The sequence below is a fragment of the Tinamus guttatus genome, unplaced genomic scaffold (genome assembly GCF_059628265.1).
Source record: "Tinamus guttatus ecotype Peru unplaced genomic scaffold, ASM5962826v1 Tinamus_guttatus_pri_ptg000434l, whole genome shotgun sequence".
In the NCBI taxonomy this organism is placed as follows: domain Eukaryota; kingdom Metazoa; phylum Chordata; class Aves; order Tinamiformes; family Tinamidae; genus Tinamus; species Tinamus guttatus.
In genome coordinates, this window is record NW_028288968.1 from 2,206,558 (window position 1) to 2,323,028 (window position 116,471).

General features: G+C 54.7%; 6 protein-coding genes across 6 annotated transcripts; 3 read left to right on the forward strand and 3 right to left on the reverse strand.

Annotated features, from left to right (window-relative positions):
* Positions 1-5,853: 5,853 nt before the first annotated feature.
* NET1 (neuroepithelial cell transforming 1) lies at positions 5,854-14,479 on the forward strand. Its single transcript, XM_088531813.1, has 10 exons — positions 5,854-5,985; positions 8,611-8,718; positions 9,475-9,642; positions 10,371-10,433; positions 10,886-10,982; positions 11,163-11,239; positions 11,727-11,984; positions 12,198-12,368; positions 13,296-13,482; positions 14,038-14,479. The coding sequence occupies exons 1-10, from the start codon at positions 5,893-5,895 to the stop codon at positions 14,409-14,411; spliced, it is 1,596 nt and encodes a 531-aa protein (XP_088387939.1). The 5' UTR covers positions 5,854-5,892; the 3' UTR covers positions 14,412-14,479.
* A 9,716-nt stretch (positions 14,480-24,195) lies between these two features.
* On the reverse strand, positions 24,196-30,514 carry ASB13 (ankyrin repeat and SOCS box containing 13). The gene is made up of 6 exons (XM_088531785.1): positions 30,458-30,514; positions 28,372-28,559; positions 27,612-27,762; positions 26,402-26,536; positions 25,127-25,318; positions 24,196-24,344 (listed from the first exon to the last, which is right to left on the reverse strand). The coding sequence occupies exons 1-6, from the start codon at positions 30,498-30,500 to the stop codon at positions 24,217-24,219; spliced, it is 837 nt and encodes a 278-aa protein (XP_088387911.1). The 5' UTR covers positions 30,501-30,514; the 3' UTR covers positions 24,196-24,216.
* A 6,917-nt stretch (positions 30,515-37,431) lies between these two features.
* TASOR2 (transcription activation suppressor family member 2) lies at positions 37,432-64,432 on the forward strand. The gene is made up of 23 exons (XM_088531837.1): positions 37,432-37,477; positions 42,540-42,685; positions 43,486-43,581; positions 45,128-45,200; positions 46,113-46,204; positions 46,435-46,572; positions 46,860-46,984; positions 47,085-47,104; positions 47,210-47,309; positions 47,969-48,069; positions 49,117-49,220; positions 51,399-51,471; positions 51,577-51,651; positions 54,669-55,460; positions 55,838-56,053; positions 57,287-58,082; positions 58,583-59,048; positions 60,125-62,476; positions 62,563-62,688; positions 62,783-62,936; positions 63,541-63,646; positions 63,791-63,972; positions 64,214-64,432. Exons 1-23 carry the CDS (start codon positions 37,432-37,434, stop codon positions 64,330-64,332), a joined length of 6,498 nt encoding a protein of 2,165 aa, XP_088387963.1. The 3' UTR covers positions 64,333-64,432.
* Positions 64,433-65,731: 1,299 nt separating this feature from the next.
* GDI2 (GDP dissociation inhibitor 2) lies at positions 65,732-78,890 on the reverse strand. The gene is made up of 11 exons (XM_088531814.1): positions 78,716-78,890; positions 72,308-72,415; positions 71,898-71,997; positions 70,363-70,497; positions 69,331-69,529; positions 68,918-69,049; positions 68,450-68,549; positions 67,760-67,931; positions 67,084-67,228; positions 66,798-66,852; positions 65,732-66,720 (listed from the first exon to the last, which is right to left on the reverse strand). Exons 1-11 carry the CDS (start codon positions 78,758-78,760, stop codon positions 66,565-66,567), a joined length of 1,347 nt encoding a protein of 448 aa, XP_088387940.1. The 5' UTR covers positions 78,761-78,890; the 3' UTR covers positions 65,732-66,564.
* A 2,243-nt stretch (positions 78,891-81,133) lies between these two features.
* ANKRD16 (ankyrin repeat domain 16) lies at positions 81,134-89,255 on the reverse strand. Its single transcript, XM_088531838.1, has 7 exons — positions 88,945-89,255; positions 87,842-88,062; positions 86,048-86,090; positions 85,193-85,301; positions 84,454-84,615; positions 82,327-82,405; positions 81,134-81,591 (listed from the first exon to the last, which is right to left on the reverse strand). Exons 1-7 carry the CDS (start codon positions 89,253-89,255, stop codon positions 81,437-81,439), a joined length of 1,080 nt encoding a protein of 359 aa, XP_088387964.1. The 3' UTR covers positions 81,134-81,436.
* Positions 89,256-91,040: 1,785 nt separating this feature from the next.
* Positions 91,041-110,140, forward strand: FBH1 (F-box DNA helicase 1). The gene is made up of 22 exons (XM_088531830.1): positions 91,041-91,152; positions 92,084-92,097; positions 92,662-93,279; positions 93,823-93,953; positions 94,917-95,052; positions 95,133-95,323; positions 96,979-97,089; positions 98,612-98,706; positions 99,988-100,156; positions 100,600-100,828; positions 101,804-101,891; positions 102,221-102,307; positions 103,909-104,045; positions 105,173-105,272; positions 105,447-105,568; positions 106,621-106,696; positions 107,410-107,607; positions 108,243-108,368; positions 108,540-108,666; positions 108,775-108,838; positions 109,691-109,825; positions 110,021-110,140. The coding sequence occupies exons 1-22, from the start codon at positions 91,041-91,043 to the stop codon at positions 110,138-110,140; spliced, it is 3,186 nt and encodes a 1,061-aa protein (XP_088387956.1).
* Positions 110,141-116,471: the final 6,331 nt, after the last annotated feature.

Genomic DNA, 116,471 nt, shown 5'->3' on the forward strand with positions numbered 1-116,471 from the left:
AGGAAGGACTAGGAGGAAAATATGTGGATCTCTGACTTCACAATCCCTTTCCAAGCTCAGCCGCTTCCATGAGCAGATACAGCAGGAATTGCATCCCTTAGAGACCTCAAAATCCCGCTGATCACCAGCTCTGAGCCCCTTGGTACCTAACTCTGGGAAAAAAGCCCGACTTTATGGCTCAGAAAGCCTTCAAAAGAGAAGTTTCATTTAACTAAACAATTCTTAAATCATTTCACAGCGGTACCTGCTGCTCTCTACCCCGTTGCTAAGATTTCCCACTTTATTCTTCACTCATAACCGTAATTATGGGAGCACAGAAAAACAAATATAATCATATGATTTGTAGGTACGATCAGGTGATGGGATGATGAAACAGCATAAAAATGCTTTCCTTTTCAGCCTAGGTTTTTGGAGCTATTGCACTTACTTGAGGACATAAAGAAAGGAAATGTTTCTAGACTGGCTTAAAAAGAATGACCTTTATTATCACCTCTGCCTGGGGAAGCAGCCTCTTTTAACCCAGCTCAAGCTCACGGCTATAACTTGGTTTCATCTCTTACAGAAGAGGAAGCGCCGAGAGAAGGACGATGATGTAGTCAGTCTTTGCAGCCTTGACTTTAAGGTAATCGAAGCGCGTTGCTCCTCAAAACGGCGTTCCCGTCGGCCATGCACAGGGGTTTCTAGCAGGGCTGATGCCACGTGGAAGCAAAAAAAAGCTCCCTTGGCTCCAGCCAGAGCACTTCACTGTATTGCAAACAAGCTGGGCTGGGGGTATCAGTTGCTCTTCAAGGTTTGGCTAATAATGACTTTAAAAGATCGGGGCTGGGAGGCTGCAGGGCTGTATCTTTTCCCAAGGACTGCCCGAGGTTGCTTTCCCGAATGGAAACGGCTCCTTGCTCTCCATCAGCCTCAAAGATCTCACTGTCAGGCAATTCCCTGATGAGGGGAAGTGAGAGAAACAGAGCTGTTGTTTCCTGGCAGCTCTTGGGTTGAGTTAGCTAAGCGAGTGTTATGGTTTAATCGACTGGGCTTAAAAGTCATTTGTTGGTGGGGAATTTCCCGCTTGACCTAATGACCATCAGGGACATCCTCTGCTGATGTCACTGCCTCTGCATCTCTGTGTTATTGATGAAGTTTGCTTAATCTGGCTTGCCATGGCCCATCCTGCTGTCCAGCAGCCTAACGCTGGGCTTCGACCTTCCTAAACCAGATCCACTCTTCCAGATAGGCCTGTTCCTGTAAATCCCTAAGGGCTGGGCAAAAATCCCACGAATTAGGGGGTGGCCTGCAAGAGGAATCACTTTAAAACGAAACAAAGACATCGCCAGTAACTCACATATCCATATTTCAGCTGTTTTAACTGCAGCCTTCCCAGGAAAAAAGGGAAAGCCATAGGCTAATGCAGTCAGGCTGACTCTTTACCTTGTTCTTGTGAAAGGCTCGAGCTCTCCAGGATATTCTTATTTGAGAGTGTGAGGCACACCCACCAAGTACATTCCAGCATCCTTGTTAAAATGCATTAACAGCACTGATTGCACTGTAATTTGCAGGCTTCTTAATAGCAACCGTCAAGGTTATTAGACGTTTCAAAAGCACCATGGTCAACTATTTATAGCCAGATTTTCAAAGCACTCGCAGTACTTGGGCTTTTGAGTCTCATCATGCACTTAAACTGCAGCCCGGACTATATGCCACTCTATCTTGGTTTTCTGAGGGTGAATCGATAAAATCTGGCCCCCTAAAACACAGCTGCATCAACTGAATTAAAACAAAGTTGTGGGAGAGGATGAAGACCATTTAAGATCATTCCACGCAGGTTAAACCACACCATTATTTATCCCCACTTTTAAAATATAGCGAGGGAAGGGATCATTTAACCTGCGTGCCTACCTGTCCTTCTGAAAAGGCTGAGCAGTCCCTTAATGACATTTAATGATATCCAGGTCATTGCTCTGCATACCGGGAAGACACTACGTAAAATTGTAGGGCCGGTCACGTCAGCCCTGAGAGGGCCGTGCTGCTCAGGGCTGTTTTTATTTGTTAACCTCCTCTTTGCCCCCAGAGTCTTCCTCAAAATCAAGCCAAGCCTATTAGGTCTGTTGAGCTTTTAGCATTTGACACACAGCCTAAAACCCTCGGGGACCTCCGACGTTACCTAAACGTGAGTGGGAAGCTAGAACCTGGGACCCAATGTACAGTATCCGCTTCCTTCAGCACTGAGCCACCCCTTTCCTTGTGCCAAAACGCTCCTTTTTGAGGGGGAAGGAGGCATTTTCTTCCCGGATCACTTCTGGGGCTTTTAATTGCCCGGGCAAGCCAGAAAACAAAGCAAAGTGTGGAACAGATGCAAGAAAGTGAGGACAGGAACTTGCCGAGCAGATCTTCACGCTCCTGCACGGAGCCTTGCCCTGGATTTAAGCTCCATTTACAACCAACCTGGAGCTGAGCGAGCACATATGGAAGCGCTGCACGTTACCCCAGAGTTATGTAAGGCGCTGAGTGATTCATGGGAGGAAACCGGAGAGTGTTTTTTGAAGGTGTGTATATCTTGATGTTTGTTAGCAACTCGGTCCCTTCCAGTAGATGATAGGGAATACACAGATGTGATAGCGTATTTTGCCGGAGGCCAAATGAAGCCGGGCTGAGTAATGCTCAAGAATCACGTCTCGTCTGGACTGTGTTTTCTGGGATGTCCTTGTAGGGCTCTAGGAAGAGGAATTGCGCAGAGGAAGCGGAGTCTTAGCCAGGACCCTTCTCTTTGACCCTTTTCAAGCAAGCCCTCTCCAAACCTTCCTCTCCGTCCTGGGACCCGCTCCGTGAATGTTCCTCAGGCTGGAGAGAAGAGCCCAGGCCACAACAGGCCTCGGATCTGCGCCAGCCCCGGCGGCGGAGGGAGATCACACCTCCAAAGCTGACACGACACGCTCCAAATAAGCCCTGAGCTCCCAGTGTAGAAAAGGACACGAAAAACACGAGCGGGGAGGGAGCATCCTTGGGGATCTGCATTTTTGCTGGTCCAAGTCATCTGAAGCCACCAATGAGTGTCTTTCCACGGTCAAAGCTCCCGCAAGCAGCTTGGCTCGAGGGACAGAGCAGCAAACGTCACTGAGCCAGGCAAGAAATTGCCACAGTGCCTTCTTCTTTGGAATATAAAACCCTAAACTTTCAAGCAGCAGCGAAAACAGCCCTTCCCTCCACCCTTCCCCCCCTCCCAAAGACACAACGGCTCCGGAGGACTTTTATGGGAATTTTATTGGCGTGTCTGATTCATGCAAGAACGTGCCCATGCATAAGTTACAAATTTGTATTTGAAAACAGGCTTTGATCAAAAGGAGCATCTCCAGGATTGGCTGCAGCACCCAACTCCGAAAAACAACTTTTGGCCCGTGAGCAGGTCTGGGTTTAAGTCATTTGCAGTTTTCCTGCCCTATCGCTTTGTTGTTAGGGCAGACGTTGCGGTTAATAACATCACAAGATTAGACAGCCCGTGTTTGCTGGCGTTGCATCCATATTCATAAGATGGAAATCGCTCTCCTGGCCTGAGTACACAAACATTCAGCTCATGGATGGCTGAGGGAACTTGTTTCCTGCAGAGGTCTGCATTTCGGTAAAAATATATCCGTGTATTGCAGGGTTTGGCTTTTTTGCACTTGTAACTTTATAATGGAGTTGAACGACAGCTAATTATAGTGACCTCCCACCAGCCAAAATAAATGCTGGATTCCAGACCGGCTCATAAACTTTGCAGATGACCCAGCAGTCTTTTGATGGGTCATATCCTACTTTTGCTCATTTTCCAGCATACGGCTCTGAATTTGGCTTGGAATATAAATATCCAGGGGTGGAATGTTAAACACAGCTCATGGGCGGTAAACAACGGCGTGGAGAGCCGAGGAGGTCGGGCTGCCTGGGGCGCGGGAGAAGACGAGGAAAAGCAGGAGCGTCCCTGGAGCTCTTATTTTTCCAGTCCTCGAGTGCTCTGCACGTGACGCTATATGTAGTATATTAAGAATTCCTATAAAGTTAGCTCCGAGTTGGATTTCGGTCCCTTGTAAACAAAGTTTCTAAACGGGCCGTGCACATCAAGGAAAACGAATATGCTGGGAACGTTACGGATGCTTTCGCTTGCCCCGAGACTTCGAGCCGCCAAAGGGATTAAAACGTCGCAGGTTCTTTCTTTGAAGAAATTGAATCCAGATGTCAGTCACATTTAGAGGCATCCAGGACCTACGAAAACTGGGAAAACTGCCCGCCATGGGATACCCTCTCCTCCCGCTCCGCACCAATTCAAGCCTTCTTCCATGGACGATGGCAGAGCCGAGATCTTCCCGGCTTTGGCTCTCTTCTGTAGCAACCACCATCCTTCTCACAGGCTTAGGTGTCAAGTAGAACAACCCTTAAGCATAGGGGTGGCCACAGCTGGATTTTGGGGAGCTCGAGGGCGCTGTAATGCCCTTTCCACTGACCCTAGCTAGGCTGAAATCCCACCCCGGATTTGTTGGGGTTTCATGGTGACTTTCCGCCCACTCCGGCCATTCCAACATGGCCAAGGGAAGCTCCCAGAGCAGGTCCTGAGCACCAGATGCACCTGTTGGATTTTCGGGATGACACGTTCACGTTTCGGGCAGTGTCCCACACAGCAACCCCTGGCACTGGCCAGATGCCAATTGACCCTCCAGCCCCTTGAGTATTTTTAGCTGCAAAAACAGCATCAGCCTGGACCTACCCCTGGAAATTCTGATGCGTGTTTTGGTAGGAATTCATCTTTCGTTAGCCTAAAATTTATTGGATGACACCTTGGGGTCAAAATAACAACAGGGCACGTCAATAACACGGCAAGCAGCTTATTTAGTAGCAGCTTTATCCAGAATAATCGTCAGGAGAAAAGAAGGTCCCAGGTACGAAGTCGGCCCAGACTTCAGGCAAGCTCCACACAACAGCAGCCCTCCATTGGAGTGAAAACGTGAAAACACACGCCAAAAACAACAGGAAAACGAAAACCCGCACCAAAAAACATCGTAGAATGAAAACCCACACCAAAAAACAGCGTAAAATGAAAACCCACACCAAAAAACAGCGTAAAATGAAAACCCACACCAAAAACCAGAGTAAAACGAGGCCTGGGTCCCTCGAACGCTTCCCAGTTGCCTAATTCAAGGGTAGGAGAGAAGCCACTGAGATCCTTCACACCTAGAAGTGAAACCCAAGGGCTGCGCAGAGGGGAGGACGATCCCGCCGGCAGGGAAGCAGGAAGAGCGGGTCTGTTATCGGGACCGGCCTGGCTGCATTCCCGAGGCTCCGGAGGCGATCCTGGCCGAGGCCGGAGAGGGAGCGCGCAGGGAGGCTGGAGGCAGCGCCTGGAGACACGGGGCGACCCGTTCTGCGCCCAGCGAGGCCCCTTTAACCACCGCGACTGCACTCCCGCCTCCCCTCTGCTCCCTGTGCTATTCCGAGCAGCCTCCACACGCTTTATCCCGATCCCGCTCCAAAGACGGCGCGGGATGTATCCCCCCTCCCAAACCCCTCCATCTTTTGACCGAGTCCAACCGACCGAGGCCGCCGCCACCATGTTAGAGAGCAGAGCGGGAGCCTGAGGCAGGGCGGGGAGCCCGGCGCTGCCCAAATCCTGCCACGTCCCTTTTTTTAGGAGCTAAAAAAAAGTTGGGAAAAGGAGGGGGCTGGGCTCCCTCCCCCACGCGTTGGGGGGGGGGGGGTGCACGGGGAGGGGGCGTGGCGATCCGGGGGAGGCGTGGTTATCCCGGGGGGCGTGGCTTCGCGCGAGGCCCCGCCCCCGGCGGTGGGGTGGGCGCGCGGCGCGGCGGCGGGCGCAGAGCGGCCATGAGCGCGGGCTGAGGCGGGCGGGGAGCGGGGACACGGGGACGCCGAGCGGCCATGGTGGCTCACGACGAGCTCGGCGGGCTGCTGCCCATCAAAAGGACTATCCGGGTCATCGACGCGCAGAACCAGTCCTTCAGGGAGCAGGAGGTGAGCAGCCGCCGCAAAAAAAAAAAAAAAAAGAAAAAAAGGGGGGTTTGGGGAGGATTTCTGAGGTAAAAAAGCTGCAAAAGTGAGAAAAACTGGGGGATAAAAGTCCCCAGAGCTGTGTCGCCCAGGCTTGGTCGCTGTGTGCCGCAGAGGGGACACCCACAGAGCATATACACACATACACATATATTTACATACATATGTATATGTGTGTGTGTGTGTATATATATATGTGCATATATATATACACACATATGTGTTTGTGTGTGTGTGCCGCTTCCATCTGTGGCACCGAGGCGAGCCCTCAGCTCCAGCCTGGGGGTTTATATGTGTTTTATTTGCTTTTCTTCAAGGGGCGCTTGCTGGTTCTGCCTCTCTGAGTAATGGGGTTGTTTGCAAATACGGAGCTTAGGGAAAAAAATGCGAAATTCCAGAGCCAAAATTATCCGCAGCAGGGGCTGCGCCGCAGCTCAGCTTACAGCAGGCTCCGTTTTGGCTATAAATGGAGTGTGTGACCCCAAAGCCGAGCTGTGCGGCTCCGGGAAGGTGAGGATTTTAGAGAGAAGGATACGGATGGTTTTTCCTGAGCTGGATCCAACAGCACGGTTGGGAAGAGGAGGGGAGGCGTCCTCAATCCAGGGCCGTTGGGGGATCCCTTCCCCATAGGGCAAGGGAGACCTCGCCGGGAGCTGCGATCCCCATCCCCGATCCCCACGGAACAGGGAGCCCCTTTGTACGGTCCCATCCCAGACGGCAAGGAATTCCTCCTGCCGGACCCGGCATTCCCACGCGTCCGTCGGCGCTGGCAGCGCGTCCCCACGGCCGCAGCTCCGGCCCCCTAACAGCGAGCTGAGAAATTCCATGCAAACGCCCCGTGTGTCCGCGGTGCGGAACGCCCAGCGCTCCGTTCCCGGTGCCGCATTCTCCTTTCTGTTCGCATCGCCGGCCCCGTCCGCGCCGCGTGGGGCTCCTGTGCGTTTTCTGCCTGCGTTCCTGCGCTTTCTTAAGCCTTTCTTGGCTCGTGCCCCAGAAGGTTGATGCGCAGTTTTATACGTCTGAGCTGCCTTTCCATTCAGAAATGCCCCTAATTAATTTAATTTTAGTCTTCCAGCGAGTCCAACCTGACTTTCCAGCTTTTTGGCTAATCCTTTTCCCAAGGGGTTCTGCTCCGAGCGCAGAGCTCCGAGGAAGGAGCAAGATTTTCTCCATATTTGCAGCCCAGAGATTACCCCGGTGTTTTCAGGTGTTTTTCGAGTGTTTTCAGCTCTGCCTCAATCAGAGAATTGTTTTTCTTGTTCTTTTTTCCCTCCCGCCTCCAACTTGGAAGTTTGTTAATTCGAAGTATGAGGTAATATCTCTTGCTTCATGCTCCATGTAGGGAGCTTTTACACTTCCTAAATCCCAGGACTAGGATCCCTGGCCGTCCCTGTTCCTCTTTTCTGCTTTCAGCATTTGTCACTTCTCTTGCAGTGACGGATTCGTAGGGTTGGGGCCCTTTATCTTGCAATCTCCGACGGGAAGCCAAGACAGTCGAGGGCTGTTTTCTCTTGGGCAATCTTCTGTCTCCCTTCTGCTTTAATCTTTTGATATGGAAGAGAAGCAAATCGACTGTAATTAACCCAAAATGTCTCATAAAACCTTGGTAAAATATCTGCTGAGGGTGACTCAAAGAGGCTTCCATTAAATTCAACTTCACGCTCAGAAACTTCCTTATGATGAGTCACATCCAGCCGTGCCAGATGTTTAGGAGCGCCAGGGCACTCCGGCCCTTCCAGCCCTGGTTTCGAGTCCATCCCTTCTGACCTCCCCTCGTGCCCAGCATTTCTGACACAAAGTCCATAGCGTTGCTGGTTTAATGTAAAACCCGATCCGAGCTCAAGGACAAACAAGTTTCGAGGAGACGGTTCCTCTTTCTTGGCAGCGTTTCAGTCGGAAGGGAGGTGACAACCTCTGGGCTCCCAGCACCTCGTAGCAGCATCAAAAAACAACAGTTCTGTCCTTAAATCTAAACAACACGGAAGAAAAACAAGGGTCTCTTTGAGGGGTGAGAGGAGATGCGTCGTAGGACGGGAGATTTTGGCCATAATCTGCCCCGTGCGCGCGCATTCCCCACAGGAATGATCAGCATGTGGTCCCTTGCCATTTGTCAGCATCGCTGCTGCGGCTGCCCTGGCCTCCGACCGCCACTTCTGTCTCCAAAACAAAATTAAAATGAAGAAAAAAAAAATTGTCTCATGGCGTTTTCCTTTTTTAGAAACAGAGAAACAAATCACAGCTCCATCTAAAGGTGGCAATAGCTCACCCTGTAGAGGCTACTTCCCTCTATTTCTCTTCAAATCGCAGCAGTAGCTGTTCAAACCCTGCTTTGAAACCCAGCTGGCACGCACGTTATCTGGCCTTTTTTGCACTGGCTGAGGCCTTTGCAGCTTAATTGTAGCCTTAAAGTTCAGACAAATATTTACAGGCACTGCTTTTCCCTTTAAGATGAATGGCTGCTTCAAAACACTTTCTCTGTGGTTTTTCCCACTTCTTAAGTGGGTTCTTTGCTTTTTAAGCTTGCCCGGACAGCTGAGAAATGAAGCGGCAGTCGCAGCCAGTACAACTTGTTCTCTGCTTTATTTACAGGAGCCAAGCAATAAACGGGTCCGGCCCTTAGCACGGGTCACGTCCTTGGCAAACTTGATCTCTCCTGTAAGAAATGGTGCAGTTCGGCGCTTTGGACAGACCATACAGGTAAATGGGGGAGATACTGGCTGTCTGTGCAAAAAGCCACCAGGATTTCAAGGGCACCTTTGGAAAATCTGCTCTATGATTCATTTTGGGGGCAAGCCTTGTACAGAAAGTTTCACTGCTTGTGATTTAGGGAGCAGAGATGGCTTGTTGACTAACCAGATAGTATGAGACTTAAGCAAATAAAAAAAATCCAGATAAGGAGAATCAGTTGATAAAGAAGGAGCTTAAGAGATATGTGTATTGCAGCGTGTGCTTAAATGTGAACTGACCCTGCTGTTCAGAGCTCTCTAAGCAAGGTTAGAAAAACGTTGTCTGAAGAACATAACAGCCCGTACGTGCAGATTAGATCGCTTCGAGCCTGGGTTGCAATAACATTGCAAGCCATGAAAGCAAAGTTCAAGTGGCTCGTAATCAGCCCCATTATAGGTAGAATTATGATCCTAATTTATGTGCTTCCTTGTGCCTTGGAGCTGGGATCAGACTTCACTTGCCCTTCTTCCTCCCACGTGCTGGTTTTGGATCCGAGCCGGGAGAGGAACATGGAAAAGACTGTCCATGTCCAGTCTCCAGGGGCTTCCTTGCCAGCTTGATTAAAGTGTCCCTTTATCAGAGGAAAAGTGTCTGGGTGTGTTTTCCTGCCCTGCACAGCAGAGGAGGATGAAGGATTGGGAGGGGTGTGGATAACACTTCTGCCTTTATTAAAAGTTGGCTCTAAATTGCATTTTTTTTTCTCTCTCTCTCTTTTAATCCCCACAGTCATTTACCCTTCGCGGTGACAGCAAATCTCCTAGCTGTGCCCAGAAGGCGTGTAGCAGATCTGCTGCTCCCACCCCTCCGAAAAGAAGGAACAGTGTCCTTTGGTCCGAGATGTTAGACGTCAACATGAAGGAGTCCCTGAGCACCAAAGAGATTAAGCGCCAGGAGGTGGGTTGTCAAGTTAAACAGCAGGAAAGGGACGGCTGGGGCCTTTGCTCAGCCTGTTTCCATGGTGGGAGAAAGGAGAAAAGGGCATTTGTGGGCACGACTGCACACCTTTATTTCTAGAAAACTCAATTCCTTTCTTGGAGGCTTCTCCCTGACGTCACGGGGCAGTTTTGTCCCCACGGTTTGACCCTTTAGAGCTGCCAGCCCCCTCCGTGGTGGCTCTCGGCGCTCCTGAAGCTCGAGACTCACCCACGCTGGTTGCTCTGCAGCGACCCAAAGTCGGGTTTCCTCCAAAAGCAGCTGTCTTTCTCTTCAGGCCCCTGATTATTGGTCGAAAGCCAAATACCAAGGCCTCAGCTTGCCTTTTTCCTGTAGTTCTTAGACAAATCTTCTAATGACAACACAGAAGCTGACTAAAGACACTTGGGATTTGACCTCTGTGGCTTTTCTGGGCTTTGTTGTTGGGGTTTTTCTGTTTGTTTGTTTTCAAACTCGCCCATATAAAAGCAGTGATTTAAAAGTTGCTAATATTTAATTTGGCCAGTGTCTGAGCTTCAGAGCTTTTGCACAACTAATGTAATGTAGCTTTTTGTCAGAGCTGCCCAGGTTCAGAGAGCAAACCCTCCTACTCGAGCTGCAGAGACGGGGTGTGCTTTATATGAACTGAAAGACTCAGAGGATCTCTGGGATTAGAAATGACTCTTCACATTTCACCCTCCTATTCACAGGCAATATACGAAATGTCCAGAGGAGAGCAGGATCTAATAGAAGATCTGAAGCTTGCCAGAAAGGTGAGAGTCTTTTTTCTTAGAGTCAGTCATCAAACTTCAGATAAAGCTACATGTGATAGTCCTCATATAAAGAAATCTTATTATATCAGGCCCAGCATCCACTGGCAAGCTGCTGTGAGCAGTTCCTCAGAACCTGTTGGGCAGTTTCTCTCCCAGATGAGATCAGTTTAGACAGGAAAGTCCTTTATTTATTTGTAATCCCTACTTATTTGTAAACCTTGTCTACAAATAGGGAGAAGTAGGGACTATTTGCAGTCCCTACTTAATTGTAGACCTTGATAACTTTGTGTAGGGATAAATCTTGTAGAGATTAAAGTTTATGTTACTTTTTCTGTTAGCTTTACGTAAGACCTTTCTTGCTTTTGATACGTCCTCTAATAAATGTCTTCATCTGGCATTTCATTTGGGTTTGGGAGATCCGAATATGACTGAGAACCGATGTTCTTTCACAGGCCTATCATGATCCCATGCTGAAACTCTCCATCATGTCCGAGGAGGAGCTCACCCACATATTTGGGGACTTGGATTCTTATATTCCTCTGCACGAAGGTAAGAGCAACTGGTTGATTTTTACATAATATGCTGAGTAGGAGATACATTCTAATGTATCTCACATTTCTCACATTAGAAAATTTCTAATTTCTCACGTTAGAAAACACATTAAAAAAGTCTCACGTTAGAAAAGTTTACTGAGGCATTGTGGCAATTCTGTTCTTGTTTCAATTCCAGATTTGTTGGCAAGTTTAGGGGAAGCAACGAAACCTGACGGAACAGTGGAGCAGATTGGGCCAATTCTTGTGAAATGGGTGAGTACGAGGCTGCGAGACGCCAGGCAGAAAGCAGTTGTGAGCTTGAAGAGCCCCGAGCTAGAAGCTGAAACACTGGGGGCTTTTGTGGCCTCCAGTGAAGGATGTAGACGGAAATCCTGGCTACACTGAGAACAATGGGAGTCTGTCAAGTGTAATGGGCCAGGATTTCACACTGGAGACTTAATGCCAGTGCGTCTGCCAACGCTCACTGATTTATGTTTGAAACATCTGCATCTTCAGGGCTGTTTGGAGCTGTTGTGGCTTCAATAGGGTTATCACTGTTAATGTCAAACATCTCCACTTGAAAGCACTGTGTGGAGGGTGCCCTTTTTCTCCTCGCTACACGTCCAAGATAAACTGTTGGGTTTTTAATGGGGCAAGGAATTGCAGTGAGGGCAACAGAACCCCCCTCGAGTTTGACATGTTGATGAGATCTGTGTTTCTTTTGTGGGATTTGGCTCCTAAATGTTCCGTTCTCCTGCAGTTGCCACGACTTCATGCCTACAAAGGTTACTGCAGCAATCAGCTGGCAGCCAAGGCACTTCTGGATCAGAAGAAGCAGGACAGGAGGGTGCAGGACTTCCTCCAGCGCTGCCTGGAGTCTCCTTTCAGCCGAAAGTTAGACCTCTGGAGCTTCCTGGACATTCCTAGGAGTCGCCTGGTCAAATACCCACTGCTCCTGAAAGAAATTCTGAGACACACTCCCAAAGACCATCCTGACATCCAGATTCTAGAAGAAGCAGTAAGTAACAGTGATTTTCATGATGATTGTTCGGATATAAGTGTGTAATTCTGGAGCTTCAGAAAGTTCCTCGGCAACCTGTGGGAGGTGAAAGCAAATGAGAGCTTAATCGACGTGAACTCCATCATCTGGAGTTTTGAATAACACTTAAAAGTAAACATATGCAAAGCACAGGTTCCAATTTAATCTTTTTTTTTATGTTTTGCCCTATAGATCACTATAATCCAAGGAGTCCTCTCCGACATCAACTTGAAGAAGGGGGAGTCGGAGTGCCAGTATTACATCGACAAGCTGGAGTACCTGGATGAGAAGCAGAAGGACCCAAGGATCGAGGGCAGCAAAGCTTTACTGTGCCACGGGGAGCTGAAGAACAAAAACGGACATGTAAGTTCCTTGGGCTCTCAGTAATTAACACTAAACTCTGAAAACCTTTCACTGGAGGCAGTTGGTATCACTTGGGTGTCACAGCAGGAGCCTCTGTCAAGTTTAGGTGGTTGATTAAATTAAAAAAGCAGGAGTTGGGAACACCTCATGGCAGGCCGTATTTTGGGGTGTGAGGAAAAGCGTCCCGCTGACAACTTTCCAAGCAGCCCTCAGAACCTGGAAAACAATCCCAAAATCACATAGAAAGTGTGGGCCGTGCCCCAGCACCCTGTCGGGAGGGATTTCCTGCCTGCTCTTTGCTTCCAGGTGCTCGAATGTTCCCCATTTAAAAAAGCTGGCTCACAGCTCTTCCAAACAAACTGTTCCTGCAACAGATGAACTGCCAAAAGTTTCTCCCTTGCCCCTGCAGCAGCACTGAAAAGTCCTGTCAGAGTCAAGAGCTTTGTCCTTGCTTACAGGGGGCATAAACTCATATTACACTTTTTTTTTCATTCTTTTTAATTCAGCTCTTACCTTTTTATACTCACAAAACACGTATTTTCAAAAAAAGCTGTTGCTTCTAAGCGTCCTCTTCTTGCCATGTGTAGAAACAGTAGTGACTAGCAAACGTGTGGTCTTAAGGCAGTGGTTAAATTTAAAATGTGAGATCCTAAGTGATAGTTTAAAGCCCTCCAGAAGGCTGTGCCTGTCTCTGGCTGCCTCTTATAGACAGGGGCAAATTAGAAATAACTTTTGAGGGGTCCTGAGGTGTTTAAACCTCTTTGTGCAAGTCCTGTATGCGCCACTGCGGTCGGATCCCTCCATGTCAGGAAACCATCAGCAGGTTGACATAGGGGGGACCTGGATAATGTGGCCTTGGAGCCAGGACCTGCTCCGTAGCCGCTCTGGATCCGCTTGGCTCATGTTCGGACGTATCTTCCCTTTCAGAAGCTCTACGTGTTCCTCTTCCAAGACATCCTGGTCCTGACGCGGCCGGTCACTCGGAACGAGCGTCAGTCCTACCAGGTGTACAGGCAGCCCATCCCCGTGCAGGAGCTGCTCCTCGAGGACCTGCAGGATGGCGACGTGAAGATGGGAGGATCCTTCCGAGGAGCTTTCGGCAACTCGGATAAAGGTAGAGACCCAACCAGTTATTCCCGGGGAATCAATCCGCGGGAATTGCCTGGGTGAGGGAATTCCCTATAAATTGTGGTTCTTTTAGGATAGCAGCCGGGTGACACTTGGGAACTTCTACCTTTAGTCTTTGGCTTTGTGATCTTATATCTGGTGTGTCTCCGATCCCCATTTATCCCCATAAATTGGGATTTACAACCGGCACTTTGCAGTCAGTGCTTGGAAGTCGCAGAATCCCAGAATGGTTGAGGTTGGAAGGGACCTCTGGGGATCACCCAGTGCAGCCCCTGCTCCAGCAGGGACACCCAGAGCACGGGGCACAGGGTGGCATCCAGGCAGCTTGGAGATCTCCAGAGAAGGAGCCTCCACAGCCTCTCTGGGCAGCCTGTGCCAGGGCTCTGGCACCCTCACAGGAAAGTCCATGTTTTCCATTTGCTTTGTGGGACTTGGAATGTTTTTCCCAAACCGGCAGGATGCTCCAAGCCGCTTGTCTTGCAGCAGAATCCCCAAACCCTGGCCTTGGATCTGATCTGCTTTTCCCTGTGCTTATCCTCAGCTAAAAACATCTTCAGGGTCCGTTTCCAAGATCCCTGCCCGGGCCAGTCCCACACGCTGCAGGCCAACGACATCTTCCACAAGCAGCAGTGGGTGAACTGCATCCGCACGGCCATCGCGCCCTTCCAGCGCAGCGCGGCCGCCGCCGAGCTCCAGGAGCTCCCGGAGCTCAGCGAGGAGGCGGAGGAGAACAGCCCTCCCGCCGGGAGCCGCCCGGGAATAACCGACATGGAGCTGGACGAAAACACCCCCGAGGGCGGCTCCGTCCTGGACTCGGAGGAAGCCAAGGGCTGCAAAACGCACCGAACGCTGCCCGGGCACAGGAAAACCAGGGAGAAGCAGCTCAGCAGCAAGCGGAAAGAAACGCTGGTGTGAAGAGGAGCCCGGGCACGGCCTCGTGGAAGACTGTTTATTTATAAATACCGTGTACATTTTTCTCCTAATGTGAGCATGATGGGATTTACTCTATTGAACAGAAATGTCTTTTTTTCCTCTTTTTTTCTTTTTTTTTTTGTGTTATAATGGCAGCTACTGGTATGCAGGTAACACTGTTGAGCTGGAGTCTGTTTTTTTGCAAATACGGCCACCTCGGACCTGCTCTGTGCCTCCGAGGCCCTCGTGCTGTGGGTTCTTGTCACAGACCGGAGGCGGCCGCGTGGCTTTTTCCAAAGCTCCCGTCTGAGGCCGCAAATGGGAAGCCCAAAGCGGGGCCGGTGCCTTGGGATCGACGCCGTTGATCCCATTGGAAGCGGCGCCGATACCCGACCGCACGTTGTCCCTTTGGCGATGCAGTGCATGGCTCACAGTACCCAAACACTGCAGAACGTGTCACTTGTAGTCACTTTTGGTTTGGTTTGTTTTTTATTAAGAAAAGGGTCCCCTAAAAAAACACACACACAGAAAAACAGACCCCAGGTCAATAGCGTTTCAATTTACCTACTGGAATATTTCGTTCTAGTTTTTTCCATTGTACATTCCTCATTTTCCACTCACGTAACCTGCCAGCTATTTAAATTTTTTTTTCATGTATATATATCAGTTTTTATTTCAGGTTTTTTGGGGGTTTTGTTTTTCCATTTTTTTCCCCATTTTTTCCATTTTCTCTGGGTTTTGTTCTTTGTTTTGTTTTTGTTTTTTGTTTTTATATATATATATATCAGTTTTTATTTCAGTTTTTTGGGAGGTTTTGTTTTTCCTTTTTTTTCCCCATTTTTTTCCATTTTCTCTGGGTTTTGTTCCTTGTTTTTGTTTGTTTGTTTGTTTGTTTTTGGGTTTTTTGTTCATTCTTTGTTTTTTACTTTTGTATTTTGGTCGTCTTCAGAGCCTTTCCCCCTTGGCATTCCCTTTGCCAGTACTTGATCCTTGCTCTGAGCTGGGCCTGTACAGACTTTCTTTCTTTCTTCCCACGCTCGGCAAAACGAAGCCATAACGTGGTGGGCTGGGAGCAGAGGCTTAGGAAGGTTATTAGAAACGTCACGAGGGGTTTTGGGGAGGGAAGAGGATTATCGGTTAGCGACAGTAGCGGGGCACAAGGTAGTTTTTGTTGTTGTTGCTTTGGAAAGGAAGCGCCTTCCGCGGAAGGCCGCACTGGAGGCAACCAAGGGTCTGTTGTACGTGGTAGAAAGGTAGAGAAGAGAAAGGGGAGGAAGTAGAAAGAGGAGAGTTAGTGTCTGTAAATACGTGTAACGGCAGCGCTGCCGGGGTCTAGTTGGCCAAAGATTAATGGGAGGAAGCGTCAGCCTGGGGCCTCCTGCTGCAAAAAGGTGCAAGAAACGGCCCGGGAGCGGCGACGAGAGCGGTGACGGGAGGGCGATGCCGGCGCTGCCCCGTCCCGACCCTCGAGCATCGCCCGTCGCCGCCCGCAAAGCGCTCGGGCGAAGGGGGCGCGTGGAGGCGGCGGGACGCGGCTTCTCTGTAAATGGATTGTACAGCTCGAGTGCCAAGTCCCATTAAATCCCTGAGAGCACCTCGCTCGGCTCGTGTCTGCTGTTGGCGCGGGGAGGGAGGGACGGGAGCTCCGGGATCGCGCGCGGGCATGGAGCGCGGGATGGATAAAGGCCTGGGGGTGTCCCAGGAGCAGATGGGCTCCCGCCCCTGCGCCCCGGGGCAGCAGGAGCCTCCGCTCTTCCCTATCCAGCCGTAGGGAGGAGGCGGGAAGCGCTCCGGGACTGGGGGAGGAGGGAGCCCTGGCGCGCGGCCGAGGCTCCGGTCCGTCTGCAGGCGCCGGGATGCTCCTTCCCGCCGCTGGCTCCCGGCCCGGCTCTCCCGCCCTGCGGCCCGGCTGCACTAGACTAAACACGGCGGCAGCTCCCGGTTTCCTCTCCTTCCCCCTCTCGGCACCTTCTCCAGCCTCCATCCGGCCCCACCACGCAGCTCCCGGGACTTGGAAGCAACGGGACGGCTCCGAGGTGGAGCGCGGGGCGGGTGCGGAGCTGGCACTTAGTGCCACTGTCACCCTCGGCGTGCAGAGATCCCTAGGGCTGCTCTGTCTACCTGGATTTTTCCGGCTCGTCCCTATCCCACAGTCTCGGGAATGGGAATATTCATGCTTGAACACTGGCCACTCGTGTCCATGGCCAGCGCAGGGGAACAGGTCCTGGCGCGGGGAGGCAGCTGGACGTCCCGCCGGCGGAGCCGCCTCTCCCTGGCCTCGCGTGTGGAGGCTACTCTGCTAAGTGTGTGTTGGGAAGAGGGATGGATGGAGGGTTGGATGGGTCGATACATGGACGGGGGTTCCGGTAGATGAGTGTAAAAGTGGGTGAGTGGATGGACGGATGGATGGACGGAAAGGGACTTCATCCTCACGTGCCGCGGAGCCCTGGACACGGTACCTTGACTCACCTTCACCAACCCGTGGAGCTGGACACGTCATCAACCCAACAGGTCTCACACCACTGCCGGCCCCGTGTGTGGCCACGTCAGCCGCCGGCGGTGCCAGGGCCGCGTCACCCCGGATCCGCTCGGAGCAGGATGAGGAATGACCCCGGGGGCCGGGCCCTGCGGGCCCTCGAGCTCCCCCAACCCACCCTGCATCGACCACGTGCTCGGCTGGGCCCTGCGCCCTCACCCGGGCCGGGGCTCCGGGGCCGCCCCGCACCAAGCGCCGAGGCGGCCGCCAAACCTGTTCTGCGAAAGCAGCTGAAACCCCAGGGAGTTTCGGTGCTTCATGGCCCGGCCCCATCTCGCGGCCTCCTCCGCAGCTCCCGCTCCACTGCTGCCACCTTCTCCTCTTCCCGTGAGACCGAGGGAAAGAGGGAGACGAAAGGAGGGACAGGGGGAGATGGAAGGAGGCTCCTATGGGTCTGCAGCCACCAGCCTGGGGCCTTTCCTGCTTCACCATGCACTGCCCTCTTGCTCGCACATGGGTCCCGCCTGCAGCTCTGCCATCAACCCGGCTACCAGGATTGACTGGATGGGCCCAGCCTGGGGAATTGCAATGGGCAGGATGTGAGGGATCCCCCGGGATGTGAGCTGAAGATCTCGGATCAAAAGATCTGGGAGCTTTTTGGAGCCGGGGCGCCAACCTACAGCGCGAGTCACGAGTTCAGCTCGGACTCAGCCCCGGCGACCCGGCAGCGCCGGCCGTAAATAGCTTTTACCTCCTCATGCAGACAGCAGAATCCGGCCCCATCGCCATTTCTCCCGCTGGCAGCTCTGCCTTTCGGCTCCGGGGATTAAAGCGGCTGAGCCCTTTGGAAGCACCAGGACGGGAGGGTTTTCCAGCCCTCCGGGCCTGGTGGCAGCTCGGATGCCAACCTGGCTCCGGCAGGAGCAACTTGGCACCCTGGGGACCTTCCGGCACCCGGATGCCGCTTGCCCGACCTTGGCGCTGCCTGGGGACACGGCTCCGATTTGCACTGTGGGAAAACGCCAGGATTGGGCTCGGGCGGCCCCACGGTCGCCCTCATCCCCGCAGGGGTTAACGGCAGCTCCCGCCGCAATCGGAGCCGGCTCCTTCCCTTCCCCTCGCGCCGCCGCCGGGGCCCCTTTTTAGGGGGCTGGAATTAACAGCGCCATGAGCTCAGCCCGCGTCAGCGCAGCCGCTCGGTGGCTTCTCCCTCCGCGCCGAGGCGCTGCGCGGGGTAGGACGGCCCCACGCGTCACCGCAGGGCCCCCAGCGTCAGGACACCCAGCAGGAAAATCCAACCCCGGAATAGAAAGGAGGACGGAGGGGGGTATTTTTAACCCCGGGAAAGGAGCCCGGCGCTGGGGGGGCTTTTGCTGCCGCCCGACTCGGCTCCGGGCAGCTCAGACGCTGCCACAGCTGCCCCAGGCCCTGGCGCCCGCGGCCCGGGTCCAGACCGACCTTGTAGCCGTCGCTGCAGGTGCAACGTGGACGTGTCCGTGTGTCCCATCCGGGGTGTATTTGCGGGGGGGACACACGATGATGAGAACGAGCCCCAGAGCTGAGGGGCCCATGGGCTTTTCCTGCCTTGGAAGCGGCCTCAGAGCCACCTTATCCCTTAACACGAATCTTGAGTGAGTGCAGAGATAGCCCTTATCTTACATAAAACACGGGATTAAGAGCGCTGGAAAGATCCCTCTTTGTCCATACGTTTCTAGGTAGCTCTAGGAACCTCCCCAGAGGTGTCTAGAGATTTGGTTTGTGAGGGTGGGTTTGTACCAATCCCCGGGATGTGACTTGGCTTTCGGAAGCAGGGAAGGTCCATCCGGGCCAACGTTGGCCACCGGCACTGGAGCTGCTGTCCCGACCAAGCGTCTCCCTGTTCCCTTGGAGGGCCAGGAAGCGAAAGGGCACTTTGGGGCCTGCTTCACCCACAGCAGGTTCCAGGCTGCCCTAAGGAGGTGTTTGGGGCGAGAAGACCCTGTTATAGAAATGGCTCCTCCTCGCGCGCAGCTGGGAAAGGAGGCCCAAGGTCCAAGGGAGACGACGGCAGCAGCTGGTGAATCCACGGCCACGTGGAGAAGCTCCAGGCACTTCCTGAGGGCAGCTGTGAGGAGCAGAGCCAACAAGAGCCCAATCTGGAACGATCCCATCCCTCGACACCATGTCCCCATCGAGGGCACCTCTTCTCACCTAGTAGCGATTCGTAGCCTCAAGGTCCTTCCGGCCTCCTCCCAGCTAGGACAATGTGCAGACGTTGAGGGGAACCATAAAAAACTGCCCTTTTCTCCCTCTTGATTAGTCCAGCTTTAGACTGGGGCCAAACCGAGACAACCTGGAAACACCCACGGGCGCCCCCAGCTGGCCCATATCCCATCCCGAGGCGGCGTCTGGGTTCGTGTGGCTTTCGCTCCATCCCACTTTTCCCTCCTCCACGGCCCACGCGGAGACCAGAGGCAGCTCCATGACCGCCAGGGCCGGGGGCTCGGAGAGCTCTTGGCAGCCCCTTCGAGTCTGGAAAGAGCCGCGTTTCCAAGCCGATTTATTGCTGCTGCTCTTTATTTTTTACCCAGGATGAGAATAAAACGCATCCAAGAAGGGGTTTCTAGGCTTGAAAACCCCCCGGGGCTCCGTCTGCCCCGTCAGCCGCTGGCCGGGCGCCACCGCTCCTAAGACGGGCCATAAAACCGGGGGCTTTCGCGGCGTTTTCCGAGGCGAGATCCCCGGCGCTCACCCCCTTCCAGACAGGGAAGGCGAGACGGAGCGGGGAGCTTGGCAGGAAGACCGGAGACTTCCCGGCAAAGGGCTGGGAGGGAACGACGGTGCCGCAGGCTGGAAAGATCCGCTCGGATCCATCCCCACAGGAGAGGCCTCTGCAGGGAGCAACTCGCTGGCCCCAGGTTCTCCCCATTGAAGGATCTCACTCGTTTCGGTCCGAGGCAGCATCTTCTATGTCTCACACTGGAGCTTCCCCCCTGCTTCAGCCTCTCGCCCCTTGCCCAGGAGGCCTCGGCCTCGCGCGTCCTTGCCCAAGGCGCGTGGTGGTCTCCACATGCAACGTCCCTGCCAGCCCGTGAGCTCCGGGAGCTGCTTCTGCCCACACGTGGGTTGTTCTCCCTCAGGATAACGTCCAAATCCTTCCAGGAGCTCGGTCACACGGTGCCCCTTCGCAGGCCTGGTTTGGTTGGGGCAGAGCTCAGGAGGCCAAGGGGACCCATCCCAGAATCCCAGAGTGGGTGAGGGTGGAAGGGACCTCCAGGGATCACCCAGTGCAGCCCCTGCTCCAGCAGGGACACCCAGAGCACGGGGCACAGGGTGGCATCCAGGCGGGTTGGACATCTCCAGAGAAGGAGCCTCCACAGCCTCTCTGGGCAGCCTGTGCCAGGGCTCTGGCACCCTCACACCAAGGAAGTTCTTCCTCACATGGACATGGAGCTGCCTGGGGTTCAACTTGCACCCATGAGCCCTTGTCCTGTCCCTGGCCACCACCCACAAGAGTTTGGCCCCATCAGGCCTCCCACGCACCAAACCCCATCGTGAGGCAGCTGAGGACGACACAGAGGTGAGAAATCGCAGAGGGAGGTTTAGTCACGGATAACGCTCCGGGCTCTCATCCCACAGGGCTGCATCCGTGGCCACCCACCCTCCAAACCGTCCCCTTACGACACGCTAGAAACGGGTAGAAAAAAGTAAACATCGGGCAAACGGGTCTAAACACAAAGGCCTTTGGCCTCGGGTCGGGCTCCGGCGCCACCTCCTTGCGAGCGCCGGCATCCTCAGCCCTGGCCTCCAAAAACCAGGAGCGAGGAAGAGGGCGGGATGAAGCTCGGGAAGCGCCGGAGGCCCCCGGGGCCTTTTCTGCCCCGTCATGGGAGGTGGAACGGCGACTTCGTGCTCACGCTTGCCCTACGGGTGATGCAACCACTCCCTGAGTCACCCGCTGTCACTTCCTGGGGACACCGAGGCCTTTGTTTGCCACCCGGGTGCTGATATCCCCCGCGGGGACGTTTCCAGGTGAAGCCTAAAGAAAAACCCCCCGTTAGGTTCAAGGTCTTCCCTTCTCCCGCAAGCCAAGAGCTGCTCCGTGTAAGAGGAGACGGGGTGGCCGCCCGTCACCTCACGCGGGCCAAGGAGCCGTCGCTCACTTGTGTAATGGGGGTTGATTCTCCAGCCTCGCAAGGCCCCTTTTCTCCTTTCCCCCCGGGGTATCGGCTTTAGCTGCTCCATGTTTTTCCTGGATAATTTCACATAGAAACGCGGCCGCGATGGAGTAGCCTCCTGGAGAGCCAAAGCCAACGGGCAGCACCCGGAGCAACGCGAAGGAACAGCAGGGCGCGAGGCCAAGGGGGTGTCCGGGTGGGAATGGGGGGATTCCGACCTCCCCGTGTCCGACGGGTCTCCAAAGGGAAGGAGAAATCCGCAGGAGGAGGCCCCGGGCACGGGCTGGCAGGTTGGGAATGGCTCTTTTCCTTGGAGCCCAGCGAGGACGTGGGTGACAGCAGGACCAGCCCAGCGGGTTGGGATGGATCCATCCGCTGGATCCGAGCCTGGATTTGCCATTCGAACGAAGGGCTGAAGGGAGCCAAACAACAGCGCGACCTGAAAACCCAGGGAAGGGAGTAACCCAAGCAGAGCCGAGGGGGGTTTGCACAACTCCGAGCCCTGTTTAGACAGTCTCCTTCCCTACCCACAAACACAAAACTCGGCAGGAGTCCAAGGGCACTTCAGCTGCCACTAAAAAAGCAATTTCTACAAACCAGGTGTGAACAACGGTTGTGTTTTGCGGGATCTTCCATTATTTTACCCCATACCTAGGAGAAACTGGCCCATGGTGGTTTTCCAAGGGCTGGAGAGACGCCAAGACCTGCAAGTGAGAGGCATGAAACCTCTTGCAGGAGGTAGAGTTGTCTTGGACCCTTCCTTTTGGGTGGGTAAGGGAGGCAAAACGCCATCAGAGCAACAGTAACCAGTGAAGGCAGCTCTGGAGAAGGAACCTGGATGGTTGAGGGTCAAAACTACCTTCCCAACCAACGTTCCCGAAGGGACATCTTGAAATGGGGGTGCCCAAAAGCCTTGGAACAGGAGGGCCGGGATGTGACCTGGGTCTGAGCGGGGGGACAAGCTCATGTCAGAGACACAACCCAGCGAGTGCAAGGACCAACACCTGGACCACGGCCAATCCAGGAGATCCGTGTCCACCGCGGCTTCCTTCGCATGGGCAGCTCCAGAGAGGGTAATTCCTCAATACGGGAGAAATTTATCCCACTTGTAAAGTGAAAACCAACCTGCTCCTTCCCCGGGTCTTGCAGGCTACCCCGGGCCTTCGTTCCCACCCCCAGGCCAGCTAATTCGGGATGTATTTGTGATACCCACGGCCCTGCAGACCATACCTGCTGCAGAGATGACTCAGCCACTGCTGCTCCAGCTGCAAATTGCCACACAAATTGCACTCTGAGGAACCCCAAACTTGCTACTGATTTATCTCATCATCCCCTTCCCTTTCTCCCGAGCTGTAAAACGCCCAGAAGATGCTTCACAACCAGCTGGGGAGCCCCAACAGGATGAAAAGAACTGAGGAGTAGATGGGTTGAGAAGACGAGAGACATTCTGAGACTCTCAGTGGGAGTTACTTCCACTTGCAATTTAGAAATCCAGGAATATACAAGTAAATACCCAGAGGATAAACAACCACCACCTGCCTCTGTGCCCAGCACACAGGAGGATGATTTGGGTGTTTTTTCCTGCTTACTGAGTCTCAAAGCACTTTGTGGAACACTTTTCCACCCAGACACAGCAGCAGCAAGCAAAGCTCTTGCTTTCCAAGAAAACAACCACGTGTGTAGTTATTCCTGCCAAAGCAGAGCTGCTTGGACCTTCCAGAAAATCCTTAATGAAAGCGAAATCCATCGGCAGGGCCACTTAAAACAGGAAGGGGAAAATAAACAAATAAATAAATCTTAGGACTTACCGTACAGGTGATTTACAAGAGAGGAAAAAAGAAAGATGCCACCAAAAGGAATTGGTCTCTTTATTCCCGGTTGTTCAAGGATTTTTGTTTGGTTGATTTGCTTTTACATTAGAACCTTGGCTGCTGCCTAAGATGGTGCAACAGTGAAACGGCAGATTTTAAAAAAGCAAATTATCAAGAGATTTGGATTTTCAACTCAGGTTACTGAGCCATGTGCATTTTCCTAATATTTACTTAACCTTATGAATGGACACGTTGGACAGAGGAAGCTTTTCTTGAAAGATTCAAATCAAAATCTTTATGCTACCATTCACAGGGCTGAATCCCACCACAGACATCCCTAGGGCTTCCCTGAGCTTCTTCGCAATTCCACATTTCCGCTATTTTAAATACAAAATTCCGGGTGGAATTATAAACAGACAACCCCTCCTTCCTCCACGGTCTTAGGAACTGGATCAGACACCTCAGAGGATTCCAGGTCATGGTTCAAATCACAGTGCTCAGACTCACCGTCCCTTTAACACCCAGCTCCTTGGAGGTTGCTGTTTTGGGGTAAAACGCAACATCTTCCATGCAAGGAAGACTGGAATTTTTAGCTCTGATGATATTAATGTCACCACCAACATTCAAACCACCAAAGCACAAAACTGCGAGAGATTCTGGGAGGATCCCAGGGGGAGAAATCTCAAAATCCAAAGCACAACCCAGCGCTTACCTTTCATGTGGGGGCAAATCCCAAAGGGATCTGCTGCGTTTCTACACAAGGGACAGGACTTTGTCCCAGCGATGTGGCTTCACAGACGGGCTGCTGCAGGACAGCAATCCTGCCACTTATTGCACATAAAACCAAGTGCTCACCACAGCGGTGGCTCTCAACAAGTGCAGAAACCTGCTCTGAACGTTTCCCAGACGTCACCATCTGAGGACACCGTCTCTAAATCCCTTTGCAGGCAGGGGAGAGGCAGAGGGGAGCTCCCAGGACACATCCTAACACTGACATCTAAACCAGGATGGAGAAATCACGCTCCAGGAGTATGTATTTCCCTCCAGTGACTGCAAAGGGAGATGTCTTTAGCCAGAGACATCTAAAATTCGGGAAAATTAACCCAAAGAGTGAGCCTCTAAGGGGATGACACCCCAGCAGGGACTTAACTCCAAGCCAGGGCTACAACTTGCCCAAGTCTCTCGTTGCTAAAGCAATCGCCGATGGAGAAGGGGTGCCAAGTGCTGTCACACGAATGCTATTTACACAGCTTGCTTAAATTAAGGGTGGTTTCTTGTGGGGAGGTAGACGAGAAAGAGACAGAGGCTTCGTAGCGTGGGACCTGCAGGTCCCCCCGGGCCCTCCGTGGTCACCTGGGGCCCCGTCAGTTGTAGGACAGGTACTGGATGAGCCGCTGGGGGATGTTGAGCTGCGCGATCTTCTCGAGCGCGCGCCGCCCGGCCGCCTTCCGCACCGTCACCCTGCAGAGCTGCGACAAACTCAGCGGCGTCTCTGGAGCGAGAGGGGACCCGGAGGGGACCCGGAGTCACCGCCGGAGCCCGGCGGTTCCGTAGGGCCCTCCCGAGAGGCGTCTGCTGCTCCTGGATCCCTCCCTCCTTCCTCCACAGGGATCCGGCCACGGGGGCTCGGGAGCTCATGGGCACCCCCGGGGCTTTGCTGGGGCTGCGCGGAGTCTCCGCAAAGCCAAATAAAGGAATAAAACCTCCTTCTCCTCTGCTGCCCTGGTTTTTCAGCTGAGGATTGCATGAATCCTTGTCACTGAGGGCTCCCTGCGCCTCTCTAAGGCCTTTCCTGACAGCCCCCAGCCTCTATCCCAGATGCTGGCACATGTGAGCACGGAGTGACCAGGAGCCAAGTTGCTCTGGAAGCCACCAAGGCTAAAAAGCTACTGCCTCCATCCCCACCACGATCTGCTCCCAGCCTGAATCTAGCCCTGGATCGAACGATGCAAGTTCAAAACAAACTAAAGAGCTAGTATTAAAAGTTAGCCCAGTTCCCTTGGAACAGCCTGTGTTGAAAAGCAACTGGGCAGGCATTTCTGATAGCAGAGGGGGCAGCAAACTCTGGCAAGATGCAGTAATATTTATGGGCATGGGGGATGCAATCCCTTAACCCAGCCCAGATGCAGCCAGCACGGCTCAACTTCTCTGAGAAAAGAGAAATAGTTGAGAGAAGAGGCTGCTACACAGAGAGCAGCAGCCAGAGAAGGGCTGTAGGGACTTGCCACACAAATGGAGCTGGATTCCTGGCGCAGGGGGTCGTATCTCACTCACTCTCATAGTACTCAAAGCACTTGGCTGTGGGGCTGCTGCTCCAGGTGTAGTCGGACGGTTTCTTCCCGCGGTTGTCCCTGGCGTAAATGTTTCCTCCGAATTCGATCAGCATCTCCACGAGGTCGACGTTCTTCACCTTCGCCGCGTGGTGCAGGGCCGTCTCGTGGAGTTTAGCAGCGTTCACGTTCGCCCCTGGAAACGGACAGAAAAGGAAATCTGCTCCTGAAAGGCCTCGCTTGACCCAACCAGGAGGGACGAGTTGGCTGGAGAATAAAAGGGCTGTTAAAACAGCTACAAGGGCCTAAAATGATCCAAACAGGAAACCAAACCCCTGAGCAAGCTCTCTGTGCTGGCAGCGCGTGCGTTTTCTTCCCTGGCTTTCTGTTTTCCTTGCACAGAAAGGACTTTAATCCACGCTACAAGGTGAATAAGCAGCTGTGTGCTTCCCGAATCCGTGCGCTTTCCGAAGTCGGCAGAGATTCCCAGTCATCCCGACCATCTGAGATCAAGTCTTAGCCACAGATATTTTGGCTAAGGATAATAATTGCCTCTGTAAGCTGATAGCAGAGGCCCCTGCTAATACCCCACAACTGTTTGTGTTCCTCCTCTCAAGCTGATTTTCCAGGTGAGGAAAACCCCACAGAATTCACACAATTGACTTTAAATACGTCCATCTGCACAGGTCACACTGGATTCTTCTCATAATTAACAAAAAGAAATGGGTGATCAATTAATCTCAGGTGAGGTGCCTGGTACAGGCAACTGGAGGGAGGAGGCAGGGAACCAACGAGCTGAGCTGGGTGATTTTAGATATTTAACGTTCAACATGACAAATGCCACCCTAGGCAAGACCATTTCCTGCTAAGGAGAGGCAAAAACAAGAAGCCCAATTCCAGATTCCTCCAACACAAGCAGCAGTGAAACCTGAAGCAGAAAATAGCTGAACTCCCACCAAATCCTCCTTGGCAAAGCACTAGCCAGGCCTCCCAGGGGCATCATCTGAAGCCACCTCTTGTTTTCTGTACAACATCAAACCCTGACATCTCTCTGCTGTCCAAAACCACACGACTACGCGGCCGATACCGAACCTACACACATCAGTTGATAGTAATTCCAGGAGGAAGTTGAAGCACTGCTCCCAAGGGCTGAAAAACTCTGGTTTTCTATTAAAATAAGGGAAGGAGATATTGCTGGGGGCGTCATACACTGGCTATCGACCTGCATGTGCTGAGAAGGGCCCGTGTGTTTGCTGGGGTGACACTGTGGCTGCCCTACCTGCCTTGAGCAGCACCTTGACGCAGTCCAGGTGCTCCCGGGCGCAGGCCACGTGCAGGGGCGTCCCGAAGTGGCAGTCGTGGGCCTCCAGGTTGGCTCCGACGTCGATGAGGAGCTGCACGCACTCTGGGCTGCCTTTGGGAAGGGAAAACGGGCATCAGAAGGAGCCGGAGCCCCTCACGTGCTGGCATCAGCCCGAGGAGCTCCTCAATACTTGGGTGATGGCTGCAAAGATATAAATGCTGAATATGAATATGTTTCATTTCCCTGCAACCTCTGAAGAAAGCACGGGATGCCTCATTGCTTAAGTCTGCCAATAAGCCACGGGGCGAACGGGGGACTACGACAACAGTGCCCCTCTTTATAGGGGAAGGGACCTCACGGAGAATAAAAATATTCCAGCGACTCCAGGCATCAGCAGACATGGATGGATGCAGGATACACATGGTCCGAGCCCAGCAATGAGTGCAACTCGTCTCACCTCGGATGAGGAGGAACAACAGGGATGATGAAGGGCCTGGAACATCTGCCCTATGAGGAGAGGCTGAGGGAGCTGGGCCTGTTCAGCTGGAGAAGAGAAGGCTGAGAGGGGACCTGAGCAGTGTCTAGAAGTACCTCAAGGGAGGCCGTGAGGAGGATGGGGCGGCCTCTTTTCACTGGTGGCCACCGACACAACTAGAGGAAATGGCCACAAACTGAAACACCAAAAGTTCCGCAGGAACTTAAGGAAAAAATTCTTGCCAGTGAGGGTGCCAGAGCACTGGAACAGGCTGCCCAGAGAGGTTGTGGAGTCTCCTTCTCTGGAGATCTTCAAACCCGCTTGGACGCAGTCCTGTGCCACGTGCTCTAGGTGACCCTGCGTGTGCAGAGGGGTTGGACTGGGTGATCCCTAGAGGTCCCTTCCAACCTTCAGCATTCTGTGATTCTATCAAAGGCTGCAAAGCTACTGGTTTGCCTCCAGGTTTTCTAACAGTGCTGAGGAGCTGACGTTTATCTGCCCACGATCACATCCCGTGCCTGTCATGTGGGATAAAAGCACCCAGATCCCTTTGAACTCGCCGTGGCACCCAGCAAATAAAGCAGCACCCTGTGCCGGGCGCTTTTATCCCATCGGCAGAGACAGGCCGACGGCTCCCGAGCAGCGAGACCCACGGTTGCTTTCAGATCCTTGGGAATCGCTGGGAATTCCGGGGAGCGCGGGCGGGCTCACCGTTCATGCAGGCCTCGTGCAGCGGCGACGCGGTGAAGAGCGGCGGGTTCACCTTGGCGCCGTGGGACAGCAGCACCTTCACGCACTCGATGCTCCCCGAGGCGCAGGCGTCGCACAGCGGGGTGCTCCCGTCGATATTCCTGGCATCCACCTGCAACGGACGGAGGCGCTCATGGAACACGGCCGCTCCGGCTTCCTTGAGCTCCCGGTTTTCCCAGGAATCCGCCTTGCAGCGCTCCCAGGCAGGGATGCACGGGAATTTTGCAAGTAGCCGTTACGGTTTGGGATGTTATTCCCTTCCCAGGATTTTCCTACTGGCAAGCTCAGCGCTGCAGCCAGAGCGGCACGACTGCTCCTTTGCATTCTGCCACAGGAGCACATTCAACCAAACTGGCTCATTTTGCACCAAAAAGGTGCCCAGATTTACTCTGGGCTCAGTTGCCTTTAGCACGTGAGAAGATTTTTTCTTTCTCCACAGTAAAATTAATAAAAGTAAAGCAAGAATAAATAGAAAGCCCCATAGGAACCCAGTGTGTCCCCTGCTCCTCTCCCAGCCACCCTGGCCTTGGTGAAGAGTGCCCAAGGTGACCAGGCCTCCCTCCCAAAGGCAGCGTGAAGAAGCCAAGCGCTCCAGGGAGGGAATCCTTGGAATAACGCGGGAATCCGCCTCCTTGGAATAAGGTGGGGATCCGCCTCCTCGGAATAACGTGGGGATCCGCCTCCTTGGAATAACACGGGACGCGAGGAGCCGGGCACGGACCTGGGCGCCCGCGGCCAGCAGCAGCTGGACGCAGCGCGTCTGCCCGCGCAGACTGGCCTCGTGCAGCGGCGTGATGGAGTCGTAGGTGACGGCGTTGACGCAGGCGCCGCTCTCGATGAGCTGCTGCAGCTGCAGGGCCTCCCCGCGCCGCGCGGCCTCGTGCACCGGCGTCCGGTCAGCCCAGAAACCTGCAGGGAGGAGGAGGAGAGGCAGGAGATTAATGAAAAAGGGGAAAAATCAGGATGGATGAGCTGTTGAGATGGAGGAAGGGCAGCTCGGCCAGGAGGGGAGCTGCAGCTTGGAGGATGGAGCGAGCGATGGTGAATTAACCAGTTCAGTTTTCTGGTTCCGACCGCGTTCAGGACATGGACGTCTCTCGGGATCTGTGCCACACTTTGCAGTCCTTGCTTAACCCTTTATCCAAGCAGAAACCAGCACTAGCACTCGGATAGTCAGGTCCAGACTCATCCTACCAGGCTCTCAGCTATTTAGAGGCACCGTCCCTCCTGGCTCCATCTACAGTCCCTGGGAATGGAAACCCGCAGAGGAAACTTCATCTAAAAACTCTCCCCCGGTTCCTCTCAAAGTCCAGAAGGTTCCTGGAGAGCATCCGGGCCGGTTTCTTGATGTGGATGATCACGGAGCCGCCAAGGAGAGGCTCTGCCGGGCTGCCCACGCAGCAGCAAGGAAGGACAGGTCGGAGACGGGAGCGTCGAGGGCTGCGCCGGGGACCGGGGACGGAGCAGGGCAGGGAACGGGGCGGACGTCACCCGGCCTGGAAGGGGGTCCAGCGGGAAGGTCTTGGGATCCGCAGGCTGCGGAGCGGCGACGAGACGGAGCAGCTTGGGCGGCGTTTAACGGGGACGCGAGGCCGAAAGCAAACGGGGGAGCTGCAGGGGGGCCCTCGCTGCCCTCCTGACCGGTAGGGTCGGTCACCGCGGACCCCGCGCGGCCTCCGAGGTCCCTTCCGAGGGCGCAGGGAAGCGGCTCCTTGCGCTGCCCCATCCCGGGCTCACAGGGAACAGGAGCCGCCGGCGCCGAAACCCACAGTTGGGCCCAGGGCCGCGGAGCCGCCACGGGGACGCTCCGGAGCGGAGCCTCCTGCTCCCCGGGACCCTCTGTCCCCCCGTCACGTCCCCTCCTCAGACCCACAGGCGGCCCCATAGCCCCCTTACACCTCCGCATCTCCCCACAGGTCCAACCCAGCCCCACATCTCCCCACAGCCCCCTCCTCAGACCCCCACATCTCCCAACCTGCCCCACATGTCCCCACATAGTCCCAAACCTGCCCCACATCTCCTCATAGCCCCCACATCTCCCCACAGCCCCCTCCTCAGACCCCTGACTCTCCCCACAGCCCCCTCATGGCCCCACAGCCCCCAACCTGCCCCACATCTCCCCATAGCCCCCTCCTCAGACCCCCAACCCGCCCCATATCTCCCCACAGCCCCCTCTTCACCTCAACCCTCCCCACAGCCCCCTCCTCAGACCCCCACATCTCCCAACCTGCCCCACATCTCCCCACATAGCCCCAAACCTGCCCCACATCTCCCCACATAGCCCCAAACCTGCCCCACATCTCCTCACAGTCCCCTCATGGCCCCACAGCCCCCAACCTGCCCCACATCTCCCCAGAGCCCCCTCCTCAGACCCCCAACCCACCCCATATCTCCCGACAGCCCCCTCTTCACCTCAACCCTCCCCACAGCCCCCTCCTCAGACCCCCACATCTCCCAACCTGCCCCACATCTCCCCACATAGCCCCAAACCTGCCCCACATCTCCCCAGAGCCCCCTCATGGCCCCACAGCCCCCAACCTGCCCCATATCTCCCCACAGCCCCCTCTTCACCTCAACCCTCCCCACAGCCCCCTCCTCAGACCCTCACATCTCCCAACCTGCCCCACATCTCCCCACATAGCCCCAGACCTGCCCCACATCTCCCCACAGCCCCCTCATGGCCCCACAGCCCCCAACCTGCCCCACACCTCCCCACAGCCCCCTCCTCCGCTCAGCCCTCCCCGCTGCCGCCTCGCGCCCCCCACATCTCCCCACATCTCCCCACATCTCCCCCCGTCCCCACGCACCGATGTCGCCCCGCGCGACGCCGCTGCCCCCCGGCGCCGCCATGGCCGGGGCGGCCCCGCCGCCCTGCTGCGGCCTCGGGCCTGTCCGCACCGCCCGGCCCGGCCCGGCCGCGCTGCCCGCCGGGACTTGTAGTGCGGATGGGGGGGCACGGGCGGCAACGGGGACACTGCGGGGGGGGACCGCTGTGGGGCAATGGGGGCACCAGTGTGGGGACAGTGTGGGGAGGGCACCGCTGTGGGGCACTGCTGTGGGGACTGGGGATACCGCTGTGAGGCAATGGGGACACCACTGTGGGGCACTGGGGACACTGCTGCAGGGACTGGGGACACCAGTGTGGGGCACTGGAGACACCAGTTTGGGGCAATGGGGACACCGCTGTGGGGCACTGGGGACACCAGAGTGGGGCACTGGGGACACCGGTGTGGGGCAGTGGGGACACTCTGGGGGGGCACTGCTGTGGGGCACTGGGGACACTGCTGTGGGGCACTGGGGACACTGCGGGGGCACCGCTGTGGGGCACTGGGGACACTGGTGTGGGGCAACGGGGACACTGAGGTGGGGGGGCACCGCTGTGGGGCACTGCTGTGGGGACTGGGGATACCGCTGTGAGGCAATGGGGACACCACTGTGGGGCACTGGGGACACTGCTGCAGGGACTGGGGACACCAGTGTGGGGCACTGGAGACACCAGTTTGGGGCAATGGGGACACCGCTGTGGGGCACTGGGGACACCAGAGTGGGGCACTGGGGACACCAGAGTGGGGCACTGGGGAAACCGGTGTGAGGCAGTGGGGACACTGTGGGGGGTCACTGCTGTGGGGCACTGGGGACACTGGTGTGGGGCAACGGGGACACTGAGGTGGGGGGGCACCGCTGTGGGGCACTGCTGTGGGGACTGGGGATACCGCTGTGGGGCACTGGGGACACTGGGGGGGCACCGCTGTGGGGCACTGGGGACACCAGAGTGGGGCACCGGGGACACCAGTGTGGGGCAGTGGGGACACTGTGGGGGGGCACTGGTGTGGGGCACTGGGGACACTGCTGTGGGGCACTGGGGACAATGGCAGGGGGGGGACCGGTGTGGGGCACTGGGGACACTGAGGTGGGGGGGCACCGCTGTGGGGCACTGCTGTGGGGACTGGGGATACCGCTGTGGGGTAATGGGGACACTGGGGGGGCACCGCTGTGGGGCACTGGGGACACCAGTGTGGGGCACTGGGGACACTGCTGTGGGGCAATGGGGACACTGGGGGGGCACTGCTGTGGGGCACTGGGGACAATGGTGTGGGGCAATGGGGACACTGAGGTGGGGGGCCACTGCTGGGGCCACTGCTGTGGGGACTGGGGACACCGCTGTGGGGACTGGGGACATCAGTGTGGGGCAATGGGGACACTCGTGGGGTCATGGAAGGGGCTGGAATTGGGGGCACTGCTGTGGGGCACTGGGGCCACTGCTGTGAATGGGCTGGCGTGTGGGGCTGGCACTGGGGACACCGGTGGGGACACTGGGGGCTGCGTGGAGAGGGATACGGAGGTGGCGAGCGGGGACCCCGGGGGCACCAGCCTGTGTGGGGCAGGGACAGGGCACTGATATGTGGGGCAGGTGCCAGGGACAGGGCACTAATAAGTGGGGCAGGGACAGGGCACTAATGTGTGGGGCAGGGGGTTCTGGCATGTAAAAATGTGCTGGATGGGGGGACATCCCTGTCCCCCTCAGCGCCAGGGAGCGAGAGGCTCCTATGGAGCCACCGGGAACGGAGCAAGTTCCTTGGGAATGATGTCAGTGTGTGTATATATAAATATATAAATATAAATATATATATATATATATCTTACTCGCAAGGAAGGGCGCAGGCGCCGAGCAGGGAGTCGCTTCTTCCCTTCTAATAACTTTGCTGCTCCGCAGGATTTGCGGAAAAACGGACGGGAAAAAAGGCAGCTCAGTGGGAGAATGTGGGATTCTGGGGAAAACAAGGAAAGGAGAGGTTGGAAACGGGGCAAAAGTGGGAAAAAAAAAACGGGAAAGGGCCTCTCTGCTGCAGCCTCGTGCCTGGGAAGGAGCAATAAGTGGTTGGGAAGTGCTGTCTGCTGAGAATCTCCATTTTTGGGGATATTTAGGTTTAAATTGGAAATGGTGGTGAGAACCTATTGCAGCAGCAGTCGAAAATGTTGAATAGAAAAAAAAATGGGAAAATTTGGGGAAAAAAAAAAGATTTAAAAATATTAAAGAAAAGACCTTGATCGCTATTGAAAACGGCAATCTGCACTGGGCGCATTCTTGGGTTTTTTGACTCATTTGTGTGTTTTGGGGTCGGAGATGAATATTGCACCGATTCGCTATTGAGGGCAGTGAAAATGCAGGAAAAATTCCAACGGGGGCAAAAGGGATCGGGTCACCCATAGGAATGCCATGGAGCGGAGAGTTATCCGGGATTCCCTCAGGGAAAGATCAGGGAGGGATCTGAATCCTTGGGAAATGTGCTGACTTACGTGGATTTGTATCCAAGAGAAGGTTTTGAGGGAGAAGATTCCAGCAGCTCTTCCGCAAGGAGGGATAATGTCCATCTGCGACCTGGAAAACCATGGGATAAACCTCACGCTCCTTCTCCGGGTCCTGAAGGATTCCTGCATCCGTAGGGAGCACGAGGTGCCCTGAGGCCTTCATGGAAACTTCTGGGCTTCTCCGAACGTGGCACCTTTAAAAAAGAGATCCATGTTTTTGCTGGGAATATGGGAAAGGCCAATGGGAATGACCAACATAGAGACCACAAGTTCTCTTTGCTTTAGTGACAGCTACGGCCCCAAAACTTGGCGTTTTACCATGGTTTGTCCCCAAACGAGGGACGTTGTGGCCTCTCTGAGCCTCCGGACTGGGGTTTTCAGCTCCTTCTCCAAAGGTATCCGTGTTTTTTCCATGTGCACTTCCACGCGTTTGCGTTTTCCCAAGGCCTTCATCCGTCTCCAACGAAAAACAGCCAACTCAAAGCCAACGAGTTTGGGTTTAAAACGGGCAAAAGAGCGACTCGGAATCAAGCCCGATTTTGGTAGGAAACCAAGCAAAAACCAAGCCAATCCTGCCCAAAACGTGTTAAAATAGAACGGCAGGAAAGCAGAGGGAAAAACCCCGTTTCCACGTGTTTCCGTGTCATCCCAGGAGGAAGGGACGGGGCCCTTGGGCCATTCCCGTTGCCTTTGGGCACCTCCCGGAGCATCCCAACGCTCCCCTTTCTGGAAAAATAAGGTCAATAATCACCTCAAGTGAATTATTTGCTTTATTTCCACTGTTTTCGAGCCTGGTTACTCTGTTGCCTTCAAGAACTACAGCTTCCCCTTCCCTATTTACTCATTTTGTGGCCAGTTTCGCGGAATGGCTGACAGCATCTCCATATATATATATTTTTTCCCCGAATAAAAGAGGAAATGGGTCTTCAGATGATTCTTTGTTGTAGCCTCGTCGCTAGGCCACAGCTTCATGAGTCATTCCTTCAAAAAAACAAGATACGGATCTGCTGGGAACTAGGCCCCTACCAAAGGAAGGCCATGGGTTGTCCTCTTCTGTGGGCTGCACGTGTCTATCCACATGAAGAACCAAGGAGCAATATGGAAAATCCAGGCAGAATCCATGCCCGACCTCCGGAAACCTCCAGAAAGTTGTGGCTCTCTTCCTCTCCCATTCACCTCCAAAATAGTCAATGAAATTCCCTTAAATATGTTATGATTTGTAATAGTTGAATATAGGAACAAAACCCTGAGGAAGAATCTGACACCAGAAACAGTAACTTTCCTTCTCAAGAGTAATTCTTTATGGTAAAATATTCGTGTTTCACTGCTGAGAACGGTGCACGTTCCCTGCCCACACAACTACAACTGCAGCAGGTTCGGAGCCTTCCTTGAGCCTTCCAGAATGAAGTGACCTTGGGAAGATATTTCACTGAATCCCGGAATGGTTGAGGTTGGCAGGGACCTCTAGGGATCACCCAGTGCAGCCCCTGCCCCAGCAGGGACACCCAGAGCACGGGGCACAGGGTGGCATCCAGGCGGGTTGGACATCTCCAGAGAAGGAGCCTCCACAGCCTCTCTGGGCAGCCTGTGCCAGGGCTCTGGCACCCTCACACCAAGGAAGTTCTTCCTCACATGGACATGGAGCTGCCTGGGCTTCAACTTGCACCCATGAGCCCTTGTCCTGTCCCTGGCCACCACCCACAAGAGTTTGGCCCCATCCTCCCTACGCTCTCCCCTCAGCTATTTGTCCATGTTGCTCAGATCCCTCTCAGCCTTCTCCTCTCCAGGCCGGACAGGCCCCGCTCGCTCGCTCTTTCCTCATAAACCAAGAGTCTCTCCTTGTTGCTGTTGACAGGAGACCACCTGAGCAAGAAGGGCAATGGAAGGGCAAAAGGAGAGGAAAAAATGTGACGCGACAGCTCACTGATAAGTCACTTATTACTCAAGGCAGTGCTGTGGGTCAGTAACGCACCACTCATGATCCTTTCACTTGGGAGCTCCTCACCTCTTGCTGTAACTAAACACCACAGCAGCAGAAGGAAAAGCAATATTCCCCCAGGGAAAAAGTCAGGACATGGGCAGGAATAAGTGGTTTGGAGCCAGGCAGTGCCTGGGCTCTTCCCATGTTTTTCCTAGATGCTGCTGATGCACCAGAGGCTGGAGCTCTTGTTGGTGGTCTTAGTATTAAATATAAACTCCTCCTGCCCAGGAAGTGAGGAAGAAAAAGGTTCTCCATGTTCCACTGCTTTCATCTTTGGAAGCGAGGTGGAAATGGAGGAAAGACTAAAACTAATGAGGAAAGAGCGAGCGAGCGGGGCCTGTCCGGCCTGGAGAGGAGAAGGCTGAGAGGGATCTGAGCAACATGGACAAACACCTGAGGGGAGAGTGTAGGGAGGATGGGGCCAAACTCTTGTGGGTGGTGGCCAGGGACAGGACAAGGGCTCATGGGTGCAAGTTGAAGCCCAGGCAGCTCCATGTCCATGTGAGGAAGAACTTCCTTGGTGTGAGGGTGCCAGAGCCCTGGCACAGGCTGCCCAGAGAGGCTGTGGAGGCTCCTTCTCTGGAGATGTCCAACCCGCCTGGATGCCACCCTGTGCCCCGTGCTCTGGGTGTCCCTGCTGGAGCAGGGGCTGCACTGGGTGATCCCTGGAGGTCTCTGCCACCCTCAGCCGTTCTGGGATTCTGTGTGAAAAGCCAAGTCTTTTCAATCTTTTCAACACATCCAGCTCCTACACTTGGAGACCGGCCAAAGGAGCGGCCACGGCTTGTTGCTTCACGCCCGCGGTACCGGAACCTCCGGCGGTCTCCAGCTCGAGCGCCCGGCGTGGCCGTTGGCCACGTTCCTGCAACGCAAACATTAAAGCACTGGTAGGAACACGGCGTCCGCACGATGCCTTGCGTAACCCGCGCTGCCCCGTGCCACGTCCCTATTGCAACACGGGCCAGTGCCCATGCAGGGCCACCTCCCTCCCTGCAGAGAAAGAGCAGCAAAAATCATCAGGAAATTAATTACTGCAAGGGGGAATTCGCTCCCTGCAAACGGGGGAGCAAGAAGAACGCCCCTCAGTTTATATGATGGTAAAGAGGGATGGCGGTGGAGGGATTTATCTCCTTTTTCTGCTTAAACGCTCACTTGTTCCTCATCTTGTTCTTGTAGCAAATTGACCTCTAGGCCATGTATTTTCCACGTGTCCCCCCAGGAAAGGTGGGTATTTGGAGGGAGACCCTTTACGCCCATGAGCATGTCCTCACCAGAGGGGTGATGGAGCTGCCTCCTGTCATGGAAGTGCCCCATAGCCCCAAGGCCACCACGGAGGAGGTCCAGGAGCCACCATGTGAGAGGCAGTGGGACAAGCGGGTGGTGGGGATCCTCCCCAAGGCTTTGGAGAAGGGGGATGAGGGGAGAGGATGAGGGAAAACCCCAGGGAATGGGTAGAAGGGCTGAGGGAAGGGGTGAAGAAAGAGCCTAAGCGGGTGAGGGAGGAGGCCAAAGGAAGGGTTCAACGGGATGAAGGATGGTGCTGAGGGAAGGAGCTGAGGAGATGGAGGAAAGGGTGGAAGGGACGAAACGGAGGAAAGGGAGGAAGGGATGCAATGGAGGAAAGGGCAGAAGGGATGAAGGAAAGGGTAGAAGGGATGAAGGATGTGCTCAGGGAAGGGGCTGAGGGGTGAAGGAAGGAAGGATGGTGCTGAGGAGCTGAAGGACGGTGCTCTGGGAAGAGGCTGATGGATGATGGATGATGCAGAGAGAAAGGGCCGAGGGGATGATGGAAGGAGCCAAGGAGCTGAAGGATGGTGCTCAGAGAAGGGCCTGAGGGAAAAGGCTGAGGACAGGAGGGAAGGAGCCAACAGAAGGGGCCAAGGGGACCCAAGATGGTGCTGAGGGGACCAAGGTCAGCGCTGAGGGCACGGACAGAACAAAAAAAGGAGCTGAGGGTTTGAAGGCAGCTCAAAGATGTGCTGAGGGGACGAAGGAAGGAGCCAACGGCTCAGGATGGCGCCCAGGGGAAAAAGGCAGGAGCCGGGCACGAAGGACGGCGCTGAGGGAAGGAAAGAGCCGAGGGGACAACGAAAGGAGCCGAGGGGCTGAAGAGGGGACAAGGACGCGGGCCACAGGCCGCACCGCGGGGACAAGAAATGGCGGCCGCGCGGGAAGGGGCTGCGGCGGGCGCCATGCCGGCCGCGACCTTGGGGAAGAGGAAAGCGGCGGCGCTCTCTTTCCGGTTCAGTTTTCACTTTCTGTTTTTTTTTTTTTTTTTCTTTTTTTTTTTTCTTTCCACGCCGCCTCCCTCCCTCCCTCCTTCCTCCCTCCCTCCTCCTCCTCCGAAGCTCCGCGCCTCCATTTCACTTCCTGCGGCCGGCGGATGGCGGCGGCCCCGCGTGCCGCCCGCTGCCGCCGCCGCCTCGGCGCCGCCGCCAGCCCGGCCCGGTAGCGGCGGCCGCCGCCGTCCCGCGGAGCCGGAGCCGAGACATGGGCGAGCGGCGGGACGGGGCGGCCGCCGCCGCCGCCGGGACGGGTGAGCGCGGGGAGACGGCGGCCTTGGTGTGTGTGTGGGGGGGGGGGGGCAGAAACAGCGCGAAAAACGCCGGGTTTTCCCCCATTTTCGCCCCCGGAAAGCGCACGGAGGGATCCGCACTAAGCAAAAGCCCTCGGGGAAGGGGGAATTGGGACGGAGCGGCCGGGATCCTGCAAGCGGGAGCCACCGCAGCGCGGGTGACCGCTACCGTCCGCTTCTGCCTGGATTCGGGGCTAAATCCACGGGTTTTTGCTTTTGGATTTGGCCGCACGGCACCGTTGCTTCTGCCTGGATTCGGGGCTAAATCCGTGGGTTTTTGCTTTTGGATTTGGCCGCACGGCACCGTTGCTTCTGCCTGGATTCGGGGCTAAATCCATGGGTTTTCGCTTTTGGATTTGGCCGCACGGCACCATTGCGCACCGTCCGCCGGCTCAACGGCGGAGATCTGCATCCGAGAGCTTTTCTGGGAAAAAAAAATAGGAATTTTGCTTTCAATATGGCATGTTTGCCTCACAGAAATCATGGTTTTCCAACTGGAAAATGAGCTCGCCCAAGAAGCCTTATAAGCAGAGGTGAAAGGCGTTCTCCAGGGCTGGAGATGGTCACCCCGGCCCTGCTGCTGGTCTTACACCCAATTTGGCCAGTTCAGGTTGTTAAACTTGACCCAAAATCGGTGTTTTTGCTCCTCAGTGTTTCCCTCGCTGCCCACCTCAGTGTCCTGCCGGGTTCGGGACGGCCACGTCGCAGCTCTTTGCATCCCACCAGCTCGCTAAGCCTCCTTGGATTGAAAATAACCTCTTTTATCTCATTTTCCCCCCCTTCTTTTCCCTGCTGTGGTTTTGGCGATTTGGTCCATATTTCCCCCTTTTTTTTCCCTGTGGTTTTGGCGGTTTGGTCCATCGCGGCCTCAGCGGCACCGCAGCAGGAGGGAATCAGCATCGGGGATATCGGAGAAACCCCGATGGGACACGAAGCTTTGATGAAACCGCCCCGCTAAATCATTGCACAAAACACCCGTGTCGGTGCTTCCCGAAATCGCTGGCACCGATTTGAGAGACGAAAGTGAAACATTTACGTGGTTGCTTTTTTTGGCAAACGCTGGTTTGGTTCTCGTGTTGAGGGTCCAATGGTTGCCCTCTGGTTTTGGTAGGGTGCTTAGCTTCGCTCATGCACTCGCAGGGGGAATTGGGGTATTTTGGGGCTTCGGTTCCGTTTTTGCTTAATCCTGTAAGCGCGTTTGGGGGAATTGGGGTATTTTTGGGCTTCGGTTCAGTTTTTCTTAATCCTATAAGCGTGTTTGGGTGCCGTGGGTAGTTTCTGTAGCCGAAGGGCCTGTGCGCTGTGGCATCAAGCAGAACAAGAAACCGGGGGAGTCGGAGCCAACACCAAAACGAGAACAGCTGTAATGAGAGCAGAATTAATGAATGTCACGGAATGAATCCAGGGGAACATGGGTGAGATTTTCGCTTTGCTCAGGAGCCAAAAGAGTGGGCACCTGGGGATCGGGATGAGCACGGCTGCTGTTTTTGAGCTCTCTGCAGGTCGGGAAAGCGTCCGCCCAATTTCTCCAGCCACGGCCAATTTTTTTCTCTTCCCCAAATGGAAAATCCGTGGGAGGGCTCTGCGTCGAGAAGGTTGTTTTTGACTGGTGAAATGTTGCTGTTTCTCTGGCAAAGCTGCTCGTGTGCTAGGAAGTCTTTGGGCGTTGCAGTAGGTCAGTTTTGGACGTGTCGGATCCAGGGCGTTCCCAGCATGGATTTGCGGGTTCGGCACAGCACCGTGGGGCTGGAACCCTGCGGAACAGCAGGTAAACTCCAATTCACGTGGCAGATTTTCTCTTTAGGTGGTTTGTCCCTGTTTGTGGGTTTCAACATAGAGTCTATGGGCTGCATTTAAGGCAACCGTGAAACGTAAGTTAAGAAGGACAAACTTGTCGGTGCTGTGTTTTTAGCTTTCCCCCATCTTTCCCCCTATGTTGGGTTCGAGAACTTTGAAGAGCATCTGCAGAGATAAAAGGCAGCGGTGACTTCTTGTGCAATGAATTAGGAAACCAGAACCTGCAAAGATTTGTGGAGCTGAAGGTAACAGAAGAGGTGATAAAACCGGAGATGTTGGCTGGAAGGGTCAACGAGGGGCTGGAAGGATGAGCTGAAGGTCCTGGGTTGGCTTGGGAAGTCCCTGTGTGGTGGCACAACCCAGAGGTCTTGAAAGCTGGATGAGCCGATGGTCCTGGGTTAGCTTGGGAAGTCCCTATGTGGTGGCACAACCCAGGGGTCATGGAAGATGGATGAGCCAAAGGCCCTGGGTTGGCTTGGGACAACACAGAGATCATGGAAGCTGGATGAGCCAAAGGCCCTGGGTTGGCTTGGGAAGTCCCTGTGTGGTGGCACAACTCAGAGGTCGTGGAAGATGGATGAGCCAAAGGCCCTGGGTTGGCTTGGGACAACGCAGAGGTCATGGAAGATGGATGAGCCAAAGGCCCTGGGTTGGCTTGGGAGGTCCCTGTGTGGTGGCACAAGGCGGAGGTCATGGAAGATGGATAAGCCAAAGGTCCTGGGTTGGCCTGGGACAACGCAGAGGTCATGGAAGATGGATGAGCCAAAGGCCCTGGGTTGGCTTGGAAGTCCCTGTGTGGTGGCACAACCCAGAGGTCATGGAAGCTGGATGAGCTGAAGGTCCTGGGTTGGCTTGGGAAGTCCCTATGTGGTGGCACAACCCAGAGGTCATGGAAGCTGGATGAGCCAAAGGTCCCAGGTTGGCTTGGGAAGTCCCTACGTGGTGGCACAACCCAGAGGTCATGGGAGCTGGATGAGCCAAAGGTCCTGGGTTGGCTTGGGAAGTCCCTGTGTGGTGGCACAACCCAGAGGTCATGGAAGCTGGATGAGCCAAAGGTCCTGGGTTGGCTTGGGAAGTCCCTGTGTGGTGGCACAACCCAGGGGTCATGGAAGATGGATGAGCCAAAGGTCCTGGGTTGGCTTGGGAAGGCCCTATGTGGTGGCACAACCCAGAGGTCGTGGAAGATGGATGAGCCAAAGGCCCTGGGTTGGCTTGGGACAACGCAGAGGTCATGGAAGATGGATGAGCCAAAGGTCCTGGGTTGGCTTGGGAAGTCCCTGTGTGGTGGCACAACCCAGGGGTCATGGAAGCTGGATGAGCCAAAGGTCCTGGGTTGGCTTGGGAAGTCCCTGTGTGGTGGCACAACCCAGAGGTCATGGAAGCTGGATGAGCCAAGGAGAAAGGTTGAAGGAATTGGCTTTGCGTCATCCAGAAGAGCCCCAGAGGAGGAAGGAGGGTAAGAGCAGCCATCCAAGAACCTCCCTGCGCAGAGGTCGACCTTGCAGATCCGCGGCTACGAGGATGCCAGGATCTCTCCTTTGCTGGGAGAGCAGGAAGTCGCCTGGCTGTTCATCCCATCCCGGAGGACTTTGGAGCACAGATAACACGGGATGCTTCCTCGAGGTCTGCTCCAGCGCTCGGCTGGGATTCCCAGGCTGCGCGCGGGGAAAACGGCCACTTTCACTTCTGCTTCCACACGAGGCACTTTCACTTTTGCCTTTCCGGAGCCTCCAGCGGCCCCGGGAACACCCAAGGCACCGGCGTGTTCCCGCGATCCCCGTGTTCCCGGGAATGCCGACCCTTCCCTGAGGTGCAGACAGGATGGGAGGCCTCTGAAAAGGGAGCCGAGGGTCGCATCGAACTGCAGGACTTGGTGGCAACGCTCTCCGATTGTTTCATTTCATCTATTTACATATTACTATGGAAACTTATCTTTTTCGCCCTGCTTTTAGGCTTTCCATCATTTTCACACTGCAGCGGGGCATTTAGGGAGCAACACAAGGAGCAAATATTTGAGATATCATCTGCAAAACTGCGGTTACAATGCATCCCCAAAAGCATCCCGAACTTTTAAGCCCTTTGCTTTTTAACCCCCCAAAATATCGACCATCTGATGATTTTGCTGGCTTTAGCACACCCATAGTATGTTTTATTCCCTTTGGAACTTTTAACCCTATAATCTTTTAAGCTTGCTTTTAAACTCTGCTATTTTGCCTTGTCCAGATTTGTCCTTTGCTCGACACAAAACAGACACCATCTCCCTTCTTCCCGATAAATCCAGTCGTTCGGATTCGCTGCATTGGGTTTTAGTGCTGTGGCTAAATGCATTAAATGCATTCTCAATTCAAGCTGCTTTCCCCTTTGTTTTTGCATGAGATCCTTTCTTGAAGTCGAGTAATTTGAGAGGAATAACAAGATTTGTGGCATGAGGAATTTTTCTGTTTTTTTTTTCAATTGAGGAGAAAAATACAGATAAAAACTTAAAAATATGAGTCAAAACCCCAGAGAATTCGGAATCTGCTGCTGCTTTGCTCCTTGCCAAAGGAAGGTGGGCCTTTTTGCATAGGAGGTAATCGTGAGAATTTAGCTATTTGTCTGCAAAATCTCTGCAAGTTTTCCCTTGGAGAGCTCAAAACCTGTTCTTCAGGTGGGATTTCACAGTCCTTTCCTTGTGGATTGTGTCCTTGTGTCCTCGTTTTAGGTTCGCAAGGTCATAAAAGTCGCCCTTTTACGCGTGTCTATGCTGCAAACCCTGCGTGAGGTATGAAAGCTCGTGAGTCATCACTGGTAATAAAGGTTTTAAAACCTGCAAGAAAGACCAACCCCAGCATTTCCTGCGTCTCAAAGCAGCTGCTTTTTAAAATACTTGGATTTCCGCGTCTGTAAAACCGCAGATAATGCAGAGGTTTCTTTGGTTTCTGGTCCCGTTTGTAGTTTGTAAAGAGCTTGGGCATTTCCCCTTGTCGGGGAGCATCTCGTGGGGAAGGAGGGAGAGCTCTGGCCTGCTGAATTTTGCTTTTACTGAGTGTTACGAGTTCCCTTTTCTCCTTCTGCACAGGAAGAGCTCCAAAGCTGTCCGAAGGAGGTGGAAAACGCCAGCCAGGAGGCACATAGAGCTTTTTGGTCTTGTTAGAAAGGCTGGAAAAGGCTCCTAAAGCTTCCCGAGCGCAGCGTGGGGATGCCCAGAGTTAACATTTGCTCCTGCCCGTTGCTCTCCTTCCTCCAGGTTTGCAGCCGGAGTCGGAAGAGTCGAGTTCCCTTTTGCGGACGGCGGTCGCGGTGCTGCAGAGCTCCTACTTGGACCGTACGTCGCGGGACGGTTTCCAGTACAGCCAAGCAATCCTGGTGGAAAACGACGTTTTTCTAAACGAGGTGAGACCCGTGGGAAATGGGGGCTTTGCTGGACACTCAGGAGAGGTGCTGGGTCCCCGTGTGGGGCTGTTGGACTCTCTCAATGTTGGTTTGTTGGCAGATCTTTGTGTCTTTCCCTTGCCTGATCTGCCTCCTCTCTGTGTTTCCTGAATGGGGAGAACCTTTCCTTTGCCTTCCTGCTTTTCTTCCTTCCTGATCCAATGAGGAACAAACGTTTATGCAGCCAAGATTGCCAAAATGCAGCGGCATTTACTGCTGGGGTGGAGCAGGTTGAAATGCTGCTTTGATGTCTATCAGGGGAGCTTTAATGGCATTTTATGTCAAGCCTGAGCTCCCCTGATTTGCAGCAAGGCAGGTTCCTGCAAGGTGTTTCTCTGCCTCCCCTCACCCTGTGCAGGTACCAGTTTTGACCCCAAATTTCCCTTTGGACAGGGTATTATGGAGCCACTTCTAAAACTCCTCCTCACCTGCAGCCCTGTTGTCTTTGCTGTAGAAGACAGGCTGTCTCCACTAAGAGCCAAAGGCCTCTCAACAACTCTGCTTGTTGTCCTGAATCAAGCAGAGTTTAGAAATCTTGGCTGCTTAAATCTGGGATAGTCCCTGCAGAGCTGGATAAAAAACTGCCTTTTTTTGTGTTTTGATATGTTAAATACCCATACAGCTAAGTGTAAGACACCCCAAGTATTTAATTACTTCTGGGTGCTGCTTGCAGCACACTTGCCATGTGCACCCCATATCCCCAAAGTCACTTGGCTCTGGTTTGGTCAGACTAGGACAAAGTGTCCTTGTGTCTCCTGCAGCTCAGAGCTTTTGCCCAGGCCAAGGAAGCCGCCGGCTACAGCCAGGAGGAGCTGGAGGAAACCTTTGCATTTCTGCTGTTTGACAACGAAGACGAGGTAACGTGAGGTGTTTTTTCAGCTCAACAAGATTGATTCCAAGTGCACATGCGCTCCTTCCCACCGGAGCCCAGCAGTTCTGTTGGTAGAAGTGCCCTGAGTCTTTCTCAGTGCAGTTACTACTGCATAAATAGTCCAGAGCAAGCGGAGAAAGTGACTCCTGTGAGGTTGCAATGATCTTACTTTGGACCTCTCCAATCAATCACCATGATTTGAGGTCTGTCTATCTCCTTTGCCCTCTCCAAGGAGATAAAATGATCTTTCCTTTATTTCCCCACTGTGTTTGCAGGCAAGTACAAGCAGATGAAGCCTTTCAGGAATACTTTGAAGGGGAAAAAGCCTTTGAGAACAGAAAGCAGGAGTTTTTCGGGTGGTTTTAGCCAAGGTCCCTTGGATTTGCTATTTACATGGAGACAGAACGTGGCACAGCTATGGAGAAATAGCTACTCCTGCCCATTTTTCCATGAAGCTGCCTTTGATTTTGTGGGAAGAGTTGGTCTGCTCGGAGACAATCAGAGAATCACGGAGACCAAAGGGAATCCACTTTTAACATGAATTAATGATACAGTGTTAAATCACAGTGGGGCTGGTTTTGTTTGGGGTGAGAGTGGCCTGAATGCAGTTTTAGTTCTGCTCGTTTTGAATCGGCTACGCCAAGGTGAACCGCATTCAGTGTCCTTTTGGGAGTGGGAATCATCCACTTCATTTTAGTTATTGGAAAATGACCACCCTCTGCCAGTTGGCTCAGCTCCATGTGCAGTCCTAGCAAAAAAGAAGGGCAGTTTGGCCAAGTATAACAAGAAACATGCAAAATTTGTGGGCTAAAACCCTCTGCGGAGGTGCCTCTCTTCCTCTGCTATTCAGAAGAGAAGCCTTGTGGGCTAATCTAGACTTGACACATTAAAGTGTCAAAAAATTAGGTGAGGTGAACGCCCCGTGCTGTTTATAAAAGGCCTGAGTGCAGTTTGGCTGGCTCAGGTTTATTTCTTTCTCACAATAAATTCATTTAACTTCTCCCGTTGTCCCTCTTTGGCCAATATCCTGAAGGTCTTTGCATGCCTGGATTAATCCACTTTGGAAGTGGATTAAATCAAACCCGGTGGGACACTGTCAAGGCAGAGTCCTTATGTCCATGCAGGGGGGAGTGTGGAGTAGAAAGGGCCAGGCCCTTTGCATTTATTTTTCCATAAATTCCCCACGCAGATAAAGAAAGTGCAAAGTCCAGCCTTGCCCTTGCATCGGTCTCTGGAGATGCAGAAATTTTTCTCCTTGTCCCACAAATGTAGAAAATGCTTCTGTTTCCGTGGAGGTTGTTGTAGTAACACTTGATAAGTAAATCTCAGTATTTAGTGCGTGAAACCACAAGTTTCCCCTTGGTTGGCTTTAGAGGGCATTGAATTCAGTTGTGTTTGTAGTACGGGATTGACTTGCACCACTTAAACGTTTCCTTGCTGAAAGGATTTTGCCAGTTGTGCTTCAGATTTCAGCAACTGTGTTCGTTTTACTTAAAAATAGATGGTAAAAGAGTCTGTCTCTTGTTTTGAAGGCAAAAGAGGTGTGTCAGACAGGCCTGCGCATAAACACCAGTCCCATCTCCACGCTCGGGGATCCAGCAAAAGGTAAAATCACCATTCACGGAACCAAGAGGCCTCTTTACTGCTGCTTTCAACAACAACCAAAGTCCAGACACATTCCTGGTACTGCAAAACACAAAGATACTCCTGTATTCCTCATGTTTGAAGCTGTGTTTGTTTGAATCGAGCAGCAGTGTTTTCCTCCTGCCTGCTCCTTCAGAGCTAGGTGGCCTCCCAAGGGAAAGTGTCACCTCTTCTCTCCATTGCAGCTTTTTCTCCCTTGTTAATAACAAGTCATTATTAACCTTGCTAATAACATGTTCATAATGACATGACCCTGTGCAACGTGCTCTAGGTGACCCTGCTTGTGCAGGACAGTTGGACTAGATGATGTCCAGAGGTCCCTTCCAGCCTCAGCCACTCCGTGGTTCCGCTCACCTTTGTCATCAAGGCGGCTTTTTGGCACTTCTTCCCCCCAGCTTGCTCCTCGGAGAGCCTTTGCTGAACTTTTGCCAGCAGCCCTGTCACCTGGCCTGTCACCAGAGCAGATCGTGACGTGCCAAAGCCCTTTACGCTCCCCGCTTGCTCCTTGTCCCTTGCCCCAAGAGCTGAGGCCACAAACACACAGCGCAGGACACACTACTCAAAGAAACCCTTTTCCAGGAGCAAGAATGCAGTTACTTATTTATCTTAGTCTGTATTGCAATCCCACTAGGCTGAGAGGAATATTATGGCCTGCCTAATCAGCTGGCTCTTTTCCAAAGCCTTCCCCCTGCCTAGTCCCTGTTTACTCCCTCCTTGGAGCACTTCTCTACCTAAATGATCACCATGAGACAAAGCAAAGGACCTGCTCCGCTTCCAGGCAGACCCAGAAGTTAGGAATTTCCTCACTACAGGCTTGTGATCAGCCCTGCTAGACAGACGTTCATGTGCTTTTGCATTGCTTGGTTTTCACAGGCGTTTACATTTCCAAGTACGCAGACTGCCTTCGTCCGAGACCCTGGCATCACGGAAAATCAGGCTACATTGTCATTTTTAAGCTAATTAAGGTAAAATACAAGTCTTTGTTTTTGCGGGGAATGGTTTGTATGCAGGCAGTTTGTAAGGATAACTGATAAACAGAAATGTGATGGGGCAGGGTGTAAAATCAGCTCAGCTGAGAGCTTGTCTTTGGGGGAGAAGGAGCATCCAGGGATCTTTTAAAATACACTCTGCCAACAGTTTGGTGTGTGAGTTTGTGGTTTTTTGATTCCGTTTTTTTGTGGACGTGCCGGCACAGGGCAAGGTGAAGGCAGTGTGTGAGAATCACACCAGCAGCTACACCTGCCCCTCTCCAGGCTACGACTGCCACATCGCCGTGAGCAGAAACACCGTCACCTCGAGGACCAGCCCCTTCCAGGCCTTCGAGCGGAGCCAGGTAGGAGCTTTCGCGGCGCTCGCGGAGCTGCCTCCGTCCCTCCTCGCTGCTTTCCCAGCCGTGTTGCCCTTCTTTCCCTTCGTGTTTCCCTTAGCACTGGAACAGGCTGCCCAGAGAGGTTGTGGAGTCTCCTTCTCTGGAGATCTTCCAAACCCGCTTGGATGCAGTCCTGTGCCACGTGCTTTAGGTGACCCTGCGTGTGCAGGGGGTTGGACTAGATGATCTCTAGAGGTCCCTTTCAACCCTAAGCATTCTATGATTCTATGATTCTATGATTCTCTCCCCAGTATTATGTGTACGAAGTGTCCGGGGGCAGCGTGGCCGAGCGCCCCAGGCAGATCTGCCCCTACATGGTCATCGCCTGCCAGTACAAGGAGCCCGAGGGGATGCCCCTCTTAGCCAGAGAGCACCTGTAAGTAATTTGGCTGTTGTTCTGAAATCCCCAGCCGCTCCTGTGGGCTGGTTTCCCTTTCCCACTGCTAAATATCCCTCTTTTTCTCCCTTTTCTTTAGACCTGACCTTAACCACAAAGGTAAGAGCACCCGGTGGTTGGTGTTGCTTTACAAATGTGCCTTTCTCTGTTTGCCTTCCCCTTCTCTCCCATTTCCCTGAGCTTTCTGTTTCCTTTTGCCCGTAGCATCTTACTGCCCGTGGCGGGGGCAGCTCTCCATCCGAGGCCAGCCCTTGTGCAGCATCGCCCTGCGGACCCCGCTCAGCTCCCCGATTCCAGCCCAGCTGTACGTAGCCCCTTTCTCTCCTTTCTGTGCCCTTGTGGGGGAATGAAGCATTACAGCTGCTTTCGGTGAGCATTTTGGGGTCACCTTTGCACCTCTAGCAGGTAGGTCTGCTGCCAAGATCTGGATTTCTTCCTACCAGCTTTCTCTCCTGCCCCATCCTTTCCTTGTAATTTTACCAGGTCAGGCCCTGAGCTGCAGCAGCAAACAGGTGTATTTTGCCATCACTTTGCTGTATTATTTGGGGATATTTATTCCAAATCAATTATTCCTGCTTGGGCTTTTCTTCCTTGCAAGCACTGCTCCTTTTGAGCAGTGATGGTGCAGTCAACTGGTTGTGTTTTGCAGCCTGGCACAACAGCAAATAAAGTATTGAAGTAACTATCCAAAAAAAAAAAAAAAAGATTTTAAATCCTCAGTAGTCAGAAACCAACCAGCAAAGGCAGTTTGAGACAGCCAGTGGCAGCCAGTAACATAGATGCCAATACCAGGATTTGGAGTGTTTCCAAATAGGATCCGCAATTGGCAACGTGTTAAGAACTTCCCTGGCCTTCTCCAGAGCTGCAGTCTCTGGTTTCACAGTGTTAGAGTAGCCTCTGCTACCCTGTAACCTAAGAGCCTCTTATACTTCCATCTCATCCTCTAATGCCCTCTCCCCACAGACCCCCCAACCTGGACATGACCCATGTCATGGGTTTATCCGACTTGAAGAAAAAGCTCCCAGAAGCTGCCTTTGGGAAAAGCAACTACGTGGGGAATGAAGGTGAGGATAAAATCCCCCACTGTGGTGAGTAACAGCTGCCTGGGCTTGCACCAGGGACCAGTAGCCCGGGTAGCCCCAGCTCCTGGCTTGGATAGTAGCAGATATCCAAGGTAGGAAGGAGCTCGGAGCAGGATTGGGATGTTCTCTGGTCCACGGTCAAATCCCCTGGTGTGGCACCATCTCAGGATGTCCCTTTGGCTGTCCTGGTGTTCCTACAATGGGGTGGGTGGGAGATGCTGCAGGAGGAGACCTCAGGGTGCCAAGTGTGTTTAAGCTGTGCAGGGAGGTGGGTTTCCCCGAGGCTCCTGCTGCCGGGAAAGGGGATGTTCCATCTCTTGGGATCAGACCTGGTGTCTCCTGGCTCTGCACTGAGGGGTGGTAGCCCCAGTGACGGAGGGAGAGGAGCAGGGAGAGCTTGGGGAGAGGCAGGGATTTTGCACTCCGAAAAAATGAAATCACGGAATCCCAGAACGGCTGAGGGTGGCAGGGACCTCTAGGGATCACCCAGTCCAAGCCCTGCTCCAGCAGGGACACCCAGAGCACAGGGTGGCATCCAGGTGGGTTGGAAGATCTCCAGAGGAAATTTCTCTCCAGAGAAATCACTGATGTGGGGAAGTTTCATGGTTGGCTGATGAGAGAGGAAACCCCTGAACAGAGGGATTTTGCTGTGGGGCACTGGAGGGGGGTGAGTCCAAGCTCTGCGTTCACTAAACCTCCTTGGGGATCAGCGTGAGGAATAGGGATACTCCATAGCAGGGGATTGCCTGGAGTGTGAGGATGAGTTCCATCTGGAAAGCTCCTGGTCTCTGCTGAAGCACAGCATCAGTTAAATTGCTTTTGCAAGCACTCACGAGATAGGAAACATTTCCTGTGATATGAACTCATGTACCAGCTTGGGAGATTTTGATAACAATTCTTGGAAAAAAAACCCCACATTTTCTCCACCCTTTGCACTCTCATCTCCCTTTTACGAGAGCTCTTGTTCATTCAGGGTTTGTCTAAGACTTGCTCTTTTTTACCATCAGATTCTCTCTGTTTTGCCTGCAGTGTGTTTTCAAGGCATTTACTTCAGTCTGTATGAAGTGGAAATATCAAATAAGGAGCAACATAAAATGGATGAATTATTACAAAACCTAAAGGAGAAGGACTTGGTAAGAGCTGTAAATTCTTGATTTGTCGTAGGAGGAAAGTTGTTTTTTAAAAGATATTTAAAAAACCTGTTGAACTTTTGGGAATGTTATTCACAGATTTTGAACATTAAGTGGCACAAGTTTCCCCGCTTTAAGTATTATTTTTATGCTTTGTTATTCATAGGCATAGTTTAATTTTTCTGTATGTAAACTGTTAGCTGAGGGTCACCCACTGTGAGCTGAGAACTGATCTAAGGTGAGAAAAACGGTGCCCTGAGCTTTACACCAAGCAAACCTCTTTGGTGCCTCTGTTTAGGCCAGAGGAGATTTTTTATATTGAATTGTCATTATTGGTGACATTTGCATTGCAAACAGCACAGTTTGCAAGGGCTGCGAGGGATTTTATTTACCAAGAAAGCAGAGGCCGAGCCCCACAATTATTTAGCACAATGCTAAATAATTTCTGAACAAGAGGGACAAGCTGTCACTTGGGTGCTGAAAAATAGCACCCACTCAGCTAGATGCTCCCAGCTGAAAGCTCTAGTGCTTTTTGGGATCTGAGACACTGGGATTTATCCTGGCTCAGGAGGGGCATTTCCCCCCTCATCCCAAGGACTGCCTCCGTTATCCGAGGAGGTTTTTTCCAGCACCCCGGGGTCTTTCTGCTCCCTGCTGGTGGTCTCGGCTCCTGATGATCCGCGGGATGAACTGGCTGCGATCCCGCCTGGAAGCGGCGGCGCTGGGCAGCCCCCCGGGATGCAGCTCCTCCTCGGAGTCTGCGGAGGCTCCGATCCTGCATCCCACCAAGCCAGAATCCCTGGAAGATGAGAGGGTCGAGTCATGGCCACGAGCAGTTTGGCTGTGGAAGCCGGTGGGTGCCTCATTTCCCTGAGTTTTCCCAACCCTCCTACACACGTGGAGCTGCATGAAAACCTCTCCCGTGTTTCAGCGAGGAAGCAGCGCGATTCCTCCCACTCTGTGACACCCCAGTACCCGGTGGGTGAATGTGCTTCCATGGAAGCCCCAGAAGTGCCTGGAAGGGGAATATCCTTTCACTTCCAGGGATGCCTGGGCGGGACACCACAGACTGAAAGTGAAAGGAAACCTGGGAAGTGCCGGAGCTGCCGGAATCCAGCGGCACCCTGGGCGCGAGGTGACTTCCCTCCGCTCTCCGTTTGATTTTCCTGCTGACATTCCTGAAGGTTGATCCGCTGCTGAGAAACCACAGCTATTTCACTGGGCTGCATTTCCACAGCGGAGGGTTTGGCTTTTATCTCTTCTACTGTGCTGGCTTGAGACAACTGAGCCGGGGAGCTGCTGTCCTGAAGGATGAACGTTGCACTCGAGTTGTTCCGGATTTACGGAGTTGTTTGGCTGTCACCGGAGGAGGAGACTGGCTCCATTCCTGGCTGTGGGGGTCGGTCGTGTCCGAATGTGTCAGGTGGGATCAGCCAAGTTTCACGGAGCATTAGAAGCCCTAAACTTATTCCATTGCTGCAAGTCTCCTGGAAAGAGGCATCTGCATGGAGGAGGGAGCCCCAAATGAGGAAAGACACCCTGGCCCACACCAAGGTCTGGGATGAGGCATCAGAAAACAGCCAAACACAGGAAAAGCCCTGAAAAATATGCGTGTCCTTTTAGCTTTCAGCTTTGAGATGGAGCCACGGGACCTTCGTAGACTCAGCAAATGTTTTTTTTCCACATATTTGTTGATATTGCTGCTGTTATAAAGAAGCTGCATGGGCTAAACTTCAGCCAGGCTCGTGGCTGGCACCACTGGTTGTGTTTTCTCAGAGGCTGGTGTCCAGCTTTGCTTTTCCTGCTGGAAAAACCTTCCCCTTGCAGGGATGAGCTGTATTCCTGGCCGAAATGCCTGGGAGCTTCTGAACAGAAGGGACTAAAATTATTATCCTCGTTCATGAACTGCAACCGGTTTGGCAAAATATTTTCCAGAAACAAGTGAGAGGAATTTGGGAGCTGAATAACAGCATAAATGGACAATCCCATCTCTGGGTTACTGGTCCCAGTTGATCCAACTGGCGTAGATTGGAGTCCAGTCCAGATTGGCCTCCTCAGCAGGGCACGAGCTGGTGCTGTCCGGGCATATCTGGCATCAATCAGTGCCCGTTGTCAGCCCTGCTGAGTTTGCCTGGGGCCGGAAGGGAGAAGTTGTTCTAACTCTGCACGTGTTTGCTCTAGGCGATCGTCAAATATTTACAAGATCGAGGAGTCCTTATCCTGCTCCCGTCCGCTGCCTTGACGCGAGAGGACGGTAAGACGCGGCCACGTGGAAACCAGTACGTGGGACGACACCTCCTGTCCGCGGTGGAAACGGCGCCGGAGGTTCCACCTCAGCGAAACCTTTTTATTTCCACAGCCCTCGAGCCCGAGGAGCCCGTCGGCCTCCTGGCCTTGTTCCTGTTCGCCTCGTCGCGGACGCTGTGCCCAACAGGTAGGGCCGGTCGCCGCTGTGCTGGCTTCAGGCGCTGGATTTCGGGTGCAGAATCCTCCTCTTTGGTCTCAAGAGCCAAATTCTCCGCTCAGCCCCCCGTAGCTTTCATGCAAAGGGAGCTCAAGGAGGCCCTGAGGGGAGATTGGTGCCAGCTCTCTGGCTACGCTGCTCTAAACCCAGATCCTCACGTCTCAGCCCTTCACCTCAGGCCTTTGCCCCTGCACTGGAAGCTGGTGCGGGTGCAAAACAAGCCCCTTTCCCCCCTCAGCTGCTTTTGGCCTCCTTGAGCCAAGTCCCATGTGCGAGGGGCGAGACGACACCGTGCGCTCGCTGCGCCCAGCGCCGATGCCGTGGCCTAACCCAACAGCAGAGCCTGCCCTAAAAAACAAGTGAAGGATAATGAGGGAAACAGGAAAGGTCCCTGTCGGCATGGGCAGGAGGAAGGACGGGATCTTGCCCCTCTGCTCAGCCCTGGGGAGGCACCTGGAGCATCGGGGGCAGCTCTAGGCTCCCCAGGACCAGAGGGACGTGGAGCTGCCAGAGAGGGGCCAGCGCAGAGCCACCAAGATGCTGAAGGGCCTGGAGCATCTGTGGTGTGAGGAAAGAGTGAGCGAGCGGGGCCTGTCCAGCCTGGAGAGGAGAAGGCTGAGAGGGATCTGAGCAACATGGACAAACACCTGAGGGGAGAGTGTAGGGAGGATGGGGCCAAACTCTTGTGGGTGGTGGCCAGGGACAGGACAAGGGCTCATGGGTGCAAGTTGAAGCCCAGGCAGCTCCATGTCCACGTGAGGAAGAACTTCCTTGGTGTGAGGGTGCCAGAGCCCTGGCACAGGCTGCCCAGAGAGGCTGTGGAGGCTCCTTCTCTGGAGATGTCCAACCCGCCTGGATGCCACCCTGTGCCCCGTGCTCTGGGTGTCCCTGCTGGAGCAGGGGCTGCACTGGGTGATCCCTAGAGGCCCCTTCCACCCTCAGCCATTCCGGGATTCAGTGAAACGTTGCCCACGTGGAAATGCTCATGCTACAGCTTCCCCCTGTGCACAGCAAGCAGGCGGTCGCCCCGTCCACCTCTCCCGCAGGAATTCCCGGATCCTCGCCAATCCCCAGCATGAGCAGGGCCCTTGTGCTCCACGGAACTCCTGGCTCGCTTCCCGCTGAGTCATTTACCCCATCGAGGCTATTTATGCCAACGCAGTTTGGTATTTTAGTCCGCCTGGGTGTGCGTGAGCGCGACGGCCGGCGCTGCCCATGCGGCCCCACGGGACGTTCGCGTCCTCCCTGGAAGAGAAAATCCCGGGAGAGCAGAGAGGACCGTCCAGAACATCTGGATCACTTTGGCCTTTGCCGTTGTTTGACCTGCAGCTGCAAACTCTGTTTTCCACCAGGAACCTGCACAAGCAGCGGGCTAGTAAATCGGGACAAGATGTCGCTAAGCAGCAGGGGCAGCTCTTTGAGGCCTGAATTCAGGCCAGACTTTAAGAACTTTTAAGAACCTTGTGTTGTCTGGCAACTTCCTGAGCTGCTTCTCCAGGTGTAGGAGAGCAACAAGCACCTCTGGACGGTGTATGCAGGGCCCTGGCTTTCTGCACTGAGTGTAGCAGTTAGTAAATCTTTGCTCTGAGGTCTGAATTAAGCCCCTGAATTTGGGTGAGGAAGGGGGGGACACGTGTCTGGAGGAAGGATCCGGCCACTGAGATGTTGAGAGCTCAGGAATTCAAGCACAGAGGCTGAGAGGCTGAATGTGAGTGTGAGCACCGGGGCAGAGGGGAGCAGGGAAGGAGCACGGGGGAGACCAGTGAGAGCATCGGCCGCGAGCGCCGTCCCGGAGCGAGGACGGAGCCGGCAGGAAGCTCCAGGGACGCAGCTGGGCTTGAGGTTGAAGAGGAGGCGAATTCCAGGAGACTGGAAAACAGCTGGGAAGAGGCAGGGATGGAGGGAGCCAGCGCCCCGCGCCGGGATGTGCCGCGAGCCAGAGCGTTAACAGCTTCCAGATGCTCCCCGGGAGCAGGACGCCTGCCGGCCCCGCATCCCAGAGCTCTTCCCGCTGGGATTGGGAACGCCGCGTGCGTGAGGGCTTCTCCTGCAGCCCAAGCAGAGCCGTGCAGGAGCCAGCGGGTGGAAAAGGCTGCCCGGGAAGCCGGTGAGGGCACCACGACGGAGCAGAAAGGGCTCATGGACGGACGCAAAGTCGCTCGGCGCGGATCCGGATCAGGGATAACGTTTCAGCCCTCAAAACCAGCGGCTTCGGAAGCTGCTCCCTCCCTGGGCAGCAATGTAGGGCGAGCACAGGAAACCCTCCAGCAGCCAAAAAACATCCACGTCGGAGCGTAACACATGGATGGGCCGGGTCCAAAACGTTCCAAGTCCTGCATGCTGGAGGCAGGTTGATCCTGCTGAAATCAACAGTGAAGCCCGGCTGCTTCCAGCAGGATCATCCAGGGGCTGCTCCTCCTAATCCGTGATAGCCCAACTCTGCTGCTCGGCCTTGCTTGATCCTGGATCCTGGAGCTGCTCCCGCTTGTCCTTGCGGAAGGTGGAGACAGAGCCGCTGGAAGCGGCATCTGCGGAGGAACAGGGAAAGCGCAAGAGATCTGAACACGCTGATGGTCCAAACGCCCTCCCTGGGCAGCCCTGAATTTGGACAAGTCAAAAACACATATATTTTTTCAGAATTTTGCCTGTCATAACATTGGGCTTCTCCAGAAATGTCAGCGTGAGGGGACATTTAAAAAATCCTTTAATTTCTTGGAGAAAGGGGCTGGCCAGTACAACAGCAGGCGCCTGTCTTGGTTTAATCCACTTCAATGGATGTAAATGGATGTAATTGCTCCATTGATCCTGGAGCAATTCCAAACATCCAGCAAATGAGGACACTGCCCCTGGGGGCTGCCTTTTTGGAGGTGCCTTGTTGGGCTTTTTCCTACCTTTTAGTGTTCTGTTAGTGTGCGCTGGCGAGGCGGTTTGAGGAATCGAATCCCTTTTCTAACGCGACTAAAACCCTTTTTCTTTTCCTTTCTCAGTCGACAGGCAAGATCCGAAAGCTGAAAGGGAGGACGGTGACATCTCTTTGAAAATAGCCTCGGTTTTGCCCGGCCTTCAGTACGCCGTGCGGAAAGCCACCAGGTCCTCCCACGGGGACACCGGCAGCACCGGCCTACAAATAAAACGGCACTTCCAGGAATTTGCCAAACTTGAGCAAAACGCACAGCCTACCTCTGGCCAAAACAGCCCAGTTCCCCTTTCTTCTCTCCTGTCACCAGCCGAGGACGAAGGTACTAATCCCCTTACAAAATGCTCCGAGCAGTCCTTTTCCCAGCTGCAGCGTTACCTCTCCGATCCCGGCAGCTATTCCCTGGAAATTTCGGCTGCTTTAGGCTGCTTGGCCGGTGCCGCTCAGTCCCTTTGCTGCAGCTCGGAGGCTGTTTGTAACGTGGGCTTCTCTCTAGCGGTGCCGCCGGATCCTGTTCCTCCCGGCGCAGCAGCACCGAAGGAGAAGAGTGAAACCCCCAAAGCTGCCGTGGGGCTGCCCCAGGGTGGCAAAGGAACCTCAGGAGATGCCAGCTCAACCAACAAGCTCCGGGCGCAGCAGAGCAGGAGGAAATCCAGCCGAGCCATCGTGAGCAGCAGCAGGAAGAAATGGTCCCCCCTCAAGATGCAAATTCATCCCGCGGGGGACGGTGGCAGAAGCAGGAGAGCGGCCAAGAAGAAAAAACTCAACTTCGCTTTTCCGAAGAAGCCGGGACTTGCGGCCGGTCCCGGCGAGCCCATGCTCAAACTGGCCAATTTGCAGTTTCCGCACAGAAGGAAAAGAGGTGAGTGCTGCAAAACTGGGGAGAAACTCGGTGCAATCGGCAGCTCTGCCAGGTTGGTTGTCGCATCCCTTCTCCGAGGGCTGTCAGCGTCTCGGGCACGGAGTAGGTGATGATCCCTGGTTGTTCCGGGTTGTCTGGATGACCAGACACCCCCTGTGAGCACAAACCTACTCCCGAGCCCTTCCCTTGGAGGGCACAAGGGTGCCAGGAGGGAACTGCATCCCTGGAGATCACATCTTTTAGATCAGCAGAGCAGGGTCTTGATGAGCTGTTTAATTTTTAATAAGCGCTTGCTGATCTCCCATCCTGTGAGCCTCGCTTTCAAATTTAAATAACGTCTCAAAACAAAAGCCTCCCCTTGCCTTTCCCATGCCCAGGTGCAGAGGTCCTGTCTGCAGAATTTGTGCACAAAACGCAGGCTGAGTCGGTGCAGGAGGCAGCCAGCAGCCCTATCCTGGAGGCAAAGAGAGCCAAGACGCTGCAGAATCCCGATGGGAAGAAGGTTCCCAGCGCCCAGGCAGCCCCAGAGCCCCTGAAGAGGAAGGTGATAAAAAGCTCCTCGAAGCCTCAAGCCAAAAAGCCAGCAGAAAACGGTAAGAACAGGGTTTTCCACGGAGATCTCCATGGCCGTGACCAGGAATGTCCCCAGTGGGACAAACCCCACGGGTCTTTTCCCGCTGTTTCCCATCCCCTGTGTTTGCATCCTTGGCAAACCGCTGGGATAGCCGAAACCGCTCGATTTGAGCGGCTGCGCTCGGAAACAGGCGGCTCCCGGCCGACGTGCTCCAGCCTCGCAGCCAGGATCCGCCTGGATTTGTAGCCCGGGACGTTATAAATCCGGTGGTTTTTAAAAACGGTGTCACACCCTTCGCAGACAGACTGGAAAAGCCCCGAGCGCAGCGTCTGCGCCGACACTGAGAGCCACTATCACAGTGCCAAGCTAAACACTGGAAAGGGAGAGTCATTTTGGGGATAATTTGCCCTGTTTTCTCACCCACGGGCTTTGATGTCCTCTTCCAGAGCCCTCTCCAGTCTTTCTCCCTCCCCTTCCCGGCGGAGGAAGAGGAGCCTTTGAAGGCTGAGTTTGTCCCCTTGGCTCAGTTTGCTCCTTCCTTCACAACTTCATATTTATTTTATGAGTAGCATAACAAGATGCTTAACAGTCAAATAACAATATTTTATCAAAGGGGAGTTTTTAACACCAAAATCTCAGTGTAGATTTGTTCTCTCTCCTCTGTCTGCCTTTGAGAGAGCCCGGGTTTTTGCACTCACCCTGTGGTCCTGCTCAGGGGCAGGTTATGCTCTTAGGAAGATGTGCAGAAGGAGATGCAAGAGCAGATTGGCTTTTCTCTGTGTTTTAGAGCGTTTTCTTTTTGTAACTGTGTGGATCACCCAAAGCACAACACAGGGTTTTTCTGTGTGTGCAAATATTCAGATAAAAAGAAAGCAGAAAGCGAAGAAAAAGACTTAGGGAAACACTTAGAAATACCTCCCATTGCCCTGGCATTTTCCCTTCCTGGCCAAGTCACCCTGTGTGTGGAGGTCGGGGGAATTTTGCTCACTCCATTTCATTTCTGACGATTTATTTCTGAGGATAGCAGCCGTGGCCCACGCGGCCATGGAGTTCTCTCCTTAAATACACCAAATTCCTGTTGGAGAATCCCCTTTTTCCTGCCAAACTGAGCCCGTTGGATACAGAGGAGGTTGTGGGTGCCACAGGGCCCGTCCTAAAGTCATTTGTTCGTTAGCCGCTAACGATGGCCTTCGTTTGGGGTTGTTTCTCCAACGTTTGGGGTTGTTCCTCCAACGTTACGTCTCTCCCGCAGAGCCCACGGAGCCGCTCTCCGTCCTGCCGAGCGAAACCCTCTGCGGAAACCGGGAGAGCGGGATCTACCCGGCCGAGGCCGCGGCCCTGCGAGGGGACAGCTACGAGCCGCACGCGCTGAACCTGCTGGCCGACCTGGCGCTGGGGTCCTGCGTCCCCGCGCTCGTCCCCGCCGCCGCTGCCGAGCCGCGCGGCCAGCGCAGGCCCAGGGCGCCGCGCTCCGCTTGCGACCACGAGTACCACCGCGTGGACAGGCTGCCCAAGGGGGGCTCCTCTCCCAGCAAAGCGGAAAAACCGGCGGGAAGGACGGATTCCAAAAAGGACTCGGCTCCCGCTCCCAGGGAGAAAAGCCCGGGTGTTGCCGGCAAGAAAAGCAGCCCGAGCCCCAGCTCTGCAAAACCCAGAGAGGCTCAGGAGGCCGTCGAGGGGACCAAGGCCTCCTTCATCTCCTCCGAGCACTCGTACGCCTCGCAGCTGCCCGAGCACGCGAGGAAACCCCCGTATCCCAGAGGAATGCCGCATCCCACGGCCCCGGCCGCCCGCAACGGGGCCAGGAGCGCCCGCCCGGGGCCGCCGGTGGGGACCGTCCTGCCCTTTCCGCGCGGTGGCAGCGGCCCCGGCGCGCGGCGGCCCGCGGCGGCCCGTGCCCGGGAGGAGTTCGCCAGGACGCACACGGTGAGGCGCTGCGGCGGCTCCGTCACCGTGACGTGCCGCTGTGACACCGAGTACCTCTTCAGCCTGGACAGCAGGTACACCCGGGACGCGCTGGAGAAGAGCGTCATCCGCGCCCTGCACGGGTGAGTCCGCGGCGCCGGGGCCGCTTCTGCTCCTGCCCTGCTCCTTCTGCCCAGAGAGGCTGTGGAGGCTCCTTCTCTGGAGATCTCCAACCCGCCTGGATGCCACCCTGTGCCCCGTGCTCTGGGTGTCCCTGCTGGAGCAGGGGCTGCACTGGGTGATCCCTAAATCTCTTCCAACCTCAGCCGTTCTGGGATTCTGGGGTTCTTTTGGCTCTGCTTTGCTTGGTAATTCCTTTTTTCCCCCCTCCAGCTCTGTTACGTTGAAACTCTGGTGCCTTCCTGTGGCAGGGAGCCAAATGCTCATTTGTGGTCACAAGTTTCTGCCTTTTTTTTCTTTCTTTTTCTCCTAACATGTCAGAAATCACAAGTGATCTGTGAACGCAGCGGAGCGTTTCCAGCCCCGCTCAGCGCTGCGGGGAGCCAGGGGACGAGTCAGCTCGTGCAGGGGGAGCTGGAAGGAGGACGAGGACGTTTCAGGCTCTCTCTGCTTTCCCTTCCAGGCCCTGGGACCCCGACCTGCCCGACGACGTGGAGGAGACCAAGCTGATCCTTCACATGTGGGTGGCTCTTTTCTACAGCAAACCCAGCAAGCTCCTGAGCAGCACCAGGAAGGTGGTGGAGCACAGCAACCCCAAGAAGTTCGTCTCCATAAACAGCACGGGCGACTTTTTGGAGTTGAGCGACGACGGCGAGGACTGTTTTGGCTTGGAGACATGTCCTGCCGACTCCCAGTCAGACCCCGAGCGCGTCCCCGAGCCCAGCGCGCGATCCCGGGGACCTTTCTGCGCGGAGCGGAGCCCTGCGGACTCGCAGACGGACGCGGACGGCGCTCGGGGCGTTGTGGACAGCACGGTGTCGTCTTCCGTAGAGGAGCTGCCCTGCGCGGAGGAGCCATCGTCCACCAGCTGTCCCGAAATTCCTTCCCTCTCCGCGCGTGCCGATGGGAGCAGCCCGGAGGCCGCTCCGGTAAGAGCTTGGCGTAGCATTGCAAGCAGGGCCAGGGAGGGATCCTGCCCCTCTGCTCAGCCCTGGGGAGGCACCTGGAGCATCGGGGGCAGCTCTGGGCTCCCCAGGACCAGAGGGACGTGGAGCTGCCAGAGAGGGGCCAGCGCAGAGCCACCAAGATGCTGAAGGGACTGGAGCATCTGTGGTGTGAGGAAAGAGTGAGCGAGCGGGGCCTGTCCAGCCTGGAGAGGAGAAGGCTGAGAGGGATCTGAGCAACATGGACAAACACCTGAGGGGAGAGTGTAGGGAGGATGGGGCCAAACTCTTGTGGGTGGTGGCCAGGGACAGGACAAGGGCTCATGGGTGCAAGTTGAAGCCCAGGCAGCTCCATGTCCACGTGAGGAAGAACTTCCTTGGTGTGAGGGTGCCAGAGCCCTGGCACAGGCTGCCCAGAGAGGCTGTGGAGGCTCCTTCTCTGGAGATGTCCAACCCGCCTGGATGCCACCCTGTGCCCCGTGCTCTGGGTGTCCCTGCTGGAGCAGGGGCTGCACTGGGTGATCCCTAGAGGTCCCTGCCACCCTCAGCCATTCTGGGATTTGCTGGATGCGGGGCTGGAGCTCCGGGAAAAGCTACATCCAAGGGAGCAGAGTCTCCACGCGGATGCCTTACCCTGGATGAAGAGCGACCTCAAACACTCCAGGGCTGGGACTTGAGAGGCTCCCTGTGCCCTGGGCTGCAGGTTCCCCTGCAGCTGAGGTTCCCCGGCTTGCAGGGGTCTCCCCCGTGCATTTCGCAGTCACTGCTTGGTGATTTTCCCCCCTCTCCTCCAGTGAGATTAACCAGGATCCTCTCTAGTTATTTGTTAATGAATTTCTGCAGTTTCTGCACTCTACAAATGGTCAGGATCCGGGTAAAATTCCAAGGGGGGTCTCTGCAGAACTATTTCCAGCCTGAATTTCGAGGCTAATCGAAACAAATCTCAGGGGTTAGTGCTCACAAAAACTGAATAGTCCAAATTCCTGGGATCTCCCGCAGGTGCAGTTTGATTCCCGCACAGGTCTCCTGTGAAATGTAACCTCCAAACTGTGTCGTTTCAGGAGGAGCCGCCCGGGGAGGGACCGCTGGACACCACGGTCACCCCCGGCCCTTCGGAGGAGCTCGGTGACACCGGCAGGTCCCCGTCTGCGCCGGTCAGGGAAAAGCCACGTGGGGAATCCCTTAATTCCAGCGGAGATGCCCGGAGCGGCCAGCATGGCCATGGGGAACCCCTGGAGAGCGGCTGTCCCGGTCCCCCCACAGGAGGAGCCGGGCAGGGAGGCTGCAATTCCAGGCCTTTGGAATCAGGTGCCGGCAGCGCGAAGCCTGAGCAACGTGGAGGAGAAGGGAGGAAATCCCAAGATTCCTCAGGACAGCAGGAAAGACAGGAGGAAGAGGTGGAGGAGGAGAAGAAAGAGGAGGAAGACTCCGAATATGAACGTGCGCTCCCGGGGCCTGGGGATTTAGCGTGCTGGGAAGGCAGCCGCATGGACACGGAGCGGGAAGACAGGGAGATGATGCCAGCGAACGCAGCCCATCCGGAGGATCCCGCTGCTCCCGGAGACCCCGCTGCGTTAGCGGGATCAACGCCAGAGCCATTGGCTGCACCCGGGCCTGGCGAAAGAGCCGCGATGCCGCACGCCCTGCAGGAGCCCCAGGAGCCTCGGGACACATCGGGAACGGACTCGGAGCCGTCCCACGGGCTCGGGCTGCCGCTGGGAATAGCGCCCGGCGCACGGGTGATCCGTGGAGCCGAGGCCAGCGCCGAGGATGGGGCGCCCTCTGCAGAAGGGCGGGCGCCTGCGGAGCCGGGAACGGAGGCACCGGCGCTGCCGTCGGCTCCCGGCTCCAGCGCCGGCCACGTCGCTCCTCTGGACGGAGCAGCGGACGCGGAGGCTCCTCCGGAGACGTGGGCGGCCGCTGCGGCCACCCCACCTCTGCCACCAAGTGTCCCCAGAGGGGAGAGCTGCCTTGCCCCGCCGTGCGGAGGGGACTCGGGTGCTGATGTCACCGAGGGATCGAAGCAGGAAGGGGACGAGTTGCCCGGGATCGGACGCCCCAGCGCGCCGCGAGGAGCGGGGACATCCCGGCGCGACCCTCCGGAACCGCCTGGCACCTCGTGGGCGGGAGGGACAGCGGGAGAGCCCCGGGATGGCGACCCGCGCGCGGCACCTCCGGCTCCAACTTGGCACGGACACGGACACGGGGCAGATCCGCGCGGCTCCGAGCCGCTCCCGGAGCCCGGAGAGGGGACAGAGCCTGAGGGACGATGCCCGAGCACTTGCGACACGTCCCAGGAGCAGCTGAGCCCCCAGGCCGGGCGGCAGCGCTGCGGGATCCACGGAGAGGGAGGAACTCCCCTTCCCGACCCTCCGGCGGCGCCTCTCCATGCCCACCGGGAGACCTCGCAGAGGCCGGAGGATGTTCCGGACGCGCTGCCGGGGACACAGCGGTTCCCTGACAGAGAAGGACACGCGGCCTCGAGCGGCGCGGATCCGGCACACGGCTCCTCCTGCAGCGACTCGGACTGGGAGGCCTTCGGAGGGACCGTCCGCCCGCTCCGGCCATCCCGGGCTTCCCCCGGCACGAAATCCTCGGATGGCGCGGACGCCGGGAGCAGCTGGGACGCCTCGTCGGTGAGCTCGGAGCCGACCGACGGGCGCAGCGAGGGCTGGAGCTCGCCGGGAGCCCACGGGGGCTGGTGGCAGCCGGAGCCGCCCTACGTCAGCATCGCGGACGACCGAGGGGTCTCCAGGGACTACGTGAACTTCACGGTCACCACGAGGCACCGGGACGCGGTGGGACCTTGGCGGCCGGAGCGGTGCGGCCGGCACGGGGGGCACTCGCATCTGCTGGGGACGAGAAGGACTTCCAAGGGGGTCACCCAGGACACGCTGGACCTGGAGTGCCTCCGCTTCCATTATAAGCTAAACCAGATCCTGAGGAGCAGGAAACCGCCCTCTTCTACCTCCGAGAGCATCTTCCCAAAAGACTCTCCTGGCCCCGTGTCCCCTGATATGTGTCCCACCCCGCGCAGCCGGAGCCCCTTGCAGGTGACACTGCTGCCCTCAGCCACCAGGCTGGACGGCGTCGCGCGGCGCCGCGCGGCGCCCGGCCACCTCTGCAAGCTGAGCTACGACGGGGAGCCGCAGGCCGCGCGGGGGGACATCGCCCTCATCCTCGACGAGTTCGCCGAGTTCGGCAGGGTGATGCGGGGCCGCCTGGGCGCGGGGCAGCGTCCCCGCGCGCCGCCGGGCGCCCCGCGGCGTCCCCCGGCCTTCGAGGACATGATCGCCGCGCTGTGCAGGAGCCTGCGCGGCCGCCTGCGCCGTGTGGCCCGCGACGCCGGCGCCCGCGCCGGCCTCTTCTACCTGGTGGAGACGGGCGACGACGGCTTCTTCGCCAGGGCCAAGGTGACGGGGGCGCGTGGCACGTTCGGCTCGGGGCGGCGCGAGCGGCCGCGCTGTTCTTGATGCCCCCTTGGTGCGCTCTGTTTCAGACCCTGCTCAAGAAGGACGGCCACAGGGAGACCGAGCCCTTGAGCTTCTGCAAGGCCGAGCGCCTCGAGGCCGAGCGGCTGCTGGTGGTCATCAGGAACGAGGACATCTCGTCGCACATCCACAAGGTGAGGGCCGAGGCCGTTCCTGCCGCCCGCCCGAGCTCGCACGGGCACGAGCGGGGCTGGCGGAAGGCGAGCGCAGCCCCTCTGCCCCGCGCAGGTGCCCTGTTTGCTGCGGCTCAAGCGCTGCCCCAACGTGGTGTTCGCCGGGGTGGACCGGCCCGAAGACCTGCCGGGCCGCACGTACCAGGAGCTCTTTCACGCGGGCGGCTTTGTGGTCTCGGACAACGACGTGCTGGAAACGGTGACGCCGGGTGAGCGGCGCCGCGGGCACCGTCGGCTGCCGGGGGAGATTCCCAGCGGGAAGTTCATGGGGAAAGTCGCCTTTCTGGCCTCCATATCCCCTCTGAAAGGGCGTTGTAGGGAGCCCGCAGTGTTCGGAGCAGAGAGGGGAGAGTCCTCCTGCTTTCCTGGGGATCCTCCTGTTGCTTCTGCGTGGCGTTTGAGAGGTGGGTGGCAGGTTAATGCAGACGGTGACAGGCCGGGGCAAGTGCCACAGAGGCCACCAAGGTGGCTGAGCAGCACAGGGTGCGTGAGGATGGTCACCTTGGAGAGGAGAAGCCAAAGCAGGAGGGGAAACGGAGCCAGGCTCTTCCCGGAGATGCAGTGATGGGATGAGAGACAACGGGGACAGGTTGCACTGAGAGACATTCCTCATAAGGGCAAAAATTCACAGCAAGGGTGTTTGGACACGGTGGCCTGGAGCAATTGTGGCTCTCCATCCTTGGAGATGCTCAAACCTCCCCTAGATAAGGCTCTGAGGGACCAAAGCTGGCCCCTTTGAGCAGCTTGAGGACCAGAGAGCTCCAGGTGCCCCTTCCACCCTCGGTCACCCTCCATCTCCTGCTGCTTCCCCAGGGCAACTGAAGGAGGTGGTGAAGGTGCTGGAGAAGCTCAACGGCAGCAGCAGGTGGAAGTGGCTCCTTCACTACAAGGAGAGCAAAAAGCTCCGAGAAGACCTCAGGTAACAGCACACGCGGTCCCTGCTCGTCCCCGCGGCGAGGACGGCGCCGCCGCGCGCAGGGGTGTCCCCGCGCGGGGACACGGGGCGGGCGAGGTGTCACCGAAGCGCTTGGGAGGCTCTTTGAGCTCGTGCCGCTCCCGGCAGGGTGGACCCCAACGCCCACAAGAAGAACCTGATCCTCAAGTCGTGCCAAGGCGCCGACCTCATCGAGGTGCTGCACTACCACGCGTGCGACTCCGGGGCCTCCCCCAGATCCGAGTACCTCAAGTGCTTGCTCAACCTGCAGGTGCAGCACATCCGCGCCAGGTTCGCCGTGTATCTCACGGGTAAGGACGGGCGCCGGGCGCTGGAAATCGCGGCCGGAAAACGGGCCTGGGGTTGCGCGGCGGGACGGACGGCGCAGGGGAAGGGCGATGCGGCCACCCGGCGCCGCCAGGAGGAGGAGGCAGCGGCAGCGTTGGTGGCAGGTGACGCTGCCACGCGACACGGGGGGACGGGACATCGGGATGGGCTCGGCGGGCTCGGATGCGCCCGCGTGTCCCGGTAACGCCCCTCGTTCCGTTGCAGAAAAACCCGGGCTCAGCAAGGAGGCCTTTGAGAGCCAGGGCATCCTGGTGGCCGACGTCAACACCTTCCTCGGCACCGTGCAGCAAGTGGCCGCCCCGTTCCAAAGAAGCTCCTGGTAAGGGGGGAGCTGGGGATCGACCCCCTCCTCATCGCCAGGGAGCCAAGAGCAGCTGGGCCGCGGATTCCCGAGGTCCGGAATGAGAGCGGAAGGAGGCTGCGATCCGGGGCAGAGGGCAGGAGCTGCTCCCGCTTGCAGCGCCGGTGCCAGCTCCGGGGGCCACCTTTGCCCAGGGGAGCAAGGAAGGAGCCGCTCACGTCCAAGCCGGCAGGTCACGGCGCTGCCGGAGCCCCACACAGACAACCGGGGTGGGAGGGGAAAAGATTCCGTAGGGAGAAGTTATTTAAAGACGGCAAAGGCGAATCCCGCCCGGTCGCGCGTAGGACAGGTGAGCTTAACACTACACGGTTTTAAATTATTTGAGCAGTTTTTAGCTTCAGTTCTCCAGCGGAGAAGGGGAGGAGGAAAACGGGAATGCCCCCAAACCGCCTACTTGAACGTCAGGAGCGCCGCTCGGCCGCTGCGTTTCCTGGTGCACGGCCCTCGGGCCCCAGCACGGTAGCGATTTTTGATGCTTTTTCAAGGAAAAATGGTAGGGCCTCAGGGCCTCCTCTCTACACACAAGTCTGTAAATAGGCCGGCCACCCTCCTCCTCCTCTTCCTCCTCCCAGAGCACCCGCTTTTATTTATGGTCTCCTCCCCCACGCACGGCCCGAGAGGAGAGTTCGGCGCTAAGGAACCCCAAGAAGCCCTCGGCAGCTACTTGTGGGACACGTTTTTGTAATTATTGTTATTATTTTTTAAATAAAATGATATAAGGAGGGCTGTACAGGCTGACTTTGTGAAGAGGTTGACTACTGAAAGCAGCAGAGGAAGCTTCATGCGCTCCTGCTCCATCCATGGGAGGTTCCTGCTTGGCCTCCAGGAGGGAAACGACGATAATTTTCCCTTTTAATGTATAAATCAGAAATTTATACGTGTGTATTTTAAAAGAGCAGCAAAGGCAGCACTTGTGGAAGTGGCGTGAACCAACCCAAGGGGAGGCAGCCGGGGGCGCCGGGCAAGAGGAAGCCCTGAAAGCCCCTAAGGGCAGCAGGGAGGAAGGGAAGAAACCCCCAGGGCCGAGGTTGGGCCGACCACGAGCCCACGAGCGGGATGTGACCCGAAAGTGAAGTTCCCTCTTGAGCAGCAGCAGCCTGGGAAGAGGAAAGATGAACAGCAGCAACCGGAGCGGCCGGCACAGCAGCCTCCAGGCGCTTGGAGCGAGAGAAACTCAACCCCAACTGCTCCCTCATCCTCCCCTGCAGGGAGGAAGGGCAGCCCAAGGCATCGTCCCGGCCAGAGGAGGAAGCCAGAGCCTGTGTTTCCCAGCGGGAGCCGCTCCGAGGGCCGCCCTGGCAGGCGGAGGCTCCGGAGATGCTGCTTGCAGCGCCCGAGTGAATCAGACCAGAGCCCGGGACTGGTTTCCAGAATTTGGCTTTACTTCGCAGTACAGAAATCATTTGGAGCCTTCAGGAGACACAAGAAGCACAGGCTCTGTCATACCGATACCGCAGCGCAGTTTGGTCCGTCCGAGAAGCCACTAGGGTACAGAAAATACTTTCACATCTTGCCTGCTCTGTAATTTGTTCTCTCAATTTTATTAGATTAAAACACAAAGGAGCCTTAGGCACAGCTGTGTCCCAACCGATGTAAACAAGTTTGAGAAGCTGAAAGTGGAGGTTAAGTCCTGTGCCCAGAACTATGCCAACAGTTGCTGCTACAATAGATGTGGGCTTTGTCCATAATACAACTTGCCACAGAGTTAGATTGATGGGAGAGACTCTAGGGATGCTGTCCACAATAATGGAGTGCTCAGTTTCTATTTTCCTTGATAACAGGTTCGAGTGACAACCGTCACGGTTACTAGCTCACCAGAAGCACATAATTGTGAAGTATGTTTACAAATGATTAAAAATACAAGGTAAGACACAGCTGTCAATGAGTTATTCCAATCTGCACCAATGTCTAAGTCCGCAAAAGAAGTCCAGTCGGCTCTTTTTTCCCCCCCACTTAACAAGGTTAGTCATTAAATCAGTCAGTAATTTGCCAGATTCTGGACAGCAGCCCTACTAGAATGAAATAATTAACACATGATATCCAAAAGGGGAACATTACCAGTGCAGTACTCTTCAATCTCTCAGAGATGGGATTACAAAAGCAGGCCTTACAATATTGAATTTCATACAGTGTTCATTAAGTTCCTTATATATTCATATTAGCCGATTTAATTTCTCCTAATTAGAGATTCTCATTACTGCTGCTCCTCCTCCCCGTAGATATCGTTCTTCTTGCGCTTCATCTCCTCAAAGTCAAACTCTGATCCCATCATCCTCTTATAAATATCCTTGATGTCATCGCACGTCGTCTCGAAGTGAGTGGTGGCGTCGTAGGTGCGAGAGATGAAGATCTGCAAAGGGAAGGGGCCGGTGAGCGGCGGGACGCACTCCCTCCGCGCGCCGCGCCGCGCGCTCCGCGCTTACAAACCTGGCTCTCCGTTCCCAAATCGGTCGGCGCAAACAGGTCGCTGATGCTGACGAACCTGGAAGGAAAACGAGCAGCCTCAGAGGGGTTTAAAGCCTTCCCGAGCAGCAGCATCGATGTAAAAATGAGGGAGAACAAGGGAAAAGCTCTGCCCAATGCTGGCACACCAGGCAAGCAGATTGGGGTGGAAAACACCAGCCTAAATCCAGAGGGATTTTGTCTTTCCAGCACCCCTCGGGGCATATTCCCCGAGCTCGGCGTTGCCCGCAGCGGGAAGGGCAGCACTTACTTCTGCTCGATGGGCTCCAGGAGGTCCAGGGCGGGCTTGATCTCCTTCTCGGGGTCCGCGGTCTCCACGGTGGTGCTGGCGATGGCGATGTACTTGCCCTGCGCCGCCACGTTGTGCGCCGAGGAGATCATGCACACGTAGATGTCTGCGGGGGCAAAGGGCGGGTGAGCGCGCGCCCCGCGACGACCGCCGCTTCCAATCCAGCCCCTCCTCGGATCCGTAGCTCCGAGGGCTCCTGAGAGCCAGCAGGGATCCCTGGAAAGCTCGCCTTGGTCTGGGACAAGGGTTCTGCAGGGCTACATCCACGCAGCTACCTGCGCCAGGAGGCAATTCCCCCGCGCAGCCAGTTTGGGGCTGCTTCCTCGGGAAGGTTGCAGCACCCAAGGGTGCCAGGAGCTGCGTCAAGCAGCAGCGACGCTGAGCTCAAGGCCGGGAGACAGGAGCGCTCGGAAAGGGATGAGCAAAGGCACTGGGGGTCAAAAAGCTTCATTCCACCGTCACGGGCCCCAGAGGGGCTTCACTGACCAGGAGGAGGGCTAAAAAAGCACTTTCCTCTTCGACACTCGTTTCACTGCACCCTTAAAGCACACACAGAACCAGGCCGTGCAGCACGCGCTGCCTTAATCCGAGTGCCAAGAGATCCGCGCGCACCCGGCGGCCGCTGCTCCTCACGCACCCGATTTCCGGTTGACCTGATTCTGTGGAATGATGATCTGGCACGAGTTGGCATCGTTCGTGTTCTTGATGGGGTGGCTTAGGATACAGATGACCCGGATCACTTGGCCGACCTTGGTGACGCGGTCCGAGACGTAGCTGGGGTCGCAGATGAGCTGTTTGCAGCGAGCCACCTGCCAAGAGAGACGAGCACGAGAATTCATCTGGGGAGAGCTCAACCCAGCAGAACCCTGGGGACCTCAGGGGAAAGTCCACAAGATCCAAGGACCCCGGTGGCATCAGGGTTTTATTTCACTGGACAAGCCAAGGCGCAGCGCATCGCTCTTACCAAGCAGCTTAGAGCTGCTTGATGGATCCCATCCTCACTTGCTTCCATTACTGGGTTCATAATTAAGCTTTAACCACCCCAGTGCCCACCCCTTTCAGCCTAGGACCGTAATTTGCTGCAGTCAAGATTGAACCAAATGGTTAAAAACCGAGTTTGCCAGCAGAATGTGTTTAACAGTGAGAGGTTAAATTGGACCCATCCGAAGGCTCTGGATGCCTCGCACTTGGGCACATCACTCCAGGGCACAGATTGTCACCTCTCTGCTGCCACCCAGAAGGGACAACAGTTGAGAACTTAGTTTGGAGAGACACGATGGGCAATTATTGAGCACGGAGTATGCGAAAGAACCCCAAGGCACCGTACCTCTCCTTCGGATTTCACGCCCACCACTTTGCCATTCTCTATGACGATCTCCTCGATGGGCTTGTTCAGCATGTAGGTGCCTCCATAGATGGCACTTAGCCTGCAAGGGTAGCCCCGCGTTAGCCTCAGGCCCTGCGGATGCTCCTACCGCCGCGTCGCGCCGCAGACGCCCGTCCGTGACTCCGACACCTGCCCCTCCACCCAGTGCCAAACAGGCTCCTCGAGCACTCAGGTCTAAGCTCTGGTAATAAACGGGCTCCAGGACAAGACACCGATGGCTTCGTTTCAGCTTGAAACATCAGAATTTGCCTGTAGCACTTAATGGAGTTAGAGCAGATGGCACCGGGTCCAAGGACACGACCATGGCCAAGCTTCTCCTTCCACAAACAGGCAACCCCTACAGCTCCCGTAAGGGAGGGGACCTGCAGCCCCCACGTAATCCTGGACACGGGGAAATGAAGTTCTCACCTTGCAAATCCCTGGGGCAGCTCTCCGAGGCCGTAGAGTGGATACAGGTAAGGGCTCTTGCCGTACCTAGCCAGGGACTCGCTGTAGAGCTTGATCCTGTTGATCGTTTCCTGGCACGGCTGGTCTAGGTAGCTGGAGGGGAGTTACAAAACGTGCAACGTGTCAGAGTCTTACAGCAGAACACGTGTAGAGAAGCAAAAACATCTACTTCCCACCTTCCAGCTGCACCTTGCGAGCTTTTCCCTGGAAAACCTCCTTCGGAAATACTCCAAGTAGGTAATTTGTTAACCCCAGCAGCCCACATAGCAGAGGATGCTATTTTAAGAGCTCCATTCCAGAACTCGGCGCCGACTGACAGCCGCCCGCCGCGAGCGCCTGACGCTGCCCTCACAACCGCCCGCGCGGGGACTCACTCGTCGGTCCTGTAGAGCGCCAGCGCGTGGCCCGTGAAGTCAATGACGTCCTGGCCCAAATCAAACTTCTTGTACACGTCCCTCATGGTGGTCTTTTTGGGATCAACGCCTTCAAAAGTTCGGGGGTCGTTCTCATCAAAGTTGGCAACGTACACTAGGAATTTCCGGAACCGACGTTTCTCGAACAAGCCCATTAAGCCTAAAAAAACCCAGGTTATTGTGTCAGAACTCGCACAGGACCCAGAAGCAGCTCCATCCATTTCCACAGAGTATGAAAAGAGGCGCAGAAATCGTTCCTACCCTATTTCCAGTTGCTGGATGTGTGAAAGCTTAGGGAAAAACTTCTGCTGGGCTCAGTGCAAGGTAAACCCCGGGCTGGGGCAGGTAGAGCCTGCACCTACACCCTGCCACCCACCACCCTTAATGTTAGAGCAGGGGGCCTTGGACACCCCCCATGCTCTTATGAATGATCAGAACTCTTATGAATGATCAGAACTCTTATGAATGATCAGAACTATCTCAAAACTGAAATATAAGTAGACTGCAGCAATTAAGACTGTGCGAGACACGGTATTGAGTTAGTCCTTGCAATTCACCTCCTGACAACTGCTACGTTTTTCACATATAATTCTGTCAGACAAGGGCCGTGCATTAAATATTTATGGCAAATCTAGAAGCATAATCCCCGAGCACAACCCTTCAGGGAAGCAAAACCCTGCCCATTTCTCAGCAGATGATCAGGCAGCTTCATTAGGTCCATTTTTAAGTTACCAGAAAACCCAAATCCCAGGTTTGGGGAGCCCAAGGCTCGCGCTGCAAAGTGGTATTTGAAGGCAGATGAGAGGCAGAGGAATCCAAGGCTGTGCACAGCTCGTTACAGAAATGGAGTCCGCACAGACAGCACCACACGAGCACAGTTAAGAGTTCCTTCCTACACAAGTGCAGACTGAAAATCCTGACACTGGGGTGCTGGAGACCTGTCTTGCCTTTGTTTGGGGATGGAAGGAAACAGAGGTGGGTCAAACTACTCACTGGATGCCAAGGCCTCTGCCTCAGTGGAAGGAACTTTGTAGATCTTCCCTCCCTTGTAGACAAAGCTTCCTTCGATCACCTTGAAGTCCAAGTAGCGAGTGACTTCTGTGTAGAGCAGCATCTTTACCAACTGACCTGTAAGGGGGGGTTGGCACAAGTCAAACAGCTGCTCCGGGGCCACGAGTCACAGAATCCCAGAATGGTGAAGGTTGGAAGGGACCTCTAGAGATCATCTAGTCCAACCCCTGCACACGCAGGGTCACCTAGAGCACGTGGCACAGGACTGCGTCCAAGCGGGTTTGAAGATCTCCAGAGAAGGAGACTCCACAACCTCTCTGGGCAGCCTGTTCCAGTGCTCTGGCACCCTCACTGGGAAGAAATTTTTCCTTGAGTTCCTGTGGAACTTTTGGTGTTTCAGTTTGTGGCCATTTCCTCTAGTTGTGTCAGTGGCCACCAGTGAAAAGAGGCCGCCCCATCCTCCTCACTGCCTCCCTTGAGGTACTTCTAGACACTGCTCAGGTTCCCTCTCAGCCTTCTCTTCTCCAGCTGAACAGGCCCAGCCCCCTCAGCCTCTCCTCATAGGGCAGATGTTCCAGGCCCCTGATCATCCTCGTAGCCCTGCGCTGGCCTCTCTCCAGCAGCTCCACATCCCTCTTGTCCTGTGGAGCCCAGAACTGGACACAATCCTGCAGATGTGGCCTCACCAAGGCTGAAAGTCAAGACGAGTTGGTTCTGCCAAGCCTCCAAAAGCAGCATCACGACCAACTCCCACCATTCCTACACCGTAAGGAGCAGCTGGGATGCGTTTGGGGCAGTTTTAAGGCTTGCTGACAGGCAGGTGACAGCTTCCTCATCTCTACTCCCCTTTCCAGGAAAGCCTGGAGGAAAAACAACCTTGCAGGATGTCAACCCACTGCAGGAGGCTGCTGCTTGTCACTCTGTGCGGATTCAACATGACAAACGAGGTCACGTCTATGGAGCAGAACAGGTCCCTATGCTCGTTACTCCCACGTAGCACAATCTGCATACTACTTGTCCAGCCACTTCACCACCAATTAGTCGCTGGCTGGCAAGCAGCTGGAGTCAATATTTGCCCTCCTACCTGTCCCCACCCAGGGTTACACACCCAGAGGGATGCTGTCCCCACAAGCGTTTCCTCCCAGGCCATGGAAGAAGCAAACAGGTTCACAGCATCAGCTCCAGCCAAGAAATCGAGCGCTTCCTCTAAAACACCACGTTGAAAAACAGCTGTTTGTGCCTTCAAACACTGCTGCACATGTCAAGCTGCGACCGAGTCCCAGGTTTGGGAGATTCGCAGCCAAAACAACCCTCGGGAGGAGAGTGCGGTTCTTTTGGCACAGGCACCTGCCCTGCATGCAGATCATCTCAAATGAGCTTTCAGCAGCTCTTTAATTAGTGCCTCGACAAGAGATAGCTGAAGGGCTGTTTATTTGATTACAGCACTGAACGTTAACCCAGGCTGAAGGTCCTAGGCTAAGTTTACAGGGCAGGTTTGGAGGTTCGGTGTTGCTTACCATTAGCCATAAGGAATTTTGGGATTAGGTCCACGTTCCAGTCTCTTCCCCGTCCCATGGATTCCGGTGGAGTTCCTGGTAGATTAAACCTTTTGTAGAGCTTTGGAGAGAATGAGACTAATTGTAGCAGAGGAAATGGCTGCGGGTATCATTTCTCAGCCTGCTAAATCCCTAGCTGGTCATAAGCCCTTTGCATCAAGCTTCCTGTCAACCTTTTAACTTAAATTTGACTTCTGATGAGATGCACAGAGCACATCCTTACAGTAAGGGTCAAGCAGCATTATTTTGTTTATCCAATCTTTTAGTAAAAGAAAAAACCCTTAAAATAATTACTGTGAATCCAGCAAGAAGTCCAGGCCCCTTATCCCCCCGAGAGGAAGAGGACAAGCAGGTGTCACCCCAGTACTTACATCCTCCAGGGGGGTGATGGACGCGCTCTCCCCTCCGTAGTAAGAGTTACGGTCCATGTGAAGGACTTTCTTTCCATTCACTGACATGATACCCGAGAGGATGCATTCCTAGGGAGAGAGGAGAAAATCAGAAGATGCAAAGGAGAAGTTACCTGCATCCGGGTCTCCATTCCAGCAGGAATCCCACACTAAGAGGCTGACATAATCCTGGAGGAGCCCAAGTTCTCAGAGCCAATGTGGGATTCACATGGCTAAATTCCCATTAAAACACGACTTTCCAACTAAGCCAGACACCAGCTCTGGCATTTTTGAACCAAACAGCCTAGCAAAAGCTTGGAAACTTGCCCGCTCAGAACTGCTTGATCACAGGAGTACATGAATGACTGTTCTTACGTGCTCTGCTCTTTCCAGCGAGATCACACCTAAGAGTTGGCTCTCACTCAGCGTCAACCTCTGCACACATTTATCTAATTCACAGGTCTCTACCACATCTCGCATTTTCTGTCTGTTAACACCCAGCACCTCAAGCCGTTCGGCCACCAGGAGATGCCACGGGGGAAACATCAGCACGTTCAGGAGCTGCTCATTCGGGGAAAGCAGAGCTTGGCCTCCCTGCGAGGGCTCCATCTCCTCGGGACCCGCTCAGGTCCACTCTGCATCCATCTCCTCCCTCGTGTCACTTCCCACGGCGGTGCAGAGCGGCCTTGCTTCAAACAACATTATGGAAACATTAGCCAATTTGGGTAACACTTAGTGCGCGCAGCCAAGCCACAACTAGAAAGTGAAAAGCCTCCCCTGATATTTTGTGTAAACAACTTGTGCATCCTACTCCAGAAACAGCTCTCGGCATCAAGGAAAGTCAGAAGCTCCACAGTCATCTTCAATTCCCCTGCCTGAGAGCAACCCATCGTGTAGCAGCTCTCAGAGAGGTGGTTCTGAAGTGTCACAGCATCTGCAGCACTGTGGATGATGCCTGGTTTTATAAAATAGTTGCCATTTCCACGTGTGCTCGCACAGGAGGGCACCGAGGACTTGCTGTTCTTGCAGGCTGCAATGGACAAGTCTTCCCTGAAGTCATTGTGGAAGAGGAACGTGCTCCTAGAAAATGTTAATGTCTTTCTGGTAAATGTCTCCCTTTGTCATTGGCATCCGCTGCAGCCCTTGATGTAAAACCCCTCCACGATGCATCAGCTGCTCCTTCCAAATCCACATGATCCTCCAAATCCCTCCTTGAGGCTCTTCCGCTTTCTCCCGGCGGGAAGCAAACAGGGACCATCACAGCAAACCCTGGACGAGGGGGCTACTGAATCAGAAAGCACCCAAGTGTCTGCAGCACCAACGGCTTTTACGACACCCATGAGAAACGTTAATGATTTACTTGGGGAATTAACGTATCAGCACTAGCCAGAACAACCTAAGTTAAACCAAGTTCACCAGGCTCTGGTTTGCCTGGTTGTCTTCACCGTGGCCTTGTTTTTCCACCCGGAACATCCTCCAAAACGCTGCCAGATGGTGGTCGGGAACTGCCAGCTTCCACGTTGGAGTAGAGCCCTGAGGAAGCTGACCAGCATTTCCAAACAAAAGAAGTTATCAGCCAGAAACCCGGAGCTGCCGTAAAAGCTTCACGAGCTGCATCATCCCACCAGCTGTCGGCTGATTTCCTTCCTCCATTTAAGGAAGCTTCAAGGCATTTCTTGCCCCATCTTCTCCAAATAGTTCGCTCGCCACTTGATGCATTTCCCACCTGCCCAGACTGCAGTTGGGTGAATTTGGGTACCAACAGAAGCCCTAAGAGCCCCCAGGGGCCTTTTCAATCTCATTTCATACCCGTTAGGGCTGATAGAAGCACCCAGCTGGAGTTATTACAATGCTACTTTATCCAGGGCCCATTTAACAGGGTAGTTACATCACCCAGGTTCCCGCATCCAGCAGAAATCCCACGTGGGCCTCTCAGAGTTGCTTCCCTTTGCAGCTCAGTGTAGCTGTAAAACATGGGACACATCTTCCCAGGGAGGAAATCCCTCCTAGGGCTCTGCTGGCAACTGCTGGGACACGGCGCCACATCCAAGAACTGCCCCAAAAGCCATCATGTCACTTAGGCTGTTCATTTTCCAGGCTCCATGACCCAAGAGATAAGGCTGGAGGCGATTTCAGCTGCAGGAACACAGAAGCTTCAGAGCTCAAACCTGATTTTTCCGACTATTCTATGTTATAAATCCCACAAAAGCTGGTGAAACTCTGCTCCTGTTGGCCACAAAATAGCAAAGAACGTGCACCAAGAGAAAGCTCTGGGGATACAGGCTGGTTTCAACATAACCTGGATGTAAATGCCAGCGAGCGTAGAACAATGTGCATCAGAAACTTAGAGCCATCAAATTCACTAAAAATCCATTAAAAAGGCAATATTTATATATAATTATATATATGAGAAAGGCATAAGTGAGAGGTACTGGTGTTTGAACTTCCATGCTTGCTTAAGACCAGCGGCGCTTCCCCTGCATGCGCCAATGGACCAGGAATAGACCTTTGGATCACCAAAGGTCTCAGGAACTGAGGCAAGAAGGAAGCTTGGATGGATTTTCTCCAAGCGAAGCAGCAGTTTGAGGAGTCTCGAACAGAAACTTGGGGCAGCATCATTACATCTAACAGCTCGGGAGGAGAGAACTCCGTATGAAGCGTTTAGCAAGAAAATCACCATCTTCAGAGCAGGCTTTGGCACATCAAGCTCTTCTGCAGAGCGACGAGGACGAGCAGCACGGACAGCAGCTGATCAGTGTCTTCCCGGTCCTCCTGCCACGGGAACGCGGCATCCGCTTCGGAGCGCAGCAAGCAGGGCCCTGCGGTTACTCACGGCGCTTGGGCAATCCCCGAGCGCTGGAGGATGATGCAAGGGGCAGATTTGCCCCCTTGGTAGTCCTGGAGGATGATGCAAGGGGCAAATTTGCCCCTTGGTAGTCGCTGTCGTGTTGACAGTCTTTATTTAGGCTCCTTAAGCAGCAGGGCCTGTGCAGTTGGATGCATTTTGAACCGAAGGGCTTCCCTAGGGAAGGAGGATCGCACCAAGCGACGGATTCGCACGACTCCAGCGTGTTGAGGCAAGCAAGAAGTCCTGCTCGGTGAAATAGCGCCTGCAAAGAGCGAAAGCCCAACAGGAACACGGCGTTCACGTACCCTGGTGAACAAGGACCCTTGAATCACCCTAAATGTCCATGTCAAATGGCCCGAGCTGCTCAGGGCTCAAGCAAGGGGCAGACAGGGCCCTCCTGCTCGCGGCAGTGAGAAGCTCCGGGGCGTCTGCGCCCACAGAGGTGTAAATGAAGGTGAAAAGGAGAGACAAGTCTGCAAATAAAAAATATGGATGCTCCCAGTGTGTCACTCAACACGCTGGATTAAAAACAAGTCTGTGCAGTAGGGCAGGAGGAAGAGGCTGGCTAATCTACAATGCAAGGAGCACGCAGCGAGCGCAAGCCAAGGATTTTACAGCTACGGAGGCTTGAGCAATGTGGGAGAGCCGTTCCCACCACCATCTCCTGCTGCAGGACTCGTGGTTCGGCAGCCCGGCTCGCTGCTCCGAAATTCCCAAGGTCGTTATCAGCAGTAATTCAGGATTAAGGATGTGCCGGGATTTTCTTTCCCCTCGTCCTAAGATACATCCTTACAAGCTCAGCACTGCAACTGGGTCTCATATTAGCACACAGAAGGGAAAATATTTTCAGAGATTAAGTCCAGTCCAAAGACTCTGTTGACTCTTCTTTAGCGCTTGGAGGACACTTGAAATATTCCTTATTATATCTCCAGGTGGATCAAAAATGGTAAATTGATGCAGATGGGGATACCAAGCTTGTTGTGACAACTTGAACGAAATGTCAAATCGATAATTTTAGTCCAGGACAACATCAAGAGAGGCTTTTGAGGAGCAAACTGGGCAACTATCTCTGGGCTTTCTTAGTCAAGACGACAAAACTCATTTGATTACAAGTTACTGGACGGGACGCCTACACTAAAGCTTCTTTGTGCCTTTTTGCTATAAGGAAAAAGGTTTCTGTTACCGACTCTAAGGGTGGTAGAGAACATCATTGGGTGCTTCAAGAAGGTTTGAGGCTCTCTGGAAGGGGACAGCAGCTACTGGGCACATTTACCCAGCGCTTCACAGCTCCTTTCCTCAGGAAATTTGATTCCGCAGGTAACGGTACCAGAGTCAAATCACAGCAGCACAGGCCAAGATTCCAAGTCCCTCTGCTCCCAGGTTCCTCAGATGACAAAAGCCACCCTGTAACCATGTTCAAGCCTATCCTGGGTTCAGCTTTGACATATCAGCCAAAACGCTCGGGCATTGGGCACTTCCCAACGTGTCACCTGGACCAGGAGCGCTTTGGGTGCTCCTGCACTTCTCAATCTCCAGAGCTTGGTCAGAACACCCAAAATACGGCCAAAACGTCCCTTTCAGCTCGAATGTCCATCATTAGCATCGGTTTGCCTTAAAAGCGGTTTCAGTAGAGACCTTTTGTCAAATTTACACTGTCAGTTTGAGACAAGCAAGGCGCTTACCCAGGCATAAATTAACATTTCAATGCGGCTCTCATCTAGCAAAGTCGTTACGTGGAAGCTCATTATATTTAATCTCCCGAAAAGTCTCGTTTCCCCGCTTTGTTAAGCCAGATACAGGTTTTAAGACGGGCCACAGCCTCCCCTATCAAAGGGGAGAGATGCTTTGGTGCTGGAAGGAGCAGCCTTGAGCGAAAGGAATGAGAACGACCAGGAAAGTTGGGTTTTTCCCCCCAGCAGCAGCCGTGCCGACACTCCCAGAGCCGACACGTTTTATTCCGCACCCCATCCTGTTTTTTCCGCCATCACGGAGAAGAAGGGAAACAGCAGGAGGGAGAAAATAAGCGCTCCTTGCCAGCCCCGGAGGTATCTCTTTGTGCAGCCACCTGCCCCCATTGCCACGGGGAAGGAGCAGCAGGAAAGGCCGGAATACGGGAACCGTTTCCCCCCCAGCCTGCGGACAAAGCGTCTCCACGCGTTTCCAGCCCCGTGGTGCCGCGTTAGGGCTGCGAGCGGCCGCCGCTGATGCCTCGGGCGCCGCTGCCATTTTCCCTCGGCGCGGGCTGCATCCTGCGCGAGAGGACAAAGCGCCGGCGCCGCCGCGCGTGTCCCCGTCCCCCCTCCAAATCCTCCTTCCCCGGAGCCCCCGGGTTGCTGCCAGTTGCCCTCGGGGAGGCGACGGAGGTTTTGGGGAGGGTTGCGGGGGGATCGGGCAAATGTGACAGGCAGCGCTCGCCTCCCATCCCCCTCCTGCTGCAGTCAGGGCTGGCCAGGAGGCTGCAAAGGAAGGAGGGGGGAACGGGGGGCTGCCCCCTATGCTGGAAAATCCATGGGGCACAACGGGAGGGACCGCTCGGATTTGGGGAGAAGCAGGGAAAGAGGAGAAGGTCGAGGCTGCAAATCCCCATTGGAGCTTTATTGTCCTCCCCCACCACCATCAGCAAAACACCGCATTTCCTGGGAGCCGCAATGGGAGGGGGCCCAGGAGTCCGGGGAAAGCAGGGGGGGCACCCCAATATATCCCATTCATCCGAGCCCGGGGCTTGGAAGATGACAAAACCCGAACCGGGAAGAGGGCGGGGGGAAAATGCTACAATAAGGGGAGGGATGGAGGAAAGGACCCAGGTGTCCGAGGCGGGAGGTGGCCAAGCTCAGGTGTCCCAAGGGTCAATGACATTTTTTTTTTTTTCCGGGGATGGGGGAGGGGGTGATGATCAGGTGATGAATGGGAAAAAGGACCCAGGCGTCCGAGGCTGCTGTCAGGGGGGGTGTGCTGCGATAATTAAGCGATGGATGAGAAAAAGGATGCAGGAGTCTGAGCCTGGGGTGGGGAGTAAATGAGCGGGGGGGGGGGGGGTGTCAATATGGCAAGGGGGGGAGCGCTACGCTGATAATTCAACGATAAATGGGGAAAAGAACCCAGGCGCCCAAGCCCAGAGGTCAGTGATGGGGAGAGGGGGCAACAATAATAAGGTGATGGATTGACGGTGGGGGGGGGGGGCGGGGGAAAAGAAGAAAAAAAAAAAAAAAAAAAAGGACACGGTCCTAGCAAAAATGGGGCAGGGTGGAGGGCCCAGGCGTCCGGGCATCAATGATGGGGGGGAGGGGGTGTCCGTCAGTCACAGATTGAGCCCAGGCGTCCCGAGGGGGGGGGGGGGGGAGGGCAAGAGGGGGGGCCTCCATCAGGTGCGAGGAAAAGACCCAGAGGGAGGGATGAGGATAAAGGTGAAGGGAAAGGAAGGAGAAAGGGCCCAGGCGTCCGAGCGCCGGGAGGGGGAGGGGGGCGGCGGGGTCCGTCAGGGCGGCGGCCGCTGCCGCAGCAGCGCCAGGCCCGAGGCCCGGGCGGCGGCGGCGGCTCCTCACCGTGAGGCCGGTGCCCAGCACGATCACGTCGTACTCCTCGTTCATGGCGGCGGGGCCCGGGGACGGGGTCTCTGGGGGTGTCTCCGGCGGCCGGGGCCGAGGAGGAGCCGGGGCGCTGCGGGGCCGCGGGAGCGCGAGAAAATGGAGCCGCCGCCGCCGCCGTGAGGAGAGCGCGCCGGGGGGGGGGGAGCGGGGCGGGGCCACGCCTGCCCATCACGGCGCCGCGCCGCTCCTCATTGGCCGCCGCCGCGCCGTCGCTAGGGGGCGGGCGCTGCGCGCTTGGCGACGGCGGTGCCACCGTGGTGGAGGGGCGCGGTGCGCATGCGCGCAGCCCGCCCGCGGCCCCGGCGCTGCCCGTCCCCGCGCCCGCCCCGCGGCGCCGGCTCTGCCCGGTCGCCCCTTCTCCTCCCTCCCTCCCATTCCCCCATCCCTCCCTCATCTGCAGTATTTCCAGTGCCCTTCTGCCCATCCCTCCATTCTATCCCTCCTCACAGCCTCCTCCATCCTTCTCCCATCCCTATCCCTCCAACCCTCTGTCCTTCCACCCAATCCTGGCATCCTTATCTTCTCATCCCTCCACCCTTTTCTCCTTCCAGCCCTCCATCCTTCCGATCTTCCCATCCCTCCATCCTTCCACCTTCAATCCTCCTCCCCTCTCTCCTTCTATTTTCTCATCCCTCCATCCTTCCACCTTCAATCCTCCTCCCCTCTCTATCTTCTCATCCCTCCATCCTTCCACTCATCCGTCCTCCCCTTCCTCCATCCTTCCATCCCTCCATCCCCTCAGGCTTCCATCTCACATCTTTCCCTCCTCCCAGCCCTCCATTCTTCCATCTCTGCTATTTACATCCTCACATCCTTCCATCCCTTCCTTCCAGCTCTGCTATTTCCAGCCCATCCTTCTGCTCCTCCATCCCCTGGGTCGGAGCAGAACCTCCACTGCCACCATCATCCCCAAAAAACAGCTCCCAGCAGGGCAGCCTCCATTCTGCTTCCCCTTTCAAGGCCCCTTTCACTTCTCCCTCCCACCACCTCTTTTTTACCCCAAAACGCAGCACCACATCAGTGCGGAGGTGGTTTTGAGAAAGTTTTGTCTTTTGTAGGTTTTTTTTTTTTGGCATTTCCCAGCTTTGTTTCCTTAGAGGCTGGAGTTCCCCAGCCCTGGGGAACCCTCCTGCACCTCCCTTTGCCGACAGTTAATTCAATCCCAAACGCAGGGGGGAAAAAAACAGGGATCAGAGAGCAGAACCAGCACCGGGCTGGATGCTGGGAAGCAGAGAATTCCCTCTGCTGCTGCCACTCGTGCGCTGAGTTTAGCCGTGCTCAGCTGTGCTGTTTGTGCCAGGTCTGACCCCCGGGATGGGCCCGTCCTCAGGCCCTGGTCGGGATTAGACACCCAAGCTGGGATTAAACACCCGGAGCTGCCCTGCGCTGTCAGCGCTTACGGCCTCTTAACTCCATGGTAGGGCGGCGGGGACGGAGCTGCAGCCCCGAGCCGACCGCGACGGCCCGTGCACCGATTTTCTTCCAAAATACCCCAAAACAGCAGCCCTCGGAGAAGGCTGCCCTGAAAACCCGCGTCTCCCCCAGGTAAGAGGAAAGGCTGATCCCGAGATCCTTGGCTACTCGTTCCTTGTGCCGTGCATGATGGCAGCAGCCAGTTCAGTCCTAAGTGTCTCTTTTTATTGCCTCGGGCCTGGATTTAGGAGAAGGGTGAATAACGAGCAGGGCTGAGGACGTGTCTTTGAGGAGAGCTCCCTATCCCAGGCGCTTCCCGGCCCTCTGGCTGGAAGCCTTTGGAAATCATCAAACATCATCCAAATAACACAAATGTCTTTTTTTTTTTTCTGAGGTGTTTACTATGGCCAGGAAAGCTAGGAACAAACCCAGGAAAATTCTCCTTTGCTTCCTCATGAAAGTTCTGACTTGCAACCAATCTGTCTCTATCAACAGGGTCCGAGGGGAAAACACAGTCCTGCAAAATGCCCTGGTGCTCTGGTTTTCAAGGATCTGGAGGAAACTCTGCTGTCCCTCTGGCTCCGGATCCCTGTGGGGCGAATCGTGCTCCATGGAAGCGTCACGCTTACCCAGAGGCAGCTGGAGCAACTCGAAGCTTTCCTGCCTGCTGGTGGAATCACCGAGAGCTCATGGATGCTGCTTGGCTTCCTCCAGGATGCTGCTGGAAGAGGAGGTCACTTAGAGCAACTTAGCAGTTTTGTGGCTCCAGAGAAAGCTTAAGAAATCGGTGCTCCGGGTTTATCTTTTCCTTCAGGATGTACCAAAACATCCTGAGACAGATTCCAATGGCTCCAAGCCACACAGGTCCGCATGGGTCATCAAACTGGGGCATCCGGAGCACGTTCCTTGAGGGGTTTTACATGGAGAGCTGCGGATTCAGACATTGGGATGCGCTGGCACAAGCAGAGCCGAGGAGCCATAGATCAGCCCTGAGATGACATGAAGGAAGAGCACCCATGAATTTGCAAGGACAGGGTCGTGCAGGAGAGCCAAAGCCAGGGGCATTACGCCCGTTATCTCATCTGGATAATCCTATTTAAAGTGGCGCTTTCTCCTAAACGCACTTCCCACGTGGCAAGCCTGAGCTCCGCGCTCAATCCTTGGGTAAAAATCCCACCATCTCAAGCAGGTGCTTGCCTAAATCCGGAGAGCCGCGAGGGACGGCCAACGCGCCGCGCTCCAGGCGTTCTTCTCGGGTTGGTTTCAGGCACTGGCGTCTTGGAAAAGCTGGAGCACGTCGGGCTTCCTGGCGAGGTGCCGCGCGAGGGTGCCCGCGGCGTCCGGCGCGTCCCGGAGGCCGGCGCGGAGCAGGACCCGCACGCAGGCCGCGTGCTGCCCAGCGCAGGCCATGTGCAGGCCTGGGGGAGGACAGCAACAGGATGTCAAGGAAGGAACTGAGATTCTCCGGCGGCTTCGGCCTCCCTCTGCTTCAGCTGCAACCGCCGGGAGGGAAATCGAAGCCGCAGAGGAAACGCGGCGAGGGCGAAAAAGGACTTTTTTGGTCCAATTGCGCTACCCGTGTGATGTCAGAACGGGGCTCAGCTGCCCCACTGCAGCAGGGGCAGGATGACTAAACCTGCTCAGGCAGGGTAGGGGACACATCCTCTTCCTCGCCCAGCTGTGCTGGTGGAGGAGCTACGGGCCCTCCTCACCCCCAGTCTCCTCCTCACCAGCTCTCTCGGAAGCGGCACCCGGGGGACACGGACACGTTGACACTAACACAGCAAAGGAGACGGCAGGAAACCACGACCAACCTCCTGGGGTTGGATGAGCAGAGCAGAGCTCGAGCAGAGCTCGAACTCACTCACCAAGGGCTTGGAGGGAGAGTGTGAGTGGCACCAGGCCGCTCACCGCCGAAGCGGGTTATCGAGCAAAACCTGAGCGCAGGGGAAGTTGCCAATTTTGGCAACATTAAAGCCATTTTTATATAAATATATGTGTGCGTTGAGCCTGCACAGTCATCACGTGTGTCTGGCCGCCCTCGGAGTTTTGCAGCTGCGTTTTGGGGAGAAGCAGGGGAAGCAGAGAGAGACGTTGAGCTCCCGCCAGCCTCATGCAAAGCAGGCAGAGAGAAGGGGCAGCTCCGGCCTTACCCGAGCGGCCCTTCCCGTCCGTGGCGTGGACGTCGGCGCCGAGGGACAGCAGCGTCTCCACGGTGCGAGCGTGTCCTTCCTGCAGGGGCGAGCACAGGCACGTGAACCGCGAGCAGGACCGGGCTTGCAAAGTGCCGAGAGAGAGGCAGAACAGGGAGCAAACCAGGGGCCTAATTCCCTCCGCCGACAATTAACGTGATGTTTAAAATTGAAGGGATTCAGCTCGGACCAGAAGCACTTAAAATCATCAAAGAGCCCTCTCTGTTGAGCTTGGCAGGACAGATGTGAGTCAACCACGTCCAGATGCAGGTCCTAGCGTAGGTGACGATCCTGTAGGATCCTCCTGGTTGTGGCTCGGCAGCCTCCTTGGCCACCTTGCACAACCAGATGGATTCATGGATTTTTATACACATTTTTATACACATTTTTATATACATTTTAATATACATATATATGGGCTCCCACCACAGCTTGCTGAGCATTTACTGCACAAGACAGGGGTGGCAAAGCCTCAGGATGCTTCTTAATAGCAAATTAAGTGCCCTGAAACTGTCAGCTGAGCTCACCTTCTCCTCCACGACCCTCATCTCCAGTCAAACAACTCAATTAAATTGCTTTTAACTGCAGCTGGCCATAGACCCGCAGGATCTCGGACTTACCTTTAACAGTTCTCAGCAGGGTCTTTGGTGAGAGGCCTAAAAATGAGCAGGAAGCCACGTGCAACCCTCACACCGTAGCACGAGTTCACCTCAAATCTAGAGCTGCAGATTCCCTCTCCCTAAAGGGAGGCCTGATTTTGTGATTCCTCCTTTGCTGCCGTGAAGGAGCCTCTGTCACAGGGCAGGAGAGCCTTATTTTTAGCCCCTCTTTCCCCTGTTATTGTATGACTTGGTTGCATCCTATTCCTCCCCGCACACCCTCGCTGTGCGGCAAAAACATCAAGCCAGGAGCCACTTCGGCTGCCAGGGCCTTGGCAGCAAATTGAGTTGAAAGCATAATTTGATTTTCATGTATTTATAAATGCAAAGTAATAAGAATTAAGGGGGCGAAGAAAAAATACCACCAGGCAAACAAATGACGCTGTAAATACGAAGTGACACTGAGCCTCGGGAAGGAAGAGGAACCTATCGGATCGCTCCCTGACCAGCCGCTCGCCAGGACAGAGCTGGGATCTTCTCCAAGGCACATTGTGCTCCCCAATAGCCGTGCTGTTAAACGCACCCTTGGCAACGAAAAGGGCTTTCAATGTGGTTTCATGGAGCATGAGGAAGGGAGGCTGGAGAAAGGCCTCCTTTGTGGGAGCCGGCAAACGCCCCGGCTGGGTCCCGCCGGAGGGGAACGCGGCTGCCAGCGCTCAGCAAGTGCCAGCCAGGCTCTGGGGGACGGGATCCAGGAGGGATCCGGGTGGCTGCGGAGGGGTTGGGGACCTTCTCTGCATGCCCAGGGTGCAGAGGTGCTCACTGAGCACCACAAACCTCATGGGTGCAGGGTGGGAGGAGGAGGGCGCTCAAGCTGCCCTCACTGATGGAATTCAAAGTTGGATTCATCCCCATCTCCTGTGCCAGGAGGAAGTGTCACTTCTCCACAAGGATGATCAGGGGCCTGGAACATCTGCCCTACGATGAGAGGCTGAGGGAGCTGGGCCTGTTCAGCTGGAGAAGAGAAGGCTGAGAGGGGACCTGAGCAGTGTCTAGAAGTACCTCAAGGGAGGGAGTCAAGATGGTGCTGGTCTCTTTTCAGTGGTGGCCACTGACAGAACTAGTGGTAATGGCCACAAACTGAAGCACCAAAAGTTCCACAGGAACTTAAGGAAAATTTTTTTAACAGTGAGGGTGCCAGAGCACTGGAACAGGCTGCCCAGAGAGGTTGTGGAGTCTCCTTCTCTGGAGATCTTCAAAACCCACTTGGATGTAGTCCTGTGCCACGTGCTCTAGGTGACCCTGCGTGTGCAGGGGTTGGACTGGATGATCTCTAGAGGTCCCTTCCAACCTTAAGCATTCTGTGATTCTATGATTCTCGGGAGCTGCCAGGCACCTACAGCTCCCTATAGTGTAAATCCAACAGCCACAGGGAGGGCAAAGCGACCGGCAGAGACTTTGCAAGGGAAGCTCGGGGACAGGGACCAACCTTGGCCGCGTAGTGCAGCGCCGTGAGCCGCTGGGACGTCGCTCTGCCGTCCACGTCGGCGCCCAGCTCGGACACGAGGAAGCGGATGGCCCCGTCCTGCGCCGTGACGGCCGCGAGGTGCAGGGACCGAGCGCCCAGCGCGTCCGCGGCTGAAGGACAGGCCTGGAAGGGCAGGACAAACAGCCATGGGCACAAACGGAACCTTCAAGGACAAGCAGCAGCCCACGCACGGAGTCGAGCGGGATGATCCCACGGGAGCTCTGCAGGTCCCTGAATTTGAACTGCCAGGATGCAGCAGCAAGAAGGCAAAGGGGGGAAACGCAGAGCGCACTAGTGGCAGGGGATCTAATCTCACCTCTTGCTGCCTCGTGGCCTGACTCACAGTTTTACAAAACCTAGAAGGTAGCGACACGGCCACAAGCGTCTGCAGTGGCAGCCTCGTGGCAGTCAGCCAGGCATCAGAACGGGGAAATTAAATCAGCTCTGCTGTCTCCACTGTTCAAAAACGCCAGCAAACTTTGCAAACGTTTTGTACCGTCACATACAAGCAGAGACAAGACCATGGGCCTGGTCCTGAGGTTCTTGCTCAATCCTCACGCTGCCCAAGCTTGCTTAATTCCCAGGGGAATTTGCCCGAATCGATTTTTCACAATTTGGTTACGATGAGCACAGTGGTTAGTGCCTTTTGTGGCGATTCCAGGACAGCTCTGGGAAGAGGGAAGAGGTTTCAGGCACCTACCTGGTGCTTTTCCAGGAGCAGCCGGGCAATGTCCACGTGCCCGTTCTGGATTGCATCCATAAAGGGAGTGACTCCGCAGTTGTCCCTGCTGTCAGGTTTGTAGTGGCACCTGGCAGAGGGGATAAAAGCCACCCCTGAGCACAGAGCTGCTGGCCTCTCCACCACCCTCACAGCACCGTCGCTTTGCGTTGGCGGCACAGGAAAATAGCATTAAATTTCATCAGAAAACACACACAAAGCCCGTCCTGAGCCCATGTTAAACCTTCTCGTGGGCTTTACCGCGCCACGAACAACACGAGAGCTCGCAGCCCTCTGGTTAAAGCTCTGTTGAGGGGAGAAAAGACCAAATCACAACCGAAAGCCTGGCCTGAGGCACAGCACAAATGGCTACGGTCACCCCGGACCAAACACCAACAGCGGTCGGCGAGGCTGGAACGGGCTGGTTAAAGGGAACTGCTGGTGGCTCTGGCTTCCCCTCTGCTGCTGGCCCCGGCAGCAGGAGCTGCTGCTGCTCAGGAAGGCAACGGGACAAGGACAGTTGGTTTAAAGCCACTACACTGCAGTCAGGAGCAGCCTAAAAATAAAGCCCGGAGCTTCGGTCCAGCCTGGAGCAGCTGCACAAAAGCGTTTCCTCGTTATCGCGCGGCCACCGACACGTCGCAGGCGACTGGGATGAATCAGCAGAGAGGCAGAGCCGAGTTATGTAACGGGGGCTCGTGTCACAGCAAAGCCAGCGCCTGTCGGCCGAGCGTTTGTCCGCAAGGCCCCAAACGGGCTGGGAAAAGCCGGGAAAACCGGACACTGTGTGGGGACAGCAAGCGGGACAGAGGGACCTTGTGTGCCAGGCCAGCTTACCGCGCCAGGAGCAGCTCCACCACGTCGAGGCGGCCGTGCATCGCTGCAAGAGGGAGCAAGCAGAGGGTTAATTTATGTTTTCGTGCCACCTTCTGCCTCTGGCGGAACATAACTGGGTTTCTGGTGCGGAAGGAGCTGCAAGAGGGTTTCAGTTCAAAGCTTCTGATTTTCCCTTTTTTGTCTGCAGATCTCAAGCCTTCTCTTCACCAAATCCTATAGGGAAAATACGGGATAAAACGGAGGAAAGGCATGGCACACAGGCACCATTTGCTTGCAGAGTGCATGTGTGAGAGGCTACATTCTGCAATTAGGCTGACACAAAGATCTTTTCTTGCTGGAATTTGTTAATCCCCTAAGCAAAATGTGTGAGAAGCAAAGCGAGCACAAAGCCAGGAGCTGGATATTCCCACCCCTCCACAGGCTCCCGGCCTTCCCGTCGCATCCTCCGAGCGAAGCATCCTCACCCAGAGGATAAACAGCAGCAGCGTGGGGAGGATTTGAATGTCAGGTGATGAAATATTCTCTTTTTTTTAAAAATATTATATTATAGCAACATACGGAGAGGCGTAATTTTGGATTCTTTTTTTTTTGCAGGCCGATTTGCAAAACGAATGAAATAAATCACAGAAAAATCAAATCAACCCAAAAGCTGCTGCATGAGGCTGCTTGCTCAGGGCAACAGAAGGAGGGTCCAAGGTGCCAGCAATAACTTCCACATGGGAGATCATTTTTGGCAGCAAAGCCCAACGAGGGCTCCCCATCCTCCGTCATCTCCCTGCAAAATGTAGGGAGGGCCACACTAGGATGAGGAAAATCTGGGCTATCCAGAAAAAAAAGCAGGATTGCATCCTCTAGCAGCAACGGAGACGGAGAGCTGCAGTGCTTGGATGTTGCTTCCTCTAATTGCATCTCGCCGTAGGCTACGGATATAGGAAACAGCAAAGCTTGGGGAATCAGCCCGAAAGGAATCGCAGCGGGAGGAAATTATCCGTCTATCGAGGGATAATTGGGCCCGGCAGCCAGCTTGACTGGTCACGGGTTAATGTGCTCATGTGGCTGCCTGAAATACAAACTGCGGAGACGGATGGGGTCCGATGGGATTTCCAGTGGCTGCTCCGTCTCCCGCCTCTCGTCCAGGTCCCCTCTGTGTCTCTGTGATGTCCCCAGTGATGGGGATGGTGGCATCGTCCCCAAGAAACCCGTGAATGAAGCACAAATGAGCCCCAGGGAGCTCGGGATAATCCCTGCTCAGTGACGGGGCACATTTCAGCCTCAGGTCCCCCAGCCCCACAGGGCCAAGATACATTTGGAGCCTTGCAATTTTCCTAAATTTGCAGGGCTTTGCAGCTGGAAAAGCTTCACACACCAAGAGAAAGTTACTGCAACGTGTCCCGAGCTGCGGGTACATGTGTCATGGGAAGACAGAGAGGTGACCACAAAAAACAGGCTTCGAGTGTGGGCAATAATCCAGCGCTCTGGGAACTGAGGATCCTCCTCTCCGGCACAGCGTTAAGAGGATTAACCCTTATTTTTGCTGTTTATTTATCTGGAAGTAACTAAAAGGAGGCAGCAGTGCCAAGGTGAAACCCTGCAAAGAGGTTGTGGAGGGCAGGTGAGGTGCCATCAATGCCCACCACTCACTCTCCTTCCTTTAAGGGGCATTTAACTGCTTCCCTGTGTTTTTGCATCAAAAAGGGTCACACGGGGCTTCTCCAAATTAAACAAAAAGCCTAACCCCAGCCCCAATCCATCCCCCGCTGCCACTTGTCACTCATGTGACGAGTCCCTCCTCACCTGCCGTGTGCAGGGGCGTCCTCTTGATGGTGCTCTCGGTGTCCCAGCAGGTTGGGGACACGCGGAGCAGGTACTGGAGCACAGGCAGGTGGCCCTCGCGGCTCGCGATGTGGAAGCAGTTCCAGCCATCCTTGTTCTTCAGCAGCGGGTTCGCCCCGTGCTCCACGAGCAGCTCGATCACCTCCAGGTTGGCCTTGGTGCAAGCCATCATCAGGGGGGTCCTGAAGGGAAAACGGGGCCGTTAAATTAACGACGGAGACGGTGCCAGCAAAGACAGCGTCAGCGCGAGGATTTTCTCTCAAGGCAAAGCTCAAGGGGGTGGAAACCACAGTTATCTCCCACGTTGAGTTTAGTCTGGGACTAATTTCCCTGCCCTCACCAGCAGCAGCCCCTATTTCCCTTAATTACCGCATTACAGCGGCGACAGGATGTTTGCAATGGTAACAGCTGAGCTGTCCTTAGCAAGGGGCAGGTTTTCCATTTTGTCCGTTATTTACCATTGTTCCCCAAATATTCAACTCTGGACAGAAACCTCGGAGCTTTCCTGGGGAAGAGGAGCGATGCTCCGGTGCCGACAGGCGCGAGGAGCGACAAGAAACATCCCTGATTCAGGAAAAGCTGAAAAAAACGTCCTACAATGGCAATTTGGGAGAAATTAGACACCAAATTACACATCATCTGCTTAGAGTGACAGAGCCGGGAGCGCAGGGCTTCCTGCAGCTCCCTCAGGCCAGGGTATATTTTCAATGCAAATAAGACCTTGTCCTAAGGCAAGGCCATGCCCCAGAAAGCCCCAAATCGCTGTTTTTTTACCCACAGACAGAAGGGCAGTGAGGGAATACAAGGGAAAAAAACGGGTCTGCATGCCGGTTTGCAGCCAGATCCCAAAACCTCTTCCCTCCTCCGCTCCCCCAACGTCGGAATGACGCTGGAACCACCTGCGACCACAGGGACCAGAGCTGCTGCCTGCTGTTACCTCAGCTTTAAGAAGGCCCTCCTGCCTCTTGCTTCAGAGGAAGCGGCTTTTTTGTTAGTATTATCATTATTTTCTCTCTTTTTGCCCGAAACAAGCAGTCTTCCTCCCCGAGAGCGGGGCCACCTACCAGTCGGCCTTCTTGAGGCAGTCGACGGAGGCGCCGCGGCGCAGCAGGTAGCGGACGCAGGCGGCGCGGCCGGCGGCGGCCGCCTCGTGCAGGGGCCTCTTGTAGTCGCCGTCGGTGCCCTCGAGGCCCAGGGCGCCCACCAGGTAGGCCAGGACCTCGAGGCGCCCGTGGCGGGCGGCGTGATGGGCCAGGGCGGCCCCGCGAGCCGCGTCCGCCGCCCCGGCGGGCGCCAGCGCCGCCCGCAGCTCCTCCAGCCGGCCCGTCCGCACCAGCCGCAGCAGCCGCTTGGGGTCGGCGGTGGCAGCCGACATCGCCGCGAGGCCGCCGGGGCCTAGAAGCAGCCCCCGAGGCCTTTAGGAGGCCACTGAGGCCTGGAGGAGGCTGCTGAAGTCTACCGGAGGCCACTGAGGTCTATAGGAGGCTATCAAGGCCTTTAAGCAGCCTTTAGGAGGATGTCGAGGCCTGGAAGAGGCCGTCGGCGCCTGGAGGAGGCCGCTGAGGTCTACAGGAGGCTATCAAGGCCTATAAGCAGTCCCTGAGACCTATAGGAGGTCGCTGAGGTCTACAGGAAGCTATCCAGGCTTTGAAGAAGTTGCCGAGGCCTATAGGAGGCTGCCGAGGCCTATAGGAGGCTATTGAGGCCTATAAGCAGCCCCTGAGACCTATAGGAGGCCACTGAGGTCTACAGGAGGCTATCGAGGCCCATAAGCAGTCCCTGAGGCCTTGAGGAAGCTGCCGAGGCCTATAGGAGGCCGCCAAGGTCTACAGGAGGCTACTGAGGCCTATAAGCAGCCCCTGAGGCCTATAGGAGGCCGCTGAGGCTATAGGTGGCCACCAAGGTCTGCAGGCCGCTGAGAGAACCTCAGTTCTGCCTCCTCCTTCGAGCTGAAGCCAAGCGGGCTGGTCTGCGGCAGCGTGACGTCACCAGCGCCGCCGTGACGTCATCAACCGAAGCGCCGCGCTTTCTCCCCAACCCTCCGCGTCTGCTCGCGCACCCGGAAGCGGCTGGTCCCCGCCTCCGCTCCCTCCCATTGGGCGGCGCGGCACGGAGCGCGTTCCCATTGGCTGCCCCTGGGGGAGGGGGGCGGGGCCGGACCGCGGGATCGCGGAGAGGCGGCGGGAGCCGAGTGAGCGCGCGGCGCCGGGGCGGGGGGGGGAGCGGGCACCATGGCAACCGCGTGGGGGGGCACGGGGCGGGAGGCGCCATGGCAACGGGGGTTTGAGCGGCAGGGACCATGGCAACGGGGCGGCGGGGTTGCCATGGCAGCGGGTGGGACCCTTGGCAATGGCGGGGGCTGGGGCCTGTGGTGATGGGGGGGACATTAGCGACCGGGCAGGACGAAGGGGGCCTTTGGCAATGGGGTCCCAGAGGGAGAGGGCGGTGGAAGTGCCGGGAGGGACCATGGCAAAATGGGGACGTGGCACTGGGTGCCTGCGGCTGGAAAGCGAAACAGAAAGAGCCCCGTGAGGGTCAGGAAGCAGCTCCAAAGGGAAAGCTCCTCCCAAGTGCCCGCCATGTCCTTCTCCCCCCGGGCTTGCGCCCCTTATCCCCTCTTTCCTGCTGCGTCTCCCTGATTGTGAGTGAAATTCCTTGTTCAAGGTCTTCCCGCGGGGCTATTCCAGGTTCCCATCACACATTTTTTTGTGGAATGGCAACACGTTATTTACATTACTGTATTTAATCACAGGGAAGACACATGCCACAAAACAGTGTTTTCTCCTTAACCGTCACAATCTGTTTTGGGTATTCCAAACTTAATCGCTCCATGACATACGGTTAATGCCATCAGCCCAAGCTTTTCTGCCCTCACAAACTCGCCGTTTCCCTGATTCCACCGTCTGCGAATGCAGCATTTTGATAACGTGTTGCCTTCCCCTCATCCCTCAACGCCTGCTATGAGCTCTTGCAGGAACCCCCTGCTGAAAACGCTGTGGCCGTCCTGCCAAACATCCCAAAAACAATCGCAAAAGGGGCGCGTCTGCTAAAAACACAGTTTATTGCTGCTGCTAATGGCTCTTCTTGTTCCTTTCTGCCCGCTGGCGAAGCAGTGAAGCGCTTCAAAAAGATGCACCTCATGGCTGAGGACTGCCGGGCCATGGCGCAGAGCAGCACGGGCTCCCTCACGCAGCCGCTGAGCCAGAGGCCGACGAGCGGCGACGGCAACAGGGGCCTCTATCCCTCCCGGCGGGCAAGGAGGCCCCGCCGAGGTACCAGATTTGGCAGATTTGGGGACCCTGTGCGGGGACGTTGTCCTCCGCAGTGCCGAAATCGCAGGATCCGCGGAGGTTTTTGCAAATGGATAAGACTTGGAGCTAATCTACGCAGGACGGTTAACGGGGAGTTCAGGGTGAGGCCGCTCATCCGCTATCTGCAGAGCTAAAGGCCTGGCCTCCAAGGCTGTTTAACTGCAAGAGAGGGCACGCAAAAGCGGGGGGGACATTCGAGATGCAGAGGGGAAAAAAATCTTAAATATCATCCCTGAATGCTCAGGTCGCTCTCGAGAAGGAGTTTTAGGAGCATTAGAGCTGCCTGGCTAATGTGGGAACCTCTCTGTGCCTGGGTTAAGCAGGGCAGAGCGATCTGCTGCTGAGCCAAGACCCCAGAGTCCAAGGCTCTGTGCTTGCAGACACACTTTTCTTTTATATATATATATATATATATATATAAGCCCCAAAAAAGGTATCTTTGGCAGGTTCCCTTTTAAAATCTACTAACCTTCAATCTTCCAGGTTTTGAGGGTTTTGGACATTAATCCAGGTTTTGGACATTAATCAGAGAGCTGTTTTTTTTGTTTGTTTTTTTTAAGCAGCAAGTGTCTTGCAAATGAGGTCTCCTTAAGCTATGCCTCCATGAGCACCCAGAAACAAAACACAATAAAATCAGCAGTAATTGCTTGTGATTTTTCTTTTTTAAAAGTATTTTCCCTGAGTTTCCTCTTAGCTAAGCATCAGGAGATGTTGCAGGCTAGGAGCAGGAGGGGATGGATGCCATGAAGGCCGGTAAGTTTAAGCACCGAGAGGGTTGCAGGAGGTGCAAGGCAGTGCCCGCGTGCTGTCAGAGAACAGCGAGGCTGCCCAGACCATGTTGTTGCCAAGTTTTAGTTTCCTTTATGCTCTCCGGTGTTTTTTTGCCTTGCAGCCAGAAGGAGTCTGGTGAGAAAAGTCTGTTTATCCTTTTAAAAGCGGCTGTGTCTCTCATTCAGGGCTACAAGCAGCCCGCAAACGCTCAGTGTTGTGACCCAGAGAAGTAGCCAAACCCTGAACTTTCCCCAAATCTTAGTTCCCTTTTTGTTTCCCCAGATCCACAGCAGTAAATAACCACTAAAAGCCCTGCCTCGGTCTCAGAGTTGTACTGCAACAAATCGAGTCTTGCATTTTTATGCTTCCCTCATGCCTGCGTCTTAGCTGACCAGTGGAAATACCTCCCACCTAGTTCAATATGTAACCTTGTTTACATTTAATGCACATGTGGTTAGTTATGTTAGCTGGGGATTGCTAATCTGGGAGGTACAGATTAGTACAGGCCGTATCTTTCTCTTGAAGCTCTGTTTGCTGCCAGAAATGCTCCAAAAATCCCCGGGTTACGTGGACAGTGCAAGGAGATGAATTCTGACCTCCGTGGTCAACCAGAGAGGCAACAGGAAGCAGAACAGTTCCCTTGTAATCAAGCTCATAAATCCATGAGGGAATAAATGCCGCCTCTCATCTCCTTGTCAGCTCGGAGCACTGCAGTTTACACCGTTTTGTGGAGACTTCACTCATGTCCTTCCTTTTTGCCTAGGCCAAGGGCAGCAGAAGAGCATCACCGATTACTTCAGGAGCTCTCAGATGCAGCAGGAAGGTGCAGAGGGGACACAGAGCCGTGGAATCAAAGAAGAGCTACCAGCTCCCCTCTTCGGTGAAGCTGATGAGTCCTTCAGCAGCGCAGAGGATCCCTTCTCCTTCCTAGAGGATGAGGATGATGGACCAGCTCCTAAGGAAGGCACCCCCTCCGGAAAAAGGACACTATCCGCAGCAGTCGCAGGTGGCCGTGGCACAAAGTACCTGTGGGATGAGCCTGAGGAGAAGCCACGGGTGCTCCATCCAGCACACAGGGAGATCAAGCAAGAGCAGAGCGGAATCAAGCAGGAACTTGATGACATGGAAGTCGAACCCATTCCTGATGCCCGCTACGGGCTCCTGGGCACCCGGAGCTGGGACGTGCCTCAGGGCAGCATGGAGAAGCTGCCTGCTGAAGTCCTGAGGAGGATCTTTGCCTTCCTCCCGGTCACTGATCTGTACCAGAGCCTGAGCCTGGTGTGCCACTTCTGGAGGCAGATTGTCACTGATCCTCTGGTAAGGGCTGCTGTGACACTCCTCTGAGCCTGGCGCTTCTCTTGCTGCTCTGTCGTGTCTCAGCCTCGTGGCTGCACGTGTTGCTCTGGGAACATCCATCTTGTGCCTGTCTGTCTGATTTTTTTCCCTTTAAAGCCATTGACTGTTTCCCTATTGCCCTCACCTCTTCCTGTTGGGTCTTTTGTCAGTTTGATCTCCAGGGAACACTCTTCACTCCTTCCTACCTATTGAAATGCCAACCTGTATCAGGAGACCAGGTTTGGAATAATTTCCTTTGCTGCAGTCTTTCCATGCGTGGAAAGAGCATCCTGATCCTCCACAAAGTCCCTTTACATTGTTTTCCTTGTAACCTTTTTTTTTCTGCTGTGGATCAAGCAGGAAATTTGGGCTATAAGACAGGGCAGTTTCCTCTCCTGGCTGCTCTGTGTCACCAACTCCCTTTCCTCTGTGTGTGTGATGTTTCTTGGTGTCAAACAGGTTTTGTGCATGGGCCTTCAGCTCTGTTTTTTCTTATGGAGCTTGTTTTTTCCTGCCACATTGCAGTTCATCCCGTGGAAAAAGCTCTACCACCGGTACGTGATGAAGGAGCCCGCAGCCCTGCACAGCGTTGGGCAGCTCTTGGAGCGTCACGGCATAGTGAAGGAGCACGAGGAATGTGTGGTGGGCATGATCAGGTGAGTCTGCATGTGCATGTCGCTTTGGAGGGGCAGATCCTCTCACCTTCCTTGCTTTGAGTCTTCTGCTTCCTTCTGTTAACTCCCAGCTGGAAGGAAGAGTTATATGAGCCATAGAGAGCACCTCTTTTTGGAGGTTCATAGTGAGAGGATAAGAGGTAAAGGGCACAAGTTGCAGGGTGGCAAATTCCAGTTACGTAGCAGGAGAGTGGTCAAACACTAGTGCAGAGAGCTGGGAATCTATATGGAGATACTCACCGGGACAAATAACCAATGTTCTCACTGGGATAAATAACCAAACCTCGAAGTTGGCCCTGTTTTGAACACGGGATTGGGTCTGGTGGCTTCTGAAGGCCCTTCTGGCAGTTCAACCTTTGCTTTGTTGCAAGCTTTACATGGAAATGTCCCCAAAATAATAATTATTGTCACCAAGGCACTGGGACACTCAGGGAAGACTAGATGGAGCGTGGGGCACTGTGGATGCACCAGGGAACATGATCCTGAGTGCCCATGAGCCTCTCTCAATCACTCCATCCTGGGGCCAATACCTTTAAGTGGAGAATGATTAACCTTATAGTCAAGGACTGGGATTACTTCACGGTGGACTCCACATCCACACACAAAAATTGGGCATGTCAAAAAGAGTGGATGTCAGCAAGGAGCTGTGAGCTTCCCACAGCCTGGATTTGGGGCTTGGAGGAATTTTTCCAGGATGGACCCGTGTGTCAAGGCACAGCAATGCAGAGGGGGCTGCCAAGAGGAGCGAGAGGACTAAGTAACAGTTAAATGGTGCAAAAGAGCCGAGTCAAACAGGGTTAAGAGCAATGGAGATCCCTGCTGTGCAAAGAGACTTAAAAACTATTAGTGCTCCTAGTAGAGGACCGTATTTATGCAAGACATAAGTGTGAGAAAACTCATTTAATAGGGTTTATCTGCAAGTGCTGCTGTTGCTGTTCCGCACAGGTGCGTGTCTGCCATTCACACCAGCCCGCACGTCGATCCCAGCGCCGTTCTCCGGTGCCTAAGGAGCCACCACCTCTTCCCAAAAGCCTCAACCTGCATCACTGGCCAAGTGCCGGATTTCCAGAGCGGCACGAGGGTAGGTTGAAGCCGTTATCCCATATTCCAGTTACTCCCAGCTGTGTGCCCTGACTTGATCCTTCTCGTTGCCGCCACCAGCCTGAGGCCATGTGGGCGATAGTGACAACCATGGTGCTTTTCTCCGATGGCATCCGGGACATCCAGACGCTGATGGAGCGGCTGTGGAGACCGAGCTCTACCCTGTCCTTCGTGGACGTGACCGAGGCACTTTACTGCATAGCCACGCTGCTCTATGCCATGAGAGAGGCAGACATCGCCGTCTCCAACCGGTGAGGAGCGTGGGGAAAACAGCAGAGCAGTTTCCATAACCTCTGGGCAACCTGTTTGCTTTTGTGCATGTTTTCCTGAGGAGCCTGCAGCATGGAGCAAACTTAGGAGCAGCAGTTTCATGCCCAGAGGAGCTTAATCTCACCCAGCCATGAGTTGAGGCCAGTCCTGGTTATGGAGGGCCTTTTAGGTGATGTTATATTCTAGAAAGCAGTGGTATAAAACACATTTGTTTTCCAGCTCCAGTTTGGAATACTGGGAATTGTAAAATAAATCACAGGAACATTCCCATCACATTTGCTTGGATTCCCATACAGTTTCGTAGTCTGCTTGGTTTTTTGAAAGATAGCGTTTAAGAAAAAGAGATTTTTTTCCTCCTTGAAACAAAAGCAGGAGTCTTTGAAATAGTGGTTTAAAAGCTGCTATAGAAACATTTAATTAGAGATACAGACATGCCAGTAGAAACATGTAAATACAGTAATTATTTCCTGCCACTGGTCCCGGGGCTGACACTTCACCCCTCTTTCTAAATGGTGCCATAACTTGATGTCATTAACTTGAGTAAATGGTTGTTAAGGACCTGGCAGATGAAGGGTCCAGCACAGGAGCAACGAGAGGCCGGTGTAAAAGTCCCCCGTGTCCCATCCCTGTCTCCTTGAACAACCTAGACCACAAGAAGAATGAACAACAGCATCTTTTCCACTTGTGATACAAAGTGCAAGGAGGAAAGATGCCCTTGAGGAACCATGTGAGGTATTTCCTGGGCGACAGCGACCTCGAGGTGGCTGCTGTTAGGCCAGAGCTGCAAAGCTGCAGTAAAAGTCATCAGCAATGACAGCAATGTCATCCCTGGAGGGAAGTTAATTGTAAAGCAGCTAAGTAAAGCCAGAGACACTGCGTTCCTCTGCAGGCAGCAGCAAAGCACCTGCAAGTGGTTTTGTCAGGGCTAACACGCTTGTATGAAATAACCATAAGCCTCTTGCTGAAATTAATTTACCTTTGAGGCCAAAATGAGTGCCAGCTTCTCTCTCCTTGGACTGTCTATTGCTGATCGTGGTCTGGAGAGCCAAAGGATCCCGTGAGCTCTGATCCCAGGTCCTGTTTGCTCACTCTTGGGTAACTTCTCATGCCCAAGCCAGGGCAGGGATGAGAGGGAGGCCACAAGCACAGAGCTCTCCCCGTGCCACTTTTGCAGGCACATCTCGAAGTTTAGCTAATGGCACTTGGAAATATTAATATTGGCATTTGCAACGCGCTAGCTGCTGCCTGCATCCCACAGTCTGTCCCAGCGTCGTCTCCGATGGCTTCGGATTTGTGCCTGATGCCCTGCAATATCCTCAGTGTTCCACAGTGCAAACAGAAGACTTTCTCCCGAATTTAAGCAGAAAAGCTCTTGCCTGGCTGCTGCCCTGAGCATTTGGGAGCTTTTGTCTTGCTGGACTCATTGTCCTCGTTGCCCAGGCAGGTTTGTCCCCTCCACAAAAGAATTGGGGTGCCCTAATCCAGATACAGGCAGCTTGCTGGCAAGGATGGCTTGCATGCACTTTGTGCTCATTGGAAGGATTAAAGATGTTAGAAGCCTTTTAGGTAACTGCAGAATTCCAGTTTGTTCTTGCTGATATTTCAGTGATGGTTTCTCTTTTGTCCTTTCTACCAGGATCCATTACAACATTTTCTACTGCTTGTACCTGATGGAAAACGGCTCCGTAACTGCGGAGGCAGAGGAGGAAACACCAACTTCATGCTGCAGACGGGACCTCTGGGCCGGGTAATGTTCCCAGCAGAATTGAGCAATGCACCCAAGCTCCCTAGCAGAGAGCTCAACCTGGGAGCAGGGATTTCATGCCAAGATTCCAAGTTTCATAACGACCCGTGCAAGGCCTCGTTGCCTCCTTCTGCATGAATTCTCGGACAAAAACAGAATCAGACCCTAAATCTATTAGGTTGCTTCCACTGACTGAATTTAGACCTTCATTCACTGATGTGTCTGTTGCTCTTTTTTGGTGGAGGACAGTGTGTGCTGAGATTTCACAGAGCTAGAATAGCTGTGGTAGTCCCTGATACCACCCTGATCCCACCATTAGGTTTACGGTTGGGCTCGATGATTGTGAAGGTCTTTTCCAACCCTAATGATTCCATAAGGAGCTTTGGAAGAGGGGGCAGAGGGCCTGCTCTAGTTTAAACAACATATTCCTCTAGATATGCGTGTGTTGAAGTTGCTCTCAGCCAAAACCAGAGCTGGGTTGCTGAGGATGTAGTGCAAAAAAATACAGTAGTTCATTTGCAAACACTATTTGTGCATGAGTGAAGAGATATACCAGCCTCGGGATGTAGCTTTAGCTCCATGTTCTGGATTTCCTTGCTGTGGCAAAAGGAAAGGCAGTTGGAGCAACATATTTCCCTGGCCTGAGGGAGATCCTGTTTGGTTTCACTTCTGCTGCAGTTACCTTGAGTCATTTTGTCTCCATGTCCTTATCTGCAATACGGGAGCAGCATTCCCGTGCTTTCCTCCCTCGCAGAGGTGTAGCACAGATAAATCCCAGAAAATCACCAGAGATCCAGCAGCATTAGAGGAAATTAAAAAAAATCAAAGGAGAATAGATGATGGGCTTCACTTCTGGGTGATTTCCCAGTCCTTTTGTGCCTCCCCTTCCATTGGAAGTCTCTTTAAGCAGAGACTGTGTGTCCAGGAGGAGGAGATAGTCCTGGGGGCATCTAAAGTCAAGGATGTTTAAACAAGGCAGCACATCAGGGAGGGCTCTGTGCAGAGAGGGGTTTGCACTGCTGGCTAATTGCAGGCTGCAGACATTTATTAATAAAACAACTGTGCTCCAGCCTGAAGCTGCTTTCTGGATGTTAATCAAAGCTCCTGGTTCCCCTGTGACGCCAGGCTAATTGGCCCATCCTGCACGACAGGAAAGCAGAGAGAAATCCAAGGTTCAGGCTTTCAAAAGCAACAAAATCCCCCCAAACGTCACTCCAGTTTGTTTTCAATGAGTCTAAGGCTTCTGGGTGTTAAAATCATTTTGAAAACACAACTTAGGACCCTTGAGCAGATCTTCTATGGGGCCTTCCTCCAGGCTGCACCTTTTATTTTGCCAACCCCAATCTTTTCTTACTCCCTGGAATTTGCTGCTTTTCTTACTTGCCCAATAACCAAGTTGCTCTAGTGCTACCTTCCCACTTGAGTAGGACCCATCATTCCTTGGTTTCTTCCTGCTGTTTTATTTGATTGCTTTATGTGGATTTTTTTTCTTAATTCCCTTTGCTTTTTTTTTTTTTTGTCTTAGTAATTGCCCTGACATAAAGCTGACACATGAACAGCAAAGGATTTTGAATCACAAAATTGAGCGTGGTCAAATAGTGAAAATTATGGCATTTGCAGGTAAGAAAGCCAAAAAGTGACATGGTGAGGGGACCTGCATAACCTCTAACTCTGACACTTCCCTCCCTGTTGCTTCTCTCAGAGGAGTTCTGTGGGTGCCAGCACATCAGCTTTACTTTTAATCAACACAAAATGTCAAAGCAAGCAGAAAAACGGGCAAATGTGTTGGGACATGATGCTGGAACCAAACATTTGGGTGCAGGTTGCAGGGAAGCCACCATAGCCTTGTTTAGCCTCATGCTGCGCCAATTTTACAGCGTTACTGTCCAAAGGCCACTAGACGGAGTTGCTCCTACTTTTTTAGAGTTATTCTTCATATAGGAGCAAAACAAGCCAAGAAATCTCCTTTCGAGCTCTGTTCTGAAAAAGGGGAATTGTGTAAAATCAAGCTTGCTTGAAAAGGAAATTATCCCCCTGCACCTGCAGAGAATTTCCTTCTTAGGTGCTTCTTATGTCTGTTAAAAAGTTGACGTGTCCAAAATGGTGCAAACGAAAATATTTGTGAGCTGTGAAAAGGTCCCATGCAACTACAATAAGGCAGGGCAGACAAAAAAGAAAGAGTTTGAGAAGCCATTGGTAAAAAGTGTAAAAACAAACATCAAACTTCAACCACCTGCAGGAGGCTGCTTGCCACAACATCTGCTGGATTGTTAGCTAATTGTATATCAATATAAATGATGTCTTAGAGTGAATGAGGCTGTGGCAGAAAAACTGTATTTCTACATCTGTGTTCCTCAAGGAAGGTCTCAGGATCCTTCTCTATAGGGTTCCACCAGAGGATTTGCCTCAAATTTGTGTGGAAAAGGTTAGGGACGGAATATACTTTGGTATTGTGCATTTCCTGACCTGGACTGCATTACTCCAGGGATGTAAGAGACCTCAAGCAGGAAGCAGCTGAACCAGTAACTAACTTGCTTAAAACTGCCATGGCTTTAAAAGATGGAAAAGTGGAAATGGGATCTCATTTTTTAAGAGAGGCATGAGAAGAAAACTTGCAACGAGTCCAATATCTATGCTGGGCAAATTGGTAAGAACTCTAATAAAGGATAGAACTAATGAGTAAACACAAATAAGTATGATCTGGCAGGCAGGAGGTAACATCAGCTTGAAGAAGAGGGCCCTTTTCCCCTTAAATCTATTGGGATTTCAGCAAGTAAAAGTGTCCCCCAGAGAGGTCTGGTTGATACAGCCTGTTTGACTGAAGGCAAGGCTGGTAAGAGGGGTGCAGGTTCATCCTTTCCTGCCTGAAATGCTTTTTATTCATTTGCTTTTGCTCTTCAGGTACGGGAAAGACATCAACTTTGATCAAGTACGCGGAGAAGTTTGCAGAGCTCAACTTCCTCTATGTGACATTCAACAAAGCTGTGGCAGAGAGAGGGAAACGTGTCTTTCCCCGAAACGTGGCCTGCAAGACTTTCCATTCCCTGGCGTTTGGAAGCGTTGGCAAACGGTGAGTGGGGATCTTTAAATCCCTTCATGGAAGGCCGGTGGAGCATGGGAAAGGCATGGAAGGAAGAGAGAGTCTGCTTTTTGAAATAAGCTTCCAGGATTTGAGGGAGCAAAAATGTTAAGGAAAAGAATTTCTTCCACCTGCTTTAAGCCAAGCCACAATTTGCAGTTTCTGCCTTCTCTGAGCTACCGTGAGCCAATGCTAAAAGCTGTTGCTTCCCCCAGGAATGCAAGGAGGATAAATATGTTGAGAATTTTGAATTATCTCTTTACAAGGTCAAAGGCGGGAGGGTGTGCATTTCTGTGAGCATTAGCAAGGGTGTATAAAATAGCACTTCCATGAGCATTAGTGAATAATAAAAGCAAAAATGAGATTGCTGTTCTGGCAGGCTTTTCATGTGTATTTCAGCTTCTCCCTATTTTTTTTAATCATCTCTGATACAGCTATAAAGAAAAAGGCAAGCTGAACTTCTCCAATCTGTCAGCTTACTCAGTAAGTTTCCTTATCCAGCACCGCGAGGGACAATCTCTGTTCATAAGAGGGAAAACAGTCAAAGAGACACTTGAAAACTTTTTTGCCTCTTCAGATGAAGAGATCTCTGAAGAGCACGTTCCTACTTGGTTCAAAAACACCCACGGCGTAAGAAAACTCGTCACCCTGCAAGAAAAGAGAGTGAGTATCCATGATGAAACAAGACCTGAGCTGGAAGGTTTCAAATAAAAGGTTTCATCCCATTTCTTATGGATCGTGGATAGTTGTGCTTCAGCAAAAAGAAATAACTCTCAAAAAGCATTTTTTTCCTCCAGTGATAAATCCAAAGGGAATGGGTTGGATTCCTGCTGCTGCTTGTGCAACTGATTCATAGAGAGGACGTTAGGACAAGGTCAGCCCCATGCACAGGTTTCTTGCTTGTAATGGAAAGAAGGAAGAGACTGTGTGTGTGTTTTTATCAGTGCTTGAAATGATACCCTGTGTAAAGACATGAGCCTTTTTTGTGGTCCTGATATGCAGAGCTGAACCCAGAGATTCTTAGCTGGAGCACAAACCTCTCAGCAGCTCTTACAGGACAACACTGACATTGCAGCAATGCAGGCTGGAGCTGGGGAAAAAATTAGCCTTTTTGCTCGGCAGTGATCGCAGCTGATCCTGTCCACTCCAGCTGTCAGGAATTTAGTTGGCAGCTGCTATATCTGGCAGGGAATGAATGATATCCTTAAAGTGTCAAGTATCTTTGCACCTGGCAAGCTCACCAGAGAAGCCAAAATAAGCACAAAGTCAGGATAATCTTCTATTAGCTGGAACAGATAAATGTTCTTGTCAGGGGGCTGCAGTTGGAAAAGACTTTGCTAAATAGAGGGGAAGAAGCTACCCAGTAATGACATAGAAGAAAAATATGAGGAGAAAGCGTTCGGAGAATTCGATTTGGACAGGCTGCCTTTAAACCGGTGTGGAAAGTCCAAGAGCAATCAAAGAGTTGTTGGGAAGGAAGGAGGGAATTTGGGAAGGCAGCTAAAGGAAGGATAGGACACTTAAACCGTGCAGGCTCATTGCCTGCTCTGCCCCAGCTATGCTGGGGCTTCAAGATCTTCTATGCCTAAACAGTTTTTCAAAGCAATCTATCCAGGCTCTTCTGGTTTTGCTTTCTAGATCAATGTTCAAGAAGCAAATGAGATATGGTACAATATGAAGAAGCTGGATGGAGACGCAGAGAAGAATTACAAGATGACATGTGATGGTAAGAGCCTACAGATGTCAAATAGCTTTCAGGTAAAGAGAAATAATAGATCAAACCAGGGGCAGCTTTTTCGTGCACCTGCCCTGGCTCATCAGGGAGTTCCAACCAGGGGTTGTTGGGTTTGTTTGCAATATGTGGAAGCAAATGTGTAGCCTTTCTGAGTGTCGTGGAGCTTCCAAGCAAGGAGTAGGGTCAGAAACTGCTTTATTTATTTATTTATTTGTTTATTTATTTATTTGCCTTAAGAAGAGGTTAGTTTTTAAGGTCATGGTGTTGTATGGCAAGAAAACTCTGACCCTTTGGCTGATGGTCCTTGTCTTCTCCCTCAGGATATTTGAAACTTTGGCAGCTCAGCAAGCCTCAGCTCACAGGATACGATACGATTTTTGTGGATGAAGCACAGGACTGCACTCCAGGTGAGCGGTGGCAGGAGACAGAGCCACGTCCCTTCCCGAGCGCTCTAAAAGGAGGATGCTCACGTGCTCAGGAGTGTGTGAGAAGCATTAAATGCAGAAATGCAGAAGGACCTGGGTGTCGCGGTGGACGACAAGGTGACCATGAGGCAGCAGGTGCCCTCATGGCCAAGAAGGCCAATGGGATCCTGGGGTGCATTAAGAAGAGCGTCTCCAGCAGGTCGAGGGAGGGGATCCTGCCCCTCTGCTCAGCCCTGCTGAGGCCGCATCTGGAGTATTGTGTCCAGTTCTGGGCTCCACAGGACAAGAGGGATGTGGAGCTGCTGGAGAGAGGCCAGCGCAGGGCTACGAGGATGATCAGGGGCCTGGAACATCTGCCCTATGAGGAGAGGCTGAGGGAGCTGGGCCTGTTCAGCTGGAGAAGAGAAGGCTGAGAGGGGACCTGAGCAGTGTCTAGAAGTACCTCAAGGGAGGCAGCGAGGAGGATGGGGCCGGCCTCTTTTCACTGGTGGCCACTGACAGAACTAGAGGAAACAGCCGGAAACTGAAACACCAAAAGTTCCACAGGAACTTAAGGAAAAATTTTTTTAACAGTGAGGGTGCCAGAGCACTGGAACAGGCTGCCCAGAGAGGTTGTGGAGTCTCCTTCTCTGGAGATCTTCCGACCCGCTTGGACACAGTCCTGTGCCACGTGCTCTAGGTGACCCTGCGTGTGCAGGGGGTTGGGCTAGATGATCTCTAGAGGTCCCTTCCAACCTTTATGATTCTGTGATTCTGTGAAATTCCTGCTTCTCAGCAGTAACATCACAAGTGGCTGCGCTTGGTCTTGCATCCTTGCAGATTCAATAGGGCCATTTGCGCAGCAACAGGCTAGAGGAGCAGCAGCGTGTGCCTCAGCTGAGGGGCAGCAGCTACTGAGAGCCCCCTAATTCTGCACTTTGGGCTGTCCACATGTGCCATCCAGCCCCCTTTGCTGCTGCAGGGGGACGTGATACGTGCCAGAGCTGTGCAAGGGGGACAGAGCAAACCGTGCGCTTGAGGACAGAGGAAGGAGGGCTGCAAAAAGCACAGTGTTTTCAACAGCTACTAAATCAGTTCAGCTGCTTCCTTGGCCCATCTCGCGCCCCTACTCCTGGGGCCTGTGGAGCTGGCTGCCCTGCTGGAGTGACTAAGTGCTGGACAAGCTGATCCCAGGGGATGGAAGGGCTTGCAGGGAGGTGCCTGGGCGTGCACGGAGCGTCCAGGCCTCTGGGAATGGGTGGCGGGTTTGCACTGAGCTCAGGCCTGTGGAATGAAGATGCTCTGCAGTGCCGGTGTGCGCAGGGAAATTGGCAGACTAAAACAAGGGGAGAGTGTGCGTGGAGCTGATGGCCTCTGCGTGCTGAGCTTCCCTCTCCTCCTGCCCTGCTTGCTTCCTCCTGCAGCTGTGTCAGCCCCGTCTTCAATGTCGTAAGTCATTGTGCAAGAGCTCTGTTCTAAGCCTGGGATTTGAGCTCGTCTGTGCCGGGGCTGGCTCAATTCCTTCTCCACAAAAGCACCTTCCTGCTTTAACATGGTCTGTTGTCGTGCGGGCTGCCCTGTGACACTCTCCTGTTTCCCCACAGCCATCGTGGACATTGTGCTGTCCCAGTCCTGCGGCGTGATCCTCGTCGGAGACCCTCACCAGCAGATCTACACCTTCCGAGGGGCTGTCAACACCCTCTATATGGTGCCTCACACCCACATCTACTATCTCACCCAGGTAAGACCCTGGTGCAAGATCTCACACAGCTGCACGAGGAGAAAGTTCTATGCCAGGGCCCCACACAGCTCCAGAAGCAATGGATCCTTTACACCCAGGAAAGATGCCAGACCTGGAAATAAAACTGCACGGATTAAAGAAGACATCTCTGCTGGCTCTACGGGTGGCCATGACCTTGTCCTCTGGCTCTGTGCACACCAGGGCCTCGCTAGCTTTGTCCCCAGCAGCCTTTAGACTGTGACCTCTCATGCAGTGTTTGCCAAAGGCAGGGTTTTGGGAGCCACTCTGCCTGGTCTAAGGTTGCCCTCAAGGGCAGCTGCTGTTCCTGTCTCAGAACGAGTGATAGTTGTGTTTCCGGGTTGATTATCAAACTGGCTGTTGTTGCAGCTGAAAAATCACCCTGATTAGGATTTTTTTTTGACCTCTGGCCCCACAGTCCTATAATTAGTGTGTATAATCACAGCTAGGATAAGGGGAGGGACTGTTTTTTTGGGAATGCGTGCCCAAGGATTAATCAGCTTGAGCCAAAAGTGAAAGTGTTTTTAGGTCCTAATGGCACTAAGGCCCTAAGCCAGAACTGCCAGCAAAAAAAAACATCCATCTCAGATGCCTTTTGCTACTCGGGCCATAGGGCCCAGGGATAGATCCGTAGGAATGGGGCCTGGCTTTATTTTTGGTAGCACATCTCATTACAGGCTTGGGACCTGCTTGATATCACTTTGCTTGTGGACTTCTGAGCCCTTTTTTGGATAACAAGAGCCTCCCCCCAGTAGATCTTCTCATCAAAACACCAAAAATGCACTTAGGGCTTCCACCCCGAGACGCTCGGACCGTTGGCACTGGATCTCCGGGATAGGGAAGCACAGGGATCAGCTGCCAGCCCTGCCCTGCAGCTCTGTTTTGCCTTGTGTGATGGTCCATCTCCCAGCACAGCTCCCATGGCCTTGGATGCAAACATGACCAAGGATTCTGGGAATGGTTTTCTGGGGATTTGCGTGCTTTTTCTAAGAGAAAGATTGCCAGGAAGGTTGGTGTGAATTGTACAATTTCAGTATAGTAAAACTTCAGCAGATTATAACAAGTTCCTGCTGTTGTCTTGCTTTCCTTTCCTGCTCTTTTCCACACAGAGTTTCAGATTTGGTCCTGAAATAGCTTACGTGGGAGCAACCATCCTGGATGTCTGCAAAAGGATCAGGAATAAGACGCTGGTGGGAGGAAACCAGGAAGGTAAGTTGGATCTGGGCACCACTTAGCACCTTCAGCTCTGCTCAGGGACTAGGAACCCAAGAGCTACTGCATAATACACAGTGTTTGGGGTTTAATCCTGCTTTGTGAGGATCTTTGGTTTTCCTGTAGCTGTCTTCTTTGCTGCACTAACTGGGAATTAATGTCTGTGTGCAGGTGATGTGAGAGGCAGCGTGGAAGGGAAGATAGCAATCTTATCACGAAGCAACTTCAGTGTATTCGAGGATGCTGTGAGACTTACTGGTAGAGAAAGACCTATAAAAATACATGTCATCGGGGTAAGTTGCAGCTGCTGATGTGTCACTCACGTCTCCAACTCGAGGCCGGGTAGCACTTGCCTTTTGCTACCAGCAGCACTCAGTGCTCCCACATTAGGAGAATAAAAATCAGCTGTAATTGCAAGCTGGGTGTAAACACCCTCCCCTCTCTCCTGCTGACAGGATTGGGGATTTTTTTTTCAGAAAAGCATGTGCATAAGTGCAGACGTTCATGTGCTTAAATTGTGGGGACACTTTAATAATGCTTCCCACATTTCCAAAGCCTCAGGAGAATCTGTAGTCTTCAAACTCCAAAAAATGGATAGCTGGAATTTGGAGGCGTTCTTGGTTTGCAGTGAGAGATGCAGAAGTGCAGACAGACTGAGTGACTGTCCTGGTACAGCACGTGTTTGGGGAAGAGCCCAGTCTTTTGAGCTTTAGGTTGACATTTTAAGTTCTAAATCTTTTGTTTTTGTTTTTTTGCCTGTGAAGCTGCCCATCAGAACAGAGGGAATACTTGGGCTCCTTATTCAGGAGGAAAATCATGCCTGTCTTTGCAGTTTGAAATGAGAAGTGTAAACATGGGCTGTGACCTTTTTTTTTGAGAAAACAAACTGAATTTGGAAACATGGAGCAAAAAAAAAAACTATTTTGCTTTACTCCCTCATTTTTCTTTTCCTTCCTGAAAGTAAATAATGGCAAAACAAAACATTTTGTTCCGGTATATATTGAACTCAAAGCATTTACAGCTGGTTCAGCATGTTTCTTCCCATTGCAGTGGCCCTGTTTCCTGGGAACAGAAAGCAGAACATTATGAGAGTCAGATGGGTCTGGAGCTGTCTGTCCTGCAGGACATTATGGGGACATTTACTGACCGACCAAATTCCTCAGCTCATTGCAATGAACCAGAGTGCAGCTGCTTGAAACTAAAATGAGCAAATTTTGGTTTTGGAGCCTTTTGCAGCCGTGACAAGCTGCCTTTATTTGTTCCCAGATGACACCAACAACCATTGGACATCGTGAGATTATTTATAAACTGAGACATATGTTAAGATATTTGCTCTTTATTTTAGGGGCTTGCCCGTTTTGGCCTTGGCAAAATTCATGATATTTGGAAGCTCTCTCGGCCTGTAGAAGAACGGGAAAGATGTGAGTATGTTCTCAGCCTCCTCTCTGCAGTCCTCCCTGCAGCAGCACAAATGCTTTAGGTCCTGCTGTGGCAATGGAAAGCAAAAGGATCCACAATATTTTATTTTATTTTATTTTATTTTATTTTATTTTATTTTATTTTATGTTACATTTGCACCAGTATAGAAGTTCTCACACAGGTATCACTTGCAAACTGACTTTAAAATAATAGTGTCCAACATCCTAGTGCTGTTTCAGCCACGTAGCCCATTCCACCTTCCCTCTGAGAGGCCATATTTGGGGTAAGAACCTGATATGTTGGGATTTTTTTCTCCTATCTCATATGATTTCATTTTTTTCATCTGTCGTAAGACTTCTGCAGTGGGATGTGTATTTAAAAAATAAAGAAAAAAAAAAGGAAAACAAGAGGCAAATGGAGAGGTCATGTGAAGTGTCCTTATGCTGTGGCATCAGTAGCAAGGATTGGTGTAAGGGGACACAAAAGTTATTGAGCTGCCCTGAGTGCCTGATGATTTGGATGTTGTTACTGGGCTTTTTCCTAAGAGTTTGAACTCTTAGGAAAACTTCTCAGCATCTTAGTAGGAGCCTGGAATAACGCAGGTTGGAGATCCCTGGTCCACAGTACAGCTTGGAGGATGCATCAGGTTGCTCCGAATCCGAGGTGCTTTTTAAATCAATTCCTGTTATCTGCTGCTTTTTCCTTTTTTCCTCAGTAAACCTTGTTATAAACGACCCCTTTATCAAAAAATGGGAGGAGACACAGGGCTTCATCGGCCTGAGGGAATACGCAGAGCACATCGATGACAAAGAGCTGCAAGTGAAGATTGCAATAGTGGAGAAATACAAGGAGCAGCTCCCGGAGCTGGTGCGGAGGATCCAGAGCAGCCACGTGTCCACAGAAGCCCTGGCAGGTAGAGCCACACCGGGTCTCTTAGAGGAATCCACTTTTTAAAATATTTAACCCAACTTTACTGCAGAAATTCTACGTTTGGATCAGGTTGGATTTTCAGAAAGAGAAATCGAGCGTCAGCTTTTGAGCTGGCTGCTGCAGAGGTTGTTCAGAGGCAGCAGGAATCTGCCAGCAGAGGATTCCTCCATGTGGCCTTGCTAGAGGAAAATCAGGATTTGGGCACTGCTTTTCTGTCTGTTGGAAAGCCTTAGGTTTTTTTTTTTTCCCCAGTGTTTAGTTTATTCCTGTTTACTTTCCTTATTCCTAATTACTTTATTCATGAGCCATGCAGTTTGCTAAGCTGAATTTGGGGAGGTGCAAAACAGTGGAGTGGAAAAGCGAACAAAGGAAAATGCTCCCGTTTGGAATTACTGCCTGTGGCTCCCTCTGGCAAGAGGGAGTTTTCCTTGGCAGAGACGGTCCAGATTCCTGACAGAGATCTCTGTTTAGGATTCACATGTGGAAAGGAGTGACCGTAGGATGAAATCACTTAGTTCTACCCTATACTTAGTGGAATTAGGAGTACGTGAGTGTGGAGACGAGTGATTTTAGTGCTGTCAAAGGGTGAAATTTCTCCCTCCTTTTTCCGACGCGCAGATTACCTGATGGGCACCGTGCACCAAGCCAAAGGGCTGGAGTTCGACACAGTGCTGCTCTCGGATGACTTCGTGCAAGTGCCGGCCACCAGCGGGGACCCGCGGAGGGGCTCCCACTTCAGCATCGGTGAGAGAAACCCCCGGGATTTTCCCCTTCCCGGCCCTAGTGCTCGTGCAAGGGAGCTCCAGGAGTCCTCCCCAACGCACGAGGAGAAGCCGTGGAAGAATCGGGGAGCTGGGGGTGGTTTCTTCCTAAGCAAGCAGTGATGTTTCCTCCTTTCCTTCATCCCACCTGCAGGAATGTATCCCGAGGATGAGTGGAACCTGCTCTACGTGGCGGTGACGCGGGCCAAAAGGTGCCTGCTGATGTCCAAGTCGCTGGAAAACATTTTAGCCTTGGCTAAGGTGAGGACAAGGCCTCCGAGGTGAGCAAATCTGTGACGAGGGTCCCAATAGCTCCCATCCATTGGAAGGCGCCGCCGGAGCGCTCCGGAGCTCCCTGCGTGCCGCATTCCCGTGGGATCTCCGGGTAGGACAACCCTCCCAGGCAGGATGGGCTGCAGAGGAGTTAAAAAGGCAGCAGAAAAGATGGAATCAGCAAGTCTGTCCAGCTCAGATTGAAGGATTTGGAGCAGTGTTTGCGCGGAGAAACAGCGGCGTAGAGGAGGGTTTTACCAAGATATTTATCCTGTGTTTCTCTGCACGAGGAGTTTCCCAGCTCTTACTTCACTTCCTTCCTTGCGAGCTGCGGTTGGTTTCGGTTGTTTTGTTGTTACTGGGGTTTTGTTTTTCTCTTGGTGTCACGTTGGGAGTCGGTCCCGTGGTTAAACGAGGATGACCCGACTGCTGCCCAATGGGGTCCTGGCTGCAGGGCCAGGGAGGGATCCTGCCCCTCTGCTCAGCCCTGGGGAGGCACCTGGAGCATCGGGGGCAGCTCTGGGCTCCCCAGGACCAGAGGGACGTGGAGCTGCCAGAGAGGGGCCAGCGCAGAGCCACCAAGATGCTGAAGGGACTGGAGCATCTGTGGTGTGAGGAAAGAGTGAGCGAGCGGGGCCTGTCCAGCCTGGAGGGGAGAAGGCTGAGAGGGATCTGAGCAACATGGACAAACACCTGAGGGGAGAGCGTAGGGAGGATGGGGCCAAACTCTTGTGGGTGGTGGCCAGGGACAGGACAAGGGCTCATGGGTGCAAGTTGAAGCCCAGGCAGCTCCATGTCCACGTGAGGAAGAACTTCCTTGGTGTGAGGGTGCCAGAGCCCTGGCACAGGCTGCCCAGAGAGGCTGTGGAGGCTCCTTCTCTGGAGATGTCCAACCCTGTGCCCCGTGCTCTGGGTGTCCCTGCTGGAGCAGGGGCTGCACTGGGTGATCCCTAGAGGTCCCTTCCACCCTCAGCCGTTCCGGGATTCTGCTGCCCGGTGTCTCAGCTCCCACCGTTGTCCCCCTTTTCCCAGGAGAGCTTCCTCCGCGTGGAGCTGCCCAGGGAGGCGGCCAAGGAGGCCCCGGGCGGCCCTTGCTCCGCGTCCGGCTGCCAGCAAGCGCTGCCCTCCGCCACGAGGCTGCTCGTGAGGAGGCTCCCGCTGACCCACGTACGTGCCCGCCCCACGGCCCCCTCGGGGACAGGTGCCACCCTGCGCGGGGACAACCCGCGGGGACAGGGGGGACCTTCCCGCTGGCCATTGCTGCTCGGGACACCCGCTGCTCTCCGGGAGGGAGCCTCCCTGTGGGAGAGGGAGCGGAGGCTCCTCCAGCCCTTCCCGTTTTCCCTCTTTTTTTCCCTGCAGAGCACCGGGAGCAGGGACGACGGCGGCCTCCTGTGCGGGGCCTGCGCGCGGCGGCTCCTCGGCCCCCTGGCCGCGCTCGTCCTGCGCCCGCAGCCTCCGCCGGGACTCGGCCTCCTCTGACGGAGCCTCCAGCCAAACTGCGGGATGCGGCCGCCGGCCTCCACCGGCAGCTGCCTCCCTTGCCACGGACAACGTTATGGAGCGGCTTCCTGGCGATCCCTATGGAGCGGCTCCCGGGGGAGCCTCCGAGCGCTCTCCAAGGAGGCAGGGAGCTTGTGCTGCCTGTGGAACCGGCCCCGCGGCTGCTGTATCCCATTGGATCTCTTCCTTCCGTGAGCATTAACATTCCCGTCCCTCCCTACACGGAAGCCACCCCGGGGACCCAGCAGGCAGCGTTTCTCAGCCTCCTCCATCACCTTGTGCCTCCCTGAAATCCCCCTTATCCAGGGGAAGAAGAGGAAACCCCGGAAAGTCTTCCAAAAACCAGCTTTTATTCCTAGGGAATGAACTTTTATCCTGCTTATAGAGAGAAACCTCCAGCGTTGGCCCTGGAGCAGCGGGAAGAAAGGACCTCCCGGCCGCTCCGCATGGAACCCAGGTCTCTTCCCGGGCCTGGAGCCAGGAGGTTTCCAGGGCCCCGGTCCCGTCGGGACTGGCCCGAGCGCGGAAATGAAACACATGGAAAAATCCAGCTCCAACTTCTCCTCTTCCTCTCCCGTCGCCGGCGCCCGCGGGTCGGGTCCGTCCTGCAGCCCTGGCAGGGGCATCCGGGCGCCGCGCGAGGCAACGTGGGGACCAAGGGGATGGACAACGGTCCTGGGTGTCCCAATCCGGGTGTCCCGTCCCGGTGTGCCGTTCGGGTGGCCCATCCGGGTGTCCCGTCCCGGGGTTCCATCCGGGATCCCGTCCCGGTGTCCCATCCCGCGCCGGCGCTCGCGGGCCAACGGCTGCGGGAGAGCGGGGATGGCGGGAGGGGGCGGCGCTGCCGGAGGCTCCGGAGCGGCTCCGGGAAGGGGGAGGCTCCGACTGTCCCCCCAAAGCGGAATCCCAGCCCCCTCCCAACCTGCGGCACCCTGAGCCCCTGCAGCCCCACGCGTGTCCTGCACCCCGGCCCTCTGCACCCCAAATCTGCACCAAACACCCCACGCCTGCCCCCCAACACCCCACACTTGCACCCTGACCCCGCTCTGCACCCCAAATCTGCACCCAACACCCCACACCTGCCTCCCAACACCCCACAGCTGCACCCAACACCTGCACCCTGACCCCGCTCTGTGCCCCACACCTGCACCCTGACCCCCTTCTACACCCCAAATCTGTATCCAACACCCCGCACCTGCCCCCCAACACCCCACACCTGGACCCTCACCCCGCTCTGCACCCCAAATCTGTATCCAACACCCCGCACCTGCCCCCCAACACCCCACACCTGCACCGTGACCCCGCTCTGCACCCCAAATCTGCACCCAACACCCCACATCTGCACCCTGACCCCGCTCTGTGCCCCAAATCTGCACCCAGTACCCCAAATCTGCCCCCCAACACCTCACAGCTGCACCCAACACCCCACACCTGCACCCTGACCCCCCTCTACACCCCAAATCTGCACCCAACACCTCACACCTGCACCTTGACCCCCCTGTGTGCCCCACACCTGCACCCAGTACCCCACATCTGCCCCCCAACACCTCACACCTGCACCCAGCACCCCACACCTGCACCCCGACCCCCCCTACACCCCAAATCTGCACCCAACACCCCACACCAGCCCCCCGGGGCACCCATGGGCTCACCTGGGCGCCGGGCACACAGTCCCCCCCGGCACCGCCCCCTCCTCCCGGGCGCCGGGTGCCGCTCGCTGCCCCCCGTCTCCGCCGGCGGCTGCACCGAGTTGCCCGGCGGCGTCAGCGCTCAGCCCGTGGCGGCGCCGGGCGGCAGCATCTCGACGCCCTCGGCCGGGCCGGGCGCCCGAGCGCGGCGCCGCCGCAGGCACCTGCACCGAGACCGGGCACAACTCGGTGCCACATCGACCGGGCGCAACCCGGCGCCGCAGAGACCGGCCACAACTCGGCGCAGCGATGGCGCCCGCACTCACGCCCTCATCCCGCGGCGGCAGCAGCAGCAGGCGGCCACGGCGGCGGCGGCGAGCGGCAGCGCCAGGAGCCCTGCGGCGACACCGCGGTGGGCCAAGGCGCCCGGTGCCCGCGGCCCCAGCCCGGGCGCCGCCACTTACCGAGCGCCGAGAGCAGCGTCCGGGTGGAAACTGAGGGAAAGGAGGAGGAAAACGGCGTGGGAACCGGCGCCGGGTCCCCACGGGCCGCCCGGAACACGCTCGGCCAAATCCGCTCTTTGGCCCCAAATCTGCAGCATCCTCGAAATCCGCTCTTTGCGCCAAAACGCACCCGCAGCATTGGGATCTGCTTGGCTGTTTTGCACCAAACTGCACTTTTTTTGGGCAGCAAAACTGCAGCCGAGGCTGCTTGTGATGCTAAAATGCACCAAAATCTGTTTTGCACCTGAATGTGTTTTGCATTAAAAGCTGCTTTTTGCCCCCAAATCCCGTTTTTGCCAGCTCCCTCCCCAGAAAAAGGGGAAAAATCCCAGGCAGAGGAGGGCCAACCTGCCGGCTGGTGGGTGGCGGGCGGCGGCGTGACGGGCGCCGAGGCCTCGGGTGTCCGGCCGGAGCTTCCCGGAGTCGCGGTTCCTGCATGGGATAAGGTGCTGAGCCCGGCAGCGGGATGGGGATGGGAATGGAGATGGGAATGGGAATGAGAGGGCAGGGATGGAAATGGGGATAAGGATGGGGATAGGGATCAATATGGGGATGGGGATGGGCGTGGGGATGAGGATGGGGATGGGGACAGGAATGGGGATCAGGATAGAGATGGGAATGAGGGGACAGGGACAAAGATGGAGATGGTGATGGGATAGGGATCAGGATGGTGATGGGGATCTGGATGGGGATCGGAATGGGGTTTGGGATGGTGATGGAGGGATGTGGGGACGGGGATGAGGGAATAAGGAGGGACAGGGATGGGAATAAGGCTGGGGACAGGAATAGGGATCAGGATGGAAATGGGAATGAGGGGACAGTGACGGGGATGGGGATCAGGATGGGGACAGAGATGGGGATGAAAATGGTGATGGGGATCAGGATGAGGCTGGGGATGGAGATGGGGATGCGAATGAGGGGGACAGGGACAGGAATGGAGTTGGGAATGGGGATCAGGATGGGGACAGAGATGGGGGTGAGAATGGTGCCAGGGATCAGGATGGTGATGGGGATCGGGATGAGACTGGGGATGGATGTGGGAATGACGGGACAGGGATAGGAATGGAGTTGGGGATGGGGATCAGGATGGGGACAGAGATGGGCATGAGAATGGTGATGGGGATGGAGATGGGGATGAGAATGGGAGTGGGGATGCGGATGATGCTGGGGATGGGGATCAGAATGGGGATGGAGACGGGAATGACAGGACAGGGACAGGAATGGAGTTGGGGATGGGGAGCAGGATGGGGACAGAGATGGGGGTGAGAATGGTGCCGGGGATCAGGATGGTGATGGGGATGAGACTGGGGGGGAGATGGGGATGAGGATGGGAACGCGGATGAGGATGGAGATGTGAATGAGGGGACAGGGACAGGAATGGAGTTGGGAATGGGGAGCATGATGGGGACAGAGAATGAGAATGGTGCCGGAGATCAGGATGGTGATGGGGATCGGGATGAGGCTGGGGATGGAGATGGGAATGGGCACGAGGATGGGAACGGGGACAGAAATGAGGATGGCGGCGCTCACCTGCGCGGGGCGGCCGCGGGCTGCGGGGCCGCGTGGGCTCAGCACCGGGCGGCAGCGCCGGGTCCCCTGCAAGGGCGATGCCGGGCGTGGGGCGACGGCGCTGGGCGCGCAGAGACGGGATCGGGATAGGGATGGGGATGGGGATGGGGAGCTTACGGATGCACTGCAGCGTGGGCGCGCTCCAGGCGGGCTCGGCGGCGCCGCGCGGGCGCACGCACTGCGTCAGGCTGGACGTGCCGGCGCGGCGCTTGTAGCCGGGCTCGCAGGAGTAGCGCAGGAGGGCGCTGAGCGGCGCCGCCGCCGCCGCCGCCACGCGGGCGTGCGGGACGGCGCGGGGCTGCGCGCGGCAGCGCCCTGCGGGGAGCGCAGGCTGCGGCCACCGGCACCCGCAGCCCGCGGAGCCGCTCCTGCATCCTCGGGGGGGGCATGGGGCTGCATCCCGGGGACCATATCCCAGGAATCGCATCCCTGGGGACCATATCCCACGAATCACATCCCCAGGGACCATATGCCAGGAATCGCAGCCCTGGGACCATATCCCACAAATCGCATCCCCAGGGACCATATCACAGGAATCGCATCCCAGGGACCATATCCCAGGAATCGCATCCCGGGGACCATATCCCATGAATCACATCCCCAGGGACCATATCCCACAAATCACATCCCAGGGACCATATCCCAGGAATCGCAGCCCCGGGGACCATATCCCTCGAATCGCATCCCCAGGGACCATATCCCAGGAATCGCATCCCCAGGGACCATATCCCAAGAATCGCATCCCCAGGGATCATATCCCAGGAATCGCATCCCCAGGGATCATATCCCACGAATCGCATCCCAGGGACCATATCCCAGGAATCGCATCCCTGGGGACCATATCCCACGAATCACATCCCCAGGGACCATATGCCAGGAATCGCAGCCCTGGGACCATATCCCACAAATCGCATCCCCAGGGACCATATCCCACAAATCGCATCCCAGGGACCATATCCCAGGAATCGCATCCCGGGGACCATATCCCATGAATCACATCCCCAGGGACCATATCCTACGAATCACATCCCCAGGGACCATATCCCAGGAATCGCATCCCCAGGGATCATATCCCATGAATCACATCCCCAGGGACCATATCCCAGGAATCGCAGCCCCGGGGACCATATCCCAGGAATCGCATCCCCAGGGATCACATCCCATGAATCACATCCCCAGGGACCATATCCCAGGAATCGCAGCCCCGGGGACCATATCCCAGGAATCGCATCCCCAGGGATCATATCCCAGGAATCGCAGCCCCGGGGACCATATCCCAGGAATCGCATCCCCAGGGATCACATCCCATGAATCGCATCCCCAGGGACCATATCCCACGAATCACATCCCCAGGGACCATATCCCACGAATCGCATCCCCAGGGACCATATCCCAGGAATCGCAGCCCCGGGGACCATATCCCAGGAATCGCATCCCCAGGGATCACATCCCATGAATCACATCCCCAGGGACCATATCCCAGGAATCGCAGCCCCGGGGACCATATCCCAGGAATCGCAGCCCCAGGGATCATATCCCAGGAATCGCAGCCCCGGGGACCATATCCCAGGAATCGCATCCCCAGGGATCACATCCCAGGAATCGCAGCCCCGGGGACCATATCCCAGGAATCGCAGCCCCAGGGATCATATCCCAGGAATCGCAGCCCCAGGGACCATATCCCAGGAATCGCAGCCCCAGGGATCACATCCCACAAATCACATCCCCAGGGACCATATCCCAGGAATCGCATCCCTGGGGACCATATCCCAGGAATCGCAGCCCCGGGGACCACATCCCTGGCACGACGTCCCAGGGAGGCCCATCCCATCAGCCACATCCTAGGGACCGAAACCTGGCCCCTCTGAGGGCTAATGGGGATGGGAGGGCATTCCTGGGGATCACATCCCTGTTATCACATCTTGGGAATCGCAACCCTGGGGACCACATCCCTGGCACTGCATCCCCAGGGACCATAGCGCAGGATGTGCAACTCCGGGGACCGCATCCCTGCTACCACATCCCAGGAACCACATCTAGGGAATTGCATCTCCTGGGACTACATCCCTGACACTGCATCCCAGGGGACCATATCCCTGGGAACCACATCCCTGACACCGCATCCTGGGGACCAAATTCCGGGAATCACATCCTGGCAACTACATCCCAGGGACCATGTCCCGGGACCACATCCCAGATCACATCCCAACCTCCGCATCCCAGGAATCCTTCCTCTTTCCCATCACCACCGCTCCCACTCCATGCGGATACCCCGAGGCTGCCCGGGATCAGCGGATCAAGCCTGAGCTGGATTTTCCGCTAAAAGCTCACGGTGGTGCCGGGATGGGAGCGCAATGGGGACAGGGACACAGCAGGGATGGGAGCGCGAGGGGGAAGGAAGAAGGACAGGGATGGGGACAGAAGCAGGACAGGGATGGGAATGCGATAGCGACAGGAGCCAAATGGGGATAGGGACAGGACAAGGATGGAGATGGGAGTTCCATGGAGATGGGGGCAATATGGGGACGGGAGTATTACGGGGATGGGGATGGAAGTGTGATGGCAATAGGGGCAGGAGCGGGATGGGGATGGGGATGGGAGCAGGATGGG

Excerpts from the sequence above, each read along its gene's own strand:
- NET1 (XM_088531813.1), top strand. The coding sequence starts at position 5,893 with ATGGTGGCTCACGACGAGCTCGGCGGGCTGCTGCCCATCAAAAGGACT. Across the intron at positions 9,643-10,370 it reads AAGAGATTAAGCGCCAGGAG|GCAATATACGAAATGTCCAG; the intron begins GTGGGTTGTCAA and ends TCCTATTCACAG. Across the intron at positions 10,434-10,885 it reads ATCTGAAGCTTGCCAGAAAG|GCCTATCATGATCCCATGCT; the intron begins GTGAGAGTCTTT and ends GTTCTTTCACAG.
- ASB13 (XM_088531785.1), bottom strand. The coding sequence starts at position 30,500 with ATGGCGGCGCCGGGGGGCAGCGGCGTCGCGCGGGGCGACATCG. Across the intron at positions 28,560-30,457 it reads CGTCGCGCGGGGCGACATCG|GTTTCTGGGCTGACCGGACG; the intron begins GTGCGTGGGGAC and ends TCCTCCCTGCAG. Across the intron at positions 25,319-26,401 it reads CAAGGTGCTGCTCAAGGCAG|GGGCGAACGTGAACGCTGCT; the intron begins GTAGGGCAGCCA and ends GTCCGTTTCCAG.
- TASOR2 (XM_088531837.1), top strand. The coding sequence starts at position 37,432 with ATGGGCGAGCGGCGGGACGGGGCGGCCGCCGCCGCCGCCGGGACGG. Across the intron at positions 46,985-47,084 it reads CTCTTAGCCAGAGAGCACCT|ACCTGACCTTAACCACAAAG; the intron begins GTAAGTAATTTG and ends CCTTTTCTTTAG. Across the intron at positions 59,049-60,124 it reads GCAGCCCGGAGGCCGCTCCG|GAGGAGCCGCCCGGGGAGGG; the intron begins GTAAGAGCTTGG and ends GTGTCGTTTCAG.
- GDI2 (XM_088531814.1), bottom strand. The coding sequence starts at position 78,760 with ATGAACGAGGAGTACGACGTGATCGTGCTGGGCACCGGCCTCACG. Across the intron at positions 70,498-71,897 it reads AAAATTCCTTATGGCTAATG|GTCAGTTGGTAAAGATGCTG; the intron begins GTAAGCAACACC and ends CCCCCCTTACAG. Across the intron at positions 66,721-66,797 it reads ATTTGGGAACGGAGAGCCAG|ATCTTCATCTCTCGCACCTA; the intron begins GTTTGTAAGCGC and ends TTCCCTTTGCAG.
- ANKRD16 (XM_088531838.1), bottom strand. The coding sequence starts at position 89,255 with ATGTCGGCTGCCACCGCCGACCCCAAGCGGCTGCTGCGGCTGGTGCGG. Across the intron at positions 84,616-85,192 it reads TGCTCCTGGAAAAGCACCAG|GCCTGTCCTTCAGCCGCGGA; the intron begins GTAGGTGCCTGA and ends CTGCCCTTCCAG. Across the intron at positions 81,592-82,326 it reads GGACGGGAAGGGCCGCTCGG|GCCTGCACATGGCCTGCGCT; the intron begins GTAAGGCCGGAG and ends GTCCTCCCCCAG.
- FBH1 (XM_088531830.1), top strand. The coding sequence starts at position 91,041 with ATGGCGCAGAGCAGCACGGGCTCCCTCACGCAGCCGCTGAGCCAGAGG. Across the intron at positions 108,667-108,774 it reads GTGAGGACAAGGCCTCCGAG|GACAACCCTCCCAGGCAGGA; the intron begins GTGAGCAAATCT and ends ATCTCCGGGTAG. Across the intron at positions 108,839-109,690 it reads CAGCAGAAAAGATGGAATCA|GAGAGCTTCCTCCGCGTGGA; the intron begins GCAAGTCTGTCC and ends CCCTTTTCCCAG.